Genomic DNA, 144,179 nt, shown 5'->3' on the forward strand with positions numbered 1-144,179 from the left:
TTTGTAATAGCCAGAACCTGGAAGCAACCTAGATGCCCTGCAACTGAAGAATGGATACAGAAAATGTGGTACATTTACACAATGGAGAACTACTCAGCAGAAAAAACAATGAAATCTTGAAATTTGCAGGCAAATGGATGGAACTGGAAGAAATCATCCTGTGTGAGGTAACCCAGTCACAGAAAGACAAGCATGGTATGTACTCACTCACATATGGATATTAGACATAGAGCAATGGACTACCAGCCTAAAATCCACATCACCAGTAATACTAGGAAACATGGAGGACTCTAAGAGAAACATACAGTTAGGAGGCCTGGGCAGTCTATGGGACCTCTAACAGTGGAACCAGTATTTATCCCTAGTGCACAAATGGACTACAGAAGTCCATTCCCTATGAAGTGATACTATTTTAGCCCAGATACATGGAAGAGGATCTAGGCCCTCACCCAAATGATGTGACAGATTTTGTGATTCCCCCATGGAAGGCCTCACCGATCTTGGGGAGTGGGTGGGGAGGTATATTGGGGGGGGGTTGGTAGGGGGTATGGGAGAATGGGAGGGAGAGGGAATGGGGTATTGATATGTAAAATGATTGTAAGAAAAGAAAAATGGTAAAAAAAAGAAGACTTACAAACATATTGAAAAAGAAAAGTGATAAATACCTAGATTACTATATATTACAACATAATGTAACTTTATCGCAATTGAAGAAATTTGGTACCAGTAAGGGATGTAATAGATAAAATAATCATTAGAACAGATCTCACAATTGAGCTTCATACATAGGAGAAATTAAATACAGAATGTGTGAAGTTTTGGACTTAATATCCAACACTCTACAAAAAGTACATTAATACTAGGACAACTAGCAACAGAAAAGCCATTTAGACAAAAAGAAAAGAGAAAAAATTACTCATTTCCTTTCTCTGTCCTTGTGTCAAAGTAGATTATACATGGAACAAAGGAACAAAGAACAGACTGTTTGGCTTGCTTACCTTCATGTTCTTTCTTGAGATTCAAACTTCTAACTGCCTGTAACTCAAGTTCCAGGACATCCAATACCCTCATCTAATCTTCACAGGCACCAGGAATGCATAAGGTACACATACAGACAAGAAAACATAAGCACATGTCCAGAAATAAGAATAAATGAATAAAAATGAAAGAGGAGTAATATTTGTTTCATTTTATGTGAAAATACTGAAGTAGAGAAGTTGGTTATACATTGCCTCATGGCCAATACACTTCAGGATAAGAATTCAATAACATATGATCTGATCCTAGATTCCATATTAACTGTGTTATTTTGCCTCTTTATAACAATGATAGAATATTCGTAGGCACAGAGAACATGGGCAATAATGGCAAGAATGAGGAATAATCCTCGAGGTAAGCAAGTGTGTGTGTGTGTGTGTGTGTGTGTGTGTGTGTGTGTGTGTGTGTGTGTGTTTCCTTCTGTCAAATCATAGACCATTTGAAGTAACATAATGGGCATTAAGACAGGAAAAGATAATTTAGACTGCTTCAAAGAATGTACTGAATATAATAAACTTTATATGTCATATATTTTGTGATATGATTTCAGTAAACCTAGGTTTTCATAAAGAGGAATCTTTGTCTCTGTGATGACAATGTAGAAAGGCAGTGTTGAATCAAGAATCTATAAAATTGATCCTTCCTAGTTGGCCATGGATTGGATTCCCAGCATCATAAAGAAACAAACAACAAATTAGAAAGAAAAAGAAGTTGTGGGTCTACTGGAGTTGAATAGTTTGCTGGGAGAGAATTCCTTTGAAGGAAATAAAAAAGGTCTCTTGGAGCCTTGAGTAAATTCTCTTAAGATGTTGTTAAACAAAATAATCAGTGATTTTCTACCTCACTACATGATCTCCTCTGCTATGTATTCTTGTACGCTATAGGTACCTCCTGTGTAACATAGCCAAGAGGACCTTCATCATAGCCCAACTGATGCAAGATATACACCTTTGAACCTACAGAACAGAGAGTTAAATAAAGCTCTCTCTCTCTCTCTCTCTCTCTCTCTCTCTCTCTCTCTCTCTCTCTCTCTCTCTCTCTCTCTGTGTGTGTGTGTGTGTGTGTGTGTGTTACAGAGGACTGAACTGTGGACCTCGGGGCATGCCAAGCATATAGTATACCACTGAGCTGTACTCTGAGTCACTTTTTTAATTTAAATCTTTATACAACACATTTTGGTCATGTTTTCCTTTTTCCCAACTCCCAGATCCTCTCCATCTCCCTATCCATGCAAATATATGTACCCCCAAACAAGCAAGCAAACAAACAATAGCAAAAAGATACCTACTGGGAAAGGGAAAGTCAGCTTTCTCCAATGGAGTGTTACCTTGTGTATCAATTGTATTCCAGGTTAGGCTGTGTGCCCATCAATAGTTGCCCAATACAAAAGGAGCTTCAATTTTTTTAGGTAAGGTTTTAATTTTATTTTGTTTTGGGCATTGTTTTTGCTCAGGTATCTTTTTATCCAGTACCAGCATCATATATCTTATTATAGCAACAGAAAATGAACTAACATAATATGTATGTCGGTGAAAACAGCAACCATAATTTTCTGGGCAGAATAATTATATCTGGCAATAGCATACTAAATAAATTTGAGAAAAAAACAGGCATAAAGACCAGCATGAAGATAATCACAGTGTCACTAAATAAAAAGAAATATGATTGGAAAGAAAAATGGCTTGGGGTGACCTTGGTTAATTAACCAATGTACAAAACTCTTTGTGTCTATCCCTATACAAAACAAAAATGTACAGTTTATAAGATAGTGTTGACTTCAACAACTTTATAATCCAATTAGAATATAAACATAAAACCTTGGAGATAGTAAGCAAATGAAGCACTTTTATCATTATATAATGATAAAATTTAGCTATTGATATAATAATGTAAATTATTGGCAGAGAAAAATAATTTTAAATTTACATAATGAATTGAAAACTGTCTGTCTGAGCTTCTGTTTAATATTATTTTATTAATTATTTTTTCATTTATTTTCCATCTAGACCACAGTTCCCCTCCCTCCTCTTCTCCTGTTTCCTCCCCCTCCCATACCTCGCCTTTGCTTCTCCCCATCCATTCCTCCTCTGTTTCTGTTCAGAAAGGGGCAGGCTTTCCATTGGTGTCAACAAAGCATGGCATATCAAGTTGAGATAGGACTAAGCTCCTCTATTTGTATAAGGTTAGGCAAGGCAACCCCATATGAAGAATAGGTTCTCAAGAGCCAGCCAAAGCATTGGGGACAGTCCATGCTTCCTCTGCTAGGAGTCCCAAAAATAGACCAAGCTACAAAACTGTTACACATATGAAGAGGGCCTAGGTCTGTGCCATACAGGTTCCCTAGCTGTTGGTCCAGAGTCTGTGAGCTCCTATGAGCCCAGATTAGTTGTGTCTGTGGGTTCCCTTGTGATGACCTTGACCCTCCTGGCTTGTACAATCCTTCCTCCCTCTCTTCAACAGGATTCCAGAAGCTCATCCCAGTGCTTGTCTGTGGATCTCTGCATTTGTTTCCATCAGTTGCTGGATGAAGGCTTTCTGATGACAATTGGAGTAGTCACCAATCTGATTATAGGAGATGGCCAGTTCATGCACCCTCTTCACGATTGCTAGGAGTCTTAGTTGAGGTCATCTTTATGGATTCTTGGGGATTTCCCTAGCACCAGGCTTCTCTCTAACTCCAAAATGCCCCCCATCAAGACATTTCTTTCACTACTCTCCCCCTCTGTCCTGCCCCTACCCACCCAACATGATCTCTCATGTTCCCACCAACCTGCCCCCAGTTTACCCAAGAGATCTATTTCCCTTTCCCAAGGAAATATACGTATCCCTCTTTGGGCCGTCCTTGTTACCTAGGCTTTCTGGGGCTATTGATTGTAGCATGTCAGAGCTTCTTTAAAGAATGCTTGAACTTAATTGTGAAGTCAAGAATGAAAAGTATTCCAAAGGCTTCCTTGGCTTATATTTGAATGGTTGGAGTATAGAGAAGAAAAGAAGCAAAGAAGAAGGGAGTGGGGAGGTAAGTTGTGAAGGTCTTGAACAGAAAATTTTAAGCAGTTGTGCAATCTTAATTTAATGCCAGCCTTTTTTACAGCAAGAATCACTATTTCATTACTCAGAGGAGCAAGGATTAGGCTGGTGATACAGTTCAGTGGCTGAATGCTTACCTAACATTCCTTGGGCCCTGAGTTAAATCCCTAGTTCCACAAAGGAATCCAAGCAAACAGAGTAGCAATGAATATTTATCATTTTGAATTCATTTGAGAAGACTCAGAGAAATAAGTAAGGAAAATGAAAGTTTTGTTTTGTTTTGGTACTCAGGCTCAAATCCAGGGCCTTGTGCTTGCTAGGCAGGCAAGCCTCTCACTGAGCTACATTTCAAGCTAGAAAAAATTCAAATGAAGATGTACTGGCTAAGGAAGAAAGTAATGTAAAGATTAAATAATAAAGAATATAACAAACTAAGAACAGACCTCCAGCTGAAAAGCTATGGCTAAGTGATGGCTGCTGGGAGAGGCAGAGTCAACTTTCTTTAAGGATCCAGGCTGTGAGAGGCCAACCATCCTAGAACAGATGGTCCCACACTCATACAAATACTGGCAGTACTGAGTATACTGATGCACTCATGAAGTTGTGAAGGAATAATGATTGGAAGAATGGGAAGGACTTGATCAAAACACATTGTATGCACTTAAAAAACTACAAAATAAAAACCTAGGAAAGCAAAACATATTCCACTGTAATGAACTATATTTTATAACATATTTAATAATATTACTAATTAGCTATTTACTTTTCATCCAAGAATGACCACGTAATTTTTAATTTATGGCATACCATTAGCTCTTAAGATATTCACTATTTGGAGTTTGGGTATAGCTAAGTGACAGAGTACTTGCCTTGCATGTGTTAGGGCATGTATTTCATTCTTATAATGAAAAAATATTTTTACATTAGCATTTAGTCAATAAAAATAGAAATTAGGCTTCATTTATTTCCTCCACAAAATATAGCAAATGAATTTACAGGTGCCTTTCACATGTAACATGCTATACGTGTGTGTGTGTGTGTGTGTGTGTGTGTGTGTGTGTGTGTGTGTGTGTGTGTGTGTGTTTTACAAGATGGCTATAAAATTTTCAAATCCTGTAGATCATGTGCCTAAAAATCTAAGACAATGAGTAAGTTTAGGAAGTGCATATAGGAGGCAAAGCAAGGAATTACCAAAAATATATTGAAGAAAAGGAAATAAGAAAGCTGTTCCAGATAGAATAAATATAAAGGTGTTGCATACCTATTAAGATGTAGAACTAAACCAGATTAATAGAGTAGTGTCTTGGCACTACTAGAAATAATCTTTGATGCTACACTGTCAGTGTGGCATGCATCTTATAGAAGGTCATCTTGAGGAAAGGCAGGTGTGGAGAAATGATGATCTCATAAGAAAACGCAGCTTCTAAGAACCAAAAATTTCCCCTCATCACCTTTGAATAAGTGTGGACTCACAGACACTTGAATAAAGTGCCCAGGATTTCAAAGTTGACATATATGCTACCCAATACACTGCAATAATTGAGTTGAATATATTCATTCTTGTGTCTTAGAAGAATAACTACTCATTTTGATGCTGTCATATTTGTTCCCTTGTTTAATTACAAAAAGATGACAAAGATGGTGTCTCATATTTTGATGGAAACTTTAATCTGCAAATTATTAACACTTTCTCCCAGTATCATTGGGGAACCAAACCTTTCATAATTTCCAGTGGATATACTGTCATAGATTGATAGCAAAACCTCAGTGCTTTGATAACTTTTTCATAAATCACCTTTATTAGTAATTTCACATGCATTCCTGCCAGGGATATAAATTTAATTATTTCTTATCCAGAATCATGAAGTCTGAGTGGGCAAAAAAGAGCAGAGTAGAAACAAGATTTGTGGAAATGTCATTAAAACCATTACTATTATGTTAACATCAAGGTTCATGGTAGTTGCAATTTCTTAATATATTCAAACATGTATACAGACGGGAGCTAAAAAAAATGTCTTTTGCTCTTCATATGAGAAAAGTTCTAATTAGAATTATTTGGTTAGTGTCCAAGAACAATTATAATCTGTGATCCTAATATAAGAGCTGTGGGGGCTGGGGAGATGACTCAGTAGGTAAAGTACTTGCTTTTTAAGCGTGAGAAACTGAGTTTGGATCTCTAGAATTTGCATAAAAGCTGAGCACACTGATGTATGCCTGTAACCCGAATTTGGGGAAGCAGATATAAAAGGTCCTAGGAGGCAAACTGGTCAGCTAGTCGACCCAAAATGATCTTTAGGTTTAATGAAAGGCCTGGTCTTCAAAAATTAAGGTACAGAAACAACTGAGAAAAAAGTATCTTCAGATACACCAGTTTGGGCAATTTCACTTGCAAAGAAGTGTGCACACACATATAATGCTTTTTAAAAAGAAAGAAATTCAATTAAAAATCAAAACTGTGGATTATCATGAAATAACATTTTTCTATATTGATATCACTGAATATACTTCCTTTAGAAATTTAGCTAGTATGTATGAAACTGCCCCCTAATCACTAGCTGTGTGACCTTAGGTAATTAATCAAATTCTCTCTAAGTTTAACATTAAACAAAGCATTGACCCTTGGGTATCTTTCATATCTAGCATTTTAAAATTGAACGGTAAATTTATTTTATGTGAAATGTCTCTGCAGATATTTTAGCCCATGCTCATTTTTCTTGCATTTGTTCTTACATTTGTACTGAAATAAAATAAATTTAAACTACAAGCTTGATAGCTCCTACTGTGATTTATTGCTATTATGATAAATCTTATCTTCATAAGAAATGGAATGTAAGGGTCAGAGGATTGGCTCAGTGGTTAAGAGCACTGGATGCTCTTCCAAGGATCCAGGTTCAATTCCCAGCATCCATGTGGCAGCTCACAACTGTCTGTAACTGTAGTTCCAGGGGATCCAATGCCTTCACACAGACACACATGCAAGCAAGACACCAAAGCACATAAAGTTAAAATACACCTTTAAAACAATAAATAAATAAATAAAATTTAAAAATGAAATATAGGTTGGGGGAGGGGAGGGGAGGGAGAGGGAGAGGGAGAAGGGATTGACATGTTAAGCAAGCTTGTTCCTAATTTGAACTAATAAAAAATAAGAGAAAAAAATGGAATGTAAAATTTCAAAACTCAGAGATATAAAAGATTTCAGAAAACAAGTAGTATTATAATCATACATTATTTAGGTGTGTGTGTGTGTGTGTGTGTGTGTGTGTGTTTGGATGTGTCTATATGCACAGAGAAATCAGAGTTCCTGCTGTTCTTCAGAAGCCATTTACCTTGATTATTGAGACAGGGTAATCTCACTCAGGTGTGGGGCTCACAAAATGGGCTAAGGTGAATGGACAGTTAGTATAAGCATTGTGGTGGCTCAGATAGGATGGACAGGGATTCTGGAACTCAGGAGCCAAAGAATACTGAGTGTTACAGCTCAGATAGAAAGGTATTCTGGCTTACAGAAGCTTCTCAATTTCAGGAGGTCCCATTTATTTATGGTAGATTTCAGTGTCTGTGCTACTGGTGTTATGTTCAGGAAGTGGTCTCCTATACCAATTCTTTCAAGTGTATTTCCCACTTTCTCTTCTAATAGATTCAGTGTGGCTGGATTTATGATGAGGTCTTTGATCCATTTGGACTTAAGTTTTGTGTATGGCAATAGGCATGGATCTATCTGCAGTCTTCTACATGCCAGCATCCAGTTATGCCAGCACCATTTGTTGAAGATACTTTCTTTATTCCATTGTATAACTTTAGCTTCTTTGTCAAAAATCAGGTGTTCGCAGTTGTGTGGTTTAATATCAGGGTTTTCAACTCCATTCCATTGATCTACCTGTCTATTTTCACAGTCAGTAAGACAAAACTGCAGCCCACAGAATGGGAAAAGATATTCACCAACCCCACATCCGACAGAGGGCTGATATCCAAAATTTACAAAGAACTCAAGAGGCTAGTCTCAAAAACACCAAACAACCCAATTAAAAAGTGGGCTACAGAACTAAATAGACAATTCTCAATAGATGAATCTAAAATGGCTGAAAGACACTAAGAAAGTGCTCAATATCCTTAACTATCAGGGAAATGCAAATCAAAACAACTCAAAGATAGCATCCTATTCATGTCAGAATGGCTAAAAGCAAAAACACCCATGACAGAGGGTGGATGTTGGAGAGGATGTGGAGAAAGGGAAACACTCCTTCACTGCCAGTGGGAGTGTCAACTTGTACAGCCACTTTGGAAATCAGTGTGACGATTCCTCAGGAAAATGGGAATCTGTCTACCACAAGATCCAGCAATTCCACTCCTAGGCATATATCCAAAAGAAGCACATTCATACAACAAGGACATCTGTTCAACGATGTTCATAGCAGCATTATTTGTAATAGCCAGAAACTGGAAGCAGCCTAGATGCCCCTCAGCTGAAGAATTGATACAGAAAATGTGGTACATTTACACAATTGAGTACTACTCAGTGAGGGGGGAATTGGGGGGGGCAATGGAATCTTGAAATTTGCAGGCAAATGGATGGAACTAGAAGAAACCATTGTGAGTGAGGTTACCCAGTCACAAAAGAAAAACAGGGTATGTACTCACTCATATATGGATTTTAGAATAGAGCAAAGGATCACCAGTCTATAATCCACACTGGCAGAGAAGCTAGGAAACACAAAGGTCTCTAAGAGTGACATACATGGTGCCCCAGAGAAGGGGGAAGAGACAAGATCTCCTGAGAAAATTGGGAGAATGAAGAGAGGGTAGAGGGAGCTAGGAGAATGAAAAGGGGAGAAGATGAGGGGTGAGGAGGACATGAGGGAACAGGCAGTTCGAGTTGGGGCAAGAATAGAGGAGAGCAAGATAAGAGATACCATAATACAGGGAGCCATTATAGGTTTAAAGGGAAATGGGGCGCTAGGGAAATGTCTGTAAATCTACAACAATGACACCAACTAACAATCTAAGCAACAGAGGAGAAGCCACCTTAAATGCCCTCCCCTGATGAGATTAATGAATGACTTCTATGCCATCCTATAGCCTTCCCCCAGCAGCTGGTGGAAGTAGAAGCAGACACCCACAACTAATCACTGAACTGCACTGGAATCCAGTTGCAGAGAGGGAGGAGTGATGAGCAAACAGGTCAAGACCAGGCTGGTGAACCCCACAGAAACAGCTGTCTTGAACAAGGGGGAACTCTTGGTTCCCAGACTGATAGCTGGAAAACCAGCATGGGACTGATCCAGACACCATGAACTTGTGTGTCACTGAGGAGACCTGGGAAATCTATGGGGCCTCTTGTAGTAGATCAGCACTTATCCCTAGCATAGGAATAAACTTTGGGAGCACAGTCCCCACAGAGGTATACTCCCTAATCCTAGACACAAGGTGGTGGGCCTAGGCCCTATCCCAAAGGATATGACAGACTCTGAAGACCCCTATGGAAGCCACCCCGCCCCCCCCCCCCCCCGGGAAGCAGAAAGGGTATGGAATAGGTAGGTTGTTAGTTAGGGGGCGCAGGGGAGGCAGACGGAACTGGAATTGACATGTAAAATAATCTTGTTTCTAATTTAAATAAAAAATAAAGAGAAAGAAAAAAAGAAAGGTATTCTGGCACTGGGGAGCAAGGAATACCACAGGTCTGTAAGCATAGCTGTTTACAGCCCTGCTTCAGGGAAAGGCTTCCACAGTTTAACAGCTCTGCTCTGGCATGGGAGGGCTTACCTGGTGAAGTTGAGTATGGCTCAGGTCCCCTGGATTGCAGTGTAACAACTCTGCTTTGCTGGGGGATTGTTTTCCTCGCCCTGCTTGGCTAGCTCAGCTCTGCTCTGCTCTGGCTGTGTTAAAAAGTTGTTAACTTCTCTCCTCTGCTCCATTCCAGTGGCAGAGGACAGCTGGGCAGTGGCACAGCAGGAGCTGAACCAGCACAGGGTTTATATAAGGCTTCCTGGGGCGGAGTTTTTCCGGGGAGATTTCCAGGGTGGTGATTGGTCAGATTTCACTTCCTGAGCTCAGACTGACTAGATCTTCTGCTCAGGGATTGGTTAGTTTTCTGCACTGGTTTAGGGTCAGTTTTGGCTTTGGTTTCAGGGCCAAAGTGTGTTTCTTTCACTGGTCCTTTTTAGCCTTCTTGTTCTAATTTTAGGGCCAGGGTGAAATTCTTTCACTGGCTCTGATTCTAGGGTCAAAGTGTGTTTCTTTGGAACTGGTTTCGTGGTTAGTGTACATTTCTTTGGTTGTGGTTTCAGGGCCATAGTGTGTTTATTTGGCTGGCCCTTTTTGCTTACAGTTCGCTCTGGGGATATGCCTGTTTCTGCCTCCTCATCACTGTGATTACAAGCACAGGCACCCCATTCAGCTTTTATGCAGTTGCTGAGGACTGAACTCAGATCCGCCGCGTGAGTACATGACTGTTCTCTCTCCAGCCCTTTAGCAAACTATTTCCTAATGAAAGGGAAATAAGAAAGCAACAACAAAAAAAAGACATTGCATATATTTTTTGACATTTTTTTTTCATCTTGGTTTCCTTTCAAACCTTATCACTAGCAGAAGGAAATGCTCTAATATTCTAGGAGTGTCTCACTTCATCAAAACTGCATATGAAGAATTTTCAGCAGCTAATGCGGGGGCATGCATCTTTAATCCCAGACCTAGCGAAGCAGAGGCAGGTAGAATTCAATGAGCTCGTGGACAGCCTGTGCACGGCGTAGTGAGTTAGGCCAACTGCGGCTATGCAGTGAGATTCTGAAAAACAAACACAAAAACAAGCCCAATCAAACAAATACAAAAAAAAAAAATCAACCAGTTCTCACCATCTATCCAGAGAAAAGATCAAAACCATGCATTGTAATGCATTGCCATGTAATATCCTCATCTTTACTGCCAAGCTATATGCAATGTCAAGCTAATTTAATGCTAACCTAGTACCGTACCACACCACTTTTGCCAGACCATGATTGTACATAATGAGTGTCCCTGTTCCCTTAAAGATTATGATATATGTTATGTAATATCATATCCAGCGTTCTTCTAGCAGCAAGTAGCTAACTTTTGCTAGGGACAAAGAGGGAGTTTGCAAACTCTCTTTCTTATTGTTGCATCCATAGCTAGGAAAACAGTGGAGAAAACATCCAAAGTGGTGCCCCCTACTGTTTTTGCTCCTGGCGTATTTTTCCTCACACTACCCATGTTTTCCTCCACCGGAAGTTCCCTGATAGTCACGTGCCAGAAGGCGCAGAAATCAGAGTCCTATAACTAGCCAATGAGAATTGTCCTCTGGGAAGTTAAGGCCCGCCCCCAAGCAAAGTTCTTAAGACCGGCGGCTAATCAGCTTTTAGTCAGGTAAAACTGCTGCTTGACCAGAAGTGAATTTGCTCTCCTGGTAATCCTCGCTCAGGTTTTCGCTGCTGCCTACAGTTGTCCAGAACAACATTTACTTGAGGAAGTGACATCCCGAAACATGGAGCAATTCTGCAAGACAGTTCCTAACTTTCTCACCAAACTCTGGGTATTAGTAGACAATACCGTCTTGGACCATGTGATTCGCTGGAGCAAGGTAAAGCCTGGGCGGGAAAAAGCGCGGGTATAAATAGAGGGGCGTAGCTTCGGAAAGACTGTTTTCCGGGTGCTGGAAATTTTCAGACAGGTTGAAGGACAGAGGTAAAGAGCATTTTTTGAGACCCCCCCCCCCAACAGCCCTTTGGTGGACGTTGAGTTTCATAAGATGATTGATTAAGTCTCACTTCATCCAGTGCTGTGATTCCTGACAAAAGCTACGTTCGTTTTCTACCTTTTTTTTCTCAGAATCACAAAACGCGTGCTGCATGAGTAAAAAGTCACTCAGAATTGGACAGCTTCACCATAAAAATATGAGTAGCACATATTCTGGCTTTTCTACGAAAGCACAAATTATGTGGCTTGTTGGGTTTTATTCTGTGGTACTTGGTATGGATGTGAGTTCATACAGTATGTTCCACGAGTGCTCTACCACCGAGCTACACAACTAGCCCTTACTATTTCTTTCTTTGAAAGATACCATCTCACAATGTAGCCTTGGTTGCCCTGAAACCCACTGTGTAGATCAGATTGGCAAAAATAAGAAGCTTTCCTGCCAAGTGTACCTAAAATGGGTGTTCCATGGCTAGCTACTGTTAAAGTTTCTGAAAGAATTTGTGATACACCTCATTTTATTCCTGGGGCATTGTTAGCCTCTCATTGTTTGAGCTGGGTGAATTATGAATGAACTTTTTTTCACTGGGATTTTGATTTATATTTAGCTTCTAATTACTCTAACTGGGGATAAAATCTTGTAAAACCTGCTAAAAGCAGATTGTGGTTAGTTGTCCAAAGTAATATTCACTTTGGCATCATATACATTTGTTTTTAAAACAGGGTTTCACTCTGTAGCCCAAGTTGGTCTTGATGCATGATCATCTTACCTCAACTAGCCCAGTGCTAGTAATGCAGAAATGTACTACCACATTCAACTGAGGCAAAACTTTTAATTAATAAACTGTCAACCACAAATACAAAGTGGTATAATGAATTCCCAAGTACCACAGCTAACTTCAAATAATGATCAACACATAGCCAGTCTTGTTGTTTCATAAACAGCTCTTACTCATAATTCATTTGAAGAAAATAGTGGGTGTCATCTTTAATTTATAACTTCTTCGTGAATATAGGTTTAATGCAAAATAAATATTGAAGTAAATGTTTTATATTTAAAGAAATTAGAGCTGGGATATAGGTCACTGGTAAACCACTTATCCATCATGTTAAAGGCCGTGAGCCTTTCCACCACCAATCCACAAAAGTAATGATAATAACTTATTAATTAATTAAATTGGCTTCAAGAGTTTAGAGTCAATCTTTTATCCCACTGATCCTTGCCCTTGGATATTCATAATTATGAATTTATGCAAAGTTCATGGATTCTCTTTCCATATATAGAAGACACTATCTCAAAGCAGATGTCTTAGTCCTGTAGCACTTGGACTCTTCCTAACCCCTGTTCTGCAGTGTTCCCAGAGCCCTCTATGAGGAGGTTGTATTGTTAATGGGTCAGCTCGATCTCGGCACTGAACAGTCAATTCTTCTATGTTTTTGAAAAGTTGTGACTTTCTGTAATGCTCTCTGTTTACTGAGAAAAAAGTGGGTTTTTTTATGAGAAGTAAGAGCTACACTTATCTTCAGATATAAGGATATAACGGGATTTACAATCCCGTTAAGATTTATACTGGTTTATTAAAGTGGCAATAATAGGTTCTTCCCTAGGGTCCATGACTTCTAACCATGGTTAATTGGTAAACTTTACTGTGCCAGACATGAATTCCTTCCTACTGAGTGGGCCTCATGTTCAATTAGATGAGTGTTAGTTACTTCCAGAATATAAGTGCCACTATTTCACCTTTCAGGTGAGCCATGCTGCTCATTGTTGTGATTATCAGCATTATACCTGGGTAGGACTATGGACTGCTTCCTTCCTTTGGCAAATTACATAGTACTTTCTGGTTCTATGGAGGTTAGACAGCAGGAAGGAGGTTTTCAGGCTAGATCCAGCTCAAATATCCTGAGTCCTTGTATTAAGTGTGTGATGTTGTCAGCAGTAGGGATGTATATTCAACCTCTGGGAGGCAACCAAGAACAACAGCAATAACTGTATTCTTTTGGGATTCACTTGGATTTCCCTTATCACCAACTTGAAAGCAGGTTTCCTATGCCTGGTACTGGCGTTTTTGCTGATAGTCTCTGGCTTTTGGGGAACACTATCAACCCAATTGACATAATTTCAATTATCTATAAGTATATATGTATGCAATAAACTTTTATGCATATATTCTCTAATTTTGAGTAACCACAAAATAAATTGGTTCCCCTTGGCCTTTTCAGACATATTTAGTTTAATTTATCCTCCCACCGCCTCCTGTGTTGCCCTTACTTTCCCCCTGAGAACCAAGTCTTCCCCCTGTTTTTCCTTTCATAGCACCCATGTTCCGGTATTCCTCTCCCTAGAGCTCCCCTTGCCCCCTTCTCACAGGTCCCCTTTTACTTTCTTGGTATTTGTGGATAGCAGAGGCAATACACTCACATCTACAGGTTAAGAATTGGGAACCACAAATAAACAAAAAATTCAACATTTTCTTTCTGGGTTTGGATTACCTGACTCAGTACACTCTTTTAATTCTATATATTAACCTGAAAATTTCATGAATCCATTTTTCTTTGTAGCCAAATAATATGAATATTCACCTCATTTCCACTATTCATCCATCTTGTGAAAGGCATTTTAGTTGTTTCCTTTTCCTAGTTATTGTGGTTAGAGTATCATGAGTATGGCTGAGCAAGTATCTGCTGGAGTCTAATCCTTTAGGCACATGCAGAACAGTGGTCTAGCTGGGTCATAAGGTAAATTTTCTCTTAAAAATATTTTGAAGATGCTCCACACTGATTTGAAAGTAACTGCACCAGTTTGCAATCCCATCAATAGTGAATGAAGTGTCACCCTTCTCTACATCCTAGTCAGCATTTGTTGTCAGTTGTTCTCTTGATCTTAACGGTTCTGACTAGGTAAAATGAAATCTCCTCCGTCAGTGTTTTATAAGGAAAAATAAGAACAGAAATAAAAATCACTAACACTCTCAAATAGAAAAGCAAAGAAATTAAAATGTAGTGATTATAAAATGTTAGTACAGCAAAAAATAATGTTATAAACAAAGAAAACTGATACAATACTGTGTGTATCATACTCTTTAAATAAGCAAAATGTACACATACATACACTGGTACAAGACCAGGATATTTGCTTGTTTATGTATAGATTGAAAGCTCTTTTTTGAATATTGAAGATGGATAAAATTTGTTTGTCATGGTGATGTTGCTAGGCTATTTCCCAGTGGCCCAGGAAAACATTTATGGATTTTGAAGATGATATGTACTGTAATTCTTCAGTTAGCATAGTGAGCACTCCAGCACTGATTTTTAAAATCTATTGTAACTTTTTTAAATTATATGTATGTGATCTCTCTCTCTCTCTCTCTCTCTCTCTCTCTCTCTCTCTCTCTCTCTGTGTGTGTGTGTGTGTGTGTGTGTGTGTGTGTGTGTGTGTGTGTGGTATCTGTATGTTTACCATGTGAGTGTGAGTTCCCATGGAGGCCAGAAGGTTTTGATCCCCTGAAACAGGAGTTACAGGGAGTAATGGACTGCCTGATGTGGATGCTGAGAAAGAAGCTTGGGTTCTCTGCAAGAACAGCAACTGCTCTTAGCTGCTGAGCTAGTTTCTAGCCCTGAATATTGTTTTCCATAGTGAATGTAGGAGTACAAAACAAAAGAGAATGAGACTGCTCCATCTTAGCAACATTGAAATGGAATCAATTTTTAAATAACAGTTTACTAAGACATGTTGTTCATTTCACTCAAAGAATGTAATTCCAAGTTTTGTTAACATGTTTCTAAAGTGGTACGTTCATCAGCACAATTTTAGAACACTTTTTATCATTCCTGAATTATCAATCTCTGTCCATTCAGTCATTCTCCAATGTGAAATCATACTTAAATACAGGCCAGCCTGTTTCCATAACACTTTGAATCAGCTCCAAATCTCAGGTGCTTGCACAGTGCCCTATGAGAACATTCAGAAATTATCTTTTCTAACAACAAACCCATTTTAGTGGTGGAGCAATCCTTATTCACTGTGCTGTATGAGGCTCATAAGCAATTACTGCCTTTGGTGGAAGTCTTAACCTTTCCTGTATATTCTCCATATGTGGCTGCTTGAACGAGAAATGCCGCCCCCATAGGCTTGAGTATTTGAACATTTGGTTCCCAGGTGGTATCACTGTTGGCAGTGGTTTAGGAGACACAGAATTCCTGGAGGAAGTATGTTATTAGAGACAGACTTTGAGGTTTCATAGTCTTATCCATTTTCAGTTCTCTCTCATTCTCTCTGAATCCTGCATGTGGTTGAAGATGTTATCTCTCTGCATCCTGCTCGAGCTTCCATGCCTCCCTGCCCTGATGATCTCTTAAGTCCTAATAAATTCTCCCTTCTGTAAGTTGTGTTGGCCATAGTGTTTTATCACAGTCTCAGAAAAGAAATACACATACACACATGAGCACACACACTAATATATATGTTGCATACTGATACATTTGTGTATGTATTGATAGTTTACAATGTGTGGTGAAGACAGCACTATAAAGTACTAAATGCATACATATTCATATGTTTGTATATCATTACATTCAGTACTCCATATTGCTACCTTATCACCTTTAATTCTAGCATTGCTACAGGTCACATATAACATGAAAAGATTCCCCAATAAGACAAATCAGTATCTATAGCCAACAGGAATCAAAGCCCCTTAGTCTTTAATGTGTGTTCAGTGAAATTAGCTATTGCCCTTGTAGTTCATTTTTCTTATCTGAAAACATAAGATCGATTCTATCCATCATTTATAAGTGATAAGTCTCAGCTAGTTATTAAATTACTAGGCAAGATGTAATGAGCCCAAAGTCCTTTAGTATTATCAGACTTAAAGATCAGTAGAAGGGCTGTCGGCCAAGTTTCACTTTGAACATTTTTAGAAAAGCAGAGTGTCCATTTAATCTGGAAAGGGTATTTAATATGGTGCTCTGTGTTAGCAACCTCCTGATTAGAGATTAGATTCCATTTTATCCTCTTCTGTAGGAAAGAAATTTGTATGGATTTTTTTCTCTTTTGCACCAAATATAGTTCTGACCACACAATGTAAAATATTACGTTCTATTTTTTCCAATGCTAGGGATGAAACTTAGGGCCTTGTGCTGCTGCACAAACCCCTCCCACTGAGATAATCTCCAGATGCCCCTGCTTGTTGTTCAGTAAGATCTTCTTGTATAGTGTGGCATTGCTCTTAAACCTATGATCCTCCTGATTCTGCCTCCAGAATACTAAATTACACATGTGATAATACTCCCAGATAATTATCTGTGTTTTTCTACTGGAATTATTTTTAAGTAATCATACAATATAATGGGTCTAGTTATGACTTTTTCATTCTCGTGTCAGTATAATTTGTTTTATTTATCCCTCTCTTTTACAGCTCTACCCTATTTTCCAAGCTTCCTCTTGTTAGTCCCTTCCCCACTCCTGTGTAATGTCACCATGATCTTTCTGATATATGTGTTGTTTTCAATACTCACTATTCCATTCTCAAAAAACTAAAGTTGGAGCTTGAAACATACATCATTACATTTTCTTTCATTTCATTATGTATCATTGTCAAGCCTCTAATTATTCAGAAACCTTTCATCCAGTTTATAGTTAACATTCTTCTCTATGACATTTTAAACTTCTTGATTCCTTTCAATTGAGTTATTTTTTGTATCTCCACAAAGGTTTGATCAAGATGCACAATAATGTTATACTTTACAGATATTGTCTGACATTCTTTATTCATCTCTGAAGACCAGTCAGTTCTGGGAAAAGCAAAGGTGGTATGGATTCTGGTCTTACAATAAATTAGTTTATAAATAGTTTTGTGACTCAAAGCTAACTAAAGATAATCCTATCCTCCTAAAATGCACATACCTTTTATTAGAGTGACTCAGGGACCCCACTAATGACTAGGCTAGAATGAATTAAAATCCTTGGCTCCAGGGCCAGAGAAATGACTCAGCAGGTAAAAGTACTTGCTGCATAAGCAAAGGATCTAAGTTCAGATCCCAAAATCTGGGTAAAAACTGTGTTTATGCGTGCGTGCATGCGTGTGTGCGCGCATGTGGTGTGTGTGTGTGTGTGTGTGTGTGTGTGTGTGTGTGTAAGACGGGAGATTTCCTGGGGCTTTCTGGTTACCTACCTAGTACCAGGTTCAGTAAGAGACATTGGCTCAAGGGAGTAAGGTAGAGAAACAGAGCAAGACACTAATATCCTCCTCTGGATTCCAGAAGCATGTGCATACATACACAGGCACATGCACGTATAAACATATATATACACCACACACACGCACGCACGCTTTATCCTGATGCTTTGGGGGATTATAATGAGCTATGTTTCTCTAAAGAACTAAACTATCTGTGGAATCCTATGGATAAATATGGATAAGCAGGGCTTTTTTATAATTCTTAGGTGAAGTAGGGAATCAAGTTTAAAAATCATGATATTGGAGTTAATTCATTCTTTCATAATTTCATTTAAGTTTAGATTTATAATTTAAGAGAATAAGCAGCATAGAAAAATGTTACCATCTTTGCCTATGTTAAAATACTTTTTGTTGCAGTCTAGTTTTTAGAAAGTAAGTAAAGTAGTTATAGTGCCATCCATTGATAACTACTCTTATCAGTTTATGTAATATTGTTTTGTATGCTTAAATATCTTTTGGGAGAGCAGGGATGCTAGGGATAGAATTTTTATCACTGTATAATATTCATTTCTGTAAATTTAGTTATTAGTATGATGGTATTTTCCAATTTTTTTATTAGTTCTAGTTAGGGAACAAGCTTATTTCAAGTCCCTTCTCCCTCTCCCTCCCCTCACCCCCAACCCTCCTCCCCCACCCCCAGTCTACCCCCCACCCCATCCACCCACCACTCCCCAGGCAGGGTAGGGCCCTCAACTGGGGCTCTGCAAAGTCCACCAAGTCTTCCTATGCTGGTCCTGGGCCCTTCCCCATGTGTCCAGGGCCAGAGTGTAACCCTTCATATGGGATGGGCTCTCAAAGTCCCTTCTTGCACCAGGGAAAAATACTAATCCACCACCAGAGGCTCCCTGGAGTGCAGAGGCCTCCTTATTGACATCCATGTTCAGGGGTCTGGATCAGTCTTGTACGGGCCTCCCTGACAGCATCTGGGGTCGATGTGCTCTCCCTTGTTCAGGTCAACTGTTCCTGTGGGTTTCTCCAACCTGGTACAGACCCCTTCGTTCTTCATTCCTCCCTCTCTTCAACTAAATTCCCGATTTCGGCTCATTGTATATCTGTGGATGTCTGTCTCTGTTTCCATCAGCCACTGGATGAGGGTTCTAGGATGGCATAAAGAGAAGTCATCAATCTCATTTTAGGGGAAGGGCTTTTAGGTTATCCTCTCCACTGTTGCCTGGATTGTCAGATCATGTCATCCTTGTAGGTCTCTGGAGATCTCCCTGGTTCCAGATCCCTTCTAGGGGCTATAGTGGCTCCCTCTGATATCGTATCTCTCATCCTGCTCTCTTTCCTCTATTCTTCCCCCAACTCAATGTTTCTGCCCCTCCATTTCCTCTCCTCTTCTCTTGCTCTTATTGTAGCAGCTCCTTTCCCCCCACCCTCATGCCCCCAATTAGTTCGGGAGTTCATGCCACTTCCATTCCTGGGGACCATTTATCCCTTAGAGTCCTTCATGTTTCCTAGTTTCTTTGGTGAAGAGCATTATATACTGGTAATCCTTTGCTCTATGTCTAAAATTCATATATCAGTGAGTACATACCATGTTTGTCTTTTTGTGACTGGGTTACCTCACTCGGGATGGTTTGGTATTTTCCAATTTTTAATATCATATACAAATACTTATTAAATCTTATCACATATCAGTAATTATTCTCTGTACAATCTGGAATTAGAACTTATAAGCCAAAGACTGAGTGTTTGGGGACTTTGAATACTTACTGTTAACAATATTGAGGCAATTTAAATTCTGACAGTATGAGAACCTGTTTATCTGTTCCCTTGCTAATTTGCAAACACTGAAGATTAATAATTTCTTAAGTCTTTGTCAATTTGATAGACGAAAGATTATATCTCATTGTTGTAATTTAAATTTTGAAAACTTTTGTTGAAAAATTAATTGGTGTCTCAGTTTTCTGTTGCTTTGATAAAATATCTTGACACAGGCAACGTAAGGGGGAAATGTTCATTTCAACGCACAGTTCAAGGCCACAGCCTATTATGCTGGAGGAAGTCACAGTACCCAGTGCTTGAAGAAGCTAGTTACACTGCTACCACAGTAAAGCAGCAGAGAGTAAGGGGTGAATGTGGCATGCTTCTCACCACCTCCTCTCCACATGTACCTTCCAGGATGCCTGTCTCAGGGAATGGTCCTACCTACCAGTAAGAGGTGTTTTCCCACATCACTTAACACAGTCAGTTAAATCCCCTGTAGGCATGCATAGAAGTCCATCTCCAAGGTGATTCTGTGTTTTGTCAGGTTGACAGTTGTTTTGTTTTTTTTGAGACAGGATTTCTCTGTGTAGCCCTGGATATCCTGGAACTCATTCTGTAGACTGGGCTGTCCTTGAACTCACAGAGATCTGCCTCTGCCTCCCAATTTCTGAGATTAAAGACGTGTGCCACCCTACCCAGCTAGGCTAATTCTTTGAATTACTACTTCATGTCTTCTTTTTTGCCAAATTCTGTGGAAAGAAAGTTTCCTTGTATGATCCAGACTGACTTTAAGCCCTCAGTCTTCCTGCTTTTGTTTTCCAAGTACTGGAATTACAGATATGCTCTACCATGTCTGATTTTGCTTGTTTATGTTTAATTTGCGAGATTTGGGGACACATGCTTTCATGATCAGTCCATTACATTTTCCCTAATGGTATTTCTTTTGCTTATATTCTATATCTTTATACTAATTTCCCTCCATAATAAAGGACTGAAACCAGAGCCTTGTGCATGCTATGAACATGCTCATCTAATGAGCTATACTTCCAGTGTGAAGAATTTTTAATTTGGACTTTAAATTTTTGTAAGTTTGGGGATCATGAGGCATTAACTTGAATTGTTGCTTGAGTGAAAGAAACCTTACTTTTTTTCTATAAATGACTATGTGTTGGTCTTCCTTTATTACAAGGATGGTCAGAGCTTTCAGATTGTGAATCAAGAAACCTTTTGCAATGAAATACTACCAAAATACTTCAAGCATAACAAAATAGCCAGCTTTATACGACAGCTCAACATGTGTAAGTAGGATTTAATTGTACAATTATTAACATTTGTCACAAAAATATCTGTTTTGTTTTCAATGTATAAATATAAGTACAAGTTGAGTGAAAAGCTTTTACTATACTGTATTTTTAAATTCTGCATAGCTTTTTTGTATTTAATAAAGTTCTTTCTTAGTTACTTTTCTAATGATGTGATAAAACACTATGACCAAGGAAACTTATAAAAGAAAGCATTTGATGTGGACCTTATAATTCCTGGGAGTTATAGTGCATGATGGTCATGGTAAGATCATAACAACAGGTCAGCAAGCATGGCCCTGGAGCAGTAGCTGAAAGCACAGATCTAGAAACACAAACACAAGGCAGAGAGTTAACTGGGGATGGTGTGGGCTTTTGAATGCTCAAAGCCTACCCCAGTGACACATCTCTTCCAAAAAGGCCACATCTCCTAATCCTTCCCAAAATGTTTTGCCAATTAAGGACCAAATATTCAAACATATGTGCCTGTGATAGCCATTATTATTTGAACCATTTCAAACATAAAAATTACCTTTCTGAAAAGATCTCATTTACAATTTTTGAGTTCAGAATCACACAGATGAATGGGACCAAAAATTTATCTAGTTTAATCTTACTGTGCTAGTATTAAAGAATAGGGACTAAAGAGATTAAGTATTCTTGATCCAGATTGTACAGCTAGGCAATTCATTAGCTTGATTAATTATATTTTAGTTCTTCTATTTCTAATCTTTAAAGTTCTGAAAGTCTTACATAACACAAATGTGAATTACGTTGTTCCACACACCTTATTTTTCAACATATTTTTGTGTTACTAGTATGGAAAAATTATAAATACAAACAGTATTGACAAATAATGTATATTTATGAAAATATTGGTGCTTAAAATTTGCATCTGTAATATTTTTATCTACTGTTTTATAAATATTTCCCACATTTAAAATGTGTTATCATTTTATGTAATACAATTATTAAGGTTGTTTTTTATTTTAGACACTTTAAAAAAGTTATTTACATTTTATTTTTCTCAAAATTTTCTTAATGAACATTTATTATTTTCTAGTGTAAATTGTGTACCATTGTTATAAAATATTTTTGTTTGGTTTTTCGAGACAGGTTTTCCTATAAATTATTTTTTAAAAAACAATCAGATTTCTTTTTGGTAGTAGAATTTCTCTGAGGGACTGACTTGTTGTTTACAATTGTTATTCCTAGTATCTCCTCACTTACCACAATTAGGGCAAAAACTTCTATACTGAATCTGCTTTGTAACTAACCAATAAATTCCTCTTTGGTGCATTCATTGACCATAACTGCCTACTTTCAAGGCCTAAATGTGAGAAGTAGTACATACTGTGGAGGGTTTTTTTGTTTGTTTGTTTTTTTAATTTTAGAATTTTGTTTTTTTAATTCTATTTTTCCATTCATTTATTTAGCTCATAAATAAAGTCATGCACAATTATGATACATAATACAGTATGTTCACAATGGCACGGCTAAATTAAACCAATTAACATGTTATATCATGCATATTCATCATTTTTGTTTTGAGAACACTTAAAGTATACAATCTCACAACTTTTAAAGTATAGCATATTGTTATCAACCATATTTGTCATGCTCTCAGTAGACCTCAAGACTTCACAGAGTCATGCCTCTTTCAAACTGCAGTTTTACATCCTTCCCCATTGTTAAAAACCCACATTGAAGCCTAATAGCCACAATTCTGCTATCTGTTCCCATAAGTTCATCATTTCTAGGTTACACATAAAATTGAAATTGTGTGACATTTGTCTTCCAGTGTGTCACTTATTTTTTTTGGCAAGCATATAACTTTACTACTTACTAAAGATGAAATCAAATTTGCATGCACAGGTGAGCACACTCAACATCACATATTGATTAATTATACATATATACATACATATATATATATATATATATAGAGAGAGAGAGAGAGAGAGAGAGAGAGAGAGCAATAATGGCAATATGTTATGCATCAATAGCAGCAACAGCTTTTCCAGGTTCTGCAGTCATTTGAACAAAATTGTAGAGACATCCAGCACACTCCATTTAAAAAAAAAAACAAAAATCAAAAAACAAAACAAAAACAAACAACAACAACCACCATAAAAAAGTAAAAAACAAAATCCCAGAAAACAGCACAGTTCTGTTACTCTTGTGGTACCTGGCACCATTTTTTTAAATTAGCTTCTCAATCATCATCTGGGAGGAAACCATTCTGAGCAACATCATTAAAAACAGCTCTGATAAAGCATGGTCACTGCTATGTATCATAAAGCAGGTCCACATATGAGTGAGTACATATCATGTTTGTCTTTTTGTGGTTGGGTTACCACGCTCAGAATGGTTTCTTCGAGTTCCATCCATTTTCCTGCAAATTTCAAGATTCCATTGTTTTTTCTTTTTTTTGGCTGAGTAGTACTCCATTGTGTAAATTACCACAATTCTTCTATCCATTCTTCGGTTGAGGGCCATCTAGGCTGCTTCCAGTTTCTGGCTATTACAAATAATGCTGCTATGAACATGGCTGAACATATGTCCTTCTTATATGAATGTGCTTCTTTTGGGTATATGCCTAGGAGTGGAATTTCTGGATCTTGTGGTAGACTCATTCCCATTTTCTTGAGGAGTCGCCATACTGATTTCCACAGTGGCTGTACAAGTTGGCATTCCCACCAACAGTGGAGGAGTGTTGCCCTTTCTCCACATCCTCTCCAGCATAAACTGTCATTGGTATTTTTGATTTTAGCCATTCTGACAGGAGTAAGATGGTATCTCAGAGTTGTTTTGATTTGCATTTCCCTGATGACTAAGGATGTTGAACGCTTTCTCATGTGTCTTTCAGCAATTTAAGATTCCTCTATTGAGAATTGTCTATTAGTTCTGTACCCCACTTTTTAATTGGGTTGTTTGGTGTTTGGGGGACTAGCGTCTTTAAATTTTGAAGATCAGCCCTCTGTCAGATGTGGCGTTGGTGAATATCTTTTCCCAGTCTGTGGGCTGTCGTTTTTTCTTGCTGACTATGTCCTTTGCCTTACAGAAGCTTCTCAGTTTCAGGAGGTCCCATTTATTAATTGTTGATCTCAGTGTCTGTGCTACTGGTATTATGTTCAGGAAATGGTCTCCTGTACCGATTAATTGAAGGGTATTTCCCACTTTATCTTCTAGTAGGTTCAGTGTGGCTGGGTTTATGTTGAGATCTTTGATCCATTTTGACTTAAATTTTGTGCAGGGCGAAAGGCTTGGGTCTATCTGTAGTCTTCTACATGTTTGCATCCACATACTGTGGTGTTTTAAATCATCCAGAGTAACAAGCACAGAAATTTGATGTTTATTAACAACACACAATATTTTACCTAAAATATTTAATGTATACCAACCATAGCTGTAGACACAGTAAGAAATAAATATAAAGATTTCTTTATTAACTCTCAATTTAATAATGCAGTTATTTTGCCCTATTATTTCACTTCATCTTTCAATGTTATGGCATTAATATTTAACCAATATTACTTTAACTATAGACATGATTTATTTTCACACTTACAGAGAAAAGAAAACTATTCTCTTAAGGCCTTTTACTTTCATCAGCTCTTGCAGTTTCTCAGCCCTCATTCCATCCAATATATTAAAAAAAAATCACAAGCCAGGATCACTAATAGTGGGAACAGGTAGTGTTTTGCTTTCAGAGCCTGAAAATTACCTCATTTAATAATAATATATTCCGGTCTTATTTATTTTTAACAGATTTTATTTTTTTATTGCTGAGTGAAGTTTTATTGTGTATATGTCACGTTTTCTTTATCCATTCATGTGTTGATGGAAATCTAGGTTGAATTTATTTCCTTGTTGTTTTGAAAAGAGCGTGTGTGTGTGTATATATTATATATATTATATATATATATATATATGCTGAATTGGTGGTAAATATGTTTTCATTATTTTTGAGAAACCTCCACATTAATTTCCATAGTGGCTACACAAGTTTTCCCTCTTATAAACAATGTCGGGGCTCCCTTTTCCCCAGCAGCATTTGTTTTCATTTTCTTTATTGATGAGACCCACTTCAGCTATGGTAAGATGTGATCTCAAAGTAGTGTTAATTTGCATTTTCCTAATAGCTAAGGATATAGAACACTTTACAGAACATTTGTTTGCCATTTGTGTTTCTTCCTTTGAGGACTGTCTCTTCAGTTCATTGGTTCATCTATTGACAATTTTGATTTTTAAGTTTTTTTATTTTTATATTATCCTCTATCTGAAATATAGCTGGCAAAGGTTTTATTCTATTGTGTAGGCTTTCTGCATTTTAAAGCTTGATACTGTGTTTCCTCCTGCTTGGTTTTCTTCAAAATTGCCTTGACTACTTGTAGTACAGTTTTATTTTTTATCCCATTCTCTCTTTCTTCTCCCTTTCCTCCTTCCCTCCCTTTCTTTCTTCCATTTGCCTCCTTCTTTTTTGAAGAATCAGAAGTGTTTCTTTTTATTCTTAGACAATTCCATACATGTATGTACTGGCTTTTAAGGGGTCATTTTCATACCAATTACTCCTTTTATGCTTCTCCCTCTCCCACGGAAATACTATTTCTTCCCAACAAATCTTCCTCTTATGGGTTTTAATATGTATGATATATTGAATTTCATTATAATTTCTTGCCCAAGTATAGGAAGGAATTTGCTTACTAGACCAAGGACTACTTACCAAGTGACAGCAACACTGAAGAAGCTGACATCTACAACCCCAGTACCCATTAACCACCAATAGTCCTTCAGTGACATGTTAAGTTTCATGAGCCCCTCTCCTTTGCAGGATGATATGGTGATGCAAATTTTGTTCTGGTAAGCACAGCCTTAGTGAGTTTATGAGTGTAATGGCCATGTCCTTTCCAGAAGACACTGTTTCTCAGCATTCCTCTTTAGTCTTTGGCTCTTACCTTCTTTGTGCTTATGGATCAGGTAATAATACATATGTCACGTAGGGTAGATTATTCTGTAATCACTGATTTTGTGCACTTTGAACAGTTGTGAGTCTTTGAACTAAGTGCCTCCCATTACAAAAGAAGATTCTCTTTCAAAGACTAAGAATAGAGCTAGTCTATGGATGCAAACATACATCATAAAGGGCAGTTTGACAGGATTGCCATTTAACAAAACAACATTAACAACTAGCTTCTCTAGAACCTCCTCAGATTAACAGTACCAGGTATGAGGTCCCTTCTGTGGAGTGGGCCACAAATCCATTTTTTTTCAAAAAATGGTTAATTGCTTCCATAGTTATCATGACACATTTGCACTAATTGGCACATCGTGCCATGCAGAACACTATTGTAGCTCATGTGGCCCCCAGCAGCCTACATAGCAACTTCTGATGCTGGGAAAGCTACAAAAGCAAAGGAAACATCTTGCACTGTTCCAGCTTGATTTCTCTGTGTACTGAAGCCCATATGTTTGAATAGTTTTACCTTCTTTTTAAAAAATAATATGATTTATTTATCCTTTGAAAATGCTATTCATATGCACAATGCATATTGACCATAGCCACCATTACTACCTATCTCCAACTCGACTACTTCCCCAAATTCATTCCTGTATTTTTTCCATAGCACATTGGATCTAATTAGTTCTTCCCATATGAACATGGGTATGGGACCATCCAATGGGGCATGATAAACTTACCAGTGGTCAAATGCCCAAGTGACTTTCCCTTCTCAGTAGCTATCAACTGTCAGTCCTTCCTCATCTTGGGGTGGCACTCAGTAGTGCTTCCTCCATTCATGTAAGAACTTTAACTGACTTGATCTTCTGCAGGTAACTATAGCTGCTGTGAGTTCCCTTTGTGCACCATCCATGCCATGTTCAAAATAACATTGCACAACACTCCTCTCCATCTCCTGGCTTTCATATCCCCTCCCCCTTTTTCTCAATGTCCCTTGAGCTTTCGATAGTGTATGTTCTTACAGATTCTGATTTATGGCTGTGAAACCCATGCTCACTCTTTCTTATCATTTTGATGAGTCATAAGTCCCTAGATCAATCAATTCCCATATCAGAAAAGGAGGGAAAGAAGGTTCTCTGCTTAAATTGAGAGCAACATTATTCTATATGCATAAACAAAAATATTTAGATGATGGCAATTTGATAACATGACCACTTAGCAAAATGGCAACAATAGAGTTTTCCTATAGGGGCAGTGGCCTCCCCAGACATGAATTGCGGATTAGGTTTATAGTACCACACATGACTTCCCTCCCGTGGAAATGATCTCAGATTTCCAAGATTTTGCCCACATAATAGTCATGCATAATTAAGCACATCTTGTTTGGCATGTCAGTATTGTAGGATGTAGAGTTTAGGACTGGATTAAGATGACTTGAGCCTTTTCTCCTCCAGCATCCTAAATAACACCTCCTGAAACTGTGAAAGCTAGCCAATAGAGAGAAAGTTTTCTGGTCAGTTTGAGACTGATTTCTCTGTCCTACAACCAAAGTGTGTGGTGTCTTCAGAAGTAGGGTCTTCACGTCTAGTTATGGTGGGCAACCAAGAACAATGACAATACTCTGAGTTGTTTGGGTGCCACTGGGTCTCCCAGATCAATAATTCATAGGAAAGTAAACTATCCCTGGTACTAATATTTTCATATAATAACCCATGTCTTTTTTTTTTTTGGTTTTTTCAGGCAGGGTTTCTCTGTGGCTTTGGAGACTGTTCTGGAACTAGCTCTTGTAGACCAGGCTGGTCTCGAACTCACAGAGATCCACCTGCCTCTGCCTCCCGAGTGCTGGTATTAAAGGCGTGCGCCACCAATGCCCGGCAACCCACGTCTTCTGGGAGCAACCTTGTTCACCTATGGAGGGTAACTATACTTTTGTATAACAGCATTTTTAATTAGCTTAAAAATCAGTGGGTTTTTATAAGGCTTCATACATATATAGATTTGACTAACCTTTCCTCCACTCCCTCCTTTCCTCCATCTGTACCCCCACTCCCAATTAAGCCTTTAACTTTCAGTATCACCCTAATTTTTTCAGATCATATATGTTCAACTGTAGCCTCTTACTACATTTTTTTTACTTGTACAAAAGATCATAGGTTTCTGGATAGCTTTTTTATACTCTATTTTGATTAATCATTTCCCCATTCCTTTCCCTCCATTTCTCCACCCCACTTTCTCTTTGAACTTCTTTGCCTCCAATATTCTCCTTTACTTTCATTTACCTGCATTTTAATAACCTAAGATCCACATTTGCGGGAAACCATGTGGTGCATGTCTTTCTGGGACTGGATAATTTTACTCAACAGAAAGCATTCCAGTTCTTCCCATTTACCTGCTAGTTTCATTTTATTTTTCTTTGTAGTGGAGAAATTCTATTGTGCCTATCTACTACATTTTCTTTACCCATTCATCAGTTGATGGACACCTAGCTTGATTCCATCTTCATTTCCTAATTAATAATTAGAACATGGCATAACAAGTTACAAGGCTGGAAAAGGCAATCTAGTAGGAGGAAAAGGGCCTTGCAAACAGGTAAAAGAGTCAGATATGCCTCCCACTCCCACTGCTAGGAGTCCCACAAAAACACCAAGCTATACAACAATAACATATGTGCAGAGGACTCTCACAAAACCATGCAGGCTCCACAATTATCATTCAGCCTCTGAGCCCCTTACTTCATTTTTTTTTTTGAGAAATCATCAGCCCACGTTTCCAAGTGGCTGCAGTACTTTACACTACATGCCAAACAACCATGTATAAGTTCTCCCCTTCCCCCACATCCATGTGAGCATTTGTTGTTAATTTCATTGCTGATGATGGCCATTCTGTCTGATGAGACAGAATCTTAAAGCCATTTTAATCTTCATTTCCCTGATAGCTAAAGACGTTGAAAACCTTAAAAGTGCTTATTGTATCATCTCCCCTTTTCCTCCCCCCAAACTTTCCTATATACTCAGCCTTTCTTTCTTTCAAATTCATGGCCTCTTTCTTTAATTTAATTAAATAAATTTAATTTCTAAATTTCTTTAATTTCTTTATATTTCTTTAATATATATATTTAGGAAGATATATATATATATATATATCTTCCTAAATATATATAATCTTCCTAAATACCCAGATACAACCCGTCAAGTCTATATAATGTTCACAACATTCATACATTCACACATATATGAAAACAAATACATGAATATATTGTATTCTTTTATATATTTCTTCAGGGCTAATTATTTGGTATTGGATAACAAATTACATGCTCTTCCATGGGGATGAGTATCTCTCGTGCTCTCAACATTCCTTAGTTGCCTGTAGTTCTTTGTGTAGGATTGAAGCCTTCTGGGCTTTCTCCCATCTACCTTAGAGTGTCTATTGTTGCTAACCTTGTTTAGCCCATGCTTAGGTAGTCATGTTTCTGAGTGTGCGGGTGTGGTTTCTGACATTACTAGGAAGCACAATCTTCACAGCAAACTCTGTGTTCCTCTCTCTTTACAATCTTTCTGCCACTTCTGCAATGTTTCCTGAGACATGGGCTCATGAGTGTTTTATGAATTTATCAGTTGGCAATGCACTCCATAACTCTGTGTTTCAATTGGTTGTGGTTTTTCTTAATGGTTTCCATCTCTTTCAAAGAGAAGGTTCCTTGATGAGGAGTGAGGACTACACTTATCTGAGGAATAAGGACAAATATTTAGAATGTAATTAGAGATTATTTTGGCTTAGTAGAGTGGCGGATGTATGTTTTCCTTCAAGATCCATGACTTCTCTGGCCTTGGCTAGTTTTCTATCAAGCATGATTTTCCTCTTGTTCAAAGTGTCTTAAGTCCAGTGAGAGAGCTGTTAGTGCCAAGCTATGCATGCCACTATTTGTACCCATGGGGTTAATGTACCATTCTGGTCTTTATAGTTAATATAAAACCTCATAGCTGGAGAAGACTGTTGATTGTTTCCCTGTTATGGAAGCTTTCATGTCTGCTTTGGTACCATGAAAGCCAGTCGTCAGACCTCCCTGAGGCATCCAGGTCAGTTTCAGCTCAAGGGCCTCTAGGCCCAAAGTGCATGGGGATCTTCAGCAATAGAGAATTATTTTCCACATATGGGTGTGGGTAACCAAACTCAAAAGAGGGCTCCTTTTGTCTGCTGTTAGGGGTTTTGATTTTGATGATTTTGGGCTCTTGGAGGGAGCATTTTCAACCCATAGACTTGCATGTAGTATAGACTGTTTAAAGGCAGATAGTTGATAGAATGATTCCTTAAGACTTGTATGTATTCTATACACTTTTACTATTATTTTACTTTTGTTTATCTCCCTCCAGTTCCCTGTTTGTGACCCTCTTTTCCCATTTCCCCAGTGAGATCACTTGTATCTTGCTATTCCTTTTTCTACTGCTCTTCCACCTCCTCCCTAGCAATGGTTCCTTTTTACTTTCCTGATCTTTGAACTTACTCCAGGATATGTGTTCTCTCATGTCAAGATTTAGAGCTAAAAACCTGACATGAGAAAGAACAAGTGATACTTAGCTTTCTTGGTCTGGGTTACCACATTCATTATGCTATTTTCTAGTTCAGCCCGTTTACCTGAAAAGTTCATGTTTTTATTTTTTTACAGCTGAATAATATCCCATAGCATATATGTAACATATTTTCATTACCCATTCATTGGTTAAAGAGCATTTAGACTGCTTCTATTTCTTAGATATTATGAATATAGCATCAGTGAACATGGCTGAGCAAGTGTCTGTGGAGTAGGATGTTGAGTCCTTTGGGCATATGCCACGGGGTGGTATAGCTGGATCATATGGTAGATTAATTTTTAGCCTTGTAAGAACTCCCCTCACCAATTTCCAGAGTATCTGCACTGGTTTGCAATCCCACCAAGAGTAAATAGGGTTACTTTTTCCTCAAACCTTCTCCAGAATTTGTTGTTGGTTGTTTTATTGATCATTACCATTATATCTGGAGTAAGATGAACTCTCAAAGTTGTTCTTATTTACACTTCCATAATTACTAAGAAAAGTGAATGTTTTTAGATATTTCCTAGCCATTTTTCTTCTTTTGAGGTATCCTTATTTACAGAGTGATTATGAAGAAAATACTAACATTTTGTATTTCCTTAGTGTGCATGCATTCTATTCTTTCACTATCCAAGAACAATTTTATGTAGTATTCTGTTTTTATTCAGTTTTTATTTATTCAACAAATTCCAAACACCTTTGCCTGATAAGTTATATAAGATATTACCTTTTCATGACACAAAACTAATTGTGTTACTTTCCTCCAAATCTTAGTTTGATCTCCAACAGGGTACATAGAATAAAATTCATCTCCTCAGTCTGGTTATCATACCCTTCTCCAAATCATTCTTTTCCATTTGTTGTGCTTCATGTTCTATTTTCCAGGCTACAGTGTGTGTATTTTTGTGTTTGTGTTTTGTGTATGTGCATTCACACATGAGAGACAGATGAGAGGGACCTGTGCAGGTATTAAGAATTGTTAATGCATTGTTGAAATCTCTATTAGCATTAATAGTAAATTATTTATATTTATATTGTAAGCACCTTTGGATATTGAGCAAATATTTTGGAGGATGGGATAATTTGCCTTCATAATTAGCAACTGCTTGTTTCTCCCTTACTTTCCAGCCTGCCATTAACAAAAATCTTATCAGTCTTCCAGCCAGCCATACATACTGTAAGGCAAAATTAGCAATTTGGAGTACTCCACAGACCCCCTGAGAAAACTACATTGTTGCCACTGATCATTTCTTCAGCTCCTAAAGAAATTGTTGTATCACCTATACTCTCAGCCTGGGCTGTTAATGTACTAAATTTTTCATTGACAGAAGCCTCAATAACTGTGACTGTTTGTAAGAGACAAGGCTATTATTTGATTTTTTTAAAATTATTTAATTTTTTTTTACTTTATATACTAGCCCCGTATTATTCAAATTTTAAGAAATATCTGGCTCCAAACACATGGCTGTAGTTGTTCCTAACAACTGTCCTTGATCTGTGTAAATTGTTTTATACTCCATAAGAAGACTTAGTGGATCATGTGGGAAACAGCTCCATGTTCTGATGCCCCTTGTGATCTTTTCTGTCAACTTTCTAGTAGTAAGCTTGGGTAACCTGAAAAGACAGCAGAAGCAGCAAAGCTACACCAGTGTCAGTGATGGCTGAGAGCAGTTTAAGTTGCAGGACAAGGCAGTCGCATGCTTAATGACTGAAGAGGGAATGAAAAAGTAGCAACATGGGTGGTATAAGTAGACACAGGAAAGAAGGAAGAGAGCTGAAATTGAAAAGGGGAAAAAGATTAATCTTTCAGAGAAATGCAGAGAAATATTGATCACCAGAAAAATTCAAAGAGCTATCAAGTCTTTAGGGCCAAGGATCTCAAACCCTAAGCCAAGAGCTATATAGGTTAAGGAATTCTGACTTCCTAGGTGTGTACTGAAGCTGTAGCATTTGTTATGATAAATCTTTCCACTAAAAGCCACCCAAGCCCTACCGCCACGTGGGCCGTCTCCGCCAGCCGCCTGAGTTCTGCCCGCCTCGTGGATGGACAAAATAATACACAGATATATTAGGTACAATGCTGCTTGGCCAATGACTAGGATTCTCATCTGTTAGCTCAGTCTTAATTATCATAAATCTATATATTTTATAAGACTTATCTTTTCGGATGCCTTGTTGGCGTCCCTCCTTGCTGGTGGCTCACATCCTGCCGCTGGAGGAGGAATGGGAAAAAAGGGATGCTTCCTGTTTCTCCTTCTTTAAATATGAGTCTCCTTGCTATGTCACTTCCTGCCTGGGCCACCACTTCTCTACTACATTTCCCAGAATGCTCTTTGACTCCTAGTCCTGCCTAACTTGCTACCATTGGCCAAACAGTATTTTATTCAACAATCAATAAGATAAACATACACAGTAGTACTTCCCCCATCAAGCATTGGCCCTAGGAGTTGAGGAAGCCCAATACTTAGACATTCTAGAAGCTGCAGTACAATCCTCATTGAGAACTAGGATTTCTAACTTTATGGGCCATACAAGAACTGTTAAAACTGTACTGCTGGTAAATCCAGTATGCCAGGAAAGCATAGGATTGCTAATCTAGTCGGTGACTTTTACTGAAGCTCCCACCTGCTTACTACTGCTGTTGTTCCTGCAAAATACTAAGTGAAATAAATTTGCCAGAAACTATTACTTGAAGGGCTTCTTTTCGCCAATATATAATTTCCATCTAAGTAAAGGCAAAGGGTCTCCCAGGCAAGTGATTGGAAATATATGTACATATTTTCACTTCACTGGATAATTACTCTCCATATAACTTATATCAGTTTTTCTTAAATCAACCATTGTGAATTGTATATTAAATAATTCCAATTCACAGCTGTTCAAATTACAAAGATCAACAGATCATGGGATGTCCATCCCCAAGGAATATATCTGCAAGACAACATGTCAAAATGGGGCATGGAAAAATTGCAAGAGCCAGAGACCCAGGCAGTCTGCACAAGATTGTGTCTCCTAAAAATAACTGGAAAACTTCAGCTATGATACTTCAATCACATGGCAGCCTAAACAAGACCTGGACAGTATAGTATAGTATAGTATAGTATAGTATAGTATAGTATAGTATATCTACATGGCAGCCCTAGCAGATATACTAATGTGGAAAGGGGAAATTTCACAAGACTCTATTCCTAAACAAAAATACAGGCAACTATGGACTACTAAGAATAGACCAATTAGTCTTCCCTATAGTTGAGCCCCTTAGTAATTGAGGCCAATACCACATGGTCAACCTGGAAATCAAATACACACATGCAACAGACTCAGCAGGTTTTGTTTACATATCTGTACATTTGCATATTTGTAACAACAGTTAAAGAAAACACAGTCATGAATTTGGTAGGAAAAGAAAGGGTAAATGTGAAAGTCGCTGGAGGGAAGAAAGGGAAGGGAGAAATGATCCGATTATATTTTAACTAAATTTAAAACATCAAAAAACATCAAATTCATCTTAAACAAATACTTTGAAAAATATAAAAAGAGATTTATAATATTTGGACATGATATCTAATTAATAGTAAAAGTATTACAAACCAAAGGACCAGCAATAGTCCTGGGCCACACTTTATGTAGAATTGTCATACACTTTCCTATATCAATGATTTTCATGAGCATATTTTCTTTACATCAAATGCTTCCCCCAAATGCTTTTCCATTCCTTGTATCCGCTCATAAGAGTTGTTTTTCTTCTATGTCCATAGCTCCAGTAATGGAATTGCCTGGGACAGTAGGGTAATAAAGAAAGACAAGAAGATAGACACACAAACACAGGCAGAAATGCTGGTGTCAGATTACCTGGTTTCTCAGATGGAGAAACCACAGTACCCCAGAAACTAAGCAACAGAAAAGAAAAAGAATAAAAGGGGAAAATGTAAATAAAAATGAGCAAAGACTGGTAGCATGTAAGGAAGCACTACCTCAAGATACAATAAAAACAGAAAAGAAAAAGAAAAGAAAAGAAAAGAAATTCAGACAACTTAACACATTTCCAGGACATGAGAGGCCAAGATAGATGCCTTCAGCATCAAAGATAACCCTAAAGAAAAGCAAGCAAGCAATAAAGAAAGAGGTCGAGGTTGCTGCAGAAATGGCTCAGTCATTAAGTATAGACTGCTCTCGTAGACAATCCATGATTGGTTCCTAGCACCCACAGGGTCTGGGACAAGTGTTTCTAATTCAAGTTCCAAGGGATTCTGACTCCCTCTTTTGGCTTTCTTGGCCACTTCAGACACACAAGAAATAAACCTACATGTGGGCAAGATCCTCATACACAAAAAATAAAAATAAATCTTTACAAAAAAGAAAACAAGAGGAAAGCAACGAGGAAAGTGAAAGAGGAGGGAAGGAAAAGAGCAGGAGGAAGAATAGAAAGAAAGTGAGGTTGGGGAAAACAAGAGAGCAGAACAGGACAAAGCTAGTTTACAAAATTGAAGTTATATTTTAAATAAATATAAAAGTGATGTAGTTCGGTGAATAAAGGTACTTGTCCCCAAGCCTGATGATCTAAGTTCAATTCCTGGAACCCACATGGTGGAAAGAAAGAACTCTTGCAATCTGTCTTCTGACCTCTACACATATGATATGGAATGCATGAACATACATGGTAATTAGAAAAATTTAAGATAGTAATGGAAAGACAATGGGCACAGTTAAAATATATATTTCTAAGTGGTCTCTCGCATGATTATAGGTGCAACATCTGTCTGTTTGTCGTCACTTGTCTTGGCTCAGGTCAAGAGTTTTCTAAACGTCCTCACCTTCTTCTATTATTTTCCATTGATTTGTCTTTGTCCCAGTACTGTGTTGGTATTGTTACTGCTTCTCTGTAACATTACTTAAACTTAGGTATAACAGTACCTTCATCATCTGTTACTCAGTGATGTTTTGTGTGTCTGAAGTCTTATGAATTTTGAGAACCTTTTCTACTTCCATGAAGAATGATATTAGAATCTTGATAGGGATTACATTCTGTAAATTGCATTTGGTATGATGGCCATTTTCACAGTATTAATTCTTCTTTTTTTCTTTTTTTTATTTAGAGAATACTTTATTAGTTTTTGTAATCAAACCCACGTAGATAAGACCTTACATATTTAATACACTGTGTTACCCCTGTACAAATGGAAAAAAATTTAGTTCAACATTTCTAGACCAATATGGCTGTTAATTTCTGTACAATGGCAACTCAACACGGTAAACTGGGATACTTTTTTCCAAAGTTTCCAAAAATCAAATTATATATATATATATATGTATATATATATATATATATATATATATATATTATTATGCATCCATAGCAGCAACAGCTTTTCCAGTTTCTGCAGTGATGTGAACAAAATTGTAGAGACATCTAGAACACTCCATTTTTTTTTTTAAAAAGTAAAAAACAAAATCCCAGGAAACAGCATAGTTCTGTTACTCTTATGGTACCTGGCACCAATTTTTTTTAATTAGCTTCTCAGTCATCATCTGGGAGGAAACCATTCTGAGCAACATCATTAAAAACAGCTCTGATAAAGCATGGTCACTACTATGTATCACAAAGCAGGCCCACATATGAGTGAGTACATATCATATTTGTCTTTTTGTGATTGGGTTACCTCGCTCAGAATGGTTTCTTCGAGTTCCATCCATTTTCCTGCAAATTTCAAGGTTTCATTGTTTTTTCTGCTGAGTAGTACTCCATTGTATAAATTACCACATTTTCTCTATCCATTCTTTGGTTGAGGGGCATCTAGGCTGCTTCCAGTTTCTGGCTATTACATAATACTGCTATGAACATGACTGAACACATGTCCTTGTTATATGAATGTGCTTCTTTTGGGTATATCCTATGAGTGGAATTTCTGGATCTTGTGGTAGAATGATTCCCATTTTCTTGAGGAGTCGCCATACAGATTTCCAAAGTGGCTGTACAAGTTGGCACTCCCACCAGCAGTGGAGGAGTGTTCCTCTTTCTCCGCATCCACTCCAGCATAAACTGTCAATGGTATTCTTGATTTTAGCCATTCTGACAAGAGTAAGATAGTATCTCATAGTTGTTTATGAGTATGAGAGTTATTTACATATTTTAGTGAAATCTTCATTTTCTCTTGAATATTTTCAATATTTCACTATACAAGTCTTTGATTACCCTGGTTTGGTCTATTTCAGGATTGGAGCAGGGCTTTGAAACAATTGTGAATAAGATTGTTTCCCTAATTTCTTCAGCATATTCGCTATAGGCATGTAGGGGTTAGTTTTGTGTCCTGTAATTTTGATGAAAGTGTTTATCAGTTCAGTTTTGAGTGGAATGTTTACCATGTCTTATGTATGAATTATTCCATTTGGTTAGTTTTGTGTCTTTCCATTTTGCAGAAAGTATTTATCAGTTCAAGTTTTGGGTGGAATATTTGTTCTGTCTTATGCAAAGAATTATATTATCTGTAAATACGGATAAGTTTACCTCTTCCTTTCATATTTATGTAATTTTTATTTGCATCTTTTGTTTTATTGCTTTAGGTAAGAATTTCAATATAACAATAAATGAGAGTGGAGAAAGTGCCTTGGGATCTCACATTGTCTCACCTCAAGTTAGGACCCATTCCTTCCTACTTTCTAGGCTATCTGAGAAAGAAATATCCTTCTCTGAGCTTTTGGAATCACTTAAGTTGCCCATATCACTGTCCCACCCCAGAACTCTCTGTAACTACCCAAGAAGTCCTTGTAACGGACACATTTCTAGTAGGTGACTTTACTCAACTTAATTATTAACCATAACTGAGGAGGAATGGAAAATATTCTATGATAAAAACAGACTCAAATCATGTATGACCATCATATAAACCTTACAAAGATTTTTGGAAGGAATACTTCAGAACAAAGAGAAACACTGTAGATATAGAGCTATAGAGTGACATCAGGATGGTAAGAAGGGATGACTTTGATACCATACTGTCACCAATGGACAGGACATCCAGAAAGGAAAAAAAGAAAGAAACAAACAGGAAATTATCAGAAACCAAATGGGCATAACAGATATCTACAGGATGCTCCGTAACACTACAGAAAATATTCAAATTGATAAATGTATTAAATTCAAAATTCTTATGCGTACCTCAACAGAGGCCAGAAAGGCATTGGACGAAAATCCAACATCCTTTTCATGGTTAAAGTGCCAGAGAAAATAGAACTGGAGGGAACATTCCTCAAAATATTACAGGCCATATATGACAAATTCACACCTTTAAATGAAGAAAAACTTGAACCAACCCTATTAAAATCAGGAACAAAAGACTGCTAACTGTCTTTACTCTTATTTAAAATAGTGCTCAAAGTTCTAGTCAGAGCACAAAACAAGATAATTGAAACAAAATCATGCAAATATGAAAAGAAGCAGTCAAATTATCACTATTTGGAGATGATGTGATACTTTAAAAGATGCCAAGAACCTTGCCAGAAAATTCCTAGAAATTCCTGCACTTTCCACAAAGTTGCTGGATACAAAATCAACATATAAACAAGCTTTTTAGTTTCCCAATGTTCCATTTGTCTATTGTTGACATTAATTCATGGGGATTTTGTTTGCAGTTTTATTGAACCTGTAAAATGTTGTTGAAAGAATGGAGTTCTATTTAGAGTGCATCCTAAATTTTCTAGCACTTTAAGGATTCAGGTTTCAAAATAATGTCTTTGATCTACTTCTAGTTGACATTTTGTTCAGGGTGCTAGAAATGGATCTAATTCCATTCTACGTGTGGACATTGAGTTTTCCTAGACCATTTGTGGAAGAATCTGTCTTTCCTCCAGAGAAGTATTTTTGTAGAAATCTAGGTAGTAATAATTGTATGGATCTGGATCTGGATCTTCAGTGCTATGCCAATGGCCCAATTTTCTGCCAATGTTTTGCTGTTTAACTACTCTTTCTCTACAATATTACCCAAGAAGAGATATGATAGTCATTCCATCATTATCCTTTTTTTCTCAAGATTTCTTTGTCTATCCAGGGGGGGTATTCACAAAAACACACACACACACAAACACACACACACACACACACACACACACACACACACACACACACACTGTTCTTTTAATAAATCTTTATTCAGATATTCAATATATATATATATATATATATATATATATATATACACTAATTTTTAAATTTGTTTAGGGTGTTTATTGCTGTTGTTCTTGCTTGAAGAGTATATGATCTAGTTTTTCATATCTCCAGATCCTTTTTTTCCTTCTTTTTTTCTTTTTCAATAATTTATTTACTAATATTTTTTAGTTTCTCCCTCTTAATTAAAAATATATTCTTTTCTTATGCAATGCATCTTGATTATAGTTTTCCCTCCCTCTACTTGGATTATTTTTTCTAGTTCCATCCATTTGTCTGCAAATTTTATGACATCATTTTTTTAACAGCTGAAAATACTCTATTGTGTAAATGTAGCAATTTTCTTTATCCATTCTTTAGTTGAGGAACATCTAGGTTATTTCCAGTTTCTGACTGTCATGAATAGAGCAGCAATGGACATGGTTGAATAAGTGTCCTTGTAGTAAGATCTGGTTTTATGTTGAGGTGTTTGATCCATTTGGATTTGAGTTTTGTACAGGGTGATAGTTATAAATCTTTCTGCTTTGTTCTACATAAAGACATCCACTTTTCCCAGCAGCATTTGTTGAAGATGTTGTGTTTTATTCCAGTGTCTATTTATGGCTTCATTGTCAAAAAAGCACGTGTCCATAGGTGTGTGGGTTTATGTCTAGGTCTTTGATTCAATTCCATTGATCAACATGTCTGTTTTTGTGTAGCACCATGCTGTTTTTATTATTACAGCTCTGTAGTACAACTTGAAATCTGGTATGGTTATACCTCCAGCAGTTCTTTTATTAGTAAAGAGTGTTTTTAGTAATCCTGTCTTGTTTTGTTTGGTTTTGAGGTTTAGGAATTTTTTTGTTTGATTCCGTATGTTTTTCATACTGTCTTCTTTCTCAGTATTTTCCAAATAGTTATCACGGCACCAAAAGAAGCTAAAACCCAGATCAAGTCGTATTACCCACACTTGGAAATATGTGAGATATTGTGTATCTTGGCATTTAGTCAGGGGTTGGAAAAATTGGAATCTGTTGGTTTAAATGAGGCTTGAATGTTATATATAAATATACATGCAAATATATAGTAACCCATCCTTATTTGTTTGGATTCTAGAATCACTGCCAAGTTGTGTATAATCAATTTAAATTAAGCAATTTAGATCTCAAATTCTGGAACTGGGGAGACAGCTCAGTTGATGAAGTCCTTGTGCAAATATGAGGAAATAGATTCAGACTCCGTTGAACAACATAAAAGTCAGGTGGATGTTATCCATCTTAAATCCCAGCACTGAGGGGCAGAGGGCAGAGATAGGTAGATTCAAGGAACTCACTTGGCCAGCCAGTTTAGACATAACAGCAAATTTCAAGTTCAATGAGAGATGTTGCCTAAATAAAACAAAAGGTGGAAAGGGGTCTCTACATGCTTCCACAGAGAAAACCAAACCAGCTCAGATGCTTGTACACACGCACAATTACACACACACACACACACACACACACACACACACACACACACACACACACACACACACACACACACACACACACACACCACGGACACAAAGAACAGTAAGAGTCAGTAGTACCCAAGCTTGATTTTAAGCTACCAATTTACTTTTTATGGCTATCAAACATTTTGAATATTACTTACTTGTTCCAATACTTCCAAATTTCTTATTAGAATCGACTGTATGGCATTTATGATTATTGCTTAATTTTGATTTGTTCTTTTTATTAGATGGTTTCCGAAAGACGATGTCACTGCAGAGTGAAAATACCAGCGATGAGAAGAAAATACCTATGGAATTTCAGCATCCCCTCTTCAAAAAAGGAGGAGCATGTCTTCTTGAAAACATTAAGCGAAAGGTAGGAAGGGAACTTCTGTCTTACTTTTCCCTAGGATTTAGGGTAGCATTCAGTCCTTACTTACCCTAAACATTTCATGATTTCTCTTACCATGAAGCTGCTGGAATTGGGAACTGGTGGCTAACTACTTTTTTGGGTTCCTGTAAACATATTGCGTAGGTATTAGTTTACACCAAAATTTTTTGTGCTCTATTTTATTTTTCTGTGACTTTTTTTACTATGTAGATATTGATACAACATGTTTAGGAAATAAGCAGATGGGGCTAGGATAGATTATGAAATAGGAACTTGAATGATGAATACTAAAGAAAATAACTACAGGCTCTATCTGCCTCAAACTCACAGTGATCCACCTGCCTCTTTCTCCCAATTGCTGGGAATAAAGGTGTGTGCCACCACATCCAGCTTAATTCTGTCTTTTAAATATGATTGTATTTAGTTACATCCATTTTTCTACAGACAACAAAACTTCATTGTTCTTTACCATTGAAAAGAACATCCATCATGTACATGTACAACTGCTTCTTTACCCACATTCTGTTCCTGCACACCTACTTTGCTTCCATAATGTAACTATTATGAATAAGACTGAAAATGACATTCATTCACAGATGTCTCTGTAGTATATTGACTTTAATTAGGTGGCTCATTGCTGGAAGAGGGTAATTGTCTATCTCAGTAGTCACTAGGTGCCTATAGTTCTTTGCTAGGGATCGGGTCCTGTGAAAGTTCTTTCTTTGACTTTGGCATGTCTATCCATATTGCTATTATTCTGGTCTTATTTATGGAGCTGTTTTTGGTTTTGTTTGGGGTTTTTGTTGTTTGTTGGAGACACTATTTCAAAGCAGACTTTCTGATAATCTGGCTTTAAATTTTTTTTCTGCAACCTCTTCTGTGATGTTCCCTGAACTATAGATGCAGGGTCTGTGATGTAATGTCTACTTTGGAGCTGCATTTCTCACAATCCATTGATCTCTGCATTGTTCCCATTTTCTGTTATGCTTTCTATTTTTGGTTAAATAAAACATTCTTGATGAGGGGTGATAGCTGCGGGTATAAGAATAAGATTTAAAATATAGTAAGGAATTATACTGGTCTTGCAAAGTGCAAATAGTAAATAATATTCTAAATCCCATGAACTCACTAGCCCAGGACGTTGGCTAGGTTTTTAGTACCAGGCATGATTTTTCTCCTGTTGAACAACCTTAAGTCCAATTAGACAGCTGTTGGTTGTCACTCATTCAAAAGCCTCCTTCTTTTCCATGTAGCTTTATGGTGCCAGAAAATATTGTGCATCTGAGTTAGGTCAGGCAAGGGGACCTCATGAATGAAGAGTTCATGGCCACAGGTCTAGAAATAGGCTCATTAGTTTGCAGATGGCATATGGTTAGGGGAAGTAAAGAAAGAGAAGTTACTTACACAGGAAATGTAGCTTTCACACAGAGGCCATGGCTTTGAGATAGGTTCTTGTCTTTCTGTCATTTGGTTAGTCACACCAGGGGTCTGTCAATCTGGTTTATCTTCTCAAAGAGTCAGCTCTTAGATTTATTGGTTCTTTGTATTATTTTCTTTGTTTCTATTTGATTACTCTCCTCTGATTTTTATTATTTCTTGCCATTGACTGCATTTGGATATGGTTTGTCCTTGCTTGTCCACATTTTTGAGTTGCATCATTAAGTCAATTATTTGTGCTTTTTCTGATTTTTACTGTAGTCACTTGGAGGTATAAATTTCCCTCATGAGACTTTTTTCTAATGTGTACTGAATGTTTTGTTGTACTGTGTTTTCATTTTCATTTAATTCCATAAATGTTTTTTATTTCTGTCTTGATTTCTTCCTTGATCCAGTCATCATTCAGGAATGTGTTGTTTAATCTCCAGATCTCCAGGAGTTTGTGTATTTACAAGAGATTTTTTTCATCAACTTTAAGTTTTCTTGCTTTCCTGCTCAGTAGGATACAAGGAGTTATTTCTATCTTTTGGAAATTTCAAAGATTTATTTTGTGTCCCACAGTGCGTTCAATTTTAGAAAAGCTTCTATGTGCTACTGAGTATCATGTGTATTCTTTTGTGTCGGATGGAATATTCTGTAGGTGTCTGTTGAGTCCATTTGATGTATGATGTCATATATTTCTGATTATTGTGATTTTTAGCCAGGTTACCTGTCTATTCAAAAAAAGAGAAGTATTGGAATCATCTATACAATTGTGGTTGTTATTAATCTGTCACTGATCTCAATCATACACATTTTATGAAATTGTTGTACCAGAATTTGGTGCACATATGTTTGGAATTGTATGCCCTTTTGATTAATTGTTCCCTTGATTTGAATGATGTGTCATTTATCTCTTCTAATCAATTTTACTTTAATGTCTACTTTATCAGACACTAAGATAGCAACACCTGCTTGCTTCCTGGCCCCGTTTGTTTTCAGCACTTTTTTTTTTAACCATCCCCTCACTTTAAGGTGGTTCCCATTTTAAAATCAAAATGAGTTTCTTGAGAGAACAGAAATACAAATTTTGTTACTTGATCCATTCAGTGATCCCATGCCTTTTGATTGTAGAGTTGAGGCCATCTATATTTAAATATTATTGGAAGATGCATGTTGATTGCATTCTTTTTGTTTGTGTGTGCTCTTAATTGTACTGTTTCAGTAATTATATCATCAAATACTTTCTTTCTATGGTGTTTCAGCTATGCTTAATCCTCTCTTCAGATTAAAGTACTGTTTCCAATATTCTAATATACTCTGTACGGCTGGCTTAATAAAAATGAATTCTCTTAGGTTTTTTATATGGTGTACTTGTTTTTCTTTCTCTGTCAACTATGACAGATAGCTTTCCTGGATACCCTAGTATAGGTTGGTATTTGTTTTCTTTAGAACTTGGATTACATTATTTCAACCTTTTCTGGCTTTCAAAGTTTCCTTTGAGAGATCAACTGTTATTCTGATGTATTTTTCTTTCTATGTGATGCGTAGCTTTTCTCTTGCTGTTTTCTATGGCTTTTTGTTCTGTATATTTTCAGTTTTAATTACTATACATAAAACCAGTGGTAAAGGTTTTTTCTGTTCCATTTGCTTAGGAAAAAAAACAATTCCATCTTTTCACCTTAAGAATTGTCATTTGTTTGGAAGCAAGAAATCAATAAATCTTGTTTTTAACCTAATCTTTTAGTCTTTGTCTTTTGCCTAGGGAGTTAATACCCTTCATAATCAAGAGTTATTGTTGAAAGATGTGTGTTAATTCCTGATATTTTATTGTTTTGTGGTTTGGGGCTTTTCTTATTCCTCTAGCTATTATAGAAGTGTCATTTATTTTTCCTGTGGCCCTATGAATGTCTTCAGTTTTGTTCCAAAGGACTCTTTGAAGTATCTTCCATAGAGCTGGCTTAGTAGTCATGAATGCCTTTAGCCTGTTTTTATCATGAAAAGGTTTTCTTTTCCTTTAAATTCTTACATATAGTTTTACTCCATATAATATTTTGGGATGGTAGTTGTCTTTCAGAACTTGAACTATATCATCTCCTGGTTTTTAGATTTTCCCCATTGTTACTGTTACTCTCACAAGCCTGCTTCTGTAGGTGAAGTCTCTTGTGCTTCTTTCAACATACTTTTTTGGTGTCTGTAGTTAGTGATTTAGTTGAAGGATAGTTCTTTCATGACCATTTTTTGTTTGTGTCTTAAATGCTTCTTATATCTAGATTGTCATCTCTTTTCAAAACACTGGGAAATTTTCTGCAATGATTTTGCTGAAAACATTTACTATACCTTCAAAATCAAAATTTCTTCCTCTTTTATAACATTTTTTTTAATTTTTATTTTAGAAGCACTCTTATTTACATATCCATTCCCTCACCCTCCCATCCTCCCAAGCTCCCCAACGTCCCCCCAACCCACCCCCACTCACTATACCAACAATTCTTAGATTTGATGTTATCTTGGATGATGTATATCCAGAATGTATCAGCCATACTTTTGGGTTAATTCATCTGGGACCTCTTTGGAATATTCTGATTCCTTAACTTCAATCACAAGTACTGTATCTTGTCCTTGAAACATTCTGCTCTTGTCATTCTACAGAGATTTTCATTTCATTTGTATTCTTTCTTTTCTAATATTTCAGTTTGGTTTTTCTTCAATGTTGCAATATTTGGATTCTTTTTCGTAACTTATATTTACTTTATCATTTCCTTGAACTATTTGAGTCCTGTTATTAGAATTCCTTCAGTTTGTCTTCCTTAATTTCTTTGAACGTATTATAATCATATTTTTGAGTCACCTAACTGAAATTTCATGTAACTAATTCTTTTTTTTTCGAGACAGGGTTTCTCTGTGTAGCTTTGAAGCCTATCCTGGCACTCGCTCTAGAGACCAGGCTGGCCTCGAACTCACAGAGATTCGCCTGCCTCTGCCTCCCGAGTGCTGGGATTAAAGGCGTGCACCACCAACGCCCGGTACCAATTCTTACTAGAGACTAATTTTATGGGATTAGTAATTTTGGAAGGACTAATGTTGCTTTGGTTTTTCAAATTATGGCTTTCCATTGGGTTTTGTATATCTGGAGTTAAGCTGTTGGCTGAGTTTATTTATTTTTAAATTTCATTATGATTAATTAATTTTAAATCATCCTTATTATTTCAGGGGCAATTTTTAGTCTTTACAGGTGGAGCTATGTAGTTATAAGGTTGAGGTATTATTTTTATCTGCAAGACTGTTAATGAGGACACCAGATTTGATCTTTAGTATTCCCCAGAGTTCCAATATTGTGAAAAAAAAAAAAAAACACTAACAAAGGATAGGCTTTCAATAGCAGTCCAGTATTAGCCAAATAAAAAGTTATTTTTTCCTGCACAATGATTGTTTTAGGAACTAAGGGGACACAGATATTAGTATGTGTACTAACATATTGGTTGCTTTTGATATGAGTGGAAAGAAAAAATAAGCAAGTAGCAACAGTAACAGCAACAGAAAGAACTCAGGTTAAGAGTAGTAGTGTTTGATATTTGTTTAAGAAAAAGTGAGGAGAGAAGTATATATGCAAAAGGAACAAGAAGTAGGCAAATGGGGAGGGAAATATGAAACAGTCTTACTAAAGGTTAATTGAGAAAGGAGACATATGCAAACATTGCCAGCCTATATTCTTTGGGAAAGGGAATCCTAAAAAGAAAGAGTAGGGAAGGAGAGTGGGAGAGAGAATGTGAATGAGGATAAATACGGAGTAGAGAGTTTTGTTGCTTGGCTCCCAGAATTCTGACTTACACTAGCCATCTTGTTATTGCTTCTATGCTTTCTTCCTGGAGATTAGGTTATTCTGGACAGTGGGGAGGGCTTCGTGGTTGGAGTCTCAGATGCTGGTAATATTTCTGAGCAGTTCTCAGGTATCAGGTTACTAATGTTGGACTCATATCTCGGGGGGGGGGGAGGTTGCTTCTGTTATTTGGTGAGTGGCTTAGGACCCATACCCCTCACCAGCAAAAGTGGCAAATCCAATTTAGTTTCTGCCTTGCTGATTTCTGACTCAAACACTGTCTAGGAGAATTCCACCAAGTTCAGCATGTAGTCTTGTGTCATTTACTCTGAGCTTCCTGTGGGGGGGGTACAGTTCACATAAGGTCACAGTGGCCATGGCATTACCTCCCCAAGGGTCTTTTTGAAGTGACTCCGTGTAGCTTTTCTCATCTGAGACTGTTTCTGACACTCCAATAACCATTTGGCACTGCACAGCCCCATTTGGAGGCACTGGTATGCTTTAGCAGCACTACTTACCTCTCAGACCATGAACCCACTCACACTGTGTCCCTGTTCCACCGAACCTGTGTCTCTGTACTGAAAGCACAGAAGGTCTCCTTTTGATACTACATTTTGAAGAAAAAATTTACACAGTAGAGTGTGTTGAGCAAAAATTATCCTTCAGGGGTACAGGAGAAATGAGAGAGAGAGAGAGAGAGAGAGAGAGAGAGAGAGAGAGAGAGAGAGAGAGAGAGAGAGAGAGAATACATTTATTATCATTGGACCTACCTTATAAAAATTAAAGGATGTTCCAGGACCATGGGTGACACCTAAAATAGCCACATAATCAAAAGCCTCACTGTAGTATAGGTGGTAATCTTCCATAGCCAGAGAGATCAATTTTAATTTTCATATTGTAGACATTAACATAACCGATGAAAACAAAAATGTTTTTGACTCTCCCCCCCAAAAATTAATAATATGAAGTGGTCATCAGAAAAATGGATTTTTAAAGTAAAGCAGGTTGTGTTTTTCTTATACCAAATTGAAGCAGCCTTCATTTTCGTCGTGGTAATCTTGGAATAATAGTTTCTATTCTACGAGGAAGAAAAATGAAAACCAGTGCTTCACTGAGTCATTTTTCAATCCCATTTGAAAAGGGTGTCATGTTCAGACATCACTGATTCTACTGAGCACATAATTTTTTTGGTCTAATTAAGAATAATTTTAAGACATATGACCTGAGGAGTATTTAATTTGAGATTAAAACTTCTACATGGGGAACAGTGATTCTCATATCTCATTAGTTAGTGAAAGTAATAATATGTAAAAGAGATACCATATTTTTATTTTAATTTCTTATGACCAAAAAAGACATAATTTTTGTAGCAGTGGCTTGGCAGCTTTTATTCCATTAGTTTGGTGAATATTACAGAAAGTATATGTATTGTCTGAAGAGGAGATGCCTAGTTTATGAGCTATCCGGGGGTAGGCAATTTGTTTTTCATCACAGAATCAAAAGAGAGTCCTGGATCATTGCTAATATAATTGCTCCTTCTTCTTAATCCTAATAAAACATACTATCTTCGCTGCTCATTTGCAGTTTGCTACATTCCACTTGTCATGGCCATCAGTTTTTCAAATTTAAATGTCCAATTTCTCTCCAGGCTGTTAATTATACACCAGTATTTCACAGATCATCTTATTCTTCAGACACATTTACAGCAGGTAAAACAAGGCAAAAGTGTCTATTCACAATTTTGAAGTTTTACTTTGATGGACCAGGAGCCTCCAGTTCCTATTCGTAGTAGTGGTATGATATAAAGCTTCAATTTAGAATAACCGATAATGCTTTATTGTATTAAATGTTTATTTTTATTGATTCTCTCATCTATATTAAAAAAGTTTTAATAAGCTTTTGTTATGCCCATACTGTGATATTTGGAATGAATGAAACTTTTTAAAGTTCTATTAACTATGGCGATAATGCATTTAGACCTTTGGAAACAATCCACAGTCAAATCATTAAAGCTGTTCTAAGCACCACCTGCAAAATAAATTTTCACATTATTATAGGAATTATTATGCATTAAGTTCTATAACCATAGTATGTTGTTTCATTTCATTAAAAACCATAGTTTAATATGCTTATAACACAGCAGGCCAAAAATGAATGTGTAGTCTACTGTGGGTTATTTCTGAGAGTTAACCACATTTCACATTATTCATGAGATAAAACTACTCCATGATAATTCTCATAATCACTCCCATCAGGAAAAGGAAGGAAAGGTTCAGAGTTCAACTCTAAGCAAAATGAGATGTATGTATAATAGAATGTTTCTAAATTAATATATAGTGTGTCAAAGTCACATATAATGATATATACTGGGTTTAGTTATGTTACAGTACTTACTATAAATTGTATTTTGTTGTCCCTGTAAGGTATTGTCATTTTGATAGGGATAGAAATTCTGCCATACGCAGTTAGTGTTTTTGTCTTTCTTTTCTTTTTTGGTGGAGGGGGGTGAGGCATTTTCAGCCTCAAACTTATGATCTCCCTTCTTCTTTCTTCAGCCTCCAGAGTGCTGGTGTTATAGATGTGTGCCAATACAATTGTGATATATTCATATATGTGATATATTACATATATATATATATATGTAATGTGTGTCTGATATTATATATATATATATATATATATATATATATATATATATATGTTCTGGTTTTATTGAAAGTCTTCCATGTGTAAGATATTCTTGAAATCGGGAAGAAGTATAGTCAGAAACTATATTTTTAATTTCTTATTTAATTTTTTTATGTGTGGGTATTTTGCCTGCATGTCTACCTATCATGAACATGTAGTTCTTACGGAGGCCAGAAGAGGGTGTCATGTCTCCTGAGACTTGAGTTACAGAATAACCTGGGTCCTCCAGAAGAGCAGCCAGTACTATGAACTGATGAACCATCTCTCCAGCCTCCTAATCTTTCAGGGGCTTTGAAGATAGTGGAAGCATAATAATGTATGTAATAACTATAATATGAAGCATGCACACTGTAGTACTATAATTGAGGTGCATTTACAGAATTAAATGTCTTTTTCCCCATTAGTCATGCTTTTTTTCCTTTCTCATTAGTGCTCATAACAGATAGTTAATGGTTTGCCAAATTTTTAACCAGCGTGACTGTACTGTTCCTTCTTTAGGTGCCAACAATAAAAATTGAAGATACCAGCCTCTTCTCTGATGAGTTTCAGAAAATTCTGACTGAAATGCAAGAGATGAGAGAGATGCAGAGCAACATGGATGCCAGATATGAACAAATGAAACAGTGGGTGTTAATCTGTTTCTAGTGCCTGATTCCAATTTTAAGTTTCATTACTTCAGAGTTCTGAAACTCCACTCTTATTTTACATGGAACGTTTTAGTGTGATGTCTTCTAAGTAAAAACACAACACTGAATCAAATTATTTAATTCTGGAATTGCTAATAATGAGACAGTAGCTCAACTATAATCAAAACTATGTGATTGTACAAATCAGAAGTAAAATTACAGGAATATAAGACAGCAACAGAAATATGAGTACTAAGCTGGAGAGAAATTTCCATTTTAACTAAGAAAGAAAACTAGAGAAGTTCTTTAAATGTATACATTCTCTATTTAAGTACTCTAACATACATGCCTAATGCATTTACTGATTCTTCCTTCAGTCCTTTTTATTTCAGTTTAGCCTATGAAATACTTTCTTTAAAATATTCTTCAGCGTTTTATGAGGAATCAGAGTCCATAATACACCCTGCAATGCCTGATACAGGAAGACTTTTACTCAGGCAGTAATATTGTAAGGCAAATTTTAACTATCTAGATATTTGCACAGTAATGACTCTGAGAAAATATTGGAATCCATTATTTACCTTAGAGGAGGTATGTGTGGTGTGTTTTTAGCAAATATTCATCAGTATTCAAATTCAAATTGAATTTTTCTGAAATCTTTCTGTGACGTGCAAATGAACCTTTAATTTCATGAGTCTATCTTTTGTATTTGACTTAGTAAATTGAGCTTTTCATATACAGCAACATAGAAAGGAGAAGAGTGAAGAAAATAGAAGTACTTTTCATCAACATTGAAAAGAAACCACGATTTTCATTGAAATTGAACATGAGCCAGTCCTTCATGTTAATTTTGGATGTCAATCTGCTGTTGAATGTTAAGCATTACATATGTTTATGCCATATGGGAGATAATGTTCCAATGAGTTCTGGCTGGTTTTATATGCAAACAAGTCAAAACACTACTCCTAAATAGTGAATAAATTAGCCTTCTGAGATTCCTTCTAAGCAAATACTTGTAATACTTTCCTATTGTCAAACTCATTATTTTATATCATACTTAGAACTAATTCCTGGAAGAATTTAGGTGCCCACAATAAAAACTGAAGATGTTAGAAACTATATGGTGAATTTAAAAAGGTAACTAGTTCTTAGAAGCTGTCACTGGACCCATTCATCTGCTCCTCTTACTAGTGTAGCCATTTTCTATTCGTGAGTTTATAATTTAACTACATGACTCCCTTCCCTCTCCTCTCTCCAAATTCTCCCATATATTCACCCCCACTTATTTTTTATTAATTGCTATTAATGCATATACATATATTCCTAAATATAACCTGATCAGGCTGTATAATGCTGACCACATTTGGGCAATCATGTTGTTGAGACTTTATGGGAATAGCCTCTGAATATAAATACAAATAACTGAATATAAAGAAAGAGAGTAAGATTATTGTTTGAGTCTCTTCTAAAAATAAGATTATTGCATACTAAAATCCCAATTAACATGAAATTCTGTATACAGAAAATCAAGATGTATATGTACCTTAAGGATTTTATGAAGCCAATTTTATTTTAATGATATAGAACCAGAATCTAATTCTCTATATCCAAAGCAACAAAGCTTTCTTAAAAATATTGTTCTACTTTTACTAACATTTGAAAAAGATTATTGGTTAAGAGGATGACATTTTATATTTTATCAAAATAATGGCTTTCTTTCTGTTGATTTTGCCAGACATTTGGTTACTTAAGAAATTTGGTTTTAACAAATAAAAGTTTAGTTAAATATCTTCATGTCAGTCTGTTAAATGCCCACTTTATATGAAGTTATTCTCTAACACAACTTTTGTACTTTTATCACCCTCTGCATAAAGCTAAGTGTCTGAAATGTATCTAAATTCTATGTACAAGTTTGTAGGTAGAGTTAAAGGCACGTAAATTTATATATGCAAAGCAACCAGCAAATGCTGTCTTTAAAACAGTATATATTTACATCAGCAATTCAATAAATAAATACCAAAAATCTTTTTTCTTCATGTTACCTATAATCACCCCCCATCAAAATGAACATATTGTCATTTGGGTAGTCCTCTTATTTAAAACCTGACCCTCATCTATTTGATTTGGCTAATAAGAATGTTTGTTGCCAGTTGCCAGAATTAGAAGCTGGCTTCTGTGTGCTGTCCCTGAGGAAATATTCCCAAAAGATTTCACTTCAGTAATGCTGATCACCTCTTACTCACAGCTGATTCCTCAATCCCACATGACCAGCATCAATTCTATCAGTAAAGCAAAGGTTTCACTTCCAAAGATTTCTGGTCCAAAATATCATAGGAATGACCATGATTGTGTCTTTGCTTCCTTCTGCAACTTTCCAGGCCAGATCTCCATTGCCTTCATTGCTGTCAGTGTTATCATTAAATTAACAACAAGTCATTAAGCTGTAAATATTAAATGATGTTTCCAGCCAAGAACTCCAAAATCCTTCACAATCCTCCCCCAAATAAACAATCAGGCCCATTGCAGTAATATCCCACTCTTGCTACAACAATCTAGATTAATTAGGCAGGATTCTTAAAAGGTACAGAACCGATATGTTAAAAGCAGGATATTTGCTAAACTGCCTTACAAGATGCAGTTTGGGTAGTTCAACAATGGCTATCTCACATTGGAGAGACTGAGACTCCAGTAGTTACTCAGTTTACAAGGCTGAATTCCTCAGCAGTCCCAATCTGGTGATTGAGTCTGGAGGATTACTGAATAACTGCTGATCTCCATCCCACAAATTGTACCTATGCTGGTGAAGGACTGCCTCAGAAACAGGATAGATGAACTTGCTGGTGAGGATGAGGACGAGCAGGCAAAAGCAAAGCTTCCTTTCTTCCATGTCCTTTGATGAGGGTATGGAACAGAGTTAGGGTGGTTCTTCTTGGTTCTAATAATCTGATTAGGAAAATCCCTCACATGAGTGCCCAAAAGCTTGGGTTTTATTGATTCCAGATGTAGTCAAGTTGACAACCAAGATCAGCAGTCACAAATCCATTCCTAGTCAACTTATATACATATGGAATATAATCTTCTACAAGTTAAACAATTTAGTCTCTACAAATGACAGATATTTTGTTTTAATTTATCTTCTAAAATGGCATACTTTTTTGCTTAACATAACAGAAGTGAAATGGTAGTCTTTACATGGGAAGGTAAGGGGTCAGAAAGATATTATAGACAATGAATAAATTCTGGTATTCTTTTTTCTTTATATTTCTTTATTTTTATTTCATTTTACATTCCACCCAAAGTTCTCCCTCCCATCCCTCCTCCTGCCCCCTTGCCTCCCTACCAGCTCCACCCCATCCACTCCTTCCAACAGGAAAGGTATTTTATTCCAGTAGTCCTGCTAACACTTTCGAGGTTTTGTGTTCATGTTTCTAATTGTATCATTACTATTATATGTGAACAGAGATAACTAGACATATTCAAACATGGTGCATTTCAAGCAGTGTCTCTCTAATAATTAAAATTATCAGAGGCAGCATATCTGTGAGCACGTACATTCAACTTTGTTTATAAGGCTGTTTATTCTTTTTTCATTCATTTATTTAGTTCATAAATAAAGTCATGCACAATTATGATACATAATATAGTATGTTCACAATGGCATGGCTAAATTAAACCAATTAACATGTTATATAACACATATTCATCATTTTTGTTTTGAGAACAGTTAAAGTATACTATCTCACAACTTTTAAAATATAGCATATTGTTATCAACCATATTTATCATGCTCTCAGTAGACTTCAAGACTTCAGAGAGTCCATGCCTCTTGTCCAACTGCAGTTTTATATCCTTAAACCAATCGTGTCCCCATTGTTAAAAGTCCCACACTGAAACCTAATAGCCACAATTCTGCTATCTGTTCCCATAAGTTCATCATTTCTAGGTTACACATAAAATTGAAATTGTGTGACATTTGTCTTCCAGTATGTCACTTTTTTTTGGCAAGCATATAACTTTACTACTTACTCAAGATGAAATCAAATTTGCATGCACAGGTGAGCACTCACTGAAACACCTTGGATTCATCATATATTTGAGTTTCAATTATATATATATATATATATATATATATATATATATATATATCAATAATGGCAATATGTTATGCATCCATAGCAGCAAAAGCTTTTCCAGGTTCTGCAGTCCTTTGAACAAAATTGTAGAGACATCCAGCACACTCCATTTTAAAAAAACAAAAAACAAACAAAAACAAAAAGCAAACAAACAACAACAAAAAAAGTACTCTTGTGGTACTTGGCACCATTTTTTTTAATTAGCTTCTCAGTCATCATCTGGAAGGAAACCATTCTGAGCAACATCATTAAAAACAGCTCTGATAAAGCATGGTCACTACTATGTATCATAAAGCAGGTACACATATGAGTGAGTATATATGATGTTTGTCTTTTTGTGATTGGGTTACCTCGCTCAGAATGGTTTCTTCTAGTTCCATCCATTTTCCTGCAAATTTCAAGATTCCATTGTTTTTTGTTTTTTTTGTTTTTTTGTTTTTTTTTGGCTGAGTAGTACTCCATTGTGTAAATTACCACAATTCCTCTATCCATTCTTCGGTTGAGGGGCATCTAGGCTGCTTCCAGTTTCTGGCTATTACAAATAATGCTGCTATGAACATGGTTGAACATATGTCCTTCTTATATGAATGTGCTTCTTTTGGGTATATGCCTAGGAGTGGAATTGCTGGATCTTGTGATAGACTCATTCAAATTTTCTTGAGGAGTCGCCACACTGATTTCCACAGTGGCTGTACAAGTTGGCACTCCCACCAGCAGTGGAGGAGTGTTCCTCTTTCTCAGCATCCTCTCCAGCATAAACTGCCATTGGTATTCTTGATTTTAGCCATTCTGAAAGGAGTAAGATGGTATCTCAGAGTAGTTTTGATTTGCATTTCCCTGATGACTAAGGATGTTGAACGTTTTCTCATGTGTCTTTCAGCAATTTTAGATTCCTCTATTGAGAATTGTCTATTAGTTCTGTACCCCACTTTTTAATTGGGTTGTTTGGTGTTTGGGGGACTAGCTTCTTGAGTTCATTGTATATTTTGAAGATCAGCCTTCTGTTAGATGTGGGGTGGGTGAATATCTTTTCCCAGTTTGTGGGCTGCCGTTTTGTCTTGCTGACTGTCTCCTTTGCCTTACAGAAGCTTCTCAGTTTCAGGAGGTCCCATTTATTAATTGTTGACCTCAGTGTCTGTGCTACTGGTGTAATGTTCATGAATCGGTCTCCTGTACCGATTAATTCAAGAGTATTTCTCACTTTGTCTTCTAATAGGATCAGTGTAGCTGGATTTATGTTGATAACTTTGATCCATTTTGACTTAAGTTTTGTGCAAGGCAATAGGCTTGGGTCTAACTGCAGTCTTCTACATGTCTGCAACCAGTTATTCCAGCACCATTTGTTGAAGATGTTCTCTTTGTTCCACCGTATAAATTTGGATTGTTTGTCAAAAATCAGGTGTTCATAGGTGTGTGGGGTAATATCAGGGTTTTCAATTCTATTCCATTGGTCTATCAGTCTATTTTTGTGCCAATACCAAACTGTTTTCAGGACTATAGCTCTGTAATAGAGCTTGAAGTCAGGGATGGTGATGCCTCCAGAAGTTCCTTTATTGTATAGGGATGATTTGGCTATCCTGGGTCTTTTGTTTCTCCATATAAAGTTGAGAATTGTTCTTTCAAGGTCTGTGAAGAATTGTGTTGGGATTTTGATGGGGATTGCATTGAATCTGTAGATTGCTTTTGGCAAGATTGCCATTTTTACTATGTTGATCCTACCTATCCAAGAGCATGGGAGATCTTTCCATTTTCTGGTATCTTCTTTAATTTCTTTCTTTAGAGACTCAAAATTCTTACAGTACAGGTCTTTCACTTTTTTGGTTAGTGTTACTCCAAGGTATTTTATGTTGTTAGTGGCAATTGTAAAGGGTGATGCTTGTCTGATTTCTTTCTCCACCAATGTGTCATCCATATATAGTAGGGCTACAGATTTTTTTGAATTAATCTTGTATCCTGCCACTTTATTGAAGGTGTTTATCAGCTGTAGGAGTTCCCTGGTTGATTTTTCGGGTCACTTATGTAGACTATCATATCATCTGCAAATAGTGAGAGTTTGACTTCTCCCTTTCCAATTTGTATTCCCTTGATCTCCTTTTGTTGTCTTATTGCTCTAGCTAGAACTTCCAGGACAATATTGAAGAGGTATGGAGAGAGTGGACAGCCTTGTCTTGTACCTGATTTTAGAGGAATTGCATTGAGTTCTCTCCATTTAATTTGATGTTAGCTGTTGGCTTGCTGTATATTGCTTTTATTATGTTGAGGTATGTTCCTGTTATCCCCGGTTTCTCCAGGAGCTTTATCATGAAGGGATGTTGGATTTTGTCAAAGGCTTTTTCGGCATCCAGTGAGATGATCATGTGATTTTTTTCCTCAGTCTGTTTATATGGTGGATTACATTAATATCCATGACCATTAATGGTCTTAACTCCCCTATAAAAAGACAGAGATTAGCAGAACAGATAAGAAGACAGAATCGTTCCTTCTGCTGCTTACAAGAAACTCACCTCAACCTCAAGACAGACGGTACCTAAGAATTAAAGGTTGGGGAAAGATCTTCCAATCAAATGGACCCAAGAAACAAGCAGGGGTAGCAATCCTAATATCCAACAAATTGGACTTTAAATTAAAATCAGTCAAAAGAGATGAATAAGGTCATTTCCTACTCATCACAATAGAAATCCATCAGGATGAAGTCTCAATTCTGAACATTTATGCCCCAAATACAAAGGCATCCACGTTTCTAAAAGAAACATTACTAAAACTCAAATCACACATAAAACCACACACACTTATAGTGGGAGATTTCAACACCCACCTCTTGCCACTGGACAGGAACACCAGACAGAAACTGAACAAAGAAATAAAAGAACTAATAAAAGTTATGGCGCAATTGGACTTAACAGATATCTATAGAACATTCCACCCAAATACAAAACAATTTACCTTCTCAGCGCCACATGGAACCTTCTCTAAAATCAACCATTGATTATTGCTCATTCTTGTTTGTTTTTGATTTGGTGATGGTGGCAAGATTATGTGTGCTATTCTATCCCTTTTTTTCTTTTGACTGTTGGAAAATTGGGAGTATCTATTGCCTATATTTTCTGGTTGTAGTTAACTTCCTTGGGTTGCAGTTTACCTTCCAGTACTTTCTGTAGGGCTGGATTGGTGGATATGTATTGTTTGAATCTGGTTTTATTATGGAATATCTTGTTTTCTCCATCTATAATGATTGAAAGCTTTGCTGGGTATAGTAGTCTGGGCTGGCATCCATGGTCTCTTAGTGTAGGTAGAATATTGATCCAGGACCTTCTGGCTTTCAGAGTTTCCAAGGAAAAGTCAGGGGTGATTCTGATAGGTTTGCCTTTATAGGTTACTTGACCTTTTTCCTTTGCTGCTCTTAATATTTTCTCTTTGTTGTGTATGCTTGGTGTTTTGATTATTATGTGGCGAGGTGACCTTTTTTTTGGTCCAGTCTATTTGGTGTTCTGTAGGCTTCTTGTATTTTCATTGGCATGTCTTTCTTTAGGTTGGGAAAGTTTTCTTCTATGATTTTGTTGACTATGTTTTCTGTGCCTTTGAGTTGGATTTCTTCACCTTCTTCTATACCTATTATTCTTAGGTTTGGTCTTTTCACAGTATCCCATATTTCCTGGATATTTTGTGTTAGGGATTTGTTGGACTTGAGATTTTCTTTGGTTGATGAATCTATTTCCACTAGTGTGTCTTCAACTCCTGAGATTCTCTCTTCCATCTCTTGTTTTCTGTTGGTTATGCTTACATCTGTAGTTCCTGATTGTTTACCCAGTTTTTCTGTTTCCAGCATTGCCTCAGATTGTGCTTTCTTTATTGTCTCTATTTCAGTTTTTAGGTCTTGAACTGTTTCTTGTATTTTTGGTTTGTTTTGTCTTCAATTTCTTTAAGGGATTTTCTCATGTCCTCTTTGAGGTCCTCTATCATTCTCCTGAAGATGTTTTTAAGGTCATTCTCTTCTGGTTCATCTGCATCGTGATGTTGAGGTCTTACTGGTGTATGGTTCCTAGTCTCAGGTGGTGTCATATTGGGTTTTCTGTTGTTGGATGTGCTTTTACCTTGTCCTCTTCTCATGCTTTCTTCTGGTGAGTGTAACAAGTGTTTCTTGTTCTCCTGGTGGGTGTGGGACCACGGTTCCCTTCTGGTAGATTCAAACAGATCCAATACTCTGATGTCGGTTCTCTTCTCGTGGATGGAGGTGTCACTGTTACCCGGGTGTTGGCAATGTCCGGGCATGCTGAGTCCCACCGGGTGGGCAGTTGGAGGTAGAGCTGTCACCGGGCCTCGGGGTGTCGGATCCTGCTGCCGAACTCCGTATGGTCACTTGTGTCAGATGACTCTGAGCATCGACGATGAACTAGTACTGGAAACAGTTCCTGGCCTACCTGGCCCAGCGGATGGAGGCCGGGCTGCCTCTGGGTGTTCGGTGTTCGGAACTCACCGCCGCCGCTGAACTTGGTCTGGCAGGCAGGTCGCTTGCCTCAGATGAATCTGCGCAGCGATAATGAACCGGAACTGGAAACAATGCTGTTTATTCTTAAAACACAAAACTCAATGAAAATTTGTATATAAAAACTAATTCAGTATTAGAAATGTAATCTGATAGCATGTGTCTCTTGTATTATTTAATAGAAGCCTGAATGTGATAGTTTTATATAAAACTACCAACCTGGAGATTTATTTATTCTCATTTATTTTTATAAAATCTTTTCTTCCTCAAGTGATTGAAGTTAATTAATAAGGAATTTGTTTTGTTTTCTTAAGTCTAGAAAAGTAATAAGGTAGGATTGTGAGAAAACTAAATATCACATCTGTCATTTGATTGATCACTGAAGTTCCAAACTATGAGGTTAATCTGAGCTTTCAAAAATGTAGATGGAGTTGAGATGCAACTTAGTGGTAGAATGATTTCCTAGCATGTATAGTGCTTTAGGTTATTATCAGCACGACTAAAACCTCATTGCTCTAAAATCTGTGTGAACTAATTAACTAGTAAAGGCAGTGATTTTTAAACTAAAAGGCAGTAATATTCTACTAGGACAATACAGGTATAATTTTATGAAGAACATAATGATACTATTAATTCAGATAATTCAGCATATTTTTAGATATTTTATTTTCAAAGTTCTAAAGAACACTAACATCTTTCTCCATTTAAGTAATCTATTTTTGTTTCAGGGACTATTCAGGCCTATGTGTTGAAATGACAAACTTAAGAAAAAAGTACTGTGAGCAACAGCAACTCTTAACACAGGTATAAGTTTTTTTAAAAGTAGTCTTTGTTTTTCTTTTCTAGGAATTATTTTTATTTGATGGCACTCTGTGCATAAATATAAAATATTTACAATATAAAGTCATGCAAAAGCTAAATGATTATGCAAAGTTATACTTTCTAGAACCTCTCACAACCTTCATGTTTTACTATTGATTTCCCTAAATATTGAGAATGGTGTTAGAGTTAAAACAGTGTGTTATTTTCAGGTACTCCATTTTATCTTGGATTTGATGAATGAAAACCATTCCATACTAAAAAAGAGGAAAAGGTGAGTTTGCTGACTCTGAGTATTCTTCAGAAGCATCCTTATTCTCTTGTCTAGTTCTGAACACGTCATAATGCATGGATTAAGTATGTGCCACCAGAGTACCTGCTAAGGAAAGCAAAACATATTATTATCCAGCAGTAAACCTACTGTCATAGTTAGGGTTTTATTGCTGTAAAGAGACACCATGACCATGGCAACTCCTACAAAGCAAACATTTAATTACAGCTAGCTTACAGTTAAGAGGTTTAGTCCATTGTCATCATGGTGGAACATGGAAGTGCGCAGGCAGACATGGTGCTGGAGAAGGAGCTGAGAGTCTTACATCTTGACCTATAGGAAGCAGAAGGAAAAACTGTTTGCCACACTGTGTGTAGCTTGAGCATATAAGACTTCAAAACCCAACTCCACAGTGATACACTTCCTCCAACAGGGCCACACTTACTTCAACTAGGCCACATCTCCTAATAGTGCCAATGCCTGTGAGCCAATGTTGAGTCTATGGTGACCTTTCCTATTAAAATTATCACACCCACTATGAAAATAGAATACCTGCTCACTAAAAATCATTCAAAACTTTCTCCTTAAGAACCAATTGTATTAGGAATTAAATGAACACTTACAGCATGGTGTGAACTAATATATTAGTTATTGTATTGTGAATGGAAGTAGAAATAAAAACACTGGGACTAGTGGTTAACTTTAGATTGCTATGCAGGAAATAAAAGAATGGAACATTACACAAAGGAAAGTGATTAAAGAAAAAAAGAACAAAAAAGGAAGGATATGGGAATTTTGGTTAAAGATGTAGTGAAAAACGGAGAGTATAAATATGCACTCATACAAAGTATAACAGTCTCATTTCCCAGGAGGTTGAACCATTGAGACCATGTAAACCAAGCTAGGCTATGTTCTTTGGAGGAGGTAAAAGAAGAAGGCAAGTGTACAAAGAAATGAGTGGGTGGGACAAATACAAGATATAAACAATGGAGGACCAAGCTGGCCTGCTATTTTTCCCAGAATACTATTTAAATAAGGAAAAATGAGGGCTGAGTGAAGATCTGCCACAAGGATAGACATATCAGCATGCACTCTCACCTCACTGGATGGCTGATAGTGGGACTGAAGTCTATAATTGAAGATTTCTATTTGAATCTTGTAATACTATTGTGGTATGTGGTGATTGTTTTATATTTACATAATTCTTTATTTTCAGTTTATATTCTACTTGAGAAATAATATTTCCATTTCCTGATATATCCAGTTAATTATTTCAGTATAGAATCATATATTCATAACTTATCTCAAGGATTATAATCCTTACTAAAATATATCCATTAATATATCCAGACAACATTATAGTTAATATCTATCTTGAACATAATAAAAATGTCACAGGCTTTATCTATCTTTTGTCTTCCCCAGCTCTTGAATCAAGTATAATTTAAGGAGCTTTTACTCTTTGCTATAGTTTTAGATTACAAGGTGTACTAGAAGATTTAAACATTTTGGGAGGTGGCTCAATGACTCTTTTAAGTGACCTCTCACTTAAATGTGCAGTTCCCTTTACCTCTGACTCTAAGACCTATAGCACTAATTTCTAATGGAAATCTTATGTCAAAGAATGACTAAAATGTAGATTTTACGCAACACAGCTGACTGACCACTGTAGTATTAATATAGCTTAAGACATTAAATTTGTGGGTCTCATTGCAGGTCACTATCAGTGCTATCTGGAGTTTCAGATTCTGAATGGGATCGCCAGTATTTACATATTCCAGACGACAAGAAGAAAGAAGCTGTAAGATTTTGAAGTAAAATGGTGGTGGTGGATGAGTTAAAAAACAAACATTTGGCTGGGTGTTGGTGGCACACACTTTTAATCTCAGCACTCAGAAGGCAGAGGCAGGCAGATCTCTGTGACTTCTAGGCCAGCCTGGTCTACAGACAGAGTTTCAGGACAGCCTCCAAAGTAATACAGAGAAACCATGTCTCGATAAACCAAAAAAAAATTTAGTTGTCAGTAAATTTTATAATTCTAGTTTCTGTTATTTTTATATAATTGTTAAATAGTTTGTATGGGAATTGCATCAATTATGATCCAAGAAATACTAGATATATTCTAGGAGCATAGCTAGCTCTAATTTTCTCTAATCTTTGTATTTAGATGGAGATAGTAAAAGATGGTTATGAACTTGTTGAAGACAAATATAAGAGCCTCCTTGACAGAGTCATACCAATTTTTAAAGAATCCAAAAAGTTAATTTCATCTGTAGACAAGCCAAGTGGAGATGATGGGTAAGCAGATTTGTGGGCAATATATTGATAATGAAGCATTATACTGGTAATACATTAGCAATATATTATTCATTTGTATATATTTATCATATAGTAGTAGTTGAAGCCATTTAAATGCTTATTCCCCTACACAAAAACAAAAATACTTACAAAGCAGTTTGACCTGGATTTTATTACTGCAGAACAGCACACTCACAACAGTATATATATTTGAAATTCTTGTAGAAAAATATTTATAAGAAAGAAATAAGTAAGTTAAATGGCTTAAGCTCATAGGTAAAGTAATTCTTGGCACATGGAATTCCCTAGGTTTAATGACTCAGCACTACAAAAAATAAATCTGTACACATTACAAGTTTAATAAATGTAATGAGTACATATTTTTTTAAAAAAAATGGCAACAAAGATGAGATTTTCAGGGACTAGGGAAATAGTTCAGGAGTGTTGAGAGGGCCTTAAGTCCAATCCGACACCCTTTGGTTATCATTCAAAATGTGGGTGCCACTACGACTTGGAACATTTTTAATACATGTATTTTTTCCATGAGTTACTTGTAAAAGTATTAAATTTTTACCCAATATTTAATAAGAATATTTGTGAGTTTTTGCGTATGCTATTCTTAAGACTGTTTTATTGATGGGAGACATATTCAAGTTTATTTGTTTAAACATTTAAAACATGAAATGCTTAGAAATTTGTTTAGACTTTTTGTTTTTGAAAATTTTGTAGCCTTGTAGCCTTGACTGTCCTACAATTCACTATGTACATCAGAGTTACCTAGAATCAGAAATCTGCCTGATTCTTCCTTCCAAGTACTGGGATTAAAAGCGTGCTCCACCATCCCTAGCCTTGTTTAGATATTTAAATAAATGGAAGGCCAGATGGAGCATTACAAGTCTGATACAGGAAGAAAGAGTTTTATAAAAGAATATCTAGCAAGAGGAGTATGGAAAGAAAAGCCTTCTAATGACCATTTGGAGGCAGATATTTATAAAACAACCTAAAGAAATATTAAAAGCAACCCAAGAGGTAGAATATTTTGGTGGGGATGATATATTTGGGGCAAAGGTCATTATAGCTGTGGGCTTGGGTATCCTAGAACTAGGAATTCAAAGGATATTAGCAAGCTTCTAAGTCACCTGTGTCTAAAAAAATGTGTTTAAAGGGCAAAATAATGAGAATGTCATTTTTTTTTGGTTTTTTGAAACAGGGTTTCTCTGTATTGTTTTGGAGCTTGTCCTGGAACTCACTCTGTAGACCAGGCTGGCCTTGAACTCACAGAGATCCTCCTGCCTCTGCCTCCCGAGTGCTGGGATCAAAGGCATGTGCCACCAACACCCGGCAAGAATGTCATATTTTGAAGAATTTATATTTAGAATTTAGAACAATAGTTCCTGAATTAAATTTTTGTGTACACACACACACACACACACACACACACACACACACACACACACACACGTACGTACGTACGTCTTAAAGGCAACAGGATGAAAGCCACCTCAGTAGTGACTGTCATGGCTGCCTAATCAACAGGGGTAAATATTCCTAACAGTAGGCACATCTCAAAATGAGTACATATATGGCCTCTAGAGGCCAATTAGAAAGCTCTCAAGTATCTATAATTGTACAAATTTACCTCAAGGTTAAATTGAAATTTTAACTTCTTAGGTTCAATGTGTAGCTGTTCAAATATTTGAGAGCTTTCTAATTGCCAAATCAGAAGATGAGGAAAATATTTGATTAATCTACATGAGAATTTTTATAAAATGTATGTGTATGGGTATTTGCCTGTATGTATGTCTGTGCACCAATTGCATGTCTGGTACCCATGGATATCAGAAGAAGGCCTTGGATTGCCTAGAACTGAAGTTACAGACCATTGTGAACCAATATATTGGTGATGGGAATTGAACTCAGCTTTTCTGAAAGAAGAGGTTAACAGCCTGTGCTGTTAATCAGTGATCCATCCTTCCACCCACTGCTTATTCTACTGCAAAGAAATCATTAATCCTATGATAGAATTAACCTCTGCTATAATTATATGCTAATCAGTGGAAATTTTAGCTTGCAATGTAGCTTTTGTATCTTTCCCTTGATATAAGCTTAAATATAACTTGTTACATAATATAATAATCAAAGGACTATTTTTGTTTTACCGTTATATTTCCTTTTATTTTTGTCTCCATTTTTTTATTTTACTTAGAAACAAGATTGTTTTACATGTCAATTCCAGTTCTGACTGCTCCCTCCCCTCCTCTCCTACCCCCCCAAGTAACACCCTACCTATCCCATATACTTTCTGCTCCCCAGGGAGGGTGAGGCTTTCCATAGAGGGTCTTCAGAGTCTGTCATATCCTTTGGGATAGGGCCTGGGCCCATCCCCATGTGTCTAGGCTCAGGGAGTATCCCTCTGTGTGTAATGGGATCCCAAAGTCCATTCCTGTGCTAGGGATAACTACTGATCTACAACAAGAGACCCCATGGATTCCCAAGGCCTCCTCAGTGACACCCATATTCATGGGGTCTTGAACAGTCTCGTGCTAGTTTCTAGCTATCAGTTTTTGGACCAAGAGCTCCCCCTTGTTCAAGTCAGCTGTTTCTGTGCGTTTCACCATCCTGGTCATGACCCATTTGCTCATCACTCCTCCCTCTCTGGAACTGGATTCCAGTTCAGTTCAGTGTTTAGCTGTGGGTGTCTGCTTCTACTTCTACCAGCTCTGGATGAAGGCTATAGAATGGCATATAAGTTAATCATCAATCTCATTATCAGGGGAGGGCATTTAAAGTAGCCTCTCCTCTGTTGCTTAGATTGTTAGTTGGTGACATCTTTGTAGATCTCTAGACATTTCCCTAGTACCTGAATTCTCTTTAAACCTATAATGGCTCCCTCTATTATGGTATCTCTTATCTTGCTCCCCTCTGTTCTCCAACTCAACCTTCCTGCTCACTCATGTCCTCCTCACCAGTCCCTTCTCTCCTTCTCATTCTTCTAGCTCCCTCCACATCCTCCTTTCCTCTTTTAAATGACAAGAAAATTGTCCCCATACTTCTTCCTCAATTAAAATTGAGGTGACACAGTATAATGCTTGAATTTATTAATAGATGGTATTCTGTTGCATGTATATACATTTCACTTATCTACTCATTGGTTAATTGAAAAATAGTGGAATATATATATATGTTATAAAATTTCTACACTTAAATTATATTTCAGCTATTTATAGTGCAGTTACTGAGTTTTCATTCACCATCATAATTCCTTATGAGAATATTTTCATTTTCCCAATATATTTTTTCATTCCCATTTTTAAGAATTATTTTGTATCCCTAAAATTGAAATTTGACTATTCTGGACACTTCTTATCAATAATATCATAAAAGTAAACTTTTGTGTTTGGTTTATTTCTCTTACTATGTTTCCAAGGTTCAGTTATTCTTCATCAAGGATCAATAGTTTATTTTTATTGCCAAATAATAATTTGTTCTGTCAGTATGTTTGAGCATTGTGTCATATGTTATATAAATGAAATTAAAGGAGAGCATATTGGCACAATATAAATTCTTTAATCTGAGTATTTAAAATCTGCTGATAAATAGATATACTATAGCCCATGGGATTTAAACTCTTGCAACTTGTTGAGTTAATATTTTTCCTCACTATTTTTCAGAAAAGACCCTAATGTATCAGTTCCGGATATACCTCCAAATGAAGATTCACTGACCATTCAGTTGGATTTAACCATACCATTTTTACAAGAACAAATAACTAAAGAATCCTTTGAACAAGAGCCTAAGGATATGTCTTTACAATTAGAACTTTCTCCTCAGGATTCAATTTTGATGGAAGATAGATCAGACAATCTGTGTAACAATACAATTAACAGGTATTCAGTGTCTTCCATCTTTAATTTAGGTATACATTTACATAGTTCTGAAAAAATGTTTAATAGTATGCTGAGAGAAGCAAGATGTGATTAAAGAAACATTTCCCTTAGGTGCCTCAATTCCTGACATTCTCATTGCTTCTCTTGCATTACAGATACACTCAGATAATGCATTTATTGTTTCTCCTCTGGTATGAAAATGAGAACCCAACATTGCTAGTGTAAAGTACTTAATTCTGTACCCAATATTAGCTCTGAAATTAGAGTGAAACTTCCTGCTTGGAACAGAACTATAAGAAAAAAGGAGAAATATCTTCATTTCCTGAAAATTGAAGGTTGTGTATGCTTCAGCAAAAATACTACTAAATTGGAGCCCAAAAGGCACCATTGTCAGCATATCTCTGTCCTGAGGATGTCTGCCTGAGTTTCATCTTTATCAGCAGTGCTTGCAATCATCTGTTTGCATGCTTTATCATCTTAGATTTCATTATTCCTCATTACAGGCTCACAATCATTGCCCAATCTCAGGGGAACAAAGATCATATGTAGTCCTTGGTAGGCCTAATATATAAATATCTTCTTGACATACACATCCCCAAAGAGCTTCCTCAGTTTGATCCTAAACCTCAGTGTAGACTCTTAGATATGTGCATAAAGTAACAACTCTATACAAGAAAATAATCTACCTTTTAGGGCACTGAGTCTCACCAGAATCTAATTAACCATGACAACAACAGTATTGATTGGGATGATTATTTTGAGTTGTTTTAACATAGATGGACTTGGCCATCACATCTAAGTCCAAGATTTAAAAGATTAAGAAAGATATAAAGAGAACCAAGGTTTCCTATGGTATTAGCCTACAAGAATTTAATAGGCTCCTGAAGCCAAGTTGAGTAGCAATATTGGTAGTAATTGATAGAAATGTAAATGATTCTTAGAATACCTGGTTTTCTGAATCAACGACAAAATGAAGTCAAGAGCATCAGATCTGATGAAAAGAATAAAAGTGTATAAGACTTTTTCTTACTAAAGCTGCTGATGTGTGTGCCCCACACATTCAAGACTGTGGACTCTCATCTTTTATGTTTGTTTGCTTTTGGTTTTGCAAGATAGGCTTTCTTTGTGTAACTGCTCTGGCTGGCCTGAAACTTGATCTGTATACCAGGCTGGCCTTGATCTCAGAGATCACCTGCCTCTACCTACTGAGTGCTAGGATTAAAGGAGTGTGCCACCACTACCTGAAGACTCTTATCTTTTGATGAGAATCAGACTGGACATTCTTCCTAAAAGGAATCAAGTCATTTCTAAATATGCAATCTCATAAATGTGAAAATCTTCTACTTATTCTTGGTCAGCTAGTTATATTGTTGTGGTGCCTTAGATCTTACCCTCTGAGACAGCAATTTATCACCTTTATTTTGTACCAAATATGCAAAAAAAAACTCTTGTCCTATGGCTATTGTCATTTTTCTCGGGTTAAAAAGTACTTCCTATTTAGAAAGAGACTAATGTGGCCTTTTCCTCTCATCTTTTTCTGGAGGTTGTTAGGTTGAAATCTCTGGAATTTTACTGAGAAGTGGGCTACTCTGAATTATAACTTGTAGGGGAAGCTGTAGCCACGCATCTTGGTCAGGGTGACTTAGAGTGAGAAGTTCAGGTGGCTGGGTTTCACTTTTGCTTTCCTTTTCGGCTTGCTGTACAGACTGCTGCCGCACCAGCTGGCTAGGTCGCTCTGTAAGTAAGGCTTTTCCCTATTAAACACCTATTAAATACCCTTGTATTTCTACCTGACTCCGTATTGGTAATTTCCCTGGTAAATCATATACAGAAATCTTCAGCAGTAGGCTTTATGCTCTGCAAGTGAGATATCTGTAGCTGAAAAGTGCAATATTGGTTTATGGTTTCTTAGTTTAGAACCCAGCATAATCTTTTCAACGTATTGTCTGCTGGATTTCTCAAAGATTGTTTCTTTTTTCCAACAAAATTTAATTTATTGGTTTTCTATATAGCTTGTCTATTTTTTGAATTATTTTTCATATTACATACCAACCCCAGTTCCCTCTCCTTCCCCTTTTCCCACCCCCACGTCCCCCCTTTCCACCCCTAATCTGCTTCTCAGAGGGGGTAAGACCTTCACTGAGGAGTCAACAAAGTCTGGCATACGAAGATTAAACAGAACCAAGACCCTATCCTTTTGTTGTCTTATTGTTCTAGCTAGAAATTTGAGTACTATATTGAATAGATATGGAGCGAGTGGACAGCCTTGTCTTCTTCCAGATTTTAATGTGATCACTTTGAGTTTCTCTCCATTTAGTTTGATGTTGGCTATTGACTTGCTGTAGATTGCCTTTATTATGTTTAGGTATGTTCCTTGTATCCCTTATCTCTCCAAGACCTTTATCAAGAAGGGGTGTTAGATTTTGTCAAAGGCTTTTTCAGCATCTAATGAGATGATCAGAAATGAAAAGAGGGACATAACAATAGGCACTGAGGAAATCCAGACAATCATTAAGTCATATTTCAAAAATCTGTATTCCACAAAACCGGAAAATTTCAAAGAAATGGACAATTTTCTGAATAGGTACCACATACAAAAATTAAATCAGGACCAGATGAACTATTTAAATACATCCATAACCCCCAATGAAGTAGATGCAGTCATAAAAATAAATCTCCCAACGAAAACAAATGCCCAGGCCCAGATGGTTTCAGTGCAGAATTCTACCAGAATTTCAAAGAAGAGCTAACACCAATCAATACTCCTCAACTTGTTCCACACAATAGAAACAGAAGGAACATTGGCAAACTTTTTAAGAGGCAATAATTACCCTGATACCCATACCAGACAAAGTTGCAACTAAGAAAGAGAATTGTAGACCAATCTCCCTCATGAAAATTGGCACAAAAATGCTTGATAAAATACTGGAAAACCTAATCCTAGAACATATCAAAAACATTAGCCACCATGATCAAGTAGGGTTTATCAAGACATGCAGGGATTGTTCAATATATGAAAATATGTCAGTGTAATAAACCATATAAATAAACTGAAAGATTGTTTCTTTGAAGTAAAAATATCATGGTTTGCATTCATCTTTACTACCTGTCTCTATGTTTCTCATTGAAGGGATGAAATACATATTCATCATACTGAAGGAAATTTGGTAGAGCCAAATTCATTACTCTCTAAGAAGGCAGATAATTATGACCTTGACCATTTCGGTGAGGTAAGATTACCAACCTAAATTTGTGAGTTTCCTGCATTTATATTGATTGCTCAAAAGGTAGAATGATATATGCAAATCAGCACTGATAATATCAGGCCTAGGACTTAAGAATACTTGTGCTATTACCTTGGCATTTCCAATTTACTATATTTCATATTTGCCTAGTTTTCTGAAATCATTATGTCTCCCTTCCTTATAGCAACATCACAAGGTGCCTTTAAATAATGTTTTCCTTTTTTAGTAACTTAAAATATTAAACATTAAAATATTCCCTGATATAAAATTATCATGTTTTGTGATTTTATGTATTCATCATTCCTTTTCTTTTCACAGTGTCTTTCGGTGCTGTACAAAATTTCCATAAGAGCTAGATGTTTAGATGTTTATTTATAATATGTCATTGCATTTAGAGGATTTTCCTTGTAATTTCTTTTCAGGCAGCCTGTTATGAACTTCCTGTTTTGATGATAGACAAATCTGAAAATTTACTTGATATCGATATCATGGCAGAAACCAATGTAAGAGATATGTCTTGTCTCCTTATTCCTTTTTATACATAATCTATTTGTAATTTACACGTGAATTTTACCATAGTAGATTACTAGCAGAAAAGTCTTTTCAGTTAAGTGAATAATATAAGATGGCTTAAGGTATAGTATTTATAATCCCTCATTGACATAGTCACACTTTTTTAAGTGCCTTAATGGTGATTAATCACAAAGCCTATCCAGCATACAAGTTTTCCAGGTACTTATAACACTAGAAACCAATTTATTCAAGTACAAAGTATTTGTTCCTACTTTTACAAAATAAGTAGTGATAATAAATAATTGGTAAGCTTAATACAGTATCATAAATACTTCTAGTACACACACATATAGTTCCAGCTAATTGAATTCAGGAATTCAAGGCCAGCCTAGACAATATAGTAAGAACTTATCTCCAAAAAATGACATAGGCTTCTAAAAGAACTGCTGCTTTCCTTGACAATTGCTTTGTTCATAAATTTATAAACACAAGGAAGACTCTTATTATATTCCAGTCTATAGGATCATAACTGGAATTATATGTTTGATTTAACGGTCTTTTATAGTGTAGATATGCTGAAATAACATACTTTTCTTGTGAACTTTGCTCAAGGGTGCAAGGGAAGTATGAAGAGTAACCTAATATATTTGTTACAGGATATATTAATATATTTGATACAGGATATCATAGTAGTGGGCTCTCATGTGGTATTTTCACACACATTTCATCTTGGTTGTTTCTCTCTGCCACATTGCCCACATATTTCTCTTCCTCTCTTTTGTCTGCTGTAACCTATTTGTCCCTATATTCCTCTTCTAGTTTGTTTGTTCTATTGCCTTCTCCATCCAGATTCCTTAAAGCCACTTGTTGCCATTGGAATGGACCCTTTTCTAGTTTCTTGACCTTTACCAATATTTACTTCTATTATGATACATATATTTAACAGTTAGAGGCTAAGATCTACATGTGAGAAAAATCACATGGCATTTAGTTTTCTGGGCTTAGGTTACTTTGCTGAACAGAATCCTTTCCAGTTATATCTATTGTCCTATAATTTTAATTATTCTTTATGACAAAGGTAATTATTGAGAAACAACTCAGCCACAGGGTTGTGCAGCAGGACTGAATTAGTAAGACTGCCTTAGCATTAATATCACCATATGATCCATTATTTACTCACAAAAAATTACTATAGAATCTCACCCCCTTTCTCTTATGCCATAACTTTATAATTATGGGTGAAAATATCTCACAAAGGGAAAATCTGCCTTTTGGTCTCTGACATGGCCAAATATCTAAACAACAAATGCACTAATGCATTATAATTGGATAGTTACCCAGATTTTATGAAAGAAAGCCTGGAATTTTGACTGGAATTAATTGGCTTATGAAATGACCATAGTTATTATTATAAATTAAAAGACAAATACAAAAGAATATGGCAGCCAGTTTTTGAAAAATGTCTTTATTCAAATCTTCCTTGGCCAGGTGTGGTGGTGTACACCTTTAATCCTGGTGCTTGGGAAGTAGAGGCAGGTGGATCTCTGTGAGTTTGAGCCAGCCTGCTCTACAGAGTGAGCTCCAGGACAGCCAGAGTTATACAGAGAAACCCTATCTCAAAACAAACAATCAAAAATCTTCCTTGATGGGTGACAGTGGGTTCATGGAAGGAATTATAGGGGTGGAAGCTGGGAGAGGCTGGAGGTAGGTAAGTGAAATAATTGTATATTAGTTAAAATGTATAAAATAATAAAAATAAAATTTAAAAATCTTCCTCACTTGTCTACAAATAGTAAGAAAACACAATTCCTCCTAGACAACTGTCTTTGAAATTATATTTACAGTTCTTTCTCTTAGTTCAGTAATATCTTACTGTTCTTGTGGTTTTAAGACAAAAATAAAACCCTATTCTCTCAGAATGATTTCTCCAATTAGGGAAGCTATATAGGTGGAACCATTATTTTTCACCATTGATCCATAATGGGGCTAGACCTTGAGGCAATCCATTCTTGTTATATTGTTTAGACAGAAATGACTTGAAAGAAGTATTATTTCCTTTTTGCCAGGCATAGTAGGCATATTTGGTGAGTCTCGTTATTAACATTCAAACATGCATGTTTGTAAACATTGCATGCTATGTCTTTCTTGTCCAATAAATATCGGTCAGTATTAGTTCAAGTTATATGGAAAATAGACCTACATGGTATAGCTGTCTGTAGATGTACTGTGATTTGTTCTTTTTTCTTCTGTCTAAACAGCAGTTAAGAAGGAAAACTATACTTTTAAAAAGCAAGATAAGGGGAAATGTACTTTTCTTAACTGTGTTAGTCTATCGAGAAATATGCTTCTTTGGGTGCAGAGAATTGGAACTACAGCCTCATATTTGCAAAACACACTATACAGTTCCAGCCTCAAGGTATAGATTTTATCTCAGTCATTTAGTTTTATCACTAAAAATGACGTATTGATAAGGACTCTAGTGTTTTTTCTTTGTATCCAGACTCTAAGTCTAATGGAAAACGAAGGAGAAAGAAGTCTGCTTGAAGCCAGTGGAGAAAAAGGTACAAAAGAATATTTTTAGAATGATCAGAAAATGTACGCACTAGACCCAGACTCACAACTGACTAGCCATATGACATCCAGCAAATCATTCAACATCTGAAAGCCCTAGTCAACACTTGTGTAAACTACTTTTCTTGTTTCATAAGTTATTTTAAATAAGATTATATATATATGAAAGAACTCTGATAATATATATATGAAAGAACCCTGATAATGGCTCTATAAACTCCAGGGAGACTATATTATTATGCCGCTGATTTTAAGAAAAAAAAAAACACGACCAAACATGACAAGGATGTGTTATAATTTTGTACTCCTCACATGACATTGAAAGCTCTTTTTCAGAAAATAAGTTCTTTGTTGTTTACTAGGCGTAGTCATTCACAGTCAGCCTTCTATTTTATGGATAGTGTAACCAAATTTATGTTCTCATGGTTAATTAATGCCTCCTTGATTCTAAGCATGTATTTGGATGAAACTAAATATCTTTTCCCATACAGAAGCACCAAAACACTGATTGTGTGTATAGTAAGAAAGGTTGATAGTAACTTTTAAGATTAATAGCCCACTTTTCTTGGCTAATATAACCAATTTTTAGAGTAACTCAGAAGAGTGGAAGGATAACAGTTAATGTTTTTCATGAAGCCTTTAACAGTGTAAGACTTGTGAATTGTACTTTGTTATAAATCTTCTCCTTCTACATCACATGTAATAAAGCACTGTCTCTCCACAGACATACATATGACACAATGCATGGAAAAAACCCAGCCTTTACTATTAGATGGGACACCAATATGTGATTTTGGAGAAAATCTTCAAGATTCTAATGATCTCTTTTTAGATACTCTGAAGGATGAATCAAATGTCTTATCAGCTTTATGTGATCATGATTATATAAACTACAATATTTCTACTACACAAGAAGATACTGCAAATGCTATTGAAAATGTTGTTCCCCAGTTGTCTACAGAATCCAGTGGGGAATCTAATGCATTCCCACTTCTCTTTCTCAATCCTGTTCCTAATATTTTTTGAAGAGAATATTATGCTTAGTCTTCTATTAGAAGTTATTTTGAGTTTCAAAGAATTTCACTTCCTGCTGTGAAATAGATATTCCACGGATATTGGCTGGTATATTTTTCTTCATTTTGTACCTTCTGTAACTTAAAAAATATGTTAAAATTACTGCGTCCCAGTATCAAGGCAAGCAAGCTTTGGCAACTAGGATGAAATGCAAACTACAAAAATATAAGGAATACATCCAAATTTTAAAATAACAAAAAGTTTTTAATTTTAAACCAGTAATATTCTGATGCCTTATTTGTGACTAGAACAGAGATTAGTGTTATTGCATTTTGCTAATTAGCAAATTTCTGTAGCTACCTTTTGTTTAAAGGAACAGTTATTCTAAGTTTTAGTGAAAGAAAATCTCATTTTAAAAAGCAAGTTTTTGAGTTAATTATAATGATGTGGTTATTATTACTCCTGGGTTTTACAGGTACATTCTATGGCTATACACCTTATTACAGTCTTACATAGTTTTACAAATTTTTTAGTTCCTAAAGAAAGTTAAAATTTCAGCAGAAAATGGTATTTTTCTGTGTAGTTGCCATCTTCATAGACAATCAAAGTTAGCATGTTGGCTCTCCCCCAAAACCTTGGATAAGAACTCCAAGAATCAAACTTTAGCAAAGTTTGTCCTTAAAGCATAAGGGAATGCAAAAGCAAATGACTTACTAAAAATTAAAGTGAAAGATTCACAGTCAACCATTTCTCAACTATACCTATCTCTCATTTACAAATGCATCTTTAGTTTTATCAGCATTCTTTGATACAAATGTAATTATTTGATATACTATTATGTTTCAATAAAAGTGTGGTTTTACATTAACCTGGATCAGTTTTAATACAAACTATTCCAACAGCACTGTTCATACATGCCTAAGCACTGAGCACCACAGCACTTAAACTCGAGGGTTATTGAAGAAGCACTGAAGAACATGTTTAAGGTTTTCTGTTAGTGATCTGAATACTGAAACGTCAAGATTTTAAAGACTTCAGTCTGACACTTTCCTACTGCTTTATTACACCTGCTAAATTCACAAAAAATTTACAAATTACAATTTAGAAATTGTGTTTTTGCCCCCTTGATTTTTTTCAAAATTTAACATGTTCTTTTATAGTTTCACTAATGGAGTCATCTCTAAAAGGAAGGGAAAATAGTTCATTGTTTTCATTCCCTAATTTTAAAGTCTTCCCTGTTTAAATAAAATGGCTTGTTTAATTTTGAAAATTCTTACGGAAAGTGCAGATCTCATGTAGCTATGATAGTCAGGAGTGAAAAGCCTATTTTAAAAACTGAAAAATATCTTGTCATTGTAATGTTCTTTCAGTTAATAAAGAGATGAGCATACTTTTCATAGTATTGTTTTCTTTGGTGTAAACCAAGACTTGTGACAAAAAGGATTGAATTTTCAAGGTGCATGCATGTGTAGTAAGGAGAAAGTGTCACACACACACACATACATAAATTTGTTTGTGTTATTTCTTTTCACTTGAAAGAAACCCATAACCCATAGGGAGGAAACCTGTGCTTGGTACTGTGATTTTGACTTAATAATCCATATCTTCTGGAGCAACATTGTCACCACCACCCCCATCATGCCCAGTATATCTATGCCAACTCCTTTTATTGTATTTTGAAATTAGCTTAAAAACAAATGAATTTCCATGAGGCTTTTTTATGCATCTTTAGTATTGGTTTAGCCACTCACTACTCCTTTTCCCCATAATCACTAGGCCCCCATCTCTGTTTAATTCTTTTGTTTTGGGGGGTTGGTGTTTTGAGACAGGGTTTCTCTGTGTAGCTTTGGAGCCTATCCTGGCACCCGCTACCAGACTAGCCTCAAACTCAGAGAGATCAGCCTGCCTCTGCCTCCCAAGTGCTGGGACTAAAGGTGTGTGCCACCAACACCTGGCCTGTTTAATTCTTTAACTCCTAATATTTCTTTTTCTTCATATATTTTGCATATTAGATATTCTACAATTCCTCAAATTAATCTGTTTTAGCTGTATCGTGATATAGTAGGCTTCCAACTGAACTTTCATACCCCCTTCCTTTGATATTAGTTCCCACACACACATTCTTCCTAATTACCCTCATACTCCAGTGCCCCTTCTTATTTAAGCTTTTCCACCCAGAGAAATCCACCTGTCTATTTTTCTTACCTATAATCTACTATCCTCTCTTCTTTAATACAACTCCCACACACAGTTGCCCCTTTCCGGTCTCCTGGTGTCCACTTGTTCACCAAGTTAAATACATAAAACAAAAGGTTTGAAGCTAGAGTCCACATATGAAAAGATATGTAGGGTAGTGCTTTTTTCTGGTCTTGCATTAACTTTTTCAGTGTAATTTTTCCAGTTTCAACCATTAACCTGAAAATTTCATGATTTCATCTTTCTTTTTATCAGTGAGTAATACTGTATTGCTTATATGTGCCATATTTTTCTTATTCATTAATCAGTTGATAGATATCTGGGCTAACTCCATTTTTGAGTTATTGTGAATAAAGCTGCACTGAACATGGATGTACATATTTATTGCAGTGGGATATGAAATACATTGACTGTATACCAAGGAGTAGTATCACTTGGTCTCATAGTGGTACTATTTCCAGTTTTTCAGAGAAACCAACCAATAGTTCACACTCTCACTAACAATGTGTAAGGGTTTGCCTTCTCACATGCATGCCAGTATTTGTTGTCATTTGTATTTCTAACAATGGCAATTCTGACCAGGGTGAAATGGAATCTCAAAGCAGTTTTTCTTTGTTTACATTTATTTACTTAATTAATTTTTAGCATTTTAGACACAAGTTCTCTATTTACAGCATTTCTACCAACTTTCTCTCCACTCCAAATCCTCCCATGTCCACTCTACTCCCTCATCTTCTTATCTTCTTTTGATTATTATTATATAATATATTATTATTTCATGTATCTCATATATATTATTATTTCCTATATTCCTACTGAGTGTATTTAGTATCTCTGATATGTGTTTAAAGATGACCACTTGATTTGGTATTGCCTAACTTATCAAGGAACCTGAGAAAATTAATTCTCCCTCACTTAGTAGTCATTAGTTGCCTATAGATCTTCATCTATGTGTAAAATTTCCCCCATCCACATTGAAGTGCCAACTGGTATCGTCACTATGCAGGTCTTATTTAAGCAGCCATATTGTTAAGATTTCTTAGGTTCAGCTTCCCTTTAATAAAAACAAAACCAAACACTATCTGACAGTGGTTCCTTGTCCCCTGGCTCTTATAATCTCCCCGCTCCCTTCCCTGAAACTTAGGTGTGAGGGTTATGTTGTTGGTGTATCAGCTGGGGATGAATACCCCACAGCTAGAATACTCTGCTCTGTCTGCCTCAACAAGTACTTTGTCTTTTCTTCTAAAAAATGAGGAGTAGGAATTACATTTATCTGTGAGTATAAGGAAAGGTATTTAGAAGTAGTTAGAAATTATACTGGTTTAGGAAGCTGGCAGCAGTAAGTTCACCTCTGGGGACCATGAACACACCAGCCTTGGTTAGTTGCCTAAGTTTGCCGTAGCACACATGGGTTCCCTCCTACTGACTAGTCCTTAAGTCTAATTAGACAACTGTTGGTAATCCTGTGAGCTATAAGTGCTACTATTGTACCCTTGGGTATAACTTGCACTGTGGGCTATTGCTGTGGATTGTTGTCTTCACAGTTGGGTAGGACTATTTACTCCTTTTCTAGCATGCCTACTTGCATAGCACCTTCTGATAATGAGACTATTGCTAAGGGAGGGCATTTCCAGGTCAGTTGTAGCTCAATTTTTACAAGCTGTCTATCTGAAGTGTATATTGCCTTTAGCAATGGGGACTTTCAGGTTTTACAAGGCAACCAAGGATAACAGCAATAGCCTATATTATTTTGGGAGGCTCTTGAACTCCTCTAATGTCTAGTCAAAGAGAGACTTCTCATGCCTGGCTCTGGAATTTTTGTTTATATAGTCTATAATGAAAGATGGAGAGAGCATTATCAATGCCAGTCTTCATTAAGTGCATTTGTATGTGTACTTTTATCATACACACACACACACACACACACACACACACACACACACACACACACACCATGTTTTTCTTGTTTCCCACTTCAGCGAACCTGTTTCCTATGATGCCCGTGTTTACAACTCCTTCTGCCATCCCCTATGGCCCCTTCTTGCTCTGTGTTTTTGTGGTTACTCCATGTTATGTACTCAGATCTATAAATTTAGAACTACAATTGGCAAATAAGAGAGATCAAGGGCAGTTCTTTTTCTGGGTCTAGATTAACTCACTCAGTATGGTCTTTTCTAGTTCCATCCATTTACTGGCAAATTTCATGAATTCATTTTTCTTTTCAGCTGAATACTATTGCATTGTGTTTATGTACCACATTTTCTCATTATCCATTTTTTTTCAGTTGAAGGACATTTAAGTTGTTTCCATTCTCTAGATGTTGTGGACAGAGCAGCAATGAACATGGCTGAGCAAGTATCTGCAAGTATAAGATGTCAAATCCTTTAGGATATTTCAATGAGTGGTAGAGCTAGGTCATATGGTAGATTTATATTTACCTTTTAGGAGATTCTCCACACTGATTTACATAGTGGGTGTATCAGTTTATGATCATAACAATAGTGGGTAAGAGTTCCTTTTCCCTCACATCTTCCCCAAAATTTGTTTCAGTTACTTTCATGACCTTAGCCATTCTGACTGGTGTGTAGCTAAGGTAACTTAGTACCTTTTAACCTGTTCAGTAATCATTGATATCTTTATTCAATTAAGTATTACATCCTTTAATTGGGTTGTTTCCTTGATTTTCAGTTTTTGTGGATGCATGTATATAAGTTCTAGACACTAATCTTTTCTCAGATGTGAATTTAAGGAAGGATGAAAAGTTCTTATGGGAAAAATCCAATTACACAAAGATCCATAACTTCCCACAAATGAAAGCCATGTATATTAAATCACATTATTAAATATATTTTGACATTAACCATGTTTTTTATTTTTAATTTGCCATACAAAATGTTTTCATTCATTCATATTATGCACATGCATTGTTTTATTCTCTTCTTATTCATCTCCCTCACTCACTGTCATCACTTATCACCAAGGCCAACATCTTCCTGATATTCTCCTCCCCAAATAGTTCATCAATCTATTTTTATGTCACATTTATTCTGATATTAATTTTCTCGCTGTCTCCTTACTTGAGACCAGATATATATAGCCAGCCAGAAAAACAGAGACACAAAAAGACATGCAGAGAGATTGCACATGACATAGAAAGTGTGGTATTGATGTTCCTGAGTTCATATTTACTTTCAGATGATATTATTCATTTTTCTTTATCACTGCATAAAATTTCATTGTACACCATAATTTGCATCCTTTTATTTGTCCATAGACATCTAGGCTGAATCTATGAATTTGAATACTGCAGCAATAAATAAGAATTACAAGATTACAATGTTTATCAAGCCTTTAAAAAGGTGTTCTTCTACCATCCAAGTATTAAGTACTAACCAGACCCAACCCTGCTTAGCTTCTGAGATCAGAGGAGATTGGGCATGTTCAGGGTGGTGTGGCTATAGAATAGAAGATACAAGAATGGAGATACCATAATAGAGGGAAACATTTTAGGTTTACAGAAAAGTCAGGCATTAAGGAAATGTCGGGAGATCTACAAAGAAGACACCAACTAACAACCTAAACAACAGAGGAGAGGCTACCTTAAGTGCCCTCCCCTGATAATGAGATTGATAACTAATTTATATGCCATCCTATAGCCTTCACCCGGCAGCTGGTGGAAGTAGAAGTAGAAACCCACAACTAAACCTTGAACTGAACTGAAATACAGTTGCAGAGGAGAACTGATGAGCAAAGGGGTCAAGACCAGGCTAGTGAACCCCACAGAAACAGCTGACCTGAACAAGCGAGAGCTCTTCATCCCCAGACTGATAGCTGGGAAACCAGAGTGGGACTGATCCAGACCCCTGAATGTGGATGTCAGTGAGGAGACCTCAAAAAACAATGGGGCCCCGTGTAGTAGATCAGTACTTATCCCTATCATAGGAATGGACTTTGGGAGCCCATCCCACGTGTCGGGATACTCCCTGAGCCTAGACACAAGGCAGTGGGCCTAGACCCTATCCCAAAGGATATGACAGACTCTGAAGACCCCCTATGGAAGGCCTCACCCTCCCTGGGGAACAGAAAGGATATGAGATAGGCAGAGTGTTAGTTGGGGGGGGCAAGGGAGGAGGAGAGGGAGATGAACCTGGGATTGACATGTAAAATAATCTTCTTTCTAATTAAAAAAATTAAAAAGAACACATCAAACAATGAAAAACCTATATTACACCACCAGAGTCTGGGGACACTACACCAGTAAGACCTGAACATCTCAACACAGATGAAGCAGAAGAGAACGACCTTAAAAACAACTTCACGTAGATGATAGAGACCTAAGAGAGGAAATGAGAAAATCCTTCAAAGAAATTGAAGAAAAGACAAACCAAAAACTGCAAGAAACAATTCAAACAGTGCAAGGTTTGAAAGCCAAGATAGAGACAATTAAAAAAACACAGTCGGAGGAAATGCTGGAATTAGAAAAGATGGGGAAACAATCAGGAACTACAGATGCAAGCATAACTAACAGAATACAAGAGATGGAAGAAAGAATCTCAGGCGTTAAAGATACACAAGAAGAGATAGATTCATCGACCAAAGAAAATCGTAAGTCCAACAAATCCCTAACACAAAATATCCAGGAAATATGGGACACTGTGAAAAGGACAAACCTAAGAATAATAGGTATAGAAGAAGGTGATTGAAGTAGAAGTAGACACCCACAGCTAAACACTGAATTAAACTGTAATCCAGTTGCAGAGAAGGAGTAGTGATGAACAAAGGGGTCAAGACCAGGCTGGTGAAACCCAGAGGAACTGCTGACCTGAACAAGGGAGAGCTCTTGGTCCCCAGACTGATAGCTGGGAAACTAGCATGGGACTGACCCAGACCCCATGAACATGGGTGTCAGTAAGGAGACCTCGGAAGTCTACGGGGCCTCTTGTAGTAGATCAGTACTTATCCCTAGTATAGAAATGGACTTTGGGATCCCATTCTACATGGAGGGATAGTCCCTGGGCCTAAAATACACAGGGGAGTGCCTAGACCCTATCCCAAAGGATATGACACAACTCTGAAGACCCCCTATGGAAGGCCTCACCCTTTCAGGGGAGCAGAAAGGGTATGGGATAGATAGGTTGTTAGTTGGGGGTGCAGGGGAAGAGGGGAGGGAGAGGGAACTGGGATTGACATGTAAAACAATCTTTTTTTCCTTTCTTTTTTATTTAAATTCGTTACTACTCATATTTACATTTCTATCCCCTCATTCCCTCTCCCTCCCTTCCTCCCATGTTCTCCACCAACCACCCCCCAGCCCATTCCCCAACTCCTCCCCAGGGATAGTGAGGCCCTCCACCAGGGACCTTCAAAGTTTGTCACATTGTTTGGGGGAGGTCCTAGGCCCTCCTTGCTGTATCTGGGCTGCAATACTATCCCCCTTAGGGAATGGGCTCCCAAAGTCCATTTGTGCTCTAGGATTAAAGACTGGCTCCACTGTTAGAGGTCCCATAGACTGTCTTGACCTCCTATGGCACCCACATTCAGAGAGCTTGGTTAGATCCAATGCTATTTCCACAGCTCTATGAATAGGGTCTCCATACTCTCACTAGGTCAGGTCAGCTGTTTCTGTGGGTTTCTGCAGCACTGTCTTGGCTTCTTTGCTCATTCCTCCTCCCTCTCCACAATTGGATTCCAGGGGTATGGTTCATTGCTTAGCTGTAGGTGCCTGTTTCTGCTTTGAACAGCTACTGGATGAAGGCTCTATGAATGGTAACCAAGGTAGACACCAATCTCATTATAGGGGAAGGGCATCAATGGTATTTTCTCCACCACTGCTTAGATTTTTAGTTGGGATCCTGTGGATCCCCTAACATTTCCCCTGTGTCAGACCTCTCTCCATACATGTACTGTCTCCCTCTATGAAGGAATCTCCTTTCTTGCACTCCACTCTTCCTCCCCTGCCCAGTCCTCTTGTTCTCCCCCTCCCCTTCATAGTCCCTGAAGAAGGGGAGGGAGACAAGAACCCGTTAATAAAGTGGGAGTATGGGGCGTGGTTGGAGAATGAAACAATCTTGTTTCTAATTTAAATAAAAAATGGAGAAAAAAATATCCAGAAATTTGAAACAACCAAGATGTCCCTCAACAGAAGAATGGATAAAGAAAGTATGGTACATTTACAAAATGAAGTATTACTGAGCTGCAAAAAATGAAATTCACAGAAAAATGGATGGGACAAATTATCCCGAGAGAAGTATTACAGATACAGAAATACAAATATGGTATGTATTCACTTATATGTGGATGTTAGCTTTTAGTCAATGTCAACCAAGCTGCAGTCTGAAGAACCACAGAGGTTATGTATAAAGTAAGGGACCAGGGATTACATATAGATATCCCTGGGAAAGGGATATATCATAGACAGCTATGGATGGTGGGCGGGTGGAGGGAAGATCAAGTGGGGAAAGGAGGAGAGAATGGGACCAGGGAGGGAATACAGAGAGAGGGGGGGTAAGTACCATTTTGGGTGTAGTATGGAAATCTGATACAGTTGAAGTATCCTAAAATATATACATATATTAAGGTACTTTAAATGAAATTACCAAATAATGGCAGAGACCAAGCCCAACTGGCCATCCCTTGTCACCAAATGAAGCCTTCAGTGCCAGGATTGGGTTACATTTAATTAAATTTTTGGCCATAGGGGTCCCCTGAAAATCCCCAAACAACCCAGTCTACTGCCAAGACTACAGCTTGCTGTCCACAAACTGATGAAAAGGAGTCATTGCTGAAGACAATACATACATAATTCATTAAACATGGAGAAGTCAAATTTGGTGCCTACATAGAACTCCTACATTCTAGTCTTTAGTACAGGAAGATACTCTGCACACTATCAAAAGAGAAACATAAACACTAACCCAATAACACACACAAAGTGTTCTTGAAGATGCATTTTTATTTACATCTCAAAACTCTCACTTGAAAGTATTATAACAACTTAAAAAGTAGCCCAATGGATGTATTGACTAAAAGCCTTTGATAAAATGGTTTCTTTCATTGGCTTCCAAAGTGGAGACAGGCAACAGCTACATTTTAGTTGTTATATGAGTCATATATATTAGAAAACCATCTACTGTAAGATTTTACCTGCTCATGTGGCTCAGAGGCCATTCATCCAGTTTTGTTACAGATATTTTAGATTTCAGAATTGTTTGTTCATGCTTCTGTGCTGGTGGTCCTGGGTTCTATAAGAAGCAGGCTGAGCAAGTCATGGGAAGCAAGCCAGTAAGCAGCACCCCTCTAAGGACTTTGCATCAGCTTCTGCCTCCAGGTTCCTGCCATTTGAGTTCCTGCCCTGACTTTGCTCAGTGATGGATTGTTACCTGGAAGTGTAAGCTAAAATAAACTCTTTCCTCTCTTTCTTGCTTTTAGCTGTGGTGTTTCATCATAGCAATAGAAAAATTAAGAGAGTAACCAAACAGTCAGATCAAAAGTTCTGGTGACTTCTGTAACCTCGGGCACTCTGATGACCCCTATTAAATCTTTGTTGGTTGTTAATTTGCCTTTTTTCACTTGCCCTTTCTAAAGCCCAGTTTTCATCCTCTTGAGGTTCTTCCATATTTGCTTTATATTTTTCATGGGAGTGCAATTATGATTTGACTATTTTGTCAACAAGACCATTTTTCCACTTTAGTCAGCATATTATCTGGGTGTGCTTGAATTTCCCAACAACCCTGTCATGGGTTTGACTGTCATATCTCACTAGAATATAATGATTAACAAAAATATCAGTTAACGACTCTGAAGTGAATGAAAGCATGACACCATGATTGGTGAAGTTAAGGCAAATAGAACTAAGGTTTTATATATAAAACAAAAAAGATGGAGGAAATAGAAAAGCATCTTGCTGTGAAGCTTGGAAATTAAGCCAACAGCACCTAAACTATTCTCTGTTAAGATTTTGGTGGGCTGAAGGTACTAAACATACATATAATTTGCCTGGATTCATTTTCATTTTTCTCTCTTTTGTCACTCCTACCCCCTTTTCTTCTTCCTCTCCTCCTTTCTTTTTGTCATTTTCTTCGTTTCTGATGGGGTCTTGGCTCAGGATCCAAATTAAATTAAATTTACTATATAACTCAAAAATAAAACCCATGATTTTCCTGCCTCAGCTTCTCAACTGGCAAAATTACAGGCATGAAGTACCGTGTTAGAGCCACATTTCTCTTCTAATAGAAGAATTGAAGATCTCACTCCTTTATTCTTCTAGATTACTCAGTATATATTACATAGCAATTCATATGCATGCAGCCAAGAAGTCTAGTTCATTTTATATGTTTATTCTGGATTCTGGGTTTCCCTATAGTAGGGATATGTTGCATTCATATTTGTATGGGATACATTTTCTAGCCAGAAGTTTTAGCAACCAGAAAAGATTTGGATGAAAAACTGTAAGGACTAGAGTGATATCTATATCAGTTAAGTGCATGTTGTACAAACATGAGGACCCAAGCTTGAGCCACAGAATCCATGGGGAAAAGACTGGTTGTGATAGTGCTGACTTGTTATCCTAGCTCTAGTGAGGCAGAGATAGGAGGATATATGAAACTCACTGAGCAGCCAGTCCTTCCTACCACTCACTGCACTCCAGGTTAATCAAAGACACTTTCTCAAAAAAACAATAGTAAAACAAAGAAAACAGATTTTGAACTCCGTTTCACATGCAGGTGCACATATGTGTATGCACCCTCATACCTATGCACCCATGCAGACATGAACACTCCTCTTCACATACACACAGAAAATCTGTGGGGTCTTATTCCTTAGAATGCATATCCTACAAACATTAAAATGACAATTTAATTCCTACTTAAATATTACAAAAGAAGTAAATGAAGTACAGACTACTTCATTTATACCCATTCATCCATTTAATAAATAAGTTACTGAGCTGTCAGTATAGCACCATTCTTTTTCTAAGTGTCATTTTACATTCCAACCACTGTTCTCCCTCCCATACCTCCTCCTGCCCCTTCACCTCCTCCCACTCCTCCTTACCTCCCCCCAGCCCACCCCCAGTACACTCTTCCTCATAGGTAAGGGCTCCCATGAGGAGTCAGCATAGTCTAGCACAATAGGTTGGGGCAGGACCAGGCCCTTCTACCATGCATTAAGGCCGACCATGGCATCCCACCATAGGGAATGGGCTCCAACAAGCTAGCTTGTGGACCAGTTTGTATCATGGTCCTACTGCCAGGGGCCCCTCATATAGTCAAAGCTTCACAACTGTCTCCCACATATGGAGAGCCTAGTTCAGTCCCCTGGAGATTCCACAGTTGTAGTTCTACATTTCATGAGTTTCCACAAGCATAACACCATTCTTAACACTTAGAACATATCAAACCATGTAAAATAACCCCATCATAGAACTTACAGCCTATCAACCAATAAAAATCAGAAGCAAACTATGGGACTTTGGATGTAGGTTAGTGGTAGAGCATGTTCCAGCATTCTCGTGGCCCTGGATTTGATCTCTAGCACCAAATATTAAAAGGGAAGTAAATTGTATTTCCCAATCCTATCTGATTGTCTACTAGACTTCTGAGATATTTCAGTTGATGCTTGAGTTCTTATATTGCAATGTGGGTCATGAGGAGTAATTGTTAGTGAAGTGGAGGAAGCATAAAGCATTATCAAAATATTATTTGGGATATATTTAAGTCTAAATTTGAGATAAATGGGCCCATGAGAATAAATTGTCCAGTTATGAACTGCACATGACCTCAATGAGAAATTTGACTATAAGGCTGAAGAAGAGAGATCAACACAATGAGGCACCTGGACAATGTGAGGAAGGGTAAGAGAAGACTATTTCCAGAAGTAAATTTAATACAGCAGAATGTATTATCATAAAACTAGAATAAGTTTAGAGTACCATATTTGTCACATTCATAAAGATCTTGTGTAATTTTGGCATCCCTTGACATTGTCAGCCTTTTCCACTTCTCCTTTTCTCTGAAACAAGTGAGATGTAAGAACTAGGTTTGCTTAAGAGTTCTCAACATCTGTAGTCAGCCCAGAAATGTAATTCCATTTGCACTGTCTAGTCTTTAAAACAAAGGATAGTCTGGGTATATGTGATAGATGATGAGTTTGGAAGTGGCTATGAGATACATTAGGAGAATTTTTATTATTTTCCCTTTAGATAAATCTGGACAGTGTTGTATGACATGAAAGAACATGAATTTGGAATAATGTAGATTCAAGTAAGATTCCTGGTTCTACTATGTATGATCTTCAGCTGCCTGAAAGTTTCAGTTTATTTCTTTCCTTCCTTGTCTTCCTCCCCCCTTTATTCCTTCCTCCTTTTCTTTCTTTAATCTTTCATCCTTGTAATCCCTTTCATCTAAGTTGATTCTTTTACTTAATTACTATTGTTATATATGTATATAAACACAAAAATGCATGAATACAACCTGCTATGTCTTTTGCTTGTATGCATATGGTTTTAGGGCTAACCACTTAGTATTGAATATCCTACTAGGTGGCTCGAACTTCAGAAGACTAATTCTCCCTCTCTCACCAGTTATTAATTGCTCTTGCTCTTTGTGTAAAGCCATGGGATTTCTCCCTTCCACATTAACATGTGGGTTGATGCTGTCTTTGTTCAGGTCTTATTTAGGCAGCCATGTCCTTGGCATATCAGGGATTTAGATTTCTTGTCATTTCTAGAAGACACTATCTTCATGCAGATTTCCTTGTCCTCTGGCACTCACCCCAACCCCACCACATGATACTCTGTGAATGTTAGGTGCAAAAATTCTATTGTAGTCATATGAATTGGGGCTGAGCACACAGGATCATATGTTCTCTGCATTTTGATCAGTGTGGTTTTCTGCGATGATCTCTGTCTGTTGCAAAGAGACCCCTGCTGAATAGGCCATATGGTCCAATTAGACAGCTCTTTGTTACTGCCAATATATGAGTATCACTATTGCACCTTTAGGAGTATATTGTCATGTTGGTCATTATTGTGGTCCATGAACATCACAACTGGTTAGGATTATTGATTGCATCCATTCCTTGACAGTAATATTAAAGCAAGTCCTCAAGGAGGAAGTTATTGGATCATATTCAGCTCCATTCATCTGATTCCTGTATCCAGAGTACATGGTATCTGCAACAATAGTGGCTTACTATTAGGATAGTGATACCTGCTTACTTCCTTGTCCCTGTTTTGTACATTCTTTTACTAGAAGGTGATGTTGATCATAAAAGATAAGAAGTGTTTCTGGTAGACAAGAAATAGATTTTGTTTCTTGATTCATTCATCCAACCATGTCTTTTGATTAGAAAATTGAGGCCATTTTTATCATTCTTACTGAAAGTCAGGCATTGATTCTAGTCATTATGTTACTGATTTTTGGATGTTGTTGATTGTATCACAGTGGTAATTTGTGTTTTTATAATTATATTTTTACATTTCTTTCCACAGTCTCTTGGATATGCTCATTGCTCTATTCAGCCCAAAATATTTTCCTATGTTTTCTTTAGATATAGGGTGCTGGATACAAAATATTTAAAGTTGTTTATGTTGTAGAAAGTTTTCATTTCTCCTTCAACTATGGTAGATAATTTTTCTGCGTTTATTAGTCTATGCTTAAAAGCCCTCATGTGCTTTTAAGGCTTGGAATGTATTGCTGAAGCCAATTCCAGCTTTCAGATTTTCCACTGAGAATCAGTTGTTATTTTTACAGATTTTCCTTTGTATTTGACTCATTTTTTCTCTTGCATTTTTCAATACTATTTGGGGGTTCTGTACACTTAATGCTTTAACTAGGGTATACTTTGAGGATTTTCTTTTCTGGTCTTATCTACTTGGTGTTCTGTGCTTCTTTGTAGCTGTATGGGTATATTTTTCTGTAGTATGGGGAAGTTTTTCTTAATATGTTGAAGATCTAGTCTATGCCACTGACTTGGGATCATTATTCCTCATACATGCCAAAAATTCAAAGATTTGTTCTTTCATGATGCCACACACTTCCTACACTTTCCTTTCCTATGTTTTTGTGGTTGTTGTTGGTGGTGGTGGTGGTGATGATGATGTCCATATTTTTTGCCTCTGTCCTCTAATTCCTCGCCTTCATCTTCAAGTCCTTATATTATATCTTCTACTTGATCCATTCTGCTTGGGAGGCTTTCTCTGAGCTTTCTAGTTAGGATATTGAGGGTTTCAGCTCTGCTTCCATTTCAGCTTCAGTCCTCCAATGTTTCTACCTCTTTTTGACTAAGTATGATTTTTTCTTTTTTTCCTTTAAAACAATCATTTCTCATTTTACATACCAATCTCAGTTCACACTCCCTCTCCTCCTCCTGCTCTCCCCACCTTTCCCCACCCTACTTCCCATCCATTTCTCAGAGAAGGTAAGGCTCCCTTGGGGAGTTAACAAAGTCTGGAATAGCACTTTATGGCATGACTAAGCCCCACCCCATCCCTGCTATATCTAGGCTGAGCAAGGTATGCCTCCATAGGGAATGGGCTCCACAGAGTCAGTTCAAGCACCAGGGATGAATCCTGGACCCACTGCCAGTGGCTCAACAGACTACCCAAGCCACACAACTGTCACCCACTTTCAGAGGGCTTAGTTTGGTCCTATGCAGGTTCCCCAGCTGTCAGTCCAGAATCAGTAACCTTCTTCTAGCTCAAGTCATCTGTCTCTGTGTGTATCTCCAAAACAGACTTGAACCCTTTGTTCATATTATCACCCCTCTCTCTCTTTGACTGGACTCTTGGAGCTTGGCCCGGTGCTTAGCTGTGGATTTCTGCATCTGCTTCTATCAGTTGCTGGATGAAGGTTCTATGGTGACAATTAAGGTAGTCATCAATCAAATTTCAGGGGAAGGCAAGTTCAGGGACCCTCTCCACTATTTCTTAGGGTCTTAGTTGGGGTCATCCTTGTGGATTCCTGGGAATTTTCATAGTGCCTGGTTTCTCACTAACCCCATAACGACTCCCTCTATCAAGATAACTCTTTCCTTGCTCTCCCTCTCTGTCCTTCCCCATCTCCAACATCCAGTTCCCTCTTGTGTGTTTCTACCTCTTACTGAAAATATGTTTTAAATCCTGGATTGTACACTGCCAGACAAGCTAATAAGCAAGGAGGACCCTAAGAGAGACATACATGGTCCTCCTGGAGAAGGGGAAAGGGACAAGATCTCCTGAGCAAATTGTGAGCATGGGGGAGGGTAGAGGTAGCTAGGAGAATGAGAAGGGGAGAAGAGGAGGGGTGAGGAGTACATGAGGGAGCAGAAAGGTTGAGTTGGGGGAAGAACAGAAGAGAGCAAGATAAGAGATAATATAATAGAGGGAGACAATTATAGGCTTAAAGAGAAATCAGGAAAATGTCTGGAGAACTACAAGGATGACACCAACTGACAATCTAAGCAATAAAGGAGAGGCTACCTTAAATGCCCTCTTCTGAAAATGAGATTGATGACTAATTTATATGCCATCCTATAGCCTTCATCCAGCAGCTGGTGGAAGTAGAAGCAGACACCCACAGCTAAACACTGAACTGAAATCCAGTTGCAGAGGAGAACTGATGAGAAAAGGGGTCCAGACCAGGCTAGTGAAACCTACAGAAACAGCTGATCTGAACAAGGGAGAGCTCTTGGTCCCCAGACTGATAGCTGGGAAACCAGCATGGGACTGATTCAGACACCCTGAATGTGGGTGTCAGTGAGACGTTGGAAATCTATGGGGCCCCTTGTAGTGGATCAGTACTTATCCCTAGCATAGGAATGGACTTTGGGAGCCCATCCCACATGGAGGGATACTCCCTGAGCCTAGACACAAGTGGTTGGCCTAGGCCCTATCCTAAAGACTATGACAGACTTTGAAGCCCCCCCCTATGGAAGGCCTCACCCTCCCTGGGGAGCAGAAAGGGTATGGGATAGGTAGGGTGTTAGTTGGAGGGCAGAGGATGAGGGGAGGGAGAGGAACCTGGTATTGACATGTAAAATAATTTTCTTTCTAATAAAAAATTGTCTGGAAAATAAATAAATAAATAAATAAATCCTGGATTGTCTTTGCCCTTATCACCAGCCATATGTTTGTGTTTTCTTGGACATCACTTAGGCTTTTACTATCTTTATTTTTTTTCTTTAAGTTCACTGAGCTGTTGCTTTATGTGTTCTTTAAGCTCCTTGTATTCTTTGATGAAGTTTATGACTGTTCTTTTAAGTTCTGTGTCCTGGGGTTCATCTAGGTAATTCTCAATGGAGAACATTTCAATAGGTATGGTAGATTTTTTAGGATAGATACTGCTTTGATCTTACATGTTGTCTGGAGTTTTGGAATGACATCTGGGCATGTGGACATCCAGCTTTAGTAGAAGTTCCCAACTTTGATCTGTCTCATTACTGATATTAATGAGATTGCCTTGAGGTTTTTGTTTCCCATTTAGAATAAAGTGGGCTGTGAGCTTAATATATATAGCCTTTATTATGTTGAGGTGTGCTCCCTTCAGTCCTACTCTCAATCTAGGGCTTTGATTGTGAAAGCATGTTGGATTTTGTCAAATGATTTTTCTGAATCTATTGGGATGATTATGTGATTTTTATCTTTAAGTACATGCATATGGTTTATTGCATTTGTTGACTTATTGTGTTTCATAAAACCTGCATTTCTGGGATAAGATCAACTTGATTGTGCTGAATATCTCCTTGATATGTGTTTGCATTTGAATTGCAGTGTCTGTTGATAGTTTTGGGTTTGAGGTTCATCCAGAATATTATTTTGTAGCTTTTCTTCTTTAAAAACAAGATTTTAAGAAGGATTGGCTAGAGTTCTTCTTTGAAAATGTTTTAGAATCTATCTAGTCGTGAACCTCTTTTTTTTAGAAAGAAGGTTTTTTATTGTTTCAAACTCTTCCTTTGTTGGGGGTCTGTGTAGGTTGCTGGTCTTTTCTTTGTTTAACTTTGGTAGTACTGATGAATCAAGAAATTCATCCATTTCTTCTCAATTTTCCATCTTAATTGAATATTCCTTTATAATAATTTGAGCTTCTTTGGGGTTTGTTGTATTGTTTCCCCACTCTTAATAATTCTGTGAATTTGTACCATCTCTTTCTTTTGGTCACTTGGACCAAGGATCTGCTGACCATTTCTATCTTTTCAAATAACCAGCTTCTAGATTCATTGATTCTTTGTATTGTTATCTTTGTATCTACTTCATTAATTCCTGCTCTGATTTTCATTATTTTTCCTTTAATTTGTTCTTTTTAATTCTTGAGTTGCATCATTAATTCACTTATTTGTGTTTTTACATTCTCTGTAAATTTTTAATATACCATTTAGGGCTATAGACTTCCCTCTTGGAATGGCTTTTAATGTGTCCCAGTAGTTTTATTTTATTGTTTTTGTTTTCATTCAGTTCATAGGATACTTTTTAGTTTTTTTCTGATTTCTTCTTTGATCCATTCATCATTCAATAATGAGCTGATTAATCTCCATGAGTTTATATACTCTCTAGAGTTTTGTTTGATATTTCATAGTGGTCAGATAAAATATATGAGATTATTTAATTTTTCTACATTTGTGAAGGTTTGCTTTGTGTCTTAGCATGTGGTCTATTTAAGAGACAATTTCAAGTGCTGCTAAGTATAATGTGTATTCCTTGGGTCTGGAGTTAGCCTGCAAAGTTTGCAAATGGAGGGAGGTTGGGATTACAAAAGAAAAGGAAGAAATGTTTTACCCAGGAAAAGTGGTGGTTTGTATGGCTCATTAAGAGTGTTTGTGTGGTGTAGGTCTGGAACTAGGCTGCTTGTTAGAATATTTTTAAGATTTACTTTATTATTTTTGAGAATTTCCTACATGAGTATCATATTTACATCATTTTTACCACATATTCTCTTCCCCTCCATACTCTTCCAATGTCCCTTTCCATTCGGTCCCAACTTACTAACTACTTTAATTATTATTGTTACATGCAGAAATACTTAACATTCACACAGATACTTCATATACATATATGTATGCTCACATAACTATAATCTCCTGAGTACATTTAGAACTGCTTGTATGTGTTTAAGGATGACCATGTGGATTCAATAGCTTATTAGGTAACCCATCTTTGGAACAGACTGATTCTAACCTTTCTTAGCAGCTATATCAATCACACCTATAGCTCTTCATCCAGGGGTAAGGTCTTGTGATACTTCTTCTACCAACATTGGGATATAAATTGATATTGTCATTTTATGAGTTTTACTTAGACTACTATATTGTTGGAATTTCAAGAATGCAGTTTCCCTGTTCTGTACAGAACACAGTATCTTGTAGCATATATCCTAGCCCTTGATTCTTGCCATTTTTCTGCCCCATCTTCTGCAGTGTTCCCTGAACTTTGGGTGTAAAAAATGTGTTACAGAAGTATCAGTTGGGTATAAACATCCCATAGTCAGTTCTTAGCATTTTGACATTATGGATTTCTGTATAGTCTCCATCTGCTGTAAAAAGAAGCTTTTTTGATGACAAGTGAGAGCTACATTTATAATAGAAGGATAAAGTTATTAAAATGCAGTTGGTAACTGTGGTAGTTTGCAATAAGGCAGTAGTAGGTTTTCCTTTAGTGTCCATGACCTCACAAGTTGCAGGTACTTGACTAGGTTTACTGTAGTAGTATGAATATCTTTGTGAGCGGGTCTTATATCTTATCAGTTGGTGGTTTCCTACCCCCATGATATAAGTGCCACTATTGCCCCAGTGAAGATAGCTTATCATGTTGGTAATTGTTATGGCCCACAGTGTTTATAGTTGATTTAAAATTTAATGACTTTTCTTCTTTGGCAACTTGCATAGTACCTTCAGATGCTATGAGACCTAACCCTTGGAAAGGAGAGTTCTGTGTCAGTTCCATTTGGATTCTTCTAAGTGCTGTGTGTGAGGTGTGTGGTATCTTCAGCAATAGGGTCTTATCTTCAAATTCTGGGAGGCAACAGCAATATACTATATTTGATAAATCTTTGAACTCCTCTAATGATATGAAGAGATGATTATTATGTTGTTTCTGCAGTTTTTATTAGCCAATGGTTCTTGTGGGGAGCAGTAGCAGTAGCTCCATATCCTTGTTTACAAAGTCAGAAGAAGACCTCCACTTTACCAGAGCCAGACAGGATCTAGGGACTCCAGGTCTACAACTCCAGAAGACTTCTACTTTGCTGGAGCACAGACCTGATCTAGGGACCCCAGTGTCAGCAGCTGTACTGAAAGCCAGGCTGGTCCTAGAGACCCCAGAGGACAAACCAGATCTAGGGACTCCAGTCTGCACCTCATCCCCTGGGCTCCGTATTCTGGTCTACAACTTCAGAAGAAGTGGACTTACCAGAAACCAGGACAGATCTAGGAACCTTTAGAGATCAAGGATACTAGGGACATATTTAAACATAATAAAAGCAATAGACAGCAAGATGATTGCCAACATTAAATTAAATGGAGAGAAACTCAAAACAATGCCACTCAAATGAGGAACAAGGCAAAGTTGTCCACTCTCTTCATAGCTATTCAATATAGTACTTGAAGTTCTAGCTAAAGCAATAAGACAACAAAAGAACATCTGTGGATATAAAGTGGAAAGGAAGAAGTCAAAGTATTTTTATTTTCAGATGATATGAGAGTATACATAAGCAACCTCAAAAACACTACCAGGGAACTCCAAAATCTGATAAACACTTTTGGTCAAAATGGCTGAATACAAGATTAACACAAAAAAAATCATTAGACATCTTATGTACAATTGATAAATGGACTGAGAAAGAAATCATAGAATCAACACATTTCACAATAGCCTCAAATAATATAAAGTATATTCGTTTAACTCTAATGAAGCAAGTGAAAAAAGTCTTCAGAAATAAATTGAAAAAGATATCAGAAGATGGAAATATTGACATGCTCATGGATCTGTAGGATTAAAATGGCTATCTTACCAAAACCAATCTATGGATTCAATGCAATCCCCATTTTGAATTTCAACACAATTCTTTACAGGAGTTGAAAGAACAATGGCCAAATACATATGCAAAAACAAAAACCCAGGGTACATGAAACAATCCTGTACAATAAAAGAACTTCTAAAGGTATCACCATCCCCGATTTCAAGCTCTACTACAGAGTTGTAGGTGGATCAATGGAATCAAATAAAAGACTCAGATGTAAATCCACAGACATACAGACACTTGATATTCAACAAAAATCCAAAATTACACAATGTACAAAAGAAAGTTTCTTCAACAAACAGTGCTGGCATAACTGGATGTCAGCATGAAGAAGATTGCAAAGGGATCCATATTTGTCACCCTGCACAAAACTCAAGTTCAAGTGGATCAAAGACCTCAACATAAATCCAGAACACTGAACCTGATAGAAGAGAAAGTGGGAAATAATCTCAAATGCATTGGCACAGGAGACAATTTCCTGAACCAAAAACCACTGGTACAGGCACTAAGATTGATAATTAATAAATGGAACTTCATGAAATTGAAAAGTTTCTGTAAGGCAAAAGACACTACCATAGGACACAATGACAGTCGACAGAATATGAAAATACCTTCTCCAACCCTATTATCTGACAGAGGGCTGATATCCAAAATATATAAAGAACTCAAGAAACTAGAAATAATAAACCAAATAATCCAGTTAAAATATGGGATACAAATCTAAACAGAATTCTCAACAAAAGAATATCAAATAGCTGAGAAACACACAAGGAGATGTTCAAAATCCTTAGCTATCAGGGAAATGCAAATCAAAATGACTCTGAGATTCCATCTTAGAATGGCTAAGATCAAAAACACAAGTGACAGCTTATGCTGGAGATGCTGTGGAATAAGGGGAACATTCCAATGCTGGTGGGAGTGTAAACTTGTATAGTCACTTTGGAAGTCAGTGTGGTGGTTTCTTAGAAACCTGAGTATCAACCTGCCACAAGGCCAAGCTATAATCTCTTGTGCATATACGAAAAGGATGCTCAATTGCACCACAAGGACACTTGCTCAGCTATGTTCATAGCAGAATTATTTGTAATAGCCAGAACCTGGAAACAACCTAGGTGCCCATCAAACAAAAAAATGGATAAGGAAAATGTGGTACTTTGCACAATGGAGGATTACTCAGCTGGTAAAAAATGACACTAGGAAATTTGAAGGCAAATGGATGGAACTAAGAGAAATCATCCTGAGTGAGGTAACCCAGACCAAGAAAGACAAACATGGTATGTACTCACTAACAAGTGGATGTTAGCTGTAAAATAAAAGATAACTATGCTATAATCCACAAACCCAGAAAGACTAGGTAACAGGGAGGTTTCATGGGCGGGGGGGGGGGAGACACAGATTTCCCTGGGCAGGGAAAATAAAGATTTCATGAGTTGACTGAAAGCAGGTGGAGATAGAAACATAAGCAATCAGGTTGAGAGGGAATGGTCACGGAGGGGAAGAGTGCTGAGGGTTAGTGCTGGAACTGAGGGCATTTTGGGTGGACTGGAAGCCTGGCTCAGGGTACTCTACCAGGTGTCTATAGGAAGGATACCAGCTTAGACTCCTAGCACTAGTGGATAAGTAGCCTGAACTGGTCACCTCCTGTGACCAGATTGGTTCCTGGCCCAATTGTCATCAGACTAGTACCATCCAGCAACTGATGGAGGCAGATCCAAATACCCACAGCCAAACATTAGGCAGAGTTCGGGAATCCTGCAGAGTTGGAGGACAAAGGAGTGTAAGACCCAGAAGAGTCAAGGATACCACAAGAAAACCCACAGAATTGACTAACCTGGATTCATAGAGATTCACAGAGACTGACCCAACAACCAGGGAGGCTGCATGGGATTGACCTGGGCACTCTGTATATATGTTACAGTTGTGTAGCTTGGTCTTTTTGTGGGACTCCTAACAGTGGGAACAGGACTGTCTTTGACTCTTTTACTGGCTTTTGGGACCTTACTCCTCATAATGGGTTGCCTTGCCCAGCCTTAACATATGGGGAAGTGCTTAGTCTTACTGCAACTTGATATGCCATATTTTGTTGATACTCATGAGAGACCTGACCTTTCCTGGATGGATACGGAGGAGGACAGGATTGGTAGGTGGGAGCAGGGGGTGGGATGGGAAGAAGGGGCTAGGAGGGGAGGATGGGGAAAGGATGCAACTGGGATGTAAAATAAATAGATAAGTAAAGAAAGGATAAAGGAAAATTTAAATCTAAAAAATTTTATGTATGCATATACATATGCATGAATACCATATATATGTATATATTTATGTATTTAAGTAAACATAAAATGTTTCCCTATGACTTTTTCAATCATTGTTATTGTCTTTTATCCCTCCTACCTCCCTATTAGCATCAGTACTGTTCCCACCGTTTTCTCATTTCTCCTTTCATAGCACATGTGTCTTAATACCCTCTTATTTAAATCACCTTCCCTGACCCAAAACTATGGTGTTTATAGGAAAATAAATACAACTTGAAGTAAAGTTAAACCAAAGAAGCCAGAATATGAAAGTCATATTCTGGTAAGCACAGACCACAACGATCCCTGGATAGTAGGCTTGCAAATTTTGCATAATTTTCTCTGCTGCACACTCACAATACGTGAGTTCTTACAACATATGCATCATTATCTCTGAAAGCACTAGAATTGAAGGTTAAAAGTAAAATCTCTGTATTAATGTAACTGTTCATATCCCTCCGTTCTTCTACTCAAGAACCCCCATCCTTTCTGACTTAGCACAAGTACTAGGCTGTGACACTGAAGAAAAAGAATACAATCCTTGAGATCAGGTCAAATCTGAGAGAAAATCTCCCTTTTGCTCATTACATTTGACTGTGTATAGGTTCCATGATGCATCTCTACATAAATTTCCTCTACCAGCAAAGGATACACAAGAGCTCATTTTCAGAATGGGAATTTATTTAATTTAGTAAACTCAACAAAGTGTTTACTAAGTATATTGTGCATTTGGCTGTCTTTAGTTAACATGACATATAAAAGTCCTGCCTTTTTAAAAAACTACATTACAGAATGTAAAGTGACAAATGAGAGAGTCAGTATATGTCTGTCAAGTACAAGCACTACAAAGAAAAGAGAAGCAGTGTGAGACAATAGGTGATATAAAGGTATAGGAGTAAGTACATTAATATTAATCTTAGTACAGTGTCTGGATGAGTAAAAGATGAATAAAGTACCAGTTATTGCTACAGCTGTTATTGTATGAATAATGTGGTTTGATTTTTTCTCACTTCCCAGTATTAAGATTTTTTTCCCCATTTTTTATTTTTGATTTCTTTTTACATTTCAACCACAGTTCTCCCTCCCACTCCTCCTCCCACACCCTTGCTTTCTCCCGCCCTCCCTAACCTCCACCCTAGCCCATGCCCAGTCCACTCCTCAACATAGTCTGGTACAATAGGTTTGGGCAGGGCCTGGCCCCTCTCTCATACATAACAACGGAAGTTTCTTTGAGGGTCAGGATTGCCTAAGTGAAGACTAAATGGGAAAAAAAACACCTTAAAATTCTAGTAAGGTCGACTGAATGAAGTAGCCATAGCATGAAGTTCAAACAGCCAAGGGTTTAGTTCTGGACGAACACAAGCTTGAAAGACTTCCCTATGGTAACAAGGTCTCCTTTTATCGTTTGTACATCATCTATATGCAACTATCTCTTAGCAAGCATGCCTCTGTATGAACTCTCATTCTTCTCTGCACAAGTCTGTATCCATGGCCTCTTACATCTGGCCAAAGAAAAGGAAAGTATATATTAGGCATTACACACAGTGAAGCATTACTTTCTATTTTTGGAATTGCTCATGGTTTTAAAGTTAGTTGATTGAAGGTCATCATAAACCTGTAATTAGACTGTGAATGAAATTACTGTCACCTTGGGTCTGTGCAGCGGGATGATGATTTAGTTCGGGAGCATCTCTTCATTGTCTTTTTTCAATGTGAAACAAACTGGAAATTTCACCCTAATACAGCATAGTCACCGTAAGTCTAGTAAACTACAAATATGACCTTTCTTTCTCTTAAAAGAAATGAAAAATAGAACAGATGCCTTTACAAGAGCATCATAAGGAGTATTCATTTGATTGAAACATTTCTTGTCAGTAGAGATGAACTACTGCCAAAACTCAGTCAGCAAACTTTCCCAATATGAGATATGGGACATCCCCCCATAACAACCATGCCCCTAGGCTTGACAATTAATAAAAGTTTTCTGTGTAGAAAGCTTTCTGATATACACTTCGTACTATGAAGTACTCAGATGTCCCACCTCCCAGCCTATCCATTTGTGTTGAAGAGTGTGTGTTACTAGAACTATGATGGAAATTACATACACCAGAACAATTTATCTTCCACAGACCTACCAGAAAGGAAAATATCCCTGTACCGGAATGAGCAGACTCAAAAGTCTGGAAAATCTAAGTCCAGAGATCACCACTGGCCTCAGAGAAAGTGAAGTACTAGCAGAATGCTGAACGATTTCCAAACTCCAGCTTTAGGCGGGGTGAAAGGCAAGAACCCCATGTGATTATTCAAAAATACAGAAGGAGGGACGAATGTGTGGTAAGACTAGCATTTTGGAAAAATATAGCTAAGTAAAGCAGAAACCAGCAGCCACCAGTGTTTCCAGTCTCTTCAGCATCAGGAGGATGGAAGAAAGAACAACATTGGCTCCACATAAGATGGAGATTTCATTGGTCCTACTGTTCCTGGGCCACCTAATGGTGCTCACCCACGGTAAGATAGCATACTGATGCCTGACTAACACTTCTTTTATTTTTTTTAGATTTTTTATTTAAATTAGAAACAAGCTTGCTTCACGTGTCAATCCCAGGTTCCTCTCCCGCCCCTCCTCCCCCAGCCCCCACCAACTCCCTCAAGACCCCACCCCATTGCCCCTCTGCTCTCCAGGGAGGGTGAGGCCTCCATGGGGGATCCCAAAAGTCTATTATATCATCCCAGACAGGACCTAGGCCCTCCCCCATGTGTCCAGGCTAAGAGAGCACCCCTCCATGTGGAATGGGCTCCCAAAGTCCATTCGTACACCAGGGATAAATACTGATCCACTACCCGAGGCCGCATAGATTGCCGAGGCCTCCATTGACACCTACGTACAGGGGGTTTGTATCAGTCCCATGCAGGCCTCTCAGCCATCAGTCTGGGGTCCATGATCTCCCCTTTGTTCAGGTCAGCTGTTTCTGTGGTTTTCACCAGCCCAGGACATGGGGGATCAGGAAGGTTGAGTCGGGGGAAGAATAGAGGAGAGCAGGATGAGAGATACCATAATAGAGGGAGCCATTATAGGTTTGAGGAGAGATCTGGCACTAGGAAGATTTCCGGAGATCTACAAGGATGACACCAACTGTCAATCTAAGCAATAGTGGAGAGGCTACCTTAAATGCCCTTCCCTGATAATGAGATTGATGACTACCTTATATGCCATCTTGGAGCCTTCATCCAGTGGCTGATGGAAGCAGAGGCAGACACCCACAGCTAAACACTGAACTGACTACCACTTCTACCTCTGGCAGAGGATGTGGGTGTTGATGTGTTTACTGAAAAAAAAGCTTATTCCTAATAGTCAGTCATAGTTACTGTGACTGCAAGTTTTCTGAACTTTGTGCAAAAGGGAGGGAAGTCATTGAAATCTGGTAAAATTTCCAGAAGCTGCCTTGGGTAGAAATTGGAACACTTCTTTTGGAAAGTATCTGCATGATTTTCCAGAGTTTCAAGGATATCAGAAGTCTCCAGTGTCATGCAAACTTCCTATATTCTCCTTTTCCCTTGAAATTCTAATAATAACTAACTTCTCGTTTCCAAGTTTTGATTCTTGCTACAATATACAGCTCCCAACGAATAAATGTTTAGTAAGTAAGTGTGAGCATAGAAGAAACCTGTAGCCAGGGACAGTGGGGCACACATTTAATCCTAGCACTTAGAAGTCAGAGGCACTCTAATTGATCTCTGTGAATTCAAGGACACATTGGTCTATATAGAAAGCTTCGGGCTGTCTTATGCTACATAGTGAGACTCGGTTTCTAAATAAACAAATAAAAGTAGCATGTACTATCAATTATAATCATTTACAAGTGCTTAGCATTTGTTGTTCATACACTTTTAGAGTACAGACATTTACTAATTCCCACCAGACTCTATCCAGGAGCATTTCCAAATATTACTTGTGTTATACTAAATCCACCTCTCTGTTGTTTCTATCCAAGGACTTCTCACTATCAACCCAGAACACATATTCTTGCTTTTTCCAGGCCAGCACTTCAAATGTATGAAAAAGGAAGAAACTCTGTCCCCTCAATTCTCCTCTTCTCCAAGCTAAACATCTCTAAATTCTTCAACTAAAGGACTTGCTATATTACTTACTGCTGTGATAACTCACTACCTTATGGACATAGTAGCCCAGTTGCAGGAGCTGTTTGTGGGAATCTAATTCGAGATACACAGGGGCATTTCTGTGAATGTGAATCTTCCTCCACACTCATTAATAATTCAAGGAAACTAACTGCCTTTCAGGAAATTAAGCACATGTAAGAACTAAGTAGGACTCAGTATGGGGCAAAGGGATTCTTTCTCAATTTCTGATTTATCCATCTTTCTAGAGGGTAAGACTGGATCAATCATTACTTGAAGTATCTAGCAATAGTGTATTATGATTATTTGGGTTTTTTTTGTTTTTACCAAAGTTGGCCTGTCTAATGGCTAAAATATGCCATGTCTGTTCCAAGATTTCCTGATGATGGCAAAGCCCTTAGAGTCAAGTTCAGTGTCTCCATTAATAGACACTCCGGCACTTAGCAATATGTCCAGGAAGCTGGATAGCATAACCTCACTCTCTTCACAAGTCACTATATTCTACCTGCTTAACTGAATATATGTTAAATAAAAAATTATTTGGTAATACCTTCCATTTTGAAATTGCATCTACCAGGAAAGACATTGCCTAAACAACTCCTGTCCCCAGTTGAATAAAATACAAAATCATCAAGATATGAGCTTATGTATGAAAAATTCTAATAAAAGGCAATGGGCCCCCATCTTTTTTGTCTCTGGGCTCCTCTCTCCAGCCCAAGGAGAAATTTCCTTTGTTTCTACCACAATCACTAGCACAACCAACTCTAGAGATTAGCTCAGGTTCTTTTCTTTTCCAAACCAAGCATGGATGAAATCTTTGTCCCTCTCAGGATATATATTTCCAATATTTTCATAAGAACTAAAAGAAATGAAAAAAGAAAAAAGGAATAAGGATGAAAGATCAGCTAGCCTTACTTTCAAAGGACAAGTTTCAAAGCTAATAGCTAATGGTTTGGCTAAATAGGAATATGCACCCAGTCTCTTTTCTTCACCATTATATTCCCCTACTGATTATCTCTTTCACACTTGCAGAAAAGAACTTGAGTTTGTGTCCCAATCATTGAGTCTTTCTCTTGAATGAACAAAAAAGATAATAGAGCAGAGGGCTGTTTCAAGCATGTATCTACCCAAAATAAACTACTTCCGTTTCAACTCTTCACCATTCTTCCTACATCCCATTTGAAAACGGTGAAAGAAAAACTACAGACAAGTAAAATATCACAGAATCCCTAAAAATTAGTCTACTCTAAGTCTCTATATACTACTTGGGAAGAAAATTTGGTCCTTCGGTTTACTCAGAGTCACCTCCTTGTAAGACAGTGCCATAAAGGGGACCTGAAACCACTATAGTTTAAGAATGTTAAGGATTTCATCCCACAAACTGACTCAGATTGATGAGAAAGCTAACAGAATAGCCCCGGGATGATGAAAGAATGATAGAAGGAAAAGTGTTTCTTAGAAAGCTGTTGAGCCTGTCCCTCACACCCTCACTGGGGCGAACATGTCATCTGTGCTTGCTCATTTTCCTTTGTTCCCTGTCTTTAGGCCATCCCATCCTAAAAGCACCAGAGACTGTGATAGGGACCTGGAAAAGGGATTTGACACTTCCCTGCATCTATGTTCCCCTGAGAGGCTACAGTCAAGTTTTGGTGAAATGGCTGGTACAGCGTGGATCTGACCCAGTCACCATCTTCCTACGGGACTCCTCAGGAGACCATATCCAGCAGGCAAAGTACAGAGGCCGCCTAAAAGTGAGCCACAAGATTCCAGGGGATGTGTCTCTCCAACTGAATGTCCTACAGATGGATGATAGGAGTCACTACACATGTGAGGTCACCTGGCAGACCCCTGATGGAAACCAAGTGATGAGATACAAGATTATTGAGCTCCGTGTCCAGAAATGTAAGTCACAGTGAAAGCAAAGCCACAATAGAGTACTGTGATCCTAGTCACATCTCAGAAGTTTAGAGGCCTTGGTTTCTATGTATATAGGTTCTTTCTAGTTCTATGTGTGAATCACAGGATCCTCGAGGTCATCACCCCATTTGAGAATTTAAATAGTGTTGGGAAATGCATTACTTTTAAAAACCTCTCCCTCTGACACCCCATCTCTCCTATATTTAGAAAAGCCTTTCTGAGAGAGGTAGTTCCCCATTAGCTGCACTTCCCATTTTACCACAAAACTTTGCAAACTGAAATCAGCATTGTCCTCTGCATAACAAAAGCCCAACCTCTGTCCATTCACACACAACCATATAAAATTCTGTGCAGCGGCAGACCTTACTGCCAATGCTTCCTTCTTTTAACCACATTTCCTCGGGTTTTCTAGAGTTTGTGTGAGTGATTCTTCCTAGATTATTTGCTGGCTCATTTGCTAGCCAATACTTTAAGTGTTCTCAAAGTTGATATTACTGTTGCTGTACACCTAGAGTACTTTCACTTCACTCAGCTTGAATATTGTCATTTCTAATCTTTCATCTACAGGTTGTCTCTGTCGTCACTCTTTTAATTATTTCTTTCCCAGTACAGTAATTTTTAGTTGGATGTAATATAATGGGAATTTATAATTTTCCCCTCTGTGTGTTTTAGAGTTGTAACCGGGAAATCATTGTCTGTAATCATACCTTGAAGTGGCTTTTTATGCTGACTTCTAATAGATTCAGTGTTCCCAATCTCACGTTGATGCCTTTAATCCACTTTGGTTGATTTTTACACAGGGTAATAGAGGTCAGGTTTCAATCTTGATGATCCCCACTTTTCCCAGAACCATTTATTGAAAAGGTTTCTCTGATGTGATTTTGTACATAGACAAGCAATTAGTTGATTTTAGACATATCAGCTTATTTCTGGGATTTCTACTCTGTTTTACTGACCTATGTGTATTTGTATAGTAGTATTATGCTGGCTTTGGTAATTATACTTCTGTAATATGTCCCAAAGTCAGATATTGCAATGACTTCAGCCTTCTATGAGAATGGTGCATCAAAATACTTTAGTCATTTCAGAATTATATTTGACTAATTATTGTTGAGTTGTGAATATAGCTTATTTGCTTGGAATACTAGAGACTTTTAAATTATTTTATCATCATTATTATTGTTGTTGTTGTTTACATCCCAACTGCACTTTCCCCTCCCTCCTCTCCTTCCAGTCCTTCCCCCAACCTCCCCTCTTGTTCCCTGCCAATCCATTCCTCCTCCATTTCTATTAAAAAAAAAAAAGCAGGCCTCTCATGGATATCAACCAAGCATGGCATATCAAGTTGCAGTAAGACTAGGCATTTCCCCTCATATTAAGGTTGGACTAAGGCAAGCCAGTATAAGGAATAGTGTCCCAAGATCCAGCAAAAGAGTTAAAGACAGCCCCTGATCCCACTGTTATGAGTCCCACAAGAGGACCAAGCTACACAACTATCACATATATGGAGAGGGCCTAGGTAAGACCTATTGTGGCACCCTGATTATCACATCAGTCTCTGTGAGCCTCCATGAGCCCAGGTGAGTTGATTCTATGGGTTTTCTTCTGATGTCCTTGTTCCCTCTGACTCCTACAATCCTTCCTCCCCTTCTTCTACAAAATTGCCTAAGCTCTGCCTAATGTTTGGATGTGGGTCTTGCATCTGTTTCCATCAGTTGCAAGATGAAGCCTCCCTCTGATGACCATTGGGCTAGGCACCAATCTATGAGTATAGCAGAATATTGTTAGAATATTGTTAGGCATCATTTCATTGACTTATTTTCTAATCATGTTTAGTTCTATCCTAGGTCTCTAGGCCATCCAACCTCTGATTCCTGGCACTCCAGGCAGTGTCAGGGGTAGGCCCACTCATGTGGCATAGGTATCAAACTGGACCAGTCATTGGTTGGCCACTCTCACAATTTCTGAACCACCTTTACCCTACACAGCTTGTAGGCAGAACAAATTGTAAGTTGAAGGTTGTGTGGCTGGGTTAGTCTTATGAAATACGTTATTTGCAAGTATTTCCCCCCATTCTTGATGTTGTATGCACATGTACCATATTCATGTCTGTTGTCTGTAATGGTCAGAAGAAGGATAAAATGCTCTAGAACTGGAGTTATAGATGGTTGTAAGCCATCACATTGGTGCTGAGAACCAAACCCCAGGTCCTTTGCCAGAGCAGCCACTGCTCTAAAGGGTTAAGCCATCCCTCTGGCACAAAATGTTTTTTTTTTTTTTTTTACTTTCATGATAGTAACCTTCAAGGCCCCAGAGTTTTTAATTTTGTTGAAGTCTAGTCTGTTTTTATAGGATGTCCCATCAGACACAGCATTCCGTAACTTGCTCAAGGACTGGTAGAATTGAATAGTGAAGCTTTTTGACCCGATCTTTTCTTTCTAAGTAGTTGTTTAACTAGAAATTCAATATTTTTTTTACTCATTTAAATCCCATAATTTCAATTTTCCTGGCTTATCTTTAGAAGTTAACATCTACTTTATAAGATTTATTATTTTTATGTATGTGAGTGTTTTGCCTGCAGGCATGTGTGTCTTAGTTACTTTTCTACTGCATTGATAAAATATTATAACCAATGTATAAAGGAAAGAGTTTAATTGGGCTTACAGCTTCAAAGGGTTAGAGTCTATGATGCCAGAGCAAAGGCATAGCTGCAGGAACAATTAGAACTCACATCTTGATCTGAAAGCAGGAGACTGAAAGAGAGAACACTGGGAATGGCAGAAATCTTGATACTTCAAAGCCCACCTCAAGTGACACATTTCCTCCAATAAGGCCACGCCTGCTAATCCTTCCCAAACTGTTGCACCAACTGAGGACCACAGTTTCAAATATATGAACCTATAGGGTCTGTTTCCTTTCAAACCACCATAATATGTACAAAGTACCTGTCTGGTGCCTGTGGAGGACAGAAGAGCATACAGACTCCTTGGAACTTGGACTATATACAGTAACAGATGGCTATGTCAATGCTGGGAACCATACCCAGGTCCTCTACAGTAGCAAAAATAACTCTTAACCATTAATTCAACACTCCAGGCCCTACTTCTAACTTTATTTTATTCAGTTTGAGAACATGCTTAATATTTCAGATATTTTTAAAATTTACCGAGATTTGTTTTATACACAAAATATGGTCTGTATCAAATAATGTTCCATGTGTACTTAATAATAGTATCAACTCTACTATTATTATATGAAGTATTCTACATATGCCACTGTTGGTTAATAGTGTTGTTCAACCCTTGAATCTCCTTAATAATCTTCTTTATAGTTGTACACATTCTTTAAACTGGGATATTGAATTTAAATTTATTGGTAAATGGACCATTTCTCACCCCAATTTTATTAACTTTTTCTTCATGAATATCGGGGGCTCTGTTATTATCAGTGTATGCTTATAAATGAATTTTTCTCCTTCACAAAAAATAATTTTATGATTACAAATTGTTCTTCTTTGTACCTAGGGAAAAATTCTTAAATATAATTTGTCTTATACCAGTATATCTTGGCTTTATCTTGACAAATGACTGCATGGTCCATCTTTTGGCATTCCTTTACTTTAAAACTTTTTTCCTTTGAGTACTATAATATTGTTTTTGATCTTTTGACTTTTTGAGAGGCCCTCCAGAAAGCACCCAAATAAATCAAACATGGAGGCTCATTCTTAGTTGTGAATGTCTGGCCTTAGCTTGGCTTGTTTCTAGCCAGCTTTTCTTAAGTTATCCCATCTACATTTTCTCTCTGGGCTTTTATTTTTCTTACTTGTATATCTTACTTTTCTTCTTACTTTGTGCCTGGCTGGGTGGCTCGGTGACTGGCCTATGACATCCTTTTCTCCTTGATCTCTTGTTCCTTCTTCCTTTTCCTCATTCCTCCTTCTATTTATACACCCTACCTTCCAGAGCCACCTATCCTTGTTCCTGCCTCGCTATTGGCCATTGAGCTCTTTATTGGACCATCAGGTGTTTTAGACAGGCAAAGAATCACAGCCTCACAGTTAAACAAATGCAGCATAAACAAAAGCAGCACACCTTAAAATAATATTCTACCATAGAGTATTAAGCAAGTACATCATATAGTCAGATTTGATAATTTGAGACTCTCTGCCTTTAAATCTGAAATTTTCTACTCATATTTAATCTAATTATTAATAAAGTAGGATATATATCTGCCAATTTGATATGTGTATTCTTCATCCTTTATACTTATTTCTACATTCCTCCATTGGTTCTACCTTTGTTGCTTAATAGATCATTTCTAGTGTATTATATAGTTCAATTATTATTCACTTTTTTTTTTTACTGTGCTGGCTTGTTTTATGTCAGCTTCATACAAGCTAGAGTCGTTTTGGATGAAGCAACCTCAACTGAGAAAATACTCCCACTAGAGTGACTGTAAGCAAGCCTGTGGTGAATTCTTGGCTGATAATTGATGTGAGATGGCCCATTTTACCTCAGGCAGTACCCTCCACTAGGATGGTGGGCTTTGGTGCTATAAGGAAGCAGGCTGAGTAAACCATGGGGAGAATCCAATAAGCAACATTCCTCCATGGCTTCTGCTTCTGAAGTTCCTGCTTCTAGGTTCCTACCATGAGTCCCTGCCATGACTTCTCTAAGTAAAAGAGCATGACCTGAGGTTTGTAAGCTGAAACAAACTCTTTCTTCTCAGGTTGCTCTGGGTCACAGTGTTTTATCACAACCATAGTAATCTTAATTAAAACATTTACTAAGTATTTTCATTATTTCTGTCTGTGCAATATAATCAATTCTTAATTTATTGTATTTATTCCAATTCAATTTCATAGTATACAAGATGATGTTTGTATATAGCTCAATTTCTTATCATTTAATTCTATCATTACTGCGAATTACTTCTTAGTATATTATAATAGTATGAGTATTGATTTCAAATTATTGTTTTCTGGGGCTGGAGAGATGGCTTAGTCATTAAAGACTGGGCTCACAACCAAAAAGTAGTATTGTTTTATAAAGAATTTTGTTGTTTAGTTTTTAAGTCAGGTTGGAATATTCAATATTTGCCTCTACAGTTACTCTACTGGTGTTTGTATTATTTCTTCATATTAGTTTTGGATATGATCCACTGCCCCTTTATTTTAGCTTAAAGAATGCCTTTTAACATTTCTTATGAGTCCTCTCTACTAGAGGATATTCTCACAATCATTATTTTTCTGGTAAATGTCTTGATTTCTTCCTCATTTTCATTTGGGAGTTGTTTGTATTTTACATGGGGGTTTTCTATGCTTCCCAAACTAAATTTATACTTGTAGTTGAGACTACAAGAACAAACTTGCTCTATTTATTTGTTTTTAATTTGTTTTATTGTTTGTTTGTTCAGGGTGGTGATTTTTAGAAACTAATTTTGTATAGTCTTTTGTATTCGTTGTCATGAGGTAGCCACTGAATTCACTATTTGATTAGCTTAGAAATCATCTAATAACTGAATAGAGCTTTTCTTAACTGCCAGGGGCAAACATATCATGTATTATTTACCAGAGAACTATGTTGCTTGTTTAGCAATGATATCAGTGTGCATACAGTTTGCAATTATGGCAAATCGTTTACTCTCTGTTAGTATGAAACCTGAAGGCTAACTTAAGTGTGATATAAACAAGCCTTTAAGAAAGGATATAACATCCTTGACTCTGGGAAGTTTTCAAACTTTTCAAACTTCTTGGAGATGTCTCATTTGTAAGCATTTCTTTTTAAAATTCTTGGTCACTCTCTTCTTTCTCCAAACTGTTATCCATTGCTTTAGGCTTCAGTGTGACAAATTTTCTCCTAGCCATAGAGAGAGACTTTTAGTAAGGTGCTAAATAAAACAAGCATTTGAAGTCAGATTTTTCAAGAAATCATTAGTTAGGTCAAATAAAGATAGTATTCCTGAAATGAACTACTTACTCTTGAACCTAGAATAGGGTATTAGATTTTATTACCTCTGAGAGAAGTTGAAATGCCACAAAGCTTCATGCTATTACTAAAACTGGTCTGTTTTTCTTCCATAAACACCATAAATTCCTATGAAACAATTTCAAAATTCTGGGGAAAATAAGGATATCAAAATATTTCAGTTATGCCTTTATTTCTGTGAGGAAGTAAATTTTTAGAAGTAATTATTTCACCATTTTCATTGAAGTCACCGAATAGCACCTTCTTTGACAGAATTCTGAAGTCTTTCTCAAGGATGAATCACTATATTTTAGTTACAAGTTAGTGATTACTAAAATATATTTCCTCAACCAAGTTTTCATACCCTCTCAAGTCTGGATATAGATTCATTGAAAGTCGTTGAACCTTGTCTTATGAACTCTAACTTATAATGATTTGTGAGGAGTAATAAACAGGCAATAGAAGTTACCAGCATCATGAAGGGAGTGTTGAGAGATCCAACTTAATTCCTAATCTTACTAGTATCTCCAACTGTTTATCTAAGGGTCCGAGATTCCTTAACAATGCTCATTTTTCCTTGCAGACTCCTCCAATCCACGTATAATCAATACTGAACCACTTCCAACCGTGCAATCCTCTTTGGAAGGTAAGTTTTACTAAGGCTTTTTTACAGAATTCTTCAAAATGTTTAGAAATCAAGGATTTGCAATTCCTTTGACTTTGGGCAAAGCAATCACTGTGTTACTCAGAAAGATCATTATAGTAAATGAATGAATACAAAAGAAACACAGCAAAGATTTAAGGGTAGTGGAAAAGTTGAATCATGAATATATACTTTTGTTTGTGAAGAAAGCATTGTATCACATTTTTCTAACCTGTTTTACTATGTGACTTTGAGCATAATACTTCTTTGTACATATTCTTTCCATTGATAACCATTTATAACAAAAAATTGAGATGTTTTGCCTCATATTACAATATAGACCAATGATATGTCTTGTTGTGGGAAATTTGATCCCACTGTGAAACCCCAAGACTGTTAATGAAATCAACCTTGGATCAGAGCTGGTGCTGGCAGGACCAGAAACCCCACCAATCCCAGTCGTGTCCTGAGCAGCAGAGTGCTGACCACAGGGCAGCAAAGCTGCAGATGGTAGTTAAAACGTCAGTAAATTCAGGTGTAGCCGCTAAGCCAACAGTAAAACAGAAGAGATCAACAGCAAAGACATTAAGTCTTTTCCACCATTCCTGACCCTCACATCCCTTCAGTGCAAGATGAGGTCTCTGGCCTGCATTCTTTGTTCTTGCAGCAGTGACTAGCATGAAATCAACGTGTGACTGGACCACTACGGTGAGTGGAAAACTTGAAGAGACCACAGCTGCCTCAGTGAATGGAAAACGTGAGAGGGCCACACCTGACCCAGTGAATGAGAAAACCATTGCTGGCCCAAGTAAGAGTAACATTAATAATTCTTTCATTCTTTCTTGATTCTGAACTTTGTGACTCATAAGTTCTCTATATTCAGCTCCACAAACCATTAAGGATGAGCCCAACAGCTAAATTGGGTAGATAAGATAGAAGGGAAAGACAAAGATACAAGAATGAAAAATGTCTGATTTAGGTTAAAGAAAGTGATAAATGTGTTCTTCGTTTGTTTTCTATTGTGATAGAAATACATTTCACAAACACTGAAAAAAAAGTAGGAGTAGGACCATAAACTCAGCCATCTAACCTAAGAGGCAGGAAATGGAACAGGTAAATATCAAAGCAATCCTCCACTGCTTTAATTCCTGACTACGAGTTTGGCAGCAGCTCACAGCTAATTTTTATTCCACCAAAGTCCCAACCATTTGAAAATCAGGAACCCAGGGATTAAAATCTCAAAGAGAAAATACTCTGTATTATTTCATCACAATCTTCTAGTCAGCTAATGTGCACTGACATGCCTAAATTGATTCTTAAAATAATAAACTTCTTTCACGTTGATTATTAGCTGCTACACTTAAACAATAACATTCCCAGTTTCACTTGGGCTGCTATAGGACATCCACCAGAACTCTCCAGATTATTTCATGGTCTTGAAACGAGTTGTTAATTCCAGATATCCCACAGAACATCTATGACTCCAAGTATCCATCAAATATCTGTTTTGATTATTCAGTGTGAAATAGTTTGATAACTATTTCTCATTGTTTTGTGCTCTTACTTGGTATCATTGAAGGCACACTTCTTTTTATGAATCTAGGAATTGAACCAGTGATCTCAAACATGCTACATAAATGCTCTACTAATAAATAAAATAAAAAGCACAGCAAAAATCATTATGAGTAGGTAAGACCAGGCAGAAGAATGAATTTCAAGGATGGGAGACAAGATAAAGAAAATAATACATAAAGAAATACATAAAGAAAATATTAATGAATACAACTAAAATTAAGGAACACAACTTGAGAAGTAATGGATACATTCAGGAGACCAAAACTAATAATAGCCCATACAGTTGAAGAAGGAGCAGAGATTAAGTCAAAATCCTTACACAATATATCCAATGAAATTATGGCCAAGAATTTTCCAAATTTAGAGAAAAATACACATCCAAACAAAGTACTAACTAAAATGATGTACAGGGAAAATGCCAACTCACAGACAGAGGCAAAAATGTCCACATAACATCAAATTATTTGTCAGCTGTTAAGGGTTATCGTGTGCGCTCAAGGATGAACTATAGTCCGTGATGGTAAGACTTTATTCAGGTAAACACCAGTCCAAAACGCAAGCCAGAGCGAGCTCACAGGAAGCAAGCTAGCGCAGCCAGAGAGAAGGCCATGGTCTCCATGTGCAGCCCTTAAGAACCTGACCTTATGTCACCCCGACTTCCCTTCACCCCGCCTTCATGCGCGGGTCCAGGTACACCTGGCACATGTCCGGGTTGCCTGGGGCGGGGCTAGGGTGTCTCCCTACAGTCAGCAACACTAAAATCCAAGAAATCATGCAATGATATATTTCAAGCTCTGAAAATATTCATTGTCAACTGAGATTGGTATTTTCAGCAAAGTTATATCTTAGGATTAATTGAGAATAGGAGCCACTGAAACCAGGAAATGGGTGACAGGGCAGTCCCTATATGAACAGTCTGAGGGGGCAAAATGCCCAAGAGCACATTGTGTTATGCTGTGAAAATGAATCCTGAATTGTGTTGGATACTCCAAAGTGTGGATGATTCTAGAGTCATGAAACATATGGCAAGGAGAACTGCAGATAGGGAGTGGTAACAGCCCAAGAAAGAGGTACCTGTTGCAGGCAACAAGGCAGGAGTGGCAGAGTCATATAACCAACCACCATGGCACCAGAAATGAGACTACATGAGTTGATGTCTGCCCTGCTAGTCTCTCTTTGGTCCATTATTTCCTTACTCTCCCCCCATTTCTCCCTTTTGGAATGGTAATGTGTATTCTTTGCCATTTGATGTTAGAAGTATGTGATCTGCTTTTTGATTTTGCAGGAGGCTACAGATAAGAAATTTACTGGGGTCTCAGAAGAGACATTGGACTTTTAAATAGTTTTGAGACTATCACAGATTGTGAGGACTTTTGAAGTTTGTCTAAGGGCATTTTGTATTATCACGTAGCCATAAACATATCAAGGTCAAAGAGTGGAATGTGATGACTTGAATGTCAGTGTCCCTATAGGTTTATTGAGTTTTGAGTCCCCAGTTGGTGGCACTATTTAGAGATAGAATGGTTTTTCTGGAGGAAGTACATCACTGGGGTTGCCCTTTGAGAGTTTATAGTATCAACCCAGTTCCAGATTCCTTTCACTGCACTATGTTTGATGTTGAGGAATGTGATTGAACTCTCAGCTTCCTGCTTCTGTTGCCCTGCCCATGATTCTTGCTATGCTTCCCTGCCACGACACACTTTTATCCATCTGGGACCATAAACTTCTTGTTCTTTAAGTTGCCTTTAGTCATGGTGTTTTATCACAGCAATAGATAAGTAACTACTACAATAAAGCATAGGTGTTTAGAAACTAATCTATTTCTTAGTCTTCTGGGTTTTAAAAATACATTTTAAAGTATTTTCTAACAATCCTTCTGATTTTATTGAAGTCTATTTTAACAATTCCCCTTTCATCTTTAATTTCAATAATTTGAGGCTTCTTTCTCTTTTTTGGTTATTTTAACTGGAGTATTTTTTCATCTTAATCTATTTAAAGAAACAAGTATTTGGTTAATGTTGTGTATTTTTCTTCCAGTCAGTGTTTCATTTATTTCAATTCCTAACCTTTATTATGTCTTGTTATATACTGGATTTGGGATTGACCTCTTTTCTCCCTGGAGCCTTGAGGTGTGTATTAATTACTTTTCTAATATATGATGAAACACCATGACCAAAGTAACCTACAGAAGGAAGAGGATACTTTGATATTACAGTTTGAAAGGGTTACAGTCCATGATGGTGGAGTGAAGCAGGTGGCAGGTGTCACACAGTTGAGAGCACATAAGTCCAACTACAAACAAGAAGCCAAGAGAATAAATTTGGGGTGGGGTAGCACATGGCTTTTGAAACCTCAAATTCCACCCCTAGTGATATACTTCCTCCAACAAGACCATCCCTCATAATACTCCTCAAACAGCAATCAACTGGGGATCAAGTATTATAAATTCCAAGACTCATGGGGGACACCTCACTCAAGCCACTACATTCTGCTCCCTAGCCTTAATAGTCTGTTGGTCACATCATAACGCACAATTCATTTAGTCCAACTTCCAAAGTCCCCATAGTCTTGCACAGTCAGAATATTATTTAAAAAGTCCAAAGTCTCTTCTGATTAAATTTATCCTTATGATTACATTGACCCCATCAGAAACATTACAATTAAGATACTCTATTAATTGTAATTCCCTGTAAAATCAAAAAGCAATTGTATCTAACATATAATAACTTATAATATACATTACTATTATAAAAGTGAGATATGTGGCATAGTAAGGAAATACTAGACTAAAGCAAGACTGAAACCCAGAAGGACAAAGTCTCAAATCCTCTAGTCCATAGCTCCATGTCTGATGTCAGAAGGCTTATATGGCTTTACCCCTCCAATTTTGCTGCCCACAACACCATTCCCTGTCAGGCTGTTTCCTCTCCCTTTCTACAGTGGTCTTTCAGGACCACTTTGACCTCTCAGAACTTTCATGGATGGATTTTCTTGCCTCACTTTGCCTGACCTTAAAGGCTATTTGAAACCACAGGGGAAAAATTCATGACCCACTAACTTTTGCATCCTTCATTCCTCCAAAGTCAATTCCATGTGGACAGTGCTGCCAAGTTTGACTGTCAATTTAGTTTTATTATCTCTATAGATATAGAGAAGGCATTTTATAAAGTTCAAAACAGCTTCTTAATAAAAGTTCAGAGAAAATGGGGAGTATATGGGACATACCTCAACACAATTAAATGCTACATATGAACAGTCGGCAGCCAACATTATATTAAGTTAAAAAATGAAGAGCATTCTAAAATATGAAATGAGATAAAGGTATGTATCACCTCCAGTTTTATTAAATACAGTGTTCAAAGCCAGATGGGGGTGGCACACACCTTTAATCCCAGCACTTGGAAGGCAAAAGCAGGCAGATCTCTGTGAGTTTGAGGCCAGCCTAGTCTACAGAGCAAGTTCTGGGACAGCCTCCAGAGCTACAGAGAAGCCCTGTCTCAAAAAATAATAAAGTTTCAGGATACATAATCAACATATAAAATCAATATTTTATATATGCAACAATGAACTTTCTGAACACAAAATGAGAAAAAATATCCCATTCACACTCCTGGGCATATACCAAAAGACTCTACATCCAATCATGAACGTATTTACATATCCATGTTTGCTGTCGCTCTGTTTACAACAAGAAACAAAATCAGCCTATATAACCACCAACAGATGAATGGAAAAGGAAAATACATTAAATACATCAAAGGAATTTTACTCAGCCACAAAGAAAAAAATGAAATGTGAGAAAAATATATGGAACTGGAAAATATGTTAACTATAGTAATCTAGGTTCAATAACATAAATGTTAAATGTTTTTCTCATATGTAGATTCTATCTCCTAATTTTTATGCATGTGCATCTTTGTAAGGATGAGTAAGATATAAGCCAATAAACTAGAAAGAAGCCAATGAGAAGAAAAAAGAAGTAGTGTGTATGTTTGTTTATTTCTTTAGTATAATGTACACGTGTGTTCACATGCTTGCCTGTGTGTGCTCATGTGGAGACCAAAGGTCATCTTTAGATGTTTTCTATTGTTCTCTGCCTTATTTTTTGAGACAGTGTCTCTCATGGGCCTGGAGCTTACTACCTTAACTTGACTGGCTGGCCAACAAGACCAGAGGATTCACCTGTCTCTGTCCCTGAACACTGGTGACAGATTCTCATGACTGTGTCTGATTTTTATGTCGGTAAAGGGGATGTGAACTCTGGCTTTGTTTATACACCAAATTTGTTAGCCACTGAGCCATCTACCTAACCATCCCTCTAAAACAAAACAAAAGAACTAGTTTTAAGGAGGGAGGCAAGGAGAGAAATACAACACATGTGACATAAAATGGTAACTACAGGAAGGAGAAGGATACAAGTGGCAGGAAGGCAGAATGCAGTGGAGGAGAGAAAAATCAATCAAAACAAAGTATGATGAATATGTTATTTTGAGTGCTAATTATAATTAAATGAAAGTCGATAAGAGAAGTGCATCGCCTATCATTCAAATGTGTCATTGAAATTATGAGGAAATTAAAGTCCAGTAACAGATAATGATTTGACTAACTTCACCATTTTAACTTTTCTGTGACTAACATAAAAACTTACCTCAATTTTTGTATATTAAAATGGCATATGTGTATTATCTTATACTTAATGGAAAAGTCTAATATAGTTACTAGTGAGATAAAATCAGGTGCCAATAGTGCTGCAGTCCTTCTGGAAGCTTTGTAGAAGAAGCCATTCTCTGATACTTTCCACTATGTATAAGCTACCCACATTCTTTAGCTCATGACTTCTTTCATCTCTTTTCAAAATTAGCAATGTAATGGGTTCAAATCTCCCTCTGACACTTACCTTCTCCCTTATCTCCTGCCTTCATTATTAAATTGATCCTTATGATTACATTGAGCCCATCAGAAACATTAATGATACTCTCCCTGTTTTAACCACAGACAACTATCAGTCTTAATTCTGCCTTTAACCTTAACTCTTCTTTGTATTACATAAAATTCTAGAAATCCATTAGCAAGCATCTTTAGAGGGAGAACCATTATCTGACCCCTATGGCCATACGGCAAATAAATAAGACTGAGGACTGGAATCTTTGTACAGTGTATTCCTTCAACTATTTGTGTACCTGTATTTGTTACTTATCTTGTTTCTGCAACAAAATACCTGACAAAAGCAACTTAAGGAAGGAAAGGTTTGTTTGGGCTCATAGCTCAAGGGTACACTTGATCATGGCAAGGAAGTCGTAGCAGATAATCACATCCTATCTACAACCAGAAAGCAGAGAATGCTCTGCTTGCTTTCTCTTGTTTATTCTGTTCATGATGCCAGCCCATGGAAGCATGGTGCCCATAGTTAAGGTAAGCTAGAGGCTTGTCTCCTAGAAGCATCTAGATCCTTTTAGGTTGCCAGTATTAACTCTCAAGGTACACTAGATTTCTGAATGGAAATATTTTTGAGGAAAGAGGAACTGGGAACTTGAGCCAAAGAGTACTATAGGGAAAAGAGTCTTTATGACTTAAAGTAAGTTACCAGAATCTCTTGAATATAGCAATTCTGAATAGCTGATGAGTCAGAATGCCAATTTTTTTATCTTAAGGAAAAGTGAAAGCCTCCTGTCTTGGCCCCATGGAAATCTGGCTGTGGCCACAAAGAGCAATCAACCAGTGGGACTATGAGAATTTGTTTTGACATTGTATCTCTGACATTTATAAAGATTTTCTTAAGAATGTGGGATTTTACTTTTCTCTCTGGCAAGCTCAGAACCTCAAGATGCTCTAGGCTGATACTTAGAGTTTCTGATTTGATCTTTTATTCCCAAAGCCAATTTTTGTTTATTTGTCTGCTCTTTAAAAATTTAGCAAAGTTTTTACTGAAACATAGCATATGAATAATGTATAGGTAAATTAATATTTAAAAATCTAAAAAATGTGCACACTTCACAACCACATTACCTGCTGTCTAATCCACACCAAATGATTTATTTTCCTAGTCACTATTGCCATGTCTTATTTTAAGCTGTTTTGTACTCTTATAAAGGAATAAAATAATGTATTTTGTAGCCAGTTTCTTTTACTCAGTGTGTTAATCAGAGTCAGTGGTGGTTTCATATGAATATGTACATATGTTATATGCAAATATATTTACATTGCTAGATAACTGGTTAGTATTATGTATGTGTGTGTATATGTGTGTGTTTAACAATGAATTTATTTTATTCTTGAATGTTAACTGAAAAATTTCCCATTTGAGCCATTATTAATAATTCTTGGATAAACAATATTTCGTCATTGGCACACGTAGCACTAGCTGTACAGGAACCTACCACATGCACCAGCTTGACCTCAGGCTCTCAAAGATCTGCTGGCCTCTGCCTCCCAAACGCCTGGATTAAGGTATATACCACCATTCCCAATCTTGTCTTTTAAAAAGAATATTATGTAAACATTCAATACTTTTATTATAACTTCTTGATTCAGGAGAATTTCATACATATATAAAATGATAAATGATAATGTATAAAATGAAATATGATCATATCTGCCTCTTATTTCTCTCTTCCAATCCCAACCATATATTCTGCAAACTGACCCCTCCTAACTGCATGTCTTCATTGAAGATAACCCACTTATGGTTAGTACCACCCAGATGTACATGAGTTTGGGTCCATCCACTGGCATATAGGAAACCTCTCAGTGGGAACATGCTAAAAACAGAATGAATCTCTCTCCTCCAGAAGCTATCTTCAGTAAGAAGTAGGACCTTTTACCATCTATGCAATAACTTTTGGCTTGCTCATACATCAGTCTTAGCAGATAACTGTAGCTACTATAGTACTATTAATTCATTAATTCAGTAGCTCTGTCATGTCCAGAAAACAGCATTTCACAGCACTCTTTCTCATTGCCTGCTCTTAATCTTCCTGTTCTCTCTTTCATGATGTTCTTTGAGCCTCCCACCCTCTCCAGTGTGTGTGTGTGTGTGTGTGTGTGTGTGTGTGTGTGTGTGTGTGTGTGTGTGTGTGTGTATGTGTGTTAAAGATGTACCATTTAGAAATGAGCTGGTGAGATGGCTCAGAGGTTAAGAGCAGTGGCTGCTCTTCTAGAGGACCCAAGTTCAATTCCAAGCACCCATATGGCAGCTCTAAACTGTCTGTTACTCCAATTCCAGGGGATCCAACACCCTCACATAGACATAAAGCAAGCAAAATATCAAATCACATGAAATAAAAAATAGAAATGAGCCCTCAGTCTCTTCTCAGCACTTTCACCAATTATGTATTTCTGCATTGATTGCTGTCAAATGCAAAATAAGCTTCTTAGTCCAGTACTGAGAGAAGACTAGTTTTATGGGTATAATGTTCAGATAGAAAATTGAATATTTAGAAAAATAAAACCAGCAAGTTCTACTCTAGAGTCTATGATACTCATCACTATCCCCCTGGCAAAACATGGACTTTTGACCAGGATTACAGTACCAGGCATGATATTCCCTCCTGTGGAGCAGCCCTCAGTTCCAATCAGAAAGCTCTTAGTTTTCCTATACTGGTCTTGCTACTATCATGCCATGGTCACATGTTGCCTGGTATGTTGGCATTGTAGTGAGCAAGGTCCAACAGTGGGTAAGGCCTTAGACTGACATCATTTTTTACCAAATACCACTTAGTCTCATTTTATCTTTTAGGGAAGAACCTGACAATCTCTGCCATCATCTGCATCGCCGCCCTTTGCTGCATAGCGGTTGTCACCATGGCTTATATCATGTTCTGCTGCAAAACATTCCAACAAGGTGAGTGATGAGTAGGGATGGTTAGCTTTTGTTTATTCACCCTTTCCAACAGTATACATTCTCCATGAGGCAGTATGTCTAACATTCCAATGATCTTGAAGACTACTTTTAGAGTAATGGTAGAACTAAAATGAGACAGATATTTATTGTCTCTGCAAATAATGTGGTAAGACTTATGAAACAGAATATAAAAATTCAGGGTACCCAGCCAAGAGTTACTATCTTTGTAATGAATCATTTTACAAGAATGGAAGAGAAGCTGTCCTCAAGTTGCTTGCAATTTATGTGAGGATTGCCAATTTGCAACATAGAATTTATCAACCTCGTATATTGCAGAAAGATTAATGATCCAAAATGTAGAGGAGACAATATTGACCAAACACTGAAGAGAAGAGAGTAAGAGCTGGAATAATCACTTTCAAATGGTATAACTTGGTCTGAGTCATACTGAGTGAAGGCAATATGTGAAGAGACAGTATTCCGGGCAAGTGAAACAAAGTAAGCAGAAGTATAAAAGCCTAAACTGCAAATGCAGGTGGATCATCACAAAGAAAAATGCAATTAGATAAATGATAATGAAATACAGGCAAGAATGAAGTTTCCTTGCTAATCATAGCAGGTTTTGAATTCCAGTCCAAAGAATTTCTTCACCAGGCCTTGCCATGGCCCTAAGATTAACCAAATTGTTTAGATTAGGGAAGTAGCATAGTGAAGAAGCTATTTACCGAGTATGGAAAACACAAATTTGAGGAGGATTGGGATGTTTGCTTCTAAGAAAACCTTTGTTATAATTCAGTACCCCTGCACTAGTCATTTTGCCTAGAGTTATCTTGTCTATGTTTCTGTAGCATCTTCAACTCATAAACAAGTAACCAATGATGTTGGCCAGTTACCATGACTGTGATCCACCAGGATGATCTTGGGAGTGGAAATTCCTCAAATACCACCTCCATTTGAAGGAAACCATTCACCATAGTCTTGTTGAGGCTAAGACACTATATATTGTTTGCTTTTTAAAATATCCCCAAATATTTCATAGTTACTAGTAACTCAAGGGAATAAGAAGTCACATTTTATCATTCTTTTTAAGACCCTCGTTGGTGTGGGTCTAGCCCTATTTTCTTCCTGTCCACTCATCCCCTTTACTTACTCTCATTTATAATCACTAAATGCAGACAAGCAACTAAAGCTTTCAGGACATATCTTCATGTTTTGTTTCTTTTTACCCTTCTTAGTTTGCCTCCCCAGAATTCCTGCTTTCTGTTTGTCTTTAAGAAAGACAGCTCTAGAGCAGTACTCTGTACTCAATTTACTCTGTAGTTACTGAACATAGTTTGTATTCCAGATACTGTGTATATAAAGATAACAAACAAACAAACAAACAAAAGATCCCAGAATTGGAAGTAAAGAAGCTCCCACTCCAGTGGGGGAGATAAAACATGGAAATGTGGGTGTCTACAAAACAAAACTTCTGTAGTTTGCATTATTATCTTTCTTGTAATTTAGTTCATGAATTTCCAGTTGCTACCCTGAAAGACAATAAGCACCTAGAAGGAAGAGTGCTATTTCAAGAAATACCCATCTTTGTGCCAGGCTAATCCTCTGGAATAGAGGACAATTCTCCTCCAAAGACACTAGGGGGCAATGATTATCTAGACGGGGTCCTTTTAGTTTTAAGATTTTTAAGTAATTATATTTTATTAATTCAACAAAAAGCCAACTTTTCCGTATATGATATAAACCCGCCCCCACACCAAGCAATATCTTCAGCCTGATGTGCTGAGACACAAATGGTAAAGGGGATGGAGATCAAGCATGTGTACCTTCCACTTCTCTGACAAATCTATATCCCTGTATTTCAACTCATGAAAATATATCTCAATATTAGAAAGCTGGTATCTTGAATTCGCTTCTACCCCCCCCCCCCCGGTTTTGGACTAGTACTGAGGTTTTATGCTTAGTTCTTATCTACCCTCCAAATAAATTTCTAACCTGATTCTTCCTTGTTTTCTAGAGCATGTCTATGAAGTGAGCAGGTAAGATACCATCTCCTTTTGTAACTTATTAACCATTCCATGCCATAAATTCTATTGATTATTGGGCGAAAAACTTGGAGACTAGTCCTAATGGACTCTCTCGGGGTCAGAAAATATTTTACCCTCTCAGATGATTGTTTTCATGTTGTGTCCTGGATCAATGAATGCACAAGATGATTTAGTTTAGGAATACCAACTTTCTGTGCCCACAATCCTTGTCTAGCAGGATCCTGGGAGCCAGTGAATAAGAACTTAGGAGACAGGATGCTAGAAAACAGGATTGAGGACCAAGGTCTTTCTCATGAGTAACTGGGTCTTGGTCCATAGGGTGTGTGCCAGGGAAACCAGCAACTCTGAAGAAACAACCTTCGCAAATGGGTACTTCAATGTTGCACCAGATTCCCATGCTCTGGTCAATGAGTATTCTGATGAGCCCTGCCTGGAACAGGAGTACCAAACCACCATCCAGTTCAACAATGACTATTCCTGCCTGCTGCACACAGTTCCCAGAAACTCTGAAGTACTTGCTACTGAAGACAATAGCATCTGCTAAAATGTCCCACTAAGTGAAGGTCTACTAACATAATTGCCTATGACTTAATCTATTCTTGCCTTCAGTGTAGCTTTCTTTCTTGCTTCCTTTATTCCTAGATAACCTAAAGTATCAACTCTGACAGTGTTGGGGCCACCAGGAAATCCTTGTTTGGCTTATAATTTACTTATACACCTCAAGAAATCTTGCTTCTGGGTTTAGCCTTGGACCCTTCTATGTTCTAGCCTAGGGCCTCCACAACTCCTGTGCAAACACCAGAGAAATTCCCATAGCATTAGAGTTTTTTCTTCATGTCTCAAGGCATCACCAGAAAATCAGATGAGGCTCAGTCTTACCAACTCAAACAATCATCTATGTCCATCATTGCATCTCTTTCTCTGTGGGGAAGGGTACTTTTGATTAATACTGCTAAATCACAGGTCAAGGTAGAGTTCTGTTCCTACACCATGAATCTAATGCTCCTGTATTGTTTTAGTGTTAATAATAATAAATGTTTAAACATGACAGCCACTACAGTTGTGTTTGTCTTCTCTCAAGACACGACAGGACCTACCAAAAATGAGACTAAATAAGATGGTAAGCATGCCTAGAAATATAGATCACTCACTTTTCTGCTCTGTGTGGTGTGTGTGTGTGTGTGTGTGTGTGTGTGTGTGTGTGTGTGTGTGTGTGTGTGTGTTACAAGAAATATAACTCAGGGTTAACCAAGTAATCTAACACTGAGCTATATTCTTATAATCTTTTTACTTTTTATTTGTATGAGATCTCATTAACTTGCACGGTCTTGCTTTTAGTTCATTCTCTAGGCTTTGAACTTCCCAGCTGCCTTAGACTTCCAAGTTGCTGGGATTATAGGCCTATAACACTAGGCCAAGCTATACCTTTGCTTTTCATTGCTGTCAGTTTATCTCTTGGTTACTTGGTCTTTCACATTCCAACCCATGCCATTTCCCTTCTATCTTTTCTTAAGTAATATTCTACATAATATCTATTCTCCATTCATCTTTCTTTCAGCTCTACTTGGGGACTCTTCTCAGGGCAATGGGAAGTTTGGCAAGAAGACCCGCTTCTTTCTCCAAGGACAATGAATATAAATACTTAGTAGTTCCCTTCTTTTCAAAGTATGTGCTCAGCACCACTAAAATCTTTGGGTTAGTCCACAATGTTCATTGGTCATCTTCTCTAACTCCTGAACTTGTCTTACAATGTGGAGAGGATTAAGAGTAACAGATGCAAATGAACTTTGGGAGTCCTCTCCACATAGAGGGATACTCTCTCAGCCTAGACACCTGGGAGAGGGCCTAGGCTCTGCTCCAAATGATATGACAGACTTCAGAGATTGCCCCATGGAAATCCTCACCCTCCCTGAGGAGCAGAGAGGAGATGGGATAGGGGATCAGTGGGGGGCAGGAGAGGAGGGGAGGGAGAGGGAACTGGGATTGACATGTAAAATAAGCTTGTTTCTAATTTAAATTAAAAATAAATTACAAAAAAAGAGTAACAGATTCTTTTTTAATGACAGGGAAGGAGAGGGAGAAGAGGGAAGAGGAGGGAAGGGAAAGGTGAAGGGAAGGGGAAGGGTAGCAGGAGAAGGGAAGGTGGGGAACTATATATTTAAGTACATTTGAAATGAAATCCATTGTGAAGAAATTGTTTGTGGCCAGGTTTGCCCTGCTTCTAGTTTCCCCCCATGTATTTCATGTCAAATAAACTTCCTTACTATTCATGAGAATAGTATGTTGCCTGTTTTCTGTATATGCACAGGATCAGATCAGGTTTCAACAAGAGCTGTTCCCACTTTGAAATGATTACAAAAACAAAGTAGTACACAAAAATGAACAAGTAAGAATCCTCCCCATTTCACCCCTTCTGATGTTGCCAAGCCCATGATCAAAACCTCAGCATTTTCTTCTTTGCTGAATGCTAGCTACACATAATTGGTGAGAACAACTTCTTCTTCTCTATTTCACTTATAAACCTCCACAACAGGAGCCCCACCCAGTAGAAACCTCAGCTTCCTTCATGAAACAGCTCTGAGTCCAGCCCCCCAAACCTTTGAAAACACTCATTTATCTTATTCTGCTAAAAAGGAAGAAGAAATCCCTGGGCTTGAGGGGAGAATTTTCATTGAAATTGCCCTAGTAAAAGTAATCACAAACCCAGAGAACCTTCTACACAGGAACCATCAGGGATATATCCCAGTCTTTCATCGGGAAAAGCTTAAAGATTACTGATTTAAGCACTCACATATCACAAAATTGGGAAATGAAGCCCAGAGAGAAATGGTGACTTGTCAAAAATAACATACATCAAGGCAGTAGCAGAACAAAGACTAGAAGTGAGACCCGGGAATTTTTAGCAGTGCATACATTGCTGCAGATGTCTTCTGAAGATGGCCCTTGCCCCTAAACTAAGATGCTTTTTCATGCAAGATAAGCCAGTAAGTCATTCCTACATAGAATAGCAGCCCTTAGGCTCTTCTAAGCAAAACTAGGGTGACAAGACCGGTCTTGCCATTTAGGTGGCTGGCTGGTGAGTGAAAGTATCTCCAGAACAGAGGGAAAGTATGGAATTTCTCTAGAGAAACTTCCAAAATATGTATCATGAAATGTTTGAGTCTGGAGATAGATGTTGGCAACCTTTTTCTACAGATCTGTATTAGATGTTCACTCAGTGCCACATTAGAATAATAAAGGCTCAGAAAATTCTGTTAAAAAGTTCCACTTAAGCCAGGCGTTAGTGGTCCACGCCTTTAATCCCAGCACTCAGGAGGCAGAGGCAGGTGGATCTTTGTGAGTTCGAGACCAGCCTGGTCTACAGAGTGAGTTCCAGGACAGGCTCCAAAGCTACACAGAGAAACCCTGTCTCGAAAAACAAAAAACAAAAGTTCCACATAAACAAATAATTCCAAAATTCATTTGCCCTCTGAGTCTCTTTTTTTACCCTCCTTCTCCAGCCCTAAATCTTAGTGCTCAGGAAAAAAAAATCATTTGGTTACTACTTATATACACGATAGCATTGGAATATACACAGTTTGATTTCTTTTCACAAAACCCTAGGTAATATTTGACCCCCATATCCAAAGGCAATGGACTAGTAGAACATCAATTAATTGGTAAACTTTATTAAATAAATTATATTGTTGGACAATGGTAGGAAAGACAGAAATCAAGTAAATATAATATGCTTTAGACACAGTGTAAAAGGGAATTCAAGAATATACCCTGGAAAAATTCTTTGACCATTTAGGAGGATATATTGGGTGGTAGGAAATGTAAGAACACATCCTGTATCTAGTCAAGGAGTAAAGACAAAGTATAGGTTGACTTTCAACACTGCCCAGAGAAATTGGAACTTGCAAGGCCTGAAAGTACATGGAAGAATTGAGTGTGTGAGGAGAAGCAGGAAGAGTGCTTTAAGAAGGAAAAAAAGATAAAATGTAGGTAAGGTCAAGATGTGCTCCAAAGGCAAGAAAATGGACTTATTTCTATGTCCTACTCTCATACAAGTCATGATGCTTGTATGAAAATTCTGCTGTTCTGGCTGCAAGAAGAGAAATGTGAAAGAAAATATTAACAGACATTAATAATAAATCAAATCAAATTTCACTTCATTCCCAGTACCCTTTATGTATTTTCAATACCATTAGGCATTCCATGGAATTCTCACAGGTATGAAGATGTATCCAAGATTTATAGGCCCCAGAGCTGCACCATTCTTATTCTGAAGTCCCCTGATAAAATGTTCTAGTTCCCTCAAAGCCATAGAGTAATAAGAGAGCTTCGTGTTTCATCAACTTCTGTATATAGCCAGCAGGCTATTCATTCTGTCCTGATCCTGGAGCTGATAGGCATGAGCCACACTTGGGGTATTTGACAAACTGACACTCTACCACACAGAGTGTCTAACTCAGCTTGTCAAATACACGGAGCGTGACACTGCAGAAGGCCAGATCAGGAGCTTCCACCGGGCAGCAAGAGCATCCTGGAAGACATGCACCTGGAAAGAGAAGTAATGTGCTGATTAAGTTATACCCTGAGCTTCAGGCAAATGGCAGAGGCTCACATGACCAGCTGAAAGTCCCAAAGAAGGAAGTAAGCAAAATAGGCCTGAATCTCCAAACCAAAACAGGGATCCTGAGTGTTTTCCTGGAGACTCCAGTGGCCCAAGCCACTGGTAACTCTACTGTTCAGCTGAAACAGGATAGTTTGATTGTCATCTTGCCTACCTGATTTTAAAGACCTCAGAGACAATATCCTTGTTCCTTTCTCCTTCTGACTTCCTTCATGCTGTGTTCTTCAGCATCCCGGTTATGTAGCTAGACTTTGAGTCTTTAAAAATGGGCTTGAATTCTAGCTCTGCCATTAACTAACTGGACACCTTAGATAAATGATTTTATGTCTCTGACATCTAGTTTTTTACAGACACAAGAATGTGCTTGAAGTCATTGTGAGAATATGTGATAAAACATATAAAGCCATTAATTTAGTGTTTCTTATGTAGCAAATTCTCAAAACTTGTTATAGCCAGTTATGATAGTACATACCTGATACTAGCTTTTGTAGACAGAGGTAGGAGAACTTCAGGTTTGAGGCCAACCTGAGCTATGTAATATGACCCTATCTCAAACAAACAAAAAAGCAAGGCCTAGGGGAAAAACTCAGTGGTAGAGCATTTTATTAAGATATACAAAACTCTGGATTTGATCCACTGTATAGAAAGAAAGTGACTAAAATGTGTTTCAAAAATTAAAATAAGTATTGAAATAAATATTAACATAAAAAATGATTGACAATTTGTTTAACAGAACTGAAACAGTAATTTCTCAGGACTTTAGCCAGCTTTCTCATAAATAGTAAAAGATGAATACTATTAAAATTCCTTTATAAGTCATCTGGTTTTACCCACTCAAGATTACAAATGAGAAAATGAAGTTTGGGGAAAGACTTGATATAGGGCATACAATAAACTGTTTATAGTTTGGAGGTTATATCATGTATCATCTCATTGTATCCTCAGCTTTCCTCACCGTCACTTTTTCCTGTCTTTTTCTTATATCCGAATGCAAAAAGAGAGAGGACCAACAATACAGAGCAAAACAGGGCAGTGGATTTTGCAGGGCAGCATTAAGCTCTTTGAAGTCACAGACACTGGGGCAATAAGGAAGCTGCCAGAAGAGCCACACCTGGAACTACTTTCTAATTTTCTTTTGCATCACACAAATCCTGTTATTCAAAACTCCAGCATGCCAATATTGAAGTTTGTCCTGCCCAGATGTAAATGTAGGCTTGAAAAAAGTAAACAGTTTCTACTAAGCACTGGCACAAAAAGTAGAAAACATCCCAAGACTACTAGGAAAGGAAAACTTTCCTATATGGTATTTCAATAAGAATATGCTGTTTATTTCTAAACTCTTAGCTGAATGTAAGAGGTTAACACATCACTCCAATTTGATAATTTAAAAGCTAAAGATCAAAATTGTCTTTTCTACTCCCTAACTTTTCTCTCCGTCTCACAATCCAGCCTACATCTCCCAGAAGCATGGCTTTCTGGCAAAGCAGCTGTCATGGCCACAATGGTATGGTGGAAAGAATCAAACAAAATTAGATGGTGATCCTAGCCAATTGCAGCTGGGATAAGTATTTCTTAGGCTTCAGTTGTTTTCTCTAGAGATAGCGACAGAAGTCTTACATGTCAAGGTGGTTGAAAATTGTCTGATGAAAATTGTCTAGCTTCTTCTATAGGTACTTACAGAGACCTTGCTTCAGAATCTGGAGCTAGTAAAATCCAAGGAAACTGATTAAGAGTTTCAATTTACTGTGGCAAAGAAAAGAGTAATGGACTGTTGTTTCCTTCCACTGTCTCTACTGCCTGTCCCCTGCTGTAAGAAGAGCTGCACATTCCAGAGGTACCCATAGCCTCCTGGATGCCCTACCTGACCTCATACACCTCAGGAAGCCAGGAAAGGGGGTATTAGATGGGCTAAAGCGTCGGTGCACTGAATAAAAAGATTATTATAAATACTGTTCCCCAGTACTGATGGAAGGAGTCAGTCATTAAGCTGGATGTAGGCCAGTTTCATTTTCACTCTTGATATTCCAGTTCATACCTGTTCAAAGGAGTACATAGAAGAAAAGCAAGTTCAGTTGAAATAAGGTTAGTCAGACCATAGAATGAAGAGAGAGATGACTACATGGGGTGATAATTGAAGGATTCTTAAACTCTTCTATTTGTCATTATCTGATTTGAAATAGCATCATTTATCCCCATGAGAGTGCAATGTCCTCCATTGGATAGCTCCAGAAAGCTGCTCTCAGTGAGACCAAGAATAGAACAGTCTTCATGAAGGAAATTGGAGGGCATAAGCTTGGTAAAAGAACTATGAGATTTTACACAACGACATATAACTGTCTAGAATATGTCACATATCAGGAAATAGATTAGTGAAAAAGAAGTACTCAGGACCATGCCCAAATATCCAGATCTCTTCCAATATAAGGAGAGCCTCAGTTTCATGGCACCTCTTACTTCTTGGTGTCTCAGTCAGCAGGACAAAAAGAGCACTGCCCTGTGGTTAGACTGAGCTGTGGTATATGTTCTCTGTGTGGCCTTCCTACTTCTCTCTAGACTTCTGTTCCTCACTTACATATTTGTTCTCTTTCTACTCCCCAACTTCCTTCTATGTGACTTTTAAATTCGAAGATTGGGGTAGTGAAGTACAAGAGAAGAAAAGTAACTTTCATGGCTCAGCCATACCTTTCATATCAACACCAGTTTTCCAGGGTGTGTTCAGCACTGCCTAGAGGTATCCATTCAAGCATCAGTCTCATCCCCTTTCTCAACTGAGGGCTGTTAACCTTCAAAAGAAGAGATGTAAAGACTAAGACATTAGACAGCACTCCATCATTGTCTTCCTCTTCCCTGAAAAAGAGATTCCAACACTGAGCTCTAGAATGCAGAAATGACTCACTCAAAGCAATGTGATAAAGAAGAGAATAAAAAATGCTATTCAGCACTCCTAACTCCTGGCTCTGAAGAACATTTGACTTCTACATGACTGACTTCACCTGTGTTTGACCTGCATCCCTAACTATGATCTGTTAATCAGTTAGGCATATCCAAACCCCAGTTAGTTGTTGTGGGCACTGTCTCAGCATGGAAATCAAAAGAATAAATGGATACTATACCTGTCATTGAAGTGGTGCCTTTGTCTTCGATGGAATATAGGTGCAGAACCGAACTATAGAGATCAGGGAAAGCTGAGCTTTATGTTGTGAGCAGGAAGGTCACATGTTCGGAAGGACTCTCTGTGTCACGAAGAGGAAACAGAAATGAGGAAGATAAATTTGAGGCTAACCAACGGAAATCTGGGTACAAATTGACAAAACAGAGCTATTGTGAAAGGAGTTGCTAATGCAGCAATAGCCCCTACTGCTCTATCTCCACCCATTCTCAACCAACCTCGAAAGACACTGACTTCCCATGCTACAGAGTGGGAAAGCAGGAAGTCACAAGTTGCCTTTGGGCTCTGCCCATGAGGCAAGGAGGTTTCCCTAGAGCAACTAGGAAATCCTCAAATATCAGAGCTATGATATTATCTAATGAAAATCTATTGTCCGAATTTAAAATTTGAGGCTAATTTGTGTCAAATCTAAAGTATGACACCACCCCATTTCCAAAAATAAACTATATTAATCTTAGTCTTCGAGAATGCCTTCCAGCCCTGGAATAGCACTTTTACTTCTTTCCTAGCACACAGAAACAGCTATACAACTTCCAAGGACTAAGAGAAAATGAATGTGACAGATTCATCCACTCCCCCTTTTAAAGACAAGTTAGTTCTCTTTGGGGTATGACTGTCCTTCCCGTGAGTCTACATCCCAAACTATAGAAAAGTTTAAAAACATAACAAATGGAGAATGTAAGAATTTTGGCATTTTGCCTCCAGAAATGGCAGCACCTACTTGCTCCATCTTCACAGCAGCACCTTTGTGGAAGTAGAGGTGGCTAATATACCAGACATCAGCTGCATGGGGCCTGGGGCCTCTGCAAATACAACACAAAGGGCAGTTCTCCTGAGAAGCCAGCATCCACTGGGCCATCTTGCAGATTATGTAATTCAGTATTTCCCCCTGTGGAAGTAAGTGAGTACAAACTCAGGGCTGAACCTCACCACCACCTGGAATGTCTTCCCAGGTTGCATCTCAATCTGAACTTCAGGCATGCCTTGAGATACTCAGGAGTGCTGCTAGTGGATTGTTCCCTCCCTGTGAGTCTCAGAGAGTCTGCATTCTCACTAGAGATACAGCAAGTGAGACAAGCCGTGTTCTGACCAAGCTACCGCAAGGAATATGCTGGTAACTCTCTGCCACATGCTGTAAATAAAAGAGCTTGTCTAAGCAAACAACACTAGGAAATAATGGGGAAGGCAGAATTTGCATTCAGTTATTGCTCCAGATGTTAGTATGTTTTTAAATGCATTTTATTAACCACAAAGAAGAAAATGTAGCTAAAATAAAGTAAAAGATCATGCTACATCTTTAGGTTCAATGTGATCTTCAGGATGAGAAAAAGAACTAAAGGGTTTGGGAAGAGGTGAGTTGTATGCGCAAACCTCATGTATGCAGACCCTGGGAAGTTTTCATTCACAACCAGAAAGATGATGGATTCTCATGTAGGACCTTCCACCTTAAATTCTAATGACACAGAGGATGAAGAATGGGGACAAATCTTGTGATGTTTTCAAGATATACTTAAAATAAGTTTCGATGGTTTCTTGCCTAAACTAGTTCAAGTAAGGCTTTTGTAAATAATCTATTCATGACATATGAAGTTTTTAAAGTTCAAACTCAAGCAAAAAGACCATATCCTGAGAGTTAACAGTGTGAGGATCTAGTCTGAACTCTGCTCCTTCTCTAAACAACACAGTTGGGAGTAATTGTTGTTCTCAGCCTCTCTGACTCGAACATTCCATGGTTCCTTTATTAATGAATCCTTAATTAATCCTCTATTTATTGTGATTTTCCCTGTGGTTACAGGGCCCAAGGCTCTGAGGATAGCCTAGAATAGGTATCCATTCACTTTAGTACCATTTGGCAAATAACTTCCTTCCACCAGAATAATTTATTAGCTTAGGCCCTGAGAACAATGTCTCCATATTTGGCTTCTGGAAAGATTTGACTCTTGTTTCTTTCGGGTTTCTGACTAAATCTTGGAATAGAAGCAAGGCAGTGAGCCTTTTCCTAAGAAGGGACTATGTTCTTTCAAGTAACTCTGGAAAAATTACATTAAGCAACTCATTCCTTTTGTATGCACTAAGTTAAGATATTCTGGTGCCATTTCATTACCCCCCACCTCTGTGTGTGTGTGTGTGTGTGTGTGTGTGTGTGTGTGTGTGTGTGTGTGTGTGTGTGTGTGTGTGATTTGGGGATTAAGATCATGACTTCTCATGTGTTAGACAGGTGCCCAAAGTGTCTGAGCTACATCCCTAGCCGTCTCCATAGGCTTTTAAACAATATATTTCTGGAGACAATGATTTCAGTAAGGAATAATTAATGGTGTCCATTTTCAACACCACAGAAGGTCCATAAAAGAGAGGATTAGAGGACAGATAGGTATTTTTTTAAGCCATCTGTGAAGAGAATATGAAGGAGAACAAAAACTACTGAATGCCCGAGAGTTCCTCTTGATCCCACAAGTACAAAACATATTGATGGGGGCCAAACTTGCAACAGCAGCACAAAGGAATTATTTTATTTTATTTTTGAGTCAAAGTCTCTCTTTTAAATCTCAGCCTTTCAGGGTCTTTCTCAGACTAGCCTCAAACTCAGACTGAAGCAATCTCCCTGCCTCAGCCATACAAGAGCTAGGATTACATGTCATTTGTCACCACATCCAGCAAACGGGGCCTCTTTCATTATGCCTGCCATCCACGCAGAGCAATGGAAAGTCAAGAAGATTTCCTATTTGAGGTGCTGTCTTCCATGGCTGTGTTTGGGATGATAGGAAGATGAGGAAAAGGAGAAAAGAGTAAGAAGGAAAATTTGCAGGCTGTGCTGGGGACCATATATATATATATATATATATATATATATATATATATATGTGTATGTATGTATGTATGTATGTATGTATGTATGTATGTATATGTACTCACTCAGTGCTAGATGAGAAAGAACACCAAGGCAGAGTTCTTCAACTGAGCTCTGTGATTCATTATATGACCTTCAATAATCATGTAGTAGCTGAACCGCAATCATCATATCCAATTCAAGGATACTCAGGCTACAGGAAAGGGGGAAATAGAAACGTCTGCTCTATAGAATGTGACAAATATCTGAAAAAGGTATAAAGTGCCATCAGTAGTACAGGTTAAAACGTACAGTTCTTTCAGGATGGGAGACAGAGTTGACAAGTTTGAAAGATTCTCAGAAGAGTGAGGTTTTAGGTATGTCTTAAAAGATAGCGAGATCAAAATGATGCTGTTTGTCACTAGAAAGTCCTCTTGATAACCTCCAGCAGAGTAAGTAGTTGTCTACCTGCCCTTATGCATCTCTTTTTATTAGAAACCCAAAGTACAAAGGGGTCAAGACCATGCTGGGGAAACCCACAGAGACAGATGACCTGAGCAAGTGGGAGCACACATACATCAGTCTGACAGCTGGGGAACCAGCATAGGTCCAAATCAGGCCCACTGAATGTGGGTGTCAGTTGGGAGACCAGGGCAGTCTATATAGGACCTCTGTCAGTGGAACCAGTATTTATCCCTAGTGCACGGATTTGGGATCCCATTGGCTATGGAGGGATGGTCTGTCAGTCTAGATACATGGGGGAGGGCCTAGTCCCTGCACCAAATGATGTACCAGACCTTGATGATACCCCAATGGGAGGCCTCAATGGGGGGTGGGATGGGGGTTGGTGGGGGACATGGGAGGACTGGAGGGAGAGGGAACCGGGATTGACATGTAAAATAATATTGGTTTTAATTTAAATATTAAAAACAAAATTAAAAAAAGAAACTCAAAGTAAGGACTATTTCTTATCTTTCACTGTCTTCTCAATGCAAGGAATTTAAATGAATGACAAAGGGCATAAACATATGAGAAAGACCTCCTGGCCATAGCTCTCCAAGATCCTTAGCTTATTTACCTCTATGTGGGAACCAAGAAAGCACCTTTTTATTTTGAGTTCATTTTCTTAGTCATTTCACCTCCACCTCTTTCAGCAAACCTTTAAGAGAAAGAGTACAAAGACAATTGCAAAGGTATGGCCACTTCCTGTGCAAGAAATGGCTGATGTCCACACACTCCACCCCAACCTCGATGATTGCTCTGCACAGGATTGCACTGGGCTTCCTGTGGGAGGAAACCTACACAATGATGCAATGTATATGGCACACTCAGATCAGAATTAAAGAGCTTCTTTTACACCTGAATCTGGAGAGGTTTCACTGAGCGTTCATACATAGCCAGTTGTATCAGTAAAAGAAATTTCAACACTTAAATCAACAACAGCTGAAATTTATTCAATAAAGTTACATCAGACATTTACTGCATGCAAAGCTTTGCATTTGGTACCAAGGGAAAAATAAATATACAACAGAAAAAAATAAGCAATGACTTACCAGAAATATAATATGGCCACAACATTTTAATAACCACACTTTTTTTCAGGACAGGGTTTCTCTGTGTACCTTGGCTGTCCTACAATTCAATCTATAGACCAGGCTGACCTTTTGAGCTCATGTATCTGCCTGCTTCTGTCTCCAAAATCCTGGGATTAAAGCCTGTGATATAAAGGCATGTGCCACCATTGCATGCTATTTTTGATATACATGTGGGGGTTGAAGGTCATAGCTCAGGGCTTGTCTAACACACCCAATATTCTCAATTGTAGCCAAAGCACCAAAAAGGAAAAAGTACGGTGATAGGAAAGGGCATTGCTACCTTGTGTGAATAAAAGAGCTACTGATACCTATAGATATATTAGAATAAGGAGGTAAATCATTGGATCTGCCAAAAAATTGTTTTCAACTATAATCACAATAATGAGTAATTTTGTGAGCTCACTGTGAGGCACTGTCTCAATTGTTTAATATATGATTTTATATATTAGTCTAATGCAATTCTTACATTAGCCAGATGGGAGATATGGTAATCATCCATTTAAAATATACTATTTGTTTGACAATTTCATACAATGTATTTTGATCATATTCACTCCCTTCCTATAACTGCTCTCAGATCCACTTCCACCTCCCTAATCATATTCAATAGATGGTGTAAGTAATGTCACAACTAGCAAATGGAAGAGGCAGGATTACAATGGCTTATGGAAAATCATGAATGAATAGAATCTTGCAGCAATATATATGCATATATATACATATATATATATAGAGAGAGAAAGCTAATATATATAATACTAGCTCTAACTAAGAAATGTTATAATTTGGTTAGTTATCCTTTTATCTTACAAGGGCAGCCATATACTGAAATCCTCACTAATTTTCAACGTATTGTTTTTGGTCTAGGAGTTTTGCTAGAGCTTACCTTTGCCTAGCTTTTAAAAGGAGAAAATAAAGTAAATAAAGTGGGATTTCAAGATCTGTAGTTATAGATCAATGTTAGGGTACTTGCCTACTATGTGCAAAGCCCTGTGCTCAATGCTCAACAATGTGAAGAAATAAAAAAGAGGACCGAAGTTGGTTAAAAACAGAAAAACAAATTAATTATACTTTTCTCTCCCCATGCTTTGTTCTTGGTCAGAGTCCTAGCCAAGTAGTTTTATCTGTTTCTCACAGAGGTCCACCAAAGTGTCTTTATCAGGGAAGGAAGGAGAAACCAACATGCAATCTCTCTCTCTCTCTCTCTCTCTCTCTCTCTCTCTCTCTCTCTCTCTCTCTCTCTCTCTCTCCCAAAATATTCCATTTTCTGCTGCCTACATACTCATAGATCTAGGGCCATCCACCAGAACATAGTAGCCATAACTGGGGCCAAGATCTTGTACAAACAAACAAACAAAATGCCCGACTCTCCCTCTCCTGGCATCCATTAGTGTTCAATAGCTCCCTATCTAGGAGTTGGAATTCCGAGGCCTCTCTTCCCTTTAAAAATTACATTACTTTAAAATGTATACTCCTACTACTCAGCTTTAAAAATGAGGAAATTCCATTATTTACAACACTAGTATAAAAAATATGCCAAGTAAAATGTGCCAGGCACAGAAAAACAGCTGCTTTATAGTCTCACCAGTGGAATCGAGAGCAAATGAATTCAGAGGCACAGGGTAGAATGATACTTACAGAATCTGGGGATATGGGTTGAGAAGAAACTATTCAAAATACAAAAAATCTCAAAGGAATGAATGTAAATGTACTTATATAAAGTTTAAGAACAAAGATCAAATGTACAAAGATCAAAATTCCAAAGATCAAATGTCAAATCACATAGTCAGAATATGGGGTAATAAATGTGGCAATTAGTCTGACTCAATTATTCTAAGGGGTTTTCATAAATCATAACACTATTTTATCCTTTAAAATACATGAAATTATGAATTTACCAAAAAGATCATACATATATGTATGTGTTCACTAATTCATATGGGGGTTAGTGCCCCTCGTATCACTGAGTTGATGCAGACAATTTTATCTCTTTTGTGTTCCCTCTTAGTGAAGGATGGAAAAAGGTAGTGCCATTAAGGGAACAGACAAAAAATACAGAACACACCCTCTTGAGTTTGACCAGAACTAACCATTTGCTAGAACTCAATTTGGCAGTGATTTAGGAGGCAATCCATTCCAAATAAGTAGGTGTTTTATGGGTGTGTCAGTTACTTTTTACAATTTGACAAAAACAAGGGTCAGCTAGAAAGAGAAAACCTCGACTGAGAAAAACACATCTGTCGTAGTTATGAGTCTCTACTGAAATAACAACACCATGACCATAAACAACTTGCAGAGAGGGCTTATTTCAGCTTCCACATCCTGAGGTCTCACTCTAAGGCAGAGGAAAGTCAGGGTAGGAACTTAGAAGTAAGAGCTGATGCAGAGACCGTGGAAAACTGCTACTTGCTAGCTTACTTCTTCTGGCTTGCTCAGACTATTTTCTTCTACACTCATGATCATCAGACCAGGGATACCACTGCCCAGAGTGATCTGGGCCTCCCATATCAACCAACAGTCAAGAATATGTACCACAGGTTTGCCCACAGGCCAATCTGAAAGAGGTATTTTCTCTATTGAGGTTCCCTCTTCCAATATAAATTCAGCTTGTGTTATATTCACATTAAAACTAGCTACCAAATAGACCCCTTGTTGACATGACACACAAAACGATACTGGTAAGCAATAACTTTTACATTCTTGTTCATCCCACAAATCTCATATTTAATATTACTATCACAGTATAAAATATTCTTAATATTTTGAAGTCCCATGGTCTTTATAAATTCAGACACTTCAAAAGTTCAATATTCAGCCCAAGAGGGTTTTTTAAAATTCATTAATGTTTTTTCTTCTGTGTTTTGGTATGCCTTGTTTTTTTTTCAGATGGTCTCACATGGCCCAGACTAGCCTCAAATTTGTTGTGTAGCTGAGGCTGACTTTGCGTTCCTAACTCTCTTGCATCTACCTCTCAAGTGCTGGGATCATGGGTATGAGTCACACACCTAGCTTATCAGTGTATTTTGTAGACCATTCATTTCAGTATATCCATGTCAATCTACCTCATGGTCTAAATGGCTGCCTTGTATTCCTTGTCTGTATATATCATAATTAGGGTCTCCGTGCTCTCACTAGGTCAGGTCAGCTGTTTCTGCAGGTTTCTCCAGCACAGTCTTGGCGCCTTCGCTCATTCCTTCTCCCTCTCCGCAACTGGATTCCAGGAGTATGGATCAGTGCTTAGCTGTGGGTGCCTATTTCTGCTTTGATCAGCTTCTGGATGAAGGTTCTCACTCAGGATGGTATCATAATTAATTAAACTAGTTCCCTACCAAAAGAAAAGAGTGCGAGCTCTTTAAATCACCCAGTCTTTTTCTAATTTCAAGCCTTTCTAAAATATCCAAAGTCTCCCTAAAACTCCAAAGACTCTCAACTGTGGATCCTTGTAAAATCAAAATGAGTTCAAAACTTTATTACTTCAAGGAGAACCAGGACACCATCACGATCTGAACAAAGCAAAACCAAATTCCACCATTGTAAATAACTCAGTGATCAAGGTCTGAGATTCAATTATGATCTGGGCTCCTCCAAAGGTATTGGGCAGACAGCCATCACAGCATGCCCAGCTTGGTTCCTAGGCTCAGATAAACTATACTCCACAGCCTATACTGTCTTTGAAGGCCATCTTATGGTACTCTTATTTCAAAATGTTGCTTCATCTGGGCTGTACCTTCACCAGTAGCCTTTCCTCAGCATTCTGGTTTTTTTTTTCTATTTTTTTTTTTTTTTGGTTTTTTGAGACAGGGTTTCTCTGTGTAGCTTTGGAGCCTATCCTGGCACTCACTCTGGAGACCAGACTGGCCTTGAACTCACAGAGTTCCACCTGCCTCTGCCTCCTGAGTGTTGGGATTAAAGGTGTGTGCCACCAATGCCAGGCCCTTTCCTCAGCTTTCTAAATGGACTCTAATCATGCCACATGATGCCAAGCCTCAACTTCTATTCATGACCCTTTCTTTTTTACTTCAATTGAGGTTACATTTTCACCAATGGTTTCTCCTGGCCTCTCTTTATGGACTCCAACCCTGCAGTGCCAAGCTTCAGTTGTTCCCCATGACCCCTTCATGCTTAAAAAAAAAAAACAGTACTCCCTGTGTGAATCTCACACTACCACATTCAGCTGCTAGAATAGAGTATAGCCTTGGCCACCTCTGGAACACAGTTTCTGTGTGCTAACTCTGAGGAAACACTTCCCAGAATGTTTCACCTCAATTATGCTAATCTCTTCTTGATTCTTCAGACCCAGATGATCAGTATCAATTGTCTCAGTAAACCAGAGGTTTCACTTTATTAGTTCATAATTCAATAGCCCCAACACAGTCTTTAAGGCACTCGAATCTTGCCTCTGGAACTTCAAAAGCCAAGCTTGCATCATCTGCACTGCTCATAGCAGTTTATCTTCCAAGTTCACCCAGAACAGCCCACTGAGCTCTGTTCACTCAATGGCTTTTCTACCGCAAAGTCTGAAAAGGCCTTCCATAATCCTTTCCAAAATACACCGTCGGGTTGTCACAGCAATACCCCTGTAAAATTAAGCCTGTGAGGGATTTTTGATTAATTGTTGGCATGGGAGGGGATAGCTCTCTGTGGGCAACGTCATCCCTAGGCAGGTGTTCCTGAATTATGAAAGAAAGCAGGCTGTGAAAGCCATGGGGAGCAAGCCAGTAAGCATTTTTCCACCAGAGTCTCTGCTTCAGTTCCTGACTCCAGGTTCCTACCCTGACTTCAGTCAACAATGAATTGTGATGTACAAGTGTAAGATAAGATACAGGGGGAGGGCCTCAGTCCTGCCCCAAATGATATGATGACTTTTATGATCCCCCATGGGAGGCCTCATCCTCCCTGAGGAGTGGATGAGGGCGTGGTATGGAGAGAGTTGGGGAAGGGGAGGGAGAGGAAACTGGGATTGGTATGTAAAATAAGAGTGCTTTTAATTTAAATAAAAAAATTAAAAAAGAAATGTTCTTGGTCATGTTGTTTATCACAACAAAAGGTAATTCAAAGAAATTGAATGACATCTTTTTTCACCAATAAATATTAACTGAGAGTCTAACAAAGGGAAAGCAGCAGTAGGTACAAGGCATACTGTTGTTAATAATATTAAAATCACTGGGGCTGTAGAGATGGTTCAGTCTTAAGAACTCTTGCTGCTCTTGTTGCTCTTCCAGGAGACCCAAGATTGATTCTGAGCACCCATTTCAGGTGGTTCACATCCTTTAATTCAAGCTCCAGGGGACCCCATGCCTCTAGCCTCAGAAAACTCAACACACATGCACATACCCACACAGAGACATGCATACATTTAAAAAGAAAATAAATCTTAAAAATAGACTTAAAAAATCATTGCCCTCAATATTATATTTTAGTAATGGACATAGGTAATATACAGAAGTATAAAACTAGATGCAAAGACAAAAGGGAAATGACAAGGTGATGGAAATATTTGTGGTGCATTACATACAATGGGAACATCTCTTAAACAAAGGACTCCTAAAATCAATTTTTTAAAAAGGACTTAACACCTCAAATGGAAACTGAGTTTGACAGACACCATTCTTGCCCTCACAAAGCCTGAATTCTAGTGGAAGAGCCCCTCTTTCTCTAAGGCTCAGGGAAGAAGCTGAACTAAAGAATTTGAAGGGCTCCTCCTCCAAAACAGTAAGTCATTAGATAGCTATTTTCATACTATCTTGGCCTTTTCATTAAGAACAACTGAATATAGAATATCAGATGGCCTGAGTTCTAGGCTCCCCTTTGTTATGAATTGTGGCATGAAATTTGGACAGTCCCTTCTTTATTCTGGAGCAGTCTTTTCATTTATACATGGACCAGACTGAAAGGTTTTTAAGAGCCTTCCTCCCCAATTCATGGATTTGTCAATTGATCTTAGTGGCATAGATATCAAAGAAAATAAGCACAATCAGAATTCTGCCTTCTAGAATTCATATTTCAATGAGAAAAAAGAATCAGATACCAAATAATCTCACAATAAAAATGTATCATGTAGAATAATTATAGGAAGTTGTAAGAGAAATAATAATAATAATAATAATAATAATAATAATGAATTTAATATAGTATGTGAGTTTAGGAAAGTCTTTCTCTAAAGAATATTTAAAACTAAGTCTTGAAATTTTAGCCAGACTAGGTAAATTTCTCTGAACCTTGTATGTGTGTGCAATATGACATGCACATAAAACATTAATATCAAATGTGTTCATTTGTCTTTTCTCCTACATGCTATTTCATTGTTATTATAGTAAATATTATTGCTTCTTTTTCATATAATTAATAATTACATTACAAATATTACTTATTTCAAATACCTAACAGTTGTGAAAATTTTTCAAGGCTGTAAAATGATTACACAATTGCAAGGGATATTTATCCTATGTCTTGGACCACATCTGAATTTGTTTAGGTTCCTCCATTGATGGCCCTAATTGAAGGGATCTTTGTGGCCAGGCCTAAGCCTGAATCTGTGTTCACATGGGATTTGTAGGGAAACCGACCGGTGCACTTAGTAGTCATCTATCCCTAACGAGGAAAGTTAACTTCCAGAGTTTGGCAGAGCCTCTAACCTCCCATTAGGCCCACCTCTGTGATTCACTGATACTACCAGGCATCTTGGAAGTTTTCCTGTGTGTCCTCAAAGCTCAGCAGGAGTTGCAGAATGGGAAAGATAAGAGGCTTTGTAGGACTTTCTGGCAAGCATGACTCTATCTTGGAGATGATTATCTCTTAAAACAATGTGAATCTCCAGAATTCATAAGTCTATGACTTTTTCATTATCTACCAATAATTTTAAATAGAAAAAGAGGTGGCAGAGGCTGGGGACAGCTAGAGGATTCAGGACCCTGAGTAGATACAACTAGAGAAACAAAATGGGAAAAGAAAGCCAACACTCTGCTGTGTGTTTTACATGCATCCTCTTTTGCAATCTGCAAAGACACTCCAGGAGGTATTGTTATGACCTTCTTACAGATCATGAAACTGACCTTTAGAGTACCTAAATGGAAATACATTTCAAGTGTTTAAATAGTCAGCAGAGCTAGATTTCAAGTCATCTCTCCTGTTGTCTTTCATACCATATGCCACTTAGAAGGACCCTATTCCTTTCCACTAACCCCACTTGAGACCTTAACTTTTTTTTCAAAAGCAGAATTGATTCTAAGTTTGGGAGTAGAGATCATAAATAATGAGATTCTCTCACTTCTCTTTCCATGAGCCATGGTCTGCTGGCAGGAAGCTGATCCTCACATCTTATCTGAACCATGCCTGCTGTGGTTTAAGGCAATTTCCTCTCCCCTAATCCTACTTCTCCAAACATTCTTCCCTGAGTGGCAAGCTGCAGCCTTAAGACTCTGGTGACTCTTGTGAACCTCTCAGTTCATCCTAATTGAATCAAAAGGGTATCTGAACTGGAATTCACCTCTCTCATTTCACCTTATTCCAATACTGCACGAGCTGGGTTCACACAAATTTTATCAGCACAAAGGCCCCTTCTGAGACATCGTCCTATTTTCTCCTTCATCTGTTGATATTTCAGAGTATAAGTACACTCTAGCTACAGACAGCATTTAAAAATTCCTTTCCTTACAATGCTCATAACATTCTTCAGAAACTCATGCTATCATTTTTAAAAAATCAATATCTATACATCATTTCATTGTTTCACCTTCTAATATACCATACTATAGTTATTATGTGTTCTCTACCTGCATTCTGAATTGCTTTTTAATCTAGTGTCATCAAATTATCACACACTCCTAATAAGGAAAGTTAACAGTCTCTTTGTGAGTCTGAATTCCTTTTGATGTCTCAATTGAGTACTATTTCTTTTTTTTGAAAATTTATGAATTATGTTTGCACTTACACATAGTATTACAATTTGATACATGCATATATGTACAACCTGTAATAATACAATCACTAATGTGTTTAGGGGGCATCACCCTTCTTCAGACTCAATTTGGTTATCAAAAGCCAAACAAGTGTCATTTGAAGATGATGTAAGCATCAATTCTGTGCCCCTGCTCCAAAAAAACCAATAGTTCATTTCAGGCAGAATAGCTTTAAATTTGTGAACCTACACTTACCATATTCAGCTATCTCCCTAACCATTTTGGCCTCTTCCTCCTTATTACATGGTGATATTTTTACATGATTCTATACTTTTTCTTTTATGTTTCTTGTGGTTTTGAATGCTTACTGACTCCCTTCTTTTTCTCCATGTTTTTCAAACCATCAGCAGACAGAGGAATAGTCCTGTAATGCCCAAATCATGAGTCCTCATCTCTTTTATCTTTGGATCAGTATGATCAAGGTGAGTGTCAAACATACCTCCAAATATATAAGTCCTCAGATCCCTAATAGCACATATAAAACAAATATACTCATCATTGTGTGCACCTTATCTCCATGGAAGGAATGCATGCTATAAATATATTATCTTTGATCATCATTAAATATGTTAGTTCTCCAATCATAACTCTTTCTGCCTTATGATATGATGTTTTATGTCCCCACTCTCTTCCAATTAGAAAACTATAGCTTCTTCAACGACAAAAATCCTTTTGTCCTAGAAAAATTATTTAGAAAATATTAAAAAGTGGTGAGGATATTAGTTCCAAAATGCATTAAAGAGGGTCAAGATGATGTAGTTCTAACAACAAAGATGAAATGAAATGGAGAACATGATGTTCATTTTCATTCAATAAAGTCTTTATCCTTAATGTTTCACATTTATTGCCCTAGTGGTCTTTTAAAAGAACATAATTCTAATGGTCTATTTACACTACTTTAAAAGGATCAGTGGCTCTCCATTGTCAACCTGAATTTGTCAGTAAACATTACCACAAACTACATGTTCATCTGTCTCTGCTTAGTCTATATTCCAACTACTACATGCCATGTATGTTAGTATGCATCTAACTTTCACATACACCTCTCTGAATCTGGAGAGCTTCCTGGTCCACTCACATCTATCTTGCCATGAGATATTGTGTTTGTTCTCCAAGCCCAGTTAACTTATCTCCTCAATTACTTGTCATCTAAGAAATTTCTCTCTTTTCTCTCCTTTACTCTGCATGTACTTAAATTAAAACCTGACTATGTTGCATTTATACTAGTTTTTCTACATGGCTGGAAGACATGCCCTATCAGGAATCCTTCTCCATTTACTTATTTTTGAAGTTCCTTAGGATACTTAGGATAAGCCCCAATGTGAAGCAGATATGCTGTGAACCTGACTAGAGTACTTGTTGAATGAGTTTCATAGATTGGTTCTATCTTAGTTCACAAATAATTTTTAACCATGTTAAGACCATGACTCCAATTCTACCCTAGTAGAAAAGTCTTTAAATGGCAAGTGTCTCTTTCTGTAGACTCCATACATCAAACACAAGAAGTTTTTATTGAAAGATCCAGAATTAAGATCCAGCTGGAAGTGAAATTTCACCTACTAGTGCAACTATATTACTAACTAACTCTCTGCTTTCTGCCCATGGACATGATGAAATGCCTTCCAATGGAAAACAAATGTAAATGGAACTTTAACCAGTTACATTATTATCACCCCTAATGATGAAGAGAACAAAATAAAATGCAGGAGAAAGTACAAAAAGCTGGGTGAGCAAAAGAGAAGAAATCTATTATATAAAGTCAAAAAGCAAGGCTGCAATTATACCTTAGTCTATTAGAAAGATGATAGAAAAGTTCAATGCAATTTAATTACAACCTGCATACCTCTCTCCTCAGCACTAGAAAAGCTGGAACAGGAGGATAACAATTTTAATAACTTATGCTACATAGTGAGACTCTACCCCAAGCCCCCAAAATAAAAGAAATAAGTAATCAAACAAACATGGAATTTTCAGAGAGGTCATAGAATTACTGGTTCTGAATTAGGGCCTAAGACAGACTGCATAATCTAGTCACAGAATTATCTAAGATAAAACAACTCTGGGCTTTGTACTGACCCACTGTGGAAACTCTCTAGGCTTCATTTTCTAAATCTCAACGTAAAAGGCTTGGCTTCTTGATATTAGAAAGAGTTGGAGATATAAATGCCCTCCAAAGATGGGACTTCAGAAATAGAGACCTTTAACCACAGACCACAAGACTTAGCTTTACACAACCTTCAAGTTCTTTTGAGAAGACATCTGGAATTGATCTGACCATACTCTATGAGGTGACTCATGCAAGTTAAACTCATAGAAGAAAAAAGATCATCTACAGAGGTTCCTTTAAAAAAAATCCTTTAACAGCTGGTAAGGATCATGTTGGTTAAACAGCAATTTCTCTTTTGTTTGGAGAAAAGTAATCTGAAAGCCGAATGAATCAGAATGTTGCTTGATAATAATGTGGGGGTTATGTGAGCTTAACCAATTCTCATCTCCAAACTTTGCCAATTAAAAATGGATAAAGGGGTCAGCATCACGTGTCTCTTGTCTATTTCAATGGCTAGTTTCATTTCATTGATTTTTTGTATTCTTCATACCAAAATCTTAAATGTCCTTCTTAATATTTTTTCTGTAGCTGAGTTAATCCCAGTAATAATATTTTCATAATTTCTTTAGCATTTCTGTCAGACCACTGGAGATTCCACCTTAAATTAGATGTCTGATATCAACCAGGCCTTATTCTTTCCTGCTTTGGGTATTGAGACTTACTATCTCTTTCAGGACTTTTCCAGATGACTAGGCTATTATATGATGATTTTACCAGTTAAACTCTCAGAGAGAAGCTTTTTCCTCTGGGTCAAGGATGATCTCAGTTGCTCACTGCCCAGGTACAAAAGAGCTCTGTTGGCTCCTCTGGTTCTGAGGTCCTGGAAGATTCAAAGGTGTTGCAGGCTTTTAGGTAAGCAAATCAATGTGACAACCTCAGCTTACCCATTGCTGGATTTTTTAAATCAAGTTGAAGAATAATATGAAGAATTCATTGGACCTTAGAGAAATGCCATAGTGAGGTAGGATTGGTGAGCCTAGTGGTCAAAAGGAGAGGTTATCTTCTTTCATCTGATTTCAGGTTCTCTCCTTTATTTCTTCTACTCATTCCTGTCCTACCTTGTCCTCCTTTTGTTTCTCCATTTTCTCTCCTCTTCTCCATTACCTTCTTCTCTCTTCTATTTTAGTCAAGTTCAATATTAACATGAGTGTTAGACAAAGTCTGAGTCTCAGCCTAGAGTTATAACTGGGTATATCCAAGAATTTTCAATATATAAAAACCAGAAAATGTAAAAGGTGGAGCAGGCTTAGTATAATCAGGGGCAACAAGATGGCTATTGAAAACAAATTGTAATACATTTGAAACATTATGTTTCCTCCTAGAAAGACACATAGAATTTTGGACTTCATATTCAATCCTACTCCAAGGCCTCTGTCCCCAACAAAATAGGGTCTATTTAGACACAAGTCTATGATGCAGTCTCTACTGTTCCTAGAAACATCTGTTGCCAAGAACAGCTTTTCTACAACCAAAGAAGCAATTGTAATATCAAATATCTCAACAGATTATGTTCACCCTTTACGTTCACAAAAATCCCCTCATCCATAACTTTATAATCTCTTCCTGGGAAGTACCAAGGATTCACTTAAATTTTGGTTGGAATTAGTAGCTTTCATCACCCTGCTTCTTGATTAGACAACATGAGGTAGAAGTATTTCATCTTCCAAAGCACTTCAGCATCTGTTCTATGCAGTTTTCAGAATAATCTACCATGGCCATGTTTTTTGTTTTAGTTTTAGTTTTTGCTGTTTTTTCTTTGGGATGATTGCGTTCATTAATTACATAACAAGCAAGAACTGAGAATAAACAAGCAAATAACATGATAGAGCAACAGATCTATCAAAACACCATCAAGTCAGGTACTCCTGGTTGTAATGGAAAATGACTAGATCAAGACTAGTACATAAAGATGAAAAATAAATTCCAGTTCCCTTCAGTTCTACTTAAAGAGCTCTTAGAAGGTTAGGTTTAAAAGCAAGAGAACACATATGGCTATATCCAATGCTTTTGTGGACACCATGCTACTTCCACACTGTTGATGCCTCAGCTAAGTATATTATTAACTGTTTCCTACTTCAAGGCCTTTGAAATTCCATTCAACCAATGGCCTCTTCATTCTCTTTATTTTGATCTTAACTTGAAATATCTTCTGCATGGAGTGGCTTCACGGAAAAACCTAGTTAAAGTAGATTTATTTATCATTGGTCTTGTATCTGTTTGGGATCTACTGTTTTACTTCAGAAAATTCTTACAATTTAGAATGATTTATTGCAGCTTGAGAGATGGCTTAGCAGATAAGTTATTGGCATTCTTGAAGATGATTGAGTTTGGTTCCCATGTTAAGTAGTTCACAATGCTTTAACTCTAGCTCCAGGTAATCAATTCAATTACCCTCTTCTTGCCTCTGCAGGCACTCATACTCACAGCACAAACACAATACACATAAATAATACATAAAATAAGAGGTTGGTTGTTTTTGCAAAAGTTCAGGATTTATTTTCTAGCACCCAAATCAGGCAGTTCACAACCACCTGTATCTCCAGTTTGTAGGGAATCTGATGCCCTCTTCTGGCCTCCATAGGCACTTGCACATCAATGGTACACAAGGATACAGGCACAACACATATATACACAAAAATTTTAAAGATAAAAATTTTAAAATTATTTTTGATTGATTTAAATGTCTCTTGCCTCCCAAGTTCTAGAGAAAATGCATTTGCAATTTGAAATTCTCTGTGACCAACAGAGACTACATTTTATTCATTTATCAAATAACACTTAGAATAGTATATGGTATGTGGTAGTTTATATTAAACAAAATTAGTGAGTAAATGAATTAGACTAAGGAAGTTGACGACACTGGAACCAATGTTATGGTTATGCTACAGTGGAGAAATTGAATGTATGGAAAGGCCAAAGATGTGTTATGTGGGACAAACAAAAGA

General features: G+C 37.4%; 2 protein-coding genes across 3 annotated transcripts; both read left to right on the top strand.

Annotated features, from left to right (window-relative positions):
• Positions 1 to 11,563: 11,563 nt before the first annotated feature.
• Positions 11,564 to 73,750, top strand: LOC100752243 (heat shock factor protein 3). Of its 2 annotated transcripts, XM_027431909.2 has the most exons (12): positions 11,564 to 11,659; positions 20,911 to 21,019; positions 40,434 to 40,561; positions 48,999 to 49,123; positions 58,471 to 58,546; positions 58,774 to 58,835; positions 60,549 to 60,633; positions 61,000 to 61,130; positions 64,802 to 65,017; positions 68,148 to 68,247; positions 71,276 to 71,336; positions 72,071 to 73,750. In XM_027431909.2, exons 1-12 carry the CDS (start codon positions 11,564 to 11,566, stop codon positions 72,370 to 72,372), a joined length of 1,491 nt encoding a protein of 496 aa, XP_027287710.1. In that variant the 3' UTR covers positions 72,373 to 73,750. The 2 variants fall into 2 exon arrangements, 1 of the variants encoding a protein (XP_027287710.1); XR_004771489.1 differs by lacking the exons at positions 11,564 to 11,659; positions 20,911 to 21,019; positions 40,434 to 40,561; ... (6 more) ...; positions 71,276 to 71,336; positions 72,071 to 73,750 and adding exons at positions 66,710 to 66,754; positions 68,685 to 68,727.
• Positions 73,751 to 97,067: 23,317 nt separating this feature from the next.
• Vsig4 (V-set and immunoglobulin domain containing 4) lies at positions 97,068 to 120,008 on the top strand. The gene is given in 8 exon segments (XM_027431921.2): positions 97,068 to 97,345; positions 100,520 to 100,876; positions 107,441 to 107,503; positions 108,168 to 108,308; positions 116,811 to 116,915; positions 118,930 to 118,951; positions 119,279 to 119,420; positions 119,422 to 120,008. Coding segments are annotated over 8 exon segments (1,014 nt in total). The 5' UTR covers positions 97,068 to 97,257; the 3' UTR covers positions 119,518 to 120,008.
• Positions 120,009 to 144,179: the final 24,171 nt, after the last annotated feature.

Source organism: Cricetulus griseus, chromosome X, assembly GCF_003668045.3.
Source record: "Cricetulus griseus strain 17A/GY chromosome X, alternate assembly CriGri-PICRH-1.0, whole genome shotgun sequence".
NCBI classification, from domain to species: domain Eukaryota; kingdom Metazoa; phylum Chordata; class Mammalia; order Rodentia; family Cricetidae; genus Cricetulus; species Cricetulus griseus.

What these genes read in the sequence shown, in the direction of transcription:
- LOC100752243 (XM_027431909.2), top strand. Translation starts at nt 11,564, where the DNA reads ATGGAGCAATTCTGCAAGACAGTTCCTAACTTTCTCACCAAACTCTGG. An exon ending in AACAGCAACTCTTAACACAG is followed by an intron (nt 58,547 to 58,773) that starts GTATAAGTTTTT and finishes TGTTATTTTCAG; the next exon opens with GTACTCCATTTTATCTTGGA. An exon ending in ACCTTGACCATTTCGGTGAG is followed by an intron (nt 68,248 to 71,275) that starts GTAAGATTACCA and finishes CTTTGTATCCAG; the next exon opens with ACTCTAAGTCTAATGGAAAA.